Genomic DNA, 144,179 nt, shown 5'->3' with positions numbered 1-144,179 from the left:
ATATGAGGAAAGCTAAAGAAGTTAGGGCTCTTCAGCTTGAAGAAGAGATCCTTAGTGAGATAAGGTCTCTAAAATTGAACATTGTACACCTCCTTATCTCAAGAAAGATATAGTGGCGCTAGAAAAGGTTCAAAGAAGAGTGACCAAGATGATAAAGGGGATTTAACTCCTCTCATATGAGGAAAGACTAAAACGGTTAGGGCTCTTCAGCTTGGAAAAGAGACGGCTGAGGGGAGATATGATTGAAGTCTACAAAATCCTGAATGGAGTAGAACGGGTACAAGTGGATCAATTTTTCACTCCATCAAAAATTACAAAGACTAGGAGACACTCAATGAAGTTACCGGGAAATACTTTTAAAACCAATAAGAGGAAATTTTTTTCACTCAAAGAATAGTTAAGCTCTGGAACGCGTTGTCAGAGGTTGTAGTAAGAGCGTAGCTGGTTTTTGAAGAAAGGTTTGGATAAGTTCCTGGAGGAAAAGTCCATAGTCTGCTATTGAGAAAGACATGGGGGAAGCCACTGCTTGCCCTGGATTGGTAGCATGGAATATTGCTACTCCTTTGGTTTTGGCCAGGTGCTAGTGACCTGGATTGGCCACCGTGAGAGCGGGCTACTGGGCTTGATGGACCATTGGTCTGACCTAGTAAGGCTTAGCATGTACACCTGCCATAGAGCTTAAGTTATAATAATATGTACATAGCTGTGGATTTATGCCAATGCTCTATAATGACAATTATACACATAACAATTATAGAATTCATGCTTAGGGCACTTACTTTATGTGCCTAATTTGGGTGACCTGTGGAGAATTACCGCCTATGTGTCCTGATACTGATGGTGCTAGTGAGGAGCTGATCCCCTGGGCTTGTGCCACTGCCATCCCCCTTCCATCTCTCTGCTGCCCTCCTAACCTTCCACCGCCATAGCCTTATTCCGCTCACTCTAATGTTGGCTAGTCTTTTTCTCTCACAATTTGGTCTCATTTTCCATTAGATGAAAAGTTAATACTCAGTTTTCTTTCTTCTGCAGTGACAACCGATCAAGATTTCCAGGTGAGATGCTGCTGATGAAACGGACCCTGATAATCCCTGCTGAATGGCTAAGAAGAAGTTAAGTCTTATGGCCTCGGAAAGAAACTGGAGCCTTCTGGCCCTCCCCCTTCCCCCACTGTGTTCTATGGCTTTTTATTCCTATGTGATTCTGTCAGTCATTTCATATAGGGATTGAAGCCGTGTAATACACTGGGGAAATTACCCAAAGAACAAATGTGTTACTAAAAAGGCAAGCAGATTACGTTCTGGCATCTTACACTGCCATCTAACACAACAGGTCTGTATACCTGGCACTGGCTTCAGATGCAATAGGTTACATTCTAGCAGATGGCAGTGCCATCTGGTCCACAAAGGCTATGTGCCTATCACCTGGTACTGTGGAAGAGCACGTTAAGACTCCAAACAAAGGATTTACTGAAACAAGCAATTCATTTTCCGAGAGGAACAATTCATTTCTTAAACCGCTTCATCCTAGAAATGCCTTAACAAAGATACCAAAGTTGCAGATGGGCCGTGCCTCGAAAACCTACTCCAATGCCCTGTTCAAGTTTGTTTCTTCTATTAAAAAAATAAATAAATTTAGGAACTGGACAAGTTGCTAATGTTTTTCTCTTTCCTGGTGTAGAATCTGTTTGCCATAGAAAAGTTGCAGGAATTTCAATATTTGGGCAAAAGCTTGGCCAATTCAAATTTGTACCAGTAAGCCCACCTGCCTGCTATTTGTATAATTTTGTTTTTGTCCTCCTTTTGTTGGCCCTTGATTAGTGAAAGCAAAGAAATGAGGCCAACATAAGCAATGCTGTTCGTTTTTCTTCAAAATCATCTAGAACTTTCTTAGTGGACGCTGGGAAGTTATACATAACAGAACTTGTTTATCAGAGGCTTCTTATCCTGAACTGTGTTATAACCAGGGCTGCTGAACAATTAAATTTTTTTTTTTTTAAATTAATCTTGAGTTAATGGGAGCTCCAACCTCCCAAACCCCCACCCCCCGGCGGTCCAGCTTCTCTCTCCCCACCTTCCCCTCTAGCCATTTTTTTAAAACTTGCTTGTGTTGCAGGCATTATCTGCAATGCAAGCAGACTTCCTCCGCAGACCCCCAAAAGCCTTCCTGCAGCTGTGTCTCACTCTCTCACGAGTAGGAATTTGCACCAGAGGTGGCAGAATGCAGCTGCAGGAAGGGTCTCGGCGGAGGAAGCCTGCTTGTACTCCTTTCAATCACTCCACTTCGGCATTTATTTTATAATACTACATGCAAAACCATATTCTCTGATGTAGCTCCTATCTTATGAAATGCACTTCCTAACCATATCAGACAAGAAACATAAGTCTAATTTAAAAAACTTTCTGTATAAAGATGCCTTTACATCCTAAGAAATTATTTTCCCACAGAGAGTGTAGAGCTCTATCTATACCCTCTCCCTTTTATGTGGTCCTGGATTTTTGTTTTTTTTAAACATTGTATTTTTTCCCACCCCCCTTATGTTTCCCGTCACTATATTTTCCTGTTTATATATTTCAGTCTGATTTTTTTCCCCCCTGATTTTATTATGTTTTTAAATTTTGTTGTAAACTGCCTACACGGTTCAATAGGTGGTGTATCAAAAAATTAATAAGCTTGAAACTTGTACTGCAGAAACTGCTTACCACCCAGGCAAGTTTAGAAAATGGCCAGAGGGAGAGGAGGGAAGGGAGAAAGAGATCTATTAGACTGGTTTTTTTTGGGGGGGGAGGGAGAAAGAAGGAAGTTGGAGGTACAACACCAGCCCCGACTGCTCATTATTCTTGATTACAAATTTTAATCATGTAGAAAAATTAACACGATTAATCAGCAGCCCTAGTTATAACCAGGGACTTCAGGCACCTTATCATCTTAACCAAGGCTGTATATATTGTTCCATTTCCTCTTACCTCTTGTTATTTGTCTTCTCTTTGCTGATTCAATTCCTTGTGATCTAACCCTTCATTGGCTCAGGTACAAATTTAGACCGCCTTTTATCAAGCTTCATTGAGGTTTGTTTGGTTTTTATCTCCAACCGCTCTGGTATAAGCGCCAGCGCTCAGAGAATTCCTATGAGTGTCGGAGCTTTTACTGCAGTGGCCAGCAATAGAAAAGCCTAATGTGGGAGCCTTTGATTGTGAATCCACTGGGGGAGAGCGAAATACCTTCTGTAACTGAATGTAACTTGCTTTGAGCTACTACTAAATATGGCATGAGTAAAACTGGAATCCTTTAATGTCACAGGCTCACAGTAGGTCCCACAATCGCTCAGCAAGTTTCCAACCATGGGCTTAATAACCTTTAACAGCCCTTCACCAAAGTCAAGGAATATTTCTGGTATATGCCTGAATAATAAAGTTCTGGGTTTTGCTGATATTTTGCTGTCTTCTTGTTATGGTCTTGTTTGCACAGAATTTTTTTCCCCCCACAGGCTTCTTGGATTGGGACGAAATCAAATCCTTTGTGTGATTCTGGTGAAATCGCATTTAGAATATTGTGAACAATTCTAGAGACCACGCTTACAAAACGATATAAACAGCAGCAGCAGTTGAATCCAGAGACCAATGGGATGTAGCAAAGCAATCCTCAATCTGGGTGGGAAGCAAACGCCGCCTTCGCATCCACCGCACGCGCCCCCACATCCAACCGGTAATGCTGAGATAAGGCACTCTCGGAAGACCAAGTAGCCGTGAGACAAAACTCCTCCAAGGAAAAACCTTTGGACCGAGTCCAAGAAGTAGCCATCACTCTGGCGGAATGGTCATGAAGTTCTTTCGCCAACCGCTTCCCTGCCATCAAGCAAGCATAAAGAATGTCCTTCTGGACCCATCGAGCGATGGAGGCTTTGGACGCCGCCAAATGTCTGAGGCGTCCCTTGAAGAATACAAGAGGAAGGCCACTAAAATGGTCAGTGGCCTTCATTATAAAACAGATGGAGACAGACGTAAAGAGACAATGGAGGGAATTCTAGAAATGTTGTGCTCAAAAATGGGCAAAATAACAAAATGCAAATAGCACAAAGGGGTTCCACAAGAGAAATGAAACAGAAAATAATAAAAATTGTGGAAGAGGATCAGATGTACCAGTTGTAGTTTAATAAGCATCCCAAAAACATGAAAGCAATCCGCAAACTGTCACAAGTGGCCCACAGTAAACACCAAATAATATATAAAATTGCAAATGATCCGACACAAGCCATGTTTCGGCAAAACTAAAAATGCCTTCCTCAAGGGTCTTAAGCACATAAAAATAGCCTTATTGGGTCAGACCAATGGTCCATCAAGCCCAGCAGCCCGTTCTCACAGTGGCCAATCCAGGTCCCTAGTACCTGGCCAAAACCCAAGGAGTAGCAACATTGATTTATAGACCGCGTAACCTGCTCAGTTCTATGGGTCACTTGTGACTGTTTATATCCTTTGTGGATTGCTTTTATGTTTATGGATGCTCAAAAATGGGCACCAGAAAAGATTGGTGCTAGCTGCTATTCTATATAGGGCATATGCCCTTTATAGAATATCGCTTAGCACCATTTCCCTCACCTAGCTCTGGGCACCAGACTTATGCCTGCTGAAATCTGGTGTAAATCCTGGCGACCAAATTGGGCACAGAAACCCAATATTCAATTACAGTGCACAACTTTTTGGAATGCTGATGACCCAGCCATGCCCCCTCCCAGTGGCATAGCGAGGGGGGCAGGGAGAAGACTTCCCCAGGCGCCATCTTGGAAGAGGCACTGGCACGTCTCTTTGCCCGCCCACCCACTTCTTCAAATGATCACCAGAAGTGAGCATCTTTTAACTGCTGCTCATGTGGCCTCAGCTCTCCCTCCGACATCACTTCCTGGTCACAGGGCCATATTCTATAAATGGTGCCATAAGTTAGGTGGCAGTAGGCACCCTACCGCTGCCTAACTTGTTTCAAAAGCTTTAATCGGCATGGCAATTGACTGCGTCGTTTAAAACCGATTAAAAACTGGTTAAAAAAGTAGGCACCAGGAGGCAGATACAGTGTAGGTGTTCAAATCACATCTACATCAGGACGCCTAATGGCACCTTATGCCTAAGTGGGTGCAGTTAGGGACGGAGTGGGACATAGGCATGATTCACTAAAGAACTTAGGCATCTGTAATGTAAGTCAGTGCAACATGTAAGTTTCATGGCTCCAGATCATTCTCTTCTTAGTTGGGCTGAGAACTTATCAGCGGTCCCTCGTACTATGATGTCATAATGCAACATTCCACCAATGCCTAAGAGCCAACCTCATCGGTGATGTCAAAATGGCTTGGTTTCTCTATACTTGTGCCCATTAACTAGATGAATTTGCCTCATTGAAACGAAAAGTTCATGAGAAGAGTGGAATAACTTGTAAGTTTCATGGCTTCACATCATTCTCTTCTTGGTTGGGCTGAGAACTTATCAGCGGTCCCTTGTACTGTGATGTCATAATGCCTCATTCCACCAATGCCTAAGAGCCAACCTCATCGGTGATGTCACAATGGTGCTAGATGCATTTGCCTCACTGAAACAAAGAGTGTCAAGAGAAGAGTAGAATAACTTGTAAGTTTCATGGCTCCAGATCATTCTCTTCTTGGCTTGGCTGAAAACTTTTCAGTAGCCCCTCATATAAGTGAAACGTAAAAGTATTCCAATGAAAATTTCAGGTGCTTCTTCTGACCATACTGTCTTGACCTGAGGAAGGAGGTTTTGGCCTCTGAAAACTAGTAAAAAAAAAAAAAAAAGTACTGTTAGTCCAATAAAAAAGTGTTGCCATATTTTCCATCTTTTCTTATTTATTAGCCTTTAACATATATTGACACAGCTACACTTCTTTATCCAAAATGAAAAAAAAAAAATTCCATGAGTCATTCTCCACATGCTTTCTTTACTTGTTGTTAATTGTAGCACTGAGGACATGTAGAAGATGCAGACTGCAAAGATGACAATGCTGGTTCAAAATCCAGAGCTAGCCAGAGCCGTTCTCTTTTATGTCACATCACATCTCTGAAAAAAGGGTGAATGATACCGTTTATGGCTGTCCTAGCTAACAAGGGGTGAAAACTGATCGATTTTTCCCAGGTTCCTGGTTGGGGAACCTCTGATACTTAGATCTGAAAGTGTAGATTAGTGGTTAGAGCTCACAGGTGGGATTCCGGAGGACCTGGATAAATTTTAACATCCATCACTCACTGCATGACCTTCAACAAGTCACCCAACTTCCCTACAGCTCATTCTAAGCCTTCGTATTCCATGTAATTGTGGTCAAAATAATCTGGCACAGCCCTGACAGAACTGTAAACAATAGATGCAGGAATGATTTTTAAAATATCAAAAGGTAAAGCTAACGCTTCTTAGCTTCATTTAAAAAAGTAACGAAGCGAAAAAGAAGAGAAATCGATGTGTATTCCTAAACGTCTTTGTGGGCCGTGCGGGAAGGTTGGCCCGTTGAGAGCACGCCAGTTATCGTGTCACACAACCAGCTTTATAGACAACATCTTCCCCTGACGAAGCAGTTGGGTGAAACGGAGTAAACTCTGTAAGGAGTTAAGGTAAGTGCTGCACTGTTTTCATTGAAGTATTTGATGACACAAATAGGTTTGGGAGGTTTTTGGCCGATGATTCAAGCTATCTCCTGGGGTTATGTTCTGCTATAAGATTTACCTTGGTGGGATCGCCATTTTGCTGAGGTCTTTTTCCTCCATTTAAATAAATAAATAAAAAAATCATGTTAGTTATTTAAGACAACATTAACAAGACATTGAGCTCATTGAGACCTGGCTAGGCAACTACATCAACAGAGCCAGGTTGACCTACTGCGCATTTCGGAAAGAAATTAAGACAGCACTGTTCGATAGATTAATCTCCTAATCAGATACCATTTTAAAACTATTAACACCATGCTGATAACATTGAGAAATATGTGTATTTTTTTTTACTAATTGTATTCTGTAATTCGTTGACTGTTCAATGACGTCTTCGCTATTTGTATTCTGTAATTCACTGATTGTCCAGCTCTCTTCACTGTAAACCGTCTAGAAGTTGCAAGATTGTGGCGGTATAGAAAAAATAAAGTTATTATTATTGAGTCTTATATGGTCCCACCCTGTATTTGTATAGCAATATCATTTTGCCGATCCTGACCATTCTTTTTTTGACGTATAGTGCTAACAGGAACAGACAAGAGAACGCTGAGCTAATCCACCCCAGGCCACCAGCAGCCAGAAGCACCAGGAGGGAACAGCGGAGAAAGGTGGCAGTGAATAGAGTCCATAGTTTCGGGGAAGCAAGAAAAAAAAAAAAAAAAGCAAACTAAAAGATAATTCTCCATCTTTGAGGCCTTTTCTTTGGAGGGGGCCAGCAGTGACATTGGTGTTTCTAATTAGCCAAGCTATTCACCTGAGACGCGGCTGGTAAAATAGTGCGGTATGTGAGAAAGATTAAAGAAAAGGAACCCTCAATCACATCATAATGCGAGACCCCATTAGTGCTTCAGGAATAATGAAGCCTTTTCAGCATCTCGTGGCTGAATAACGTTGTGTGGATATGTCATTATCAGATATTTAATGAAGTGGTAATGGGGCTGGTGGGGCGCAAAACTCAATTAATGTCTCCTACGAGGCAAAAAGAATGCCAGGGCTAGGAGCCAAAGGCTTTTAATTTACTGCCAAGGCTTTCGTTCATAACTCGGTTACTTATCCCTATCATTATCACAGTTTAATGACAAGAAGTCCATATGTCATGTGATTGAGCAAGGCCTGTCAGCAGTATGCTTTAGAGTGTGTCTGCCTGTCACTCGATCTACCTGCCATCATTACAGATATAAACTTTCCCAGTAGCGCATTTAGTTTTCCAGCTTTTGATTATAAAGAGATAGGTAGCTAAATAAAAGAGAGGCAGATTGACTTGTGGTAAGGATTATAGAGAATGACACGGAGACAAATTTTTCCCTATACCCGCGGGAACTCATTTTCCCATCCCATCGAGTTCTTTTCTTGCCCTGCCCCGTTCCTGCATGCTCTGTCCTCATCTGCACAAGCCTAACTAAATAACTCCTCTCCCCTCTACTTCCTTCCCTCACTCCCCCTGGCAACTTTGATCAATTTGATATTGAACCGCTTGTAACCCCGCTCAATTGATGTAAACCACTTGTAACCTTGTTTAATTGATGTGAACCACCTAGAACTCTTCCGGGTATGGTGGTATACAAAAATAAAGTTGTTATTATTATTATTATTGTAAGTATATGAGATTTGTGCAGTTAAGACAGAGCTTACAGGAATGGGGCAGGGACACGGACAGCAACAAAACCTGCCGGGAAATTGAGCTACTGCGGGGACAGGGGAAGATTAACTCCACGAGATACCACATACAACCCACCCTTAAACTCCTGGGAGTAACAATAGACAGATGCTGCACAATGCAAGCCCATATCAACAAGACCACCCAGAGAGCATTTCTAGCCATGCGCAATTTACGTAAAATCAGAAAATTCTTTGACAAAGAGCAATATAGGCTCATAGTCCAATCCCTAGTACTAGATCTACTGGACTACTGCAACATCCTCTACCTGCCTTGCCCTGCAACAATGATAAAACAATTACAGACAATCCAAAACACTGCACTCAGACTGATCTACTCGCTAAGAAAATTTGACCACGTCACCACTGCCTACCTAGACTCACACTGGTTACCAATACAAGCGCGAATCCAATTCAAATTATACTGTCTATTATTCAAAGCAATAAATGGCTCAGCCCCCAATTACCTAAACAACCGCCTGAACCAAAATCTCGCCGCTAGACTCCATTTACCTACCCCCCACTCAAAGGCACCCAGCGTAAGAAGATGTTTGACAGTCTGCTAGCGACGCAAGCAGCGAAATTGGACCATGCCATCTCCAACCTGCTGATGACAACAAGCGATTTCAAATCTTTTCGCAAAGAAATCAAAATCCAAAAACTTTATACAGATGTCATAACTCCAACCTGGATTCCCCTCAGTGTGACTCCCCCATCCTCCCTTCTTCAACAGTTACCCTTCCCCTCAAAGCCCAAGCTTGTCAACTGCTTTCCTAACTGCATATATACTGAAACTGCACTATATCCTATCTGTACAGCATCCCGAATGGTATATCCACTGGAATAGCCCAATCCTCATTGCCATATCACATTCCCTAAACTATACTACACCATTCTTCTTGTAACTCCTCTGGAAATGTTCTTCTTCTTGTAATTCTTCTGGAAAAGTCCAGAAGTCTCTTTGTAATCATCCTGGAAATGTCCAGATGTCTCTTTTGTAATCTGCCCAGAACTGCAAGGTTGAGGCGGAATAGAAATCAGTAATGTAATGTAATGTAAAATTTGCCCCCTGTCATTCTCTAAAGCAGGGGTGCCCACACTTTTTGGGCTTGCGAGCTACTTTTAAAATGACGAAGTCAAAATGATCTACCAACAATAAAATAATTTTTAAAAACCCCACAAAGCACACTGAAAGGCAGAGAAAATGTTAATTATCATTCATATTCCGGGTTTTTTTCAAAGAGGTCAAGGCAAATGACTCTATGCAATGTCACCTCAATAACAGCCATACAAAAATAGACAAATATACCCTCTCCCTTTTTATTAAACCACATAGCAGTTTTTAGCGCAGGGAGCTACGCTGAATGCCCCACGTTGCTCTCGACGCTCATAGGCTCCCTGCGCTAAAAACCGCTATTGCGGTTTAGTAAAAGGGGGCCATAATGCAAAATATAGACAGCAGATATAAATTCTCAAAACGGACACATTTTGATCACTAAATTGAAAATAAAATCATTTTTCCTACTTTTGTTGTCTGGTGATTTGTCTGCACTTTCTTCTTCTGACTTCTTCTCACTTCACTCTGGCTGCACTTCTTCTGACTTTAGCCCACTCCTGCATCCAATATTTCTTCCCTTCTTTCAGCCTCCTATATGCTTTCTCTCCTCCAGACCTTATTCTCCCCCCAACTTTTTCTTTCTTTCTCCCTGCCTCCTGTTCTTTCTTTCTCTTTCTCTCCATGCCTACTTTCTTTCTGTCTCCCTGTTCCCTCTTTCTTTCTGTTTCCCTTCTTTCTTTGTCTCCCTGCCCCCCCTTCTTTCTGTCTCCCTGCCAGCCCCCTTTGTTTCTTTCTCCCTGCCCTCCCCCAAGCCACTAGGCTTGCCACCACTACCGGGAAACAGGCCTCCAAGCCACCACCGCCCCAAGATTTCCTTACAGAAGCCTTGCGCTGACCAGGGTTCCCCTCCCCTTCAATTCTGATGTGGGAGAGGAAGTTCCGGGCCAGTCAGGCAGCGATTGGCTGGCCCAGAAATTCCTCTCCGATGTCAGAATTGACGTCGGGGAGAGGAATGCTGATCAGCGCGAGGCTTCTGCAGGCCCAAATCTCCGGACGCCCAGGGCCGAGAAAAAGAAAAGGCCAGTCTATAAATCCTTCCATGAGACCGTTCCAGTCTTCTTTCAGCACAGCACTTACAAAAATGCGTAGCCCCCCCTTCTCAACTTCCCATTTTCAGGCTCAAGATGCCAGAGCAGTAGCAGTTCTTGCATTTTTGGGCAGAGCACCTCCTGCTCCCGACCGCCTTTCTCCAGTCTGGCGGCTCTGTCGATTCCGCCAGGGGCAGCCGGCGCTCAGCTCTCCAGTGTCGTGACTTCCCTAGACCTCCCTCCCGCCTTCTCCCGAAGAGACATCATCCCCCAGTCTATCAAAGATTGTCTACGGGAGAAAGCAAGAGAGGGCAGAGGGGTTCTGGCAGTCGGGCAAGGAAGGGCACAGTGAGAATGGATGTGCATGAAGTGATGTCCAGTGGGGAACCTCGGGGAGAGGAAGGCTGATCGGCCGGTCGATCGGGACGGCAGCATGAGTCTATCACGGAACCCGGGATGGGCTCCGCGATTGACGTATTGGGCACCCCTGCTCTAAAGGATTATTCTGCTACCCAGAAAAACTTCTCGGCTCAATCCTTGGGACACACCCAGCCAGTCAAAGAATAGACAAGGCTGATTTGGAGAACTAGCCTAAGGGTTAGAGCAGTAGGCTGGAAACCAGGGTTCAAATCTCATTGTGGTTTCTTGTGAAGTGGGCGAATCACTCAACTCTCCATTATCTCAGACAGAGCTGGATTAATCATTACACAAAATAATCATGTTTTTAGTGCATCGCAGAGGCCCTTAAACCTTTCACTGTCATCTACTACTGCTATTTGTCATTTTTATAATACTGAAAGGTAAACGCTGCCACACTCATATGAGTTTCAGTGGTTTTTTAATCATTATAAACATACTATATAATCTACTCTAATCTAATCCAAGATTTCTCATTTGCTATAATACCATTTAGTGCAAGGTGATTTACAACAAAAATAAGCCAAAATTACAATTCCTTGGATAAAAAGATGTCCTTACAATTCTTTAACTATTATGTAGGTATTTAAACGTCACTATCATATCTCCCCTCTCCCGTCTTTCCCCATACTCCTTATGACGAAGACCATTGACCATTTTAGTAGCCTTCCTCTAGACCAGTGGTAGAGAATGACACGGTGAAAAAATTGGTCCCCGTCACCGCCCCGTCCCCGTCTCACCATCCCCGTCACCGCCCCGTCCCCGTCTCACCATCCCCGTCACCGCCCCGTCCCCGTCTCACCATCCTCTTCACCGCCCCGTCACCGCCACCCCATTCACCGCCCCGTCACCGCCACTGCAATCCCATTCACTTTTCTTTATTTACGTATAAAGGAAACATTCTTTAAAACTTTAAAACTTAGTTAAATATTAGTTAATAACTATACAAAAACAAAACACGCAGAGAAAAAATTAATTAATAAAAATTCTCAAAACTGACACATTTTGATCACTAAATTTAAAATAGTTATTTTTCATACAGTTTTTCAATCACTAATCTTCCACCACCCCTGGGGCTAGCAATGCAAAAACAAACACGACATGTACTTTAAATGCTGCCGTGATTAGCATAGTGACCGCGGCTACGGCTGCAAGTCTCCCCTCCCCCCAGCGATCACAGCAGGAGGGCACCCAACCCCTCCTGTAGACCCCCCCAACGGCCCTCCCGACAATCGCAGAAGAAGGGTACCCAACCCCTCCTGCCGGTCCTCCCAATGGCCTCCCCTAAGATCGCCGGCAGGAGGGTACCCAACCCCTCCTGCTGGACCCCCCCCCAACGAACCCTCCCACCCCGGAACCCCCTTAGTCTTACTTTCCAAGTTGGACCGGACGGCTCCTCACACGTATGGCCAGCAGGCTTGCCTCCGTCCAAATGAGGCGGGCCCGCCCCTACCCTGCCCAACCCACAGGATCCTAGGGCCTGATTGGTCTAGGCACCTAAAGCCACTCCCGCTATAGGAGGGGCCGTAGGTGCTTGGGCCAATCAGGCCCTAGGATCCTGTGGGTTAGGCAGGGGAGGGGAGGGGCGGGCCCGCCTCATTTGGACGGAGGCAGGCCTGCTGGCCAGACGAGCGAGGAGCTGTCCGGTCCAACTTGGAAAGTAAGACTAAGGGGGTTCCGGGGTGGGAGGGTTCGTGGGGGGAGTCCAGCAGGAGGGGTTGGGTACCCTCCTGCCGGCGATCTTAGGGGAGGCCATTGGGAGGCAGGGGAGGGGAGGGGCGGGCCCGCCTCATTTGGACGGAGGCAGGCCTGCTGGCCAGACGAGCGAGGAGCTGTCCGGTCCAACTTGGAAAGTAAGACTAAGGGGGTTCCGGGGTGGGAGGGTTCGTTGTGGGGGGGTCCAGCAGGAGGGGTTGGGTACCCTTCTGCTGCGATTGGCAGGAAGGGTTGATCTGACAAATGAGGAGCACGGTGAAACACAGGTAAATAGCGGTTCCTAGAAGGGGGTACATTGGCCCGCGGGGACAAACCTGTTCACCGTTTCCGCGGTCGGTGAATGGCCTTGTCCCCGTCACCGCAGCGACTGCTAGTTTTCTTCCCCGTTTTCGGCGGTGACCCGCGGCTTAAATGCGGTGGCCGCGGGTAAACCGTCACCGTGTCATTCTCTAACCAGTGGTCTCAAACTCAAACTCTGTGCAGGGCCACATTTTGGATTTGTAGGTACTTGGAGGACCTCAGAAAAAATAGTTAATGTCTTATTATAGAAATGACAATTTTGCATGAGGTAAAACTCTTTATAGTTTATAAATCTTTCCTTTTGGCCAAGTCTTAATGTTTTATTTTACTTTAGTGATTATGATAAACATACCGAGGGCCTCAAAATAGTACCTAGCGGGCCGCATGTGGCCCCCAGGCCACGAGTTTGAGACCACTGCTCTAGACCGACTCCATAAATGGGATGCAATTTGTTTTAACCATTTTTGAGTTTAAGTTATCAGATTTCAACCAAACCAATTACTATCTTGGAACAAACACTGTTGGGGTGGGAAGGGGGTGACACGTAAAGAATCATCAAAAAAGACAGATATTGCTTTGACCAATGGTATGAAGCTTGGGGAATGATGTCACAGTCAACAGTAGTGTTGCCCGATACAGGAAAAAAAATTTCGATTTGATTCGATTCAGCCTACTGAATTGGTTTTTCAATTCGATTTTCCTGCCCAATTGGGTATTTTTTTCAAACATCCTGGTGGGTTTATTTTATAGTCTCTTCACCCCTTTTGCCTTCTCCTAATCACACTGGCGCTGTGGTGTAAACAAAATAAATAAACAAAAAACACTTTTCCTCTCTCTCTTAAATCCTAGCCAACGTTTGCAGTCTAACATCAGTCCTGGCAGGATACACGTTTCAAATCTGATATATTATAATTACAAAATGGAAAATATAATTAGTTTTTCTACCTTTTGTTGTTTGGTCATTCAAATCTTGTTGGTCCCAGGCTCTGGTTGTCTTCTGATAACTTGCTTGCCAGGGTCTCCTTCTTTCTTCTTTCTCCGTTCTAACCATCCATCTGCCATTTCTGTCCTCCCCTTCCATTCCCCTCCTCCGGAGGTCTGGCATCTTTCTTTTTTTTTCGTCTCCATCCACAGATCCACCTTTCCTTAACTACCCTTTCATCCAGCACCTCTCCCTCCTTCCCCACCACCCCAGGGTCCACCATCTCTCCCTTTCTTTTCCCAACTATCCTCCTATCTAGTATCTCTACCCCCCTCCTCCACACCATCCCTTGTGTCCAACTTCTCTCCCTTTCTGTTTCTTCCCTCCCTAAATCCCATTGTCCATCATCTCTCTCCCTCTTCTCTATTTTTAGACCCATTATTTCTTTCCCCCCCCCCCCAAAGTCTGGCATATGCACATCTCTTTGAACCCCCCTTCCCTCCCTCCGTGTACTTCTACACCAGGGCCCCCTTCCCCTGAAGGTCTGTCCCCCCCTGAAGGCCTGCACCTCCTCTCTGAAGGCCTGTACTCCCATCCCTGAAGGCCTGTTCCCCCCTTGAGGCCTGCCTGTCCTCCCTGAAGGCCTATGCCACCATCCCTGGGCTGTCCACTCTTTGAAGGCCTGTCCCCCCTTAAAGGTCTGCATTGTGCACCCCCCCTTAAAGGCCTGTTCCCCCCTTGAAGGCCTGCACCCCCCAAGGCCTGTCCCACCCCCTAAAGGCCTATGCCACCATCCCTGGCCTGGCCCCCCCCCTTAAAGGCCTGTTCTCCCCTTGAAGGCCTGCACCCCCCAAGGCCTGTCCCACCCCCTGAAGGACTTCCCCCCTCCCGAAAGACTGCACACCCCCACGGGAAGGCCTCCGTGTTCCCCCTGGCCTCCTCAAACCGTTTACCTTACAGCTTGAGCCTGCAGCTGAAGATCGCGGTTACACGTCTTTGCACTGCAGTGCTTTGAGCTGTTTCCTCTGCTGCGGTCCCGCCCCTCCTCTGACAGACGGCTTCATTGACTTGTCGACCAGTACTCCCAAGTCTCTTTCCTGGGGGGTCTCTCCAAGTATCACACCAGATATCCTGTATTCGTGTATAAGATTTTTGTTACCAACATGCATCACCTTACACTTATCCACATTAAACTTCATTTGCCATGTGGCGGCCCATTTCTCGAGCATGTTTATGTCCCGTTGCAGATCTTCGCAATCCTTCTGTGTCTTCACTACTCTGAATAGCTTCATATTGTCAGCAAATTTAATCACCTCGCTTGTCGTACCAATTTCCAGATCATTTATAAATATGTTGAAGAGCACGGGTCCAAGCACCGAACCCTGCAGCACTCCACTCGTGACGCTATTCCAGTCCGAATAGTGTCCATTTAACCCAACTCTATTTCCTATCCGCCAACCAGTTTTTTGTCCACATGAGTATTTCACCCTCGATTCCATGGCTCGCAATTTTTCAAAGTAGTCGTTCAAGCGGGACCTTGTCGAACGCCTTCTGAAAATCCAGATATACAATGTCGACCGGCTCGCCCTTGACTATCCACCTGTTTACACCCTCGAGAAAGTGCAGCAAGTTCGTCAAGCAAGATCTTCTCTTGCTGAAGCCATGCTGGCTTGTCCTCATCAGATTGTGTCCATCAAGGAGGTCAATGATCCGGTCCTTTTTCAGCGCCTCTATCATCTTTCCCAGTACCGAGGTCAGACTCACCAGTCTATAGTTTCCCGGATCTCCCCTCGAACCTTTCTTGAAGATCGGCATACCATTCGAAACTTTCCAGTCTTCCAGAATCCTTCCCGATTTGATCGATAGATTGGCTATTAATTGAAGCAGTTCAGTTATAGCCCCTTTCAGTTCCTTGACTATCCTCGGATGGATGCCATCCGGTCCCAGGCATTTATCATTTTTAAGCCTATCAATCTGCCTGCATACCTCTTCTAGATTGACTGTCAACCCTGTCAGTTTCCCGTCTTCGTTTCCTGCGTATGCTTCCAATATGTTGTATATATCCTCTTCGGTAAATACAGATGCAAAAAAATGTGTTCAGTTTGTTGGTGATGGCTTTGTCCTCCTTTAGCACTCCCTTTATTCCATGGTCATCCAACGGCCCCACCGCTTCCTTCGCAGGTCGTTTCCTCTTAATATAGTGAAAGAATGGGTTGAAGTTTTTCGCCTTTTTGGCTATTTTTATTTCGTAGTCTCCTTTGGCCTCCGCCTTATGGCACTTGCTTTGATGCTGTTTGTGCTTTTTCCAGTTTTCGTCTGATTTTGACCTTTTCCATTCCTTATACGAAGTCTGCTTGTCTCTGATCGCTTCCTTCACCACTACAGTGAGTCATGCTGTTTTGTTTTTTTTTCCTCTTGGAGCCCTTGTTGATACATGGTATATATAGATTTTGCGCCTCAGTGACTGTCCTTAAAAAGGGACCATGCTTCCTCTAGTGTTTTTACAGTGCTTATCCTCTTCTTAATCTTCTTCCCCACCACGAGTCTCATCCCTTTGTAATTCCCTTTTTGGAAGTTCAGTGCCGTGGCTATCGTTCTGGATCGATGTTTCACCTGTGTCCAGGTCGAAGCAGATTATATTGTAATCTCTGGTTCCCAGCATCCCCTCTACTTCTATACCTTGCGCCGGTCCTCGTAGTCCATTTAGAATTAAGTCCAGAATTGCATTTCCTCTTGTATTTTTCTTGACAAGTTGTTCCAGGAAGCAATCATCTACAGCATCCAGGAACTTGGTCTCTCTACCACAGCCGGAGGTGCCTAGGTTCCAGTCTATCATCGGATAATTGAAGTCACCCATGATAACTGCGTTGTTGTCCTTGCAGTTGTGTTTAATCTCATCCATCATCTTTCCATCAATTTCTTCGGACTGCCCTGCGGGTCGGTGGTAGATGCTGATCTTCGTATCTGTTCCATTTGTTCCTGGAATTTTGATCCATACAGACTCTAACTTATTCTTCGTTTCTGGTATGTTCTCTCCAGTAGACTTAATTCCCTCTTTGACATATAGGGCAATGCCCCCACCTTTTTGACCCACTCTGTCTCTTCGGTATAGCTTGTATCCTGGTAGCACAGTGTCCCAGATATTTTCCTCATTCCACCATGTTTCCGTGATGTCAAGGTTATATTTTTGTGCTTGAAGATCTCTCCAGACAATTCACCAAATAGCCATTTGAGACTGACAACTCCATGATCAATGCTGTTTTGATGTTTTTCCCTTTCACTATGTCCAGTTTCCTGGCACTCAGGTTTTTGGATTTTTTTTTTATCTGTTAGAATGGGGATGTCCCAGGTGAATAATCTCTTAGGGCCATAATTCCAGGGCTTTTCTGGCACAGCAGTGTTTTAATACAGTAAAACCTTGGTTTATGAGCATAATTTGTTCCTAAAACATGCTTGTAATCCAAAACACTCGTATATCAAAGTGAATTTCCTCATAAGAAATAATGGAAACAACAATTTGTTCCACAACCCAATAAACTTTAATACAAAATACTATACGTACTTGTATTGCAAGACCTCGCTCGTTTAGAACAGTCACTATACTCCTGCAGCATCAGAGAGAGAAAAACCATCGGCTCAGTTGTGATGTGTGTATACTGTATGTATTCGTATTGCAAGACCTTGCTTGTTTAGAACAGTCACTACACTCCTGCAAAACACATGCAAACCAAATTACTTGCAATCTAAGGTTTTACTGTATTCACAAAGCTTCCTATGGATGAGATGTGCCACCTTGTGTTGCCTTTCTGTGTGATTTAGATGACACATTGAAAATGCCCCTCTGTATGACTTGAGGAAGGTGTGGCTGCAGTGGCCTAGTCATGGTAATTTGCACCCAGGGTAGTCTGTTCCCCTACCTCCTTATTATGCCAGTGTGTGGCTGCAGTCTTCTGCTGTCTACAGAGAACGCTAAGTACAGGTAATTCACTTCACTTTCTCCATCAGCAAGCAGAGGAGATACAACACACCTCCCCCAAACCACACAGTAGGCTGGCAGTTCTCTGTAGCCAATACAGGTAAGTAACTTCAGGGTCCTGGGAAGTAACTTGTCTTTGGAGACAGAAAAAGTTCCAAGAGACTGGAGGAGAGCAGAGGTACTGAAACTCTACAAAAATAGCCTCCGACTTGCCTTCTCTCCTCCTGTCTTCAGCCTGCTGTGCCATGTTTCCTGGAGGACTACAGCCAAAGTGGAACTGTTCTGGGGTCATTCTTTCTAGATCTCAGCCTGCATGTGGATCGAAGTTGGACTGGAGGAGCTGCAATATATGAAGGCTGGTCTTGCCTGGTGCAACTTGGCTTGGGACTGCCTCCTACATCGATACTGCTATGGCCTTGCATTAAACAGAGACTAGACTGAACTGATATTATGATTTTTTTTTTAAGTGGTCTTTATTTTATTTTATTTCAATTCTATTTGATTTGATTTTTCTGCTAGGGTTTTTACAGTATTCATTTTTTATCTAATATTTTGCTCTTTCTTCCTTTCTATTCTATCCTTATTTACAAATGTTTTTTCTTAGGCACTTTAGCTTAGGTTGTGAGCCCATCCAGGACAGAGAGGGAAGTTTTTCTTAATGTGCCTTAAGTTGAGATTATTTATATTATTTGTAATCCACTCAGAACTGTGGATGTAGCAGAATATAAATATTTTAATAAACAAGGAGAAGGGTGGAAATCCTACAGACCTGTTAGTCCAATTTCAGTACTGTGCAAAGACAGTGCAGCACCTTAGAACAATTTAATTCCAAGACACCACGGGTTCACTGGACCAGATCTGTGCTGCTATACACTTTATGACTGCACTGGAGTCGTGGACTGCTGGGTTGTTGTGCATCGGTGTAAGCGAGAGCAACGAGGAGGGGAGGATTTTGCTATTGTTATCCTTGCTTTAAGATGACAGGTTCATTTGTATGTTTTTCGTGGTACCACAGAAGGAACTAATTTGACTCTGTGCAGCACTGCATGCTTCTGGTAGCACTATAGAAACAATTAATAGTAGTAGTAATTCAGACCCCTAAGGAAGATGGAAAAATTATGTTCTTACCTGTTAATTTTCTTTCCTTTAGACGCAGCAGATGAATCCAGAGACCAATGAGATAGCACACATCTACCAGCAGGCAGAGATAGAGAAACTGATTAACAGATGGTCCTATTGGCTGGCACTCCTCCTGTATCTTCAGTATACTCTATCTCCCAGCAGGTGATGGTCGCTATTCAACCAGCTCCTGGATTCTGGCTGTGACTGGAAAATTATTTTCTCCTGTTGAGGTTTCTCTTCAATGAGATGGCAATTTTATTCTCCTGTTGAGGTTTCTCTTCAGTGAGACAGGGGTGTCCTGCTGAACGGTGCCAGCTTTAGGGGTTATACCTGGGCCCCCCCAGGTCCCTGCCTCACCCTCCCTCCAATGATAGAGGGTCTGACCGGGTCTCCATTTTTTTTTTTTTCTTTCCCTTTTCTGTTTAAAAAAAAAAAGGGAGACCTCGGTTGCTACATTCTGCCCTGTTAGTGTTGTACAATCAGCTCTTACTGGCTTCAACCGGCCCTAACAACAAGCTACTAGTATGTATGTGTTTTTTACTGTTGTTTGAACTTCAGGTTCTGTTTGGGAGTCTTAGTACTGTGGGTTCGGTCAACATATGTTTAAGGAATGGATATTTTATTGAAACATGGACCATGTCAGGTCTTTGTTCCTTTATAACAAAGGTAGACCACATTAAAACAACATTTACTGATTGTAACAAAAACTTGGCATCAAGTACATCGTCTCTGTAGTACTTTCTCTTGGTATTTTTGTTGCTTAACGTCTACTGAAGTCCTATTGGAGTCTTTTTTTGCATCCAGATCTTGTCAAGCAAAGTAAATTAGGTTCTTTGAAAAGAAAAACAAGGTAAATGAACTAACCACTATGGGGAACACTGGACCAATAACTAGGGACGGACATTTTGTTTTGTGTCTTTACTGGAATGTTTGTTTCCATTGGGCCTTTTGTCATTTTTTCCCAATAGAATGCACAGAGGATGGTTGACCTACTGCCTTGAGATGGGATTGTACTGAGAGCTAGATTCACTAAACTCTCCTTTTCAATCCGATCCGTGGGCGATCCGTAGCTGAGTCTTGCCGGATGACCGAATCACTAAAGCAGTGTTCTTCAACAACTAGTCTTTGCATCGGTGCCGATCTGCAAAAATTTCCTGCTGGTCCATGCAGGGCCAGCATGTGCCTCGGGCCCAAGGAGATGAGGGGCCCGATGAGCTGGGTACGGGCAGAGAAACTAAAATGTGCCACTAAGGTATCAGAGCTAGTATCTGCCTAGTTGCTTGAGTGGGGCCTGACGTGTGGCTGGTGCCGAGGGAGGGGTGACTTGCTCTTTCCCTTGCGCTGTTACAGAGTTGGCGGTTTTTGTAATGTTGCTCTTTTGTGCCCATCACTCGTACTTGGATTTAACTTGGTCTCATGGGCTGTGTGAGTGATGTCAGCCTCATCGTTCCGCCTTCTCTTTCATGTTGATATAGAGGTACGCCGGTTTCTTTTTCTCTCCCTACTATTTCCTGTGAAGCAGGCTCTGCATTTTGTGGTGTACTTCTCACAGGTTCACTTTCCCCTGTTGTGAATAAACTTTGCTCCCCGAGGGTTGCCCTCTTCCTATCATCATTATTTTTTTCAGTGGGGGGAGGAATTTATTTTCTTTGCCTAGTTGATTTAAACCCCTGAACCACATTCCTGACTTGGTGCTTGAAGGCCAAGAGGGATGGAGCAGGGTTTGGGGGTTTTTTTTGTATCAAAGGAGAGCCTAGGTCTAAAACAGTGTTCTTCAACCACCAGTCCATGAACCGGTGCCGGTCCACAAAATAATTATTTTATTTCCGCTGGTCCATAGATGTAAAAAAGGTTGAAGAACACTGTACTAAAGAGTCCTCATGCAAATTAGGTGATCAGACGCCCCACAGCGACCCCAAGGATCGTTGCAGAGCGATCCAGACATTTGCGCAGACCATTCTCTTTGCCTGTAGATGTGGTCTGCGCCTGCACTTGCTCATTTTGCCTAACTCTGATACTTGTGGAAAAAAGCAATCCAGTGGATGAAGACAATATTAACGTGCTGGTGCTTTTGCCGATTCCTCACGGTATGGAGTTCCTAGACCCATGATTCCTTAAATGTTGGGTGAATAAATTTGTTCAGGATTTAAACTGTGTATGCAAGTCATAGAGGGCTTAGATTTCAATCCTTTACCAGTTAAACTCACTTCCTCAGTACAACTGCACTCCACAATGGCAACCAAGGCTTAGGGGTGATCCATATAATCACTAATATTCCGCCTCTACCCCAGCAAACAAGAAGCTGAACCGAAAAACAGACATCTAATAGCCAAACAGTGCATTCTCAAACTCGCTGCGAACTGATCAGATACACTGCAGGGAAGGGAAGGAAGCGAGCGAAGATTGCCGGTTACTCAAAAGCCTGTGGTTTTAATCCGCGGGTTTAAAGCAGGGCTGCACTATGGCATGTTCTGTTCTGTTCCAGTCTGGAACGTATTTTTGCAGCATTTTCAGCAAGCTGGTGTCAACTTTTTTGGAATGACTAACTGTGTGATTCTGAGGCAAAACAAGAGTCCATGCAATGGCAGCACTCAGGTTCTCCAAGGCCAAGGTTCTCCAAGGCCAAGGAAATTCAAGACCCAAACGTCAGCAGGAAATGTCATGGCCACAGTGTTTTGGGATCAGGAAGGTGTTGTAATGACTATCTTCCAAGAGGCCAATAAATCAATGCAGAATACTACTGTAACTTGCTGTGCTGATTAAAGTAGGCATTGAAAGAAAACAGGAGAGGGATGCTGTGGAAAGGAGATCTCTTTTTGCAAGACAATGCACCTACTCACAAAGCTGGCAAAACGATGGATGTTTTGGCACAGTTGGGGTTTCAGTGCATAGACCAGCCACCCTACTCACCAGATCTTGCTCCATCATACTATTTTCTGTTTCCAAACCTTAAAAAGAGTTTGAAAGGGTGACAATTTTCAAGTGATTCACAGGTGACTGCAGCAGCAGAGCAGTATTTCAGTGACCAGACATCAGAGTATTTTTTTGGAAGGGTTACAGAAACTTAAGACATGATGTGCCAAGTGTATTGAACTTAAGGGTGAATATGTGGAATAACTTGTAAGTTTCATGGTCCTTCTTGATTGGGCTGAGAACTTTTCAGCACCTCCTCATAAACCATCTGAGACAAACTAAGGCTTCCAGCTCCATCCTTGCAATATATCTACATGTGTCAGCAAAATAAGGTTTCAGAACAAGTCCTGCAGATGGATCTTCAAATAGCTCTGAGGTTTTCACCCTTTCAGCCATGCAGCAAAGGTCAGTGGATGAACTGTTGAATTGTGACATTTCTTGTTCCTTGTTAGGAGACGGTTCACTGGAATTACAGAAGTGAAGAAAAGTGAAGGCAACCTCTGACCTGAGCAGACAAAGCCAGTGCTTAATTCTGGAAGTGTTCTTTGTCTGACACTGCAGTAATTCTTCCAATGTTTGAAGGAGGCACTGAGATGCTGTCCTCCCTCCCCCGTGACAGCAGAGGGGAAAAGGTCAAATGTATGGGGTCATTCTCCAGGAAACTGGGACCAAGGCACTGGAATCCTGACACATAAGCATTCACTTTGGATTGTGGAAACAAGTCACCTGGGACTTATTAATATTTGTGTATGAGAGGTTTATAGGTGAAGCTGACCCACCAGTGTAAACTATATGCTCAAGCAGCAATCTCTAATGACTTGGTTAGTTGATTAAACCAAATTGCTGTGTGGTTATGCTAATGCAGTCTACGTTGTGACTGAATGTGCATAGGGTGGGTGCAATCATCTCTATCCTCCTGAAAACTCAGGATATGAATACATACTTCAGCCGTGAACACAGAACAGAAATATCTGTTAAGCAATTCGGCCTTTTCTTTATCAGCTTCTACATATTCATCCCCTTTACCTTTGAGTCTCACAATGCCACTTTTGCACTTCTTCCTATCACTAATATATCTAAAAAAAATGTCTTGTCTCTCCATTTTACCGTGTCAGCTATTTTTTCTTCCATTTGCATCATTGCTTTCCTGACTACAAGACCAGCCTCTCTTAACTTTTCCAGATATTTTTGCCTATCTTCCTCTTTCTGTGATCTTTTGTAGTTTATGAAATTTAACCTCTTATTCCTTACCTTCTCAGCTCCTACTTTGGAGAACCAAAGTGGTCTGCTTTTTCTCTTACTTTTACTTACTTGCCTCACAAAAAGGTTTGTCACCCTTACAATCGCTCCTTTCAGTTTTTCCCACTGCATTTCCACTCCTTCCAGACGTTCCTATCTAAACAATAATTCCTTGACATAAATCCCCATCCAAAAAAGTTAGTTTTTTTAAAAGTCTAGAACCTTTGCTTTTGAATGAACCCTCTCTGTATACCCATCTTAATATTAAACCGTACCATGCAGTGATCACTGGATGACAGATGATCATCCACTGTAACATCAGAAACACTTTCCCCGTTTGTAAGCACTAAGTCCAGCATGACCCCATCCCACATGGAACAGTTCTCCCTGTAGTGTTTAGAATCTCCCTACTTCTAAAAGACCCTGCAATAGGAATACCCCAATCAACATCCGGCATGTTAAAATCACCTATTAGCAAGACTTCCCCTTTTTTAGATATATTCTGAATGTCTACTATTAAATCTCTATCTACTTCTTCCGTCTGTGAAGGAGGCCTGTATATCGCACCAATGTTAATATATTCACCATTCCCTCTTTCCAAATTGATCCACAGTGCCTCTTCCTTGCCCTGCAGATCCTGCAATTGTGTAGCTTTAATATGTTCTTTAAAATATAACGCTGCTCCTCCTCCTTTTCTTCCTACCCTGTCTTTCCTGAACAGATTATAGCCCGATATAACTACATCCCAGTCATGGTTCTCTGTGAACCATGTCTCTGTGATCGCCACTATATCCAACTCCTCTTCTTCCATCACAGTTTCTAGATCCAGAATCTTGTTTCCCATACTTCCCAGACATTGCCCCGTTTTCCCATCCGTGTAGAGGTATTAAGTGATTTACATACCTGAGGGCTCATACTCGCCCAGAAGCTTTGACCACCCCTGCCCCATCACTTCTAGTTTAAAGCCCTCTTCAGTAGATTAGCCAGCCTACTGGCAAAGACACTTCTTCCCTTCTCGGATAGATGTATACCATCCCTGTTCAGCAGCCTTGGAAGATCATCCCATGGTCTAGGAAGCCAAAACGCTCTCGAAAACACCATCCACGTAGCCAAGCATTCATCTCCAGGATGCGAGCTTCTCTGCCCTGCCCTTTACCCTCGACAGGGAGGATGGATGAGAATACCACCTGTGCACCCAACTGCTTCACCTTTTCTCCCAGAGCCACAAAGTCACTTTTGACACATTTGCAGGGGTAACTGGAAGAATCATGCCAATGTGGATGAGCAGCATCGGATAGTAGTCATCAGGCTTGATGAGTCTCAGCAAGCTCTCCATAACATCTTGGATTTTGGCTTCAGGCAGACAGCATACCTCTCGTGACATCATGTCTGGTCTGCAGATGGACGCTTTTGTACCCTTCAGAAGGGAATCGTCAACTATCACTACCTTACGTCTCCTAGTGATTACGGATCCAGTACTTTTTGAGATTTCAAGCTCTGGTCCTTCCTCTCCTTGGATTGCTCTCATCTCCTCCACTTCCAGGACAGCATACTGGTTCTTCAGTTCAAAGGCGGGGGTAGTCACAGTACCAATCTTGCAAGCTCCTACAGTCTGGCTTGTAGGAAAGAAACTGGATTTCTGGGGGGCGGTCCTGAGATAAGAAGGGATTGACTCAAGACTGTATAATGAGGCTCCCTACAAGCTGTCTGGCAACCACAGGAAAGTAACCCACTAGTCCAGGAACAGAGTGGGATTGTATAAGAAAAGAGGATTCAGGGCAAGGAGTGGAGTACGAAAGGCACAAGGGGTTGCAGGGGAAAGGGTAGAGGTGAGTGAAATGGGATTATTAGGAAGTAGGTGGGAAAAGAGAGACAAGGACAGAGTACAGCGCTATATGTCTAATAGCACTATAGAAATTATGGTTAGTAGTAATAGAAAGAGAGAACAGTGCTGTGCTGAAGCCTCTACTACCAAAGGAACAGCCACACTTTCACTTCCAAAGAAGAGAGCATTCTGCTGAAACAGCACTGGTGAGTCAAGGGTGGAAGAGTAGGATTTGAACATACACCCTGGGCTCAGCACTGTGAAGGGCCAACACACCAACACCTCATCTATAGGCTTCAAGTTTATTGTCATTTATTTTAACAATGTTTACATAATTTTCTTTATAACATATTCTTAAAGTTGAATTTCAATGTACTTTGATTCAGAGTAAAGGGTACTATAACGTACTGTCACACTGGTGCAGCTTTTCAGAGCCTGGTAAACAATTCAAGCGCTTTGCTCCCCTTGCCTCAAGATAGCGTGTGATGCCTCCGGGGCAGGAGTTCTCAGCTGAGTCCTGAGGACACAACAAGCTAGCCCAGATTTCATGTTATCCACAATAAATATGCATGAGAAAAATTTGCATATTCAGGAAATTACAGAATGGTAAGCCTGACTTCAGTACCGGGCAAAATGGTGGAAACAAGTATACAAAATAAAATTGTGAAACAGGTACACAAACATGATTTAATGAGACAGTCAGCATAGGTTCAGCTGAGAGAGATCTTGCCTCACCAATTTGCTTGACTTCTTTGAAGGTGTGAATAAACATGTGGATAAAGGTGAGCCGGTTGATGAAGTGCAGTGGTCTCAAACTCACGCCCAGGGGCAGCATGCGGCCTCCCAGGTACTATTTTGAGGCCCTCGGTATTATAATGATTCTTGTGCCTTAAGTGTCCGGTGGTCGTGTGCTGGAATGTTGCTCGCCTCACTGCTATAACCTCACGCAAGCGCTTTTCTGCGTCTGTACGCGATTGTCCTCTCCATGCCACCTTACAATCACGTACAGATGCAGGAAACCGCTTGAGTGAAGTTACAGCAGTGAGGCGGGCAACGTTCCAGAATGTAAGGTAACCATTGGAGGCAGTGTATCCTGTGCTGAGGTGAGAGCTGAAGGCAGTTGCGGACGCGACCACTGGACACTTAAGGCATAAGTTTCCCATAAATAATCATTCTTTATAATACCGAGGGCCTCAAAATAGTTAGTCCAAAATCTTGTCTCTTGCAGTTGATACTTTGATAGTTTTTCACTTTCTGCATGTTGCATGGCTTTCAGCTGTGTATAGCTGAAATTATCAGAAGCAATTAAGGAAAGATTTATAAACTACAGTTTATCAATATTTCCTTAATTGCTTCTGATAATTTCAGATAATCCACATTTTGGATTTGTAGGTACTTACCTCATGCAAAGTTGTCATTTCTTTAATAAGATATTAACTATTTTTTCTGTGGCCCTCCAAGTACCTACAAATCCAAAATGTGGCCCTGCAATGGGTTTGAGTTTGAGACCACTGATGTAGTGTATCTAGATTTTCAGAAGGCTTTTGACAAAGTTCCTTAAGGGAGGCTCCTGAGAAAATTAAAGTCACGGGACAGGTGGCAAAGTTCAGTTGTGGATTAGGAACTGGTTATCGGATAGAAAACAGAGGGTAGGGTTAAATGGTCATTTTTCTCAATGGAGGAGAGTAAACAGTGGAGTGCTGCAAGGATCTGTACTGGGACAGGTGCTATTCAACCTATTTATAAATGATCTGGAAATTGGAACGACGAATGAGGTGATTAAATTTGCAGATGACACTAAACTGTTCAAAGTTGTTAAAACGCATGCGGATTGTGAAAAATTGCAGATGGACCTTAGGAAATTGGAAGACTGGGCGTCCAAATGGCAGATGAAATTTTAATGTGGACAAATGCAAAGTGATGCACATTGGGAAGAATAACCTGAATCACAGTTACCGGATGCTAGGGTCCACTTTGGGGATTAGCGCCCAAGAAAAGGATCTGGGTGTCACTGTAGACATTACGATGAAACCTTCCTTCCGCCCAATGTGTGGCGGCAGCCAAAAAAGCAAGCAGGATGCTGGGAATTATTAAAAAAGAGATGGTTAACAAGATTAAGTATGTCAAAATTCCCCTGTATCGCTACACGGTGCGACCTCATCTGGAGTATTGCGTTCAATTCTGGTCTCCTTTTCTCAAGAAAGATATAGTGTCGCTAGAAAAGGTTCAAAGTAGAGCGACCAAGATGGTAAAGAGGATAGAAGGCCTCTCATATGAGGAAAGACTAAAAAGGTTAGGGTTGGAAAAGAGACGGCTGAGAGGAGATATGACTGAAGTCTAAAATATCCTGAGTGGATTGATTTTTTACTACATCAAAAATTACATAGAGTAGGGGACTTTCAAAGTTACGGGAAATACTTTTAAAACCAATAGGAAGAAACATTGTTTTTCACTCAGAGAATAGTTAAGCTCTGGAATGCATTGCCAGAGGTTGTGGTAAGAGCTAGTTTTAAGAAAACTTTTGGACAATTTCCTGGAGGAAAAGTCCATAGTCTGTTATTGAGAAAGATATGGGGGAAGCCACTGCTTGCCCTGGATCGGTAGCATGGAATGTTTGCTACTCTTTGGGTTTTTGCCAGGTACTTAGTGACTTGGATTAGCCACCATGAAAATGGGCTAATGGGCTAGATGGACCATTGGTCTGACCCAGTATGGCTATTCTTATATTTTATGCAAATTTATCTCATTCATTGTGGATATCCTAAAAACCTGGCTGGCTAGGTTTGTCTGGAGGACTGGGTTCAAAACTTTTGTTCTAAAGGCTTGAGTTCTTCCTGGATGAATTTCAGCCCTGACATGGACAGTAGGAAAATGGTCTGAATGACAAAGTTCAAAGATTTTTCTGGAAAAGCCAAGGAAATTGTCTGTAAGTTATGAAAGTCCTGTCCGTGTTTCCTGGGAGGAACAGTGTAGATGTCAACGGGACGGATTTATTAAAGCACGATATGCCGTGCGATTGCAAACATTAATTACCACCAGCCCTTTCATTTTCAAAGCAGCTGGTTCACTAGCACATTTATGGCAAAGACATGTTACCTATAGTGCAATTATTACACTTTAGTCAATCAGCCTCTATATGCCAAGGTATTTAATACTAAAATACCAATCTACAAGTTATAGAGTACTAGATTCTTTAAAATAAAACAAATCTTGTGAAAAAGCTCCCCAATTTTATGGAAGATTGTCCAGAAATTTTCAGAGGCCCCCTAACTCCTGGCACAATTGCTGAGGACATGACAGCCTTTGGGATGGACACGTATGGCATGAGGGTGCTCAGTTGAGGTCCCTGTTTCGGATTAGAATAATCTGAATGTCCATCACATTAGTGCCCGTCAAGCCCGTCAGCAGCAGAGAATGCCCATTTTGAAACTTGCTGAGGAACGTGTAAGAGTCGTTGCAGCCCAGAAATGCTTCCACATCCAAACCTTCCTGCTCAGCCTGTTTCACTAGCTCCAGGGAGCAGAAGGCACCAGCCGCATCCGTTGGTCCATCCTGTCCGTCGGTTCCACCACTAAGGAACACGATGTCCCACCTCCCTAGACTGCAGTCAGCTTTGGCCATCTGAACTCTGTGAAGCTCCAGAGCCACTCGAAGAGCCAGCTCCTGGTTCCTGCCTCCCTTCCCATCTCCTTGCAGGTGAACTGTACTTTCCCCTCCAGCCAGCAGACAAACTGCTCTTCCTGGTCTGAAACTATTCAAGGTTTCCAAGCAGCCGGGCAGATCCAAACCGGGAATCTGTAGCTTCATTAGATCTCTTTCTGCTTGTGGATCGGTGCCAGGCTCGACCAGGTAAGAGCACACCAGTTGAATGAGCAGACTGTAGAAACGGGACACTTCCTTGACCTCACCACTCACGGCTGCGGACAGAACCAGAGGGAGATACCCAAGCTCCTGGGCTCGGCACCTGGCCTGGGCTAACGCCAGGCTGTTAGAGCCAATGATCACATTGTGGACATGTTTAAATTCTCTGGGATCTGGCAGAGAGTTGGGCTGCTGGAGAGCTGATTTCACAGCCGCGGGCATGGCATGCTGCAAGTTATATTTGCCAAGGATCTGCAGGCAGTCACTGGCACTGTGTGAACTGGGGACTGTGGGACCGCTTGCTATAATGTCCAGTGAATCCCCAATGACATCAGACAGGATGAGACTCAGGACCTGGAATGGAAAGGATGTAGCATAAGAGCAGTGCGTACTTCAGAGAAAAGAGAGGCTGCAACATTATTTCTGTACATTTGTGGTTCTGTGCTATTAAGCTAAAATCAGAGTAACTTACATTGTAGAAACCAGGCAAAAATACTCTATCTGGCCAAGTGACCTAGGGGTAGTGGGCATTTCTTTTTTAGCCACCACGGGCATTTTCCAGAAGTATTCAATGCTGAGTCATATCCGGGCACCTGCATTGAATGGTCTATGCAGCCTGCTATCACTAATCTCGTAAAGTGCAATATCTAAGCAAAACTGAATAAAGATAGGACTATGTTTTATGCAGTCTAATTGGTTAACTTTCATACCTTATTGATCCAGCATACCATAAATAACCTAGTACAGAGGTCCAAGATAACCAGAGGAAGAAAGGCTGAGCGCAATGCGACACCAATATGGCACAGAAATGACGATTTAATGGTTGACTATTTTGGGGTCGTTGCCTGCATCAGGAGTGTGAAGTCTCTATGGGGCCTTTTTGCTATAGTGTATCAAGCAGTTAACATGCAAATTAGCATGCACTGTTATCCACAAGCATGGTTTAACTGTTACCCCGGTGGCACACGCTGTATGTTAATTGCATGATGCATTAGGAAGCGGGAACTGAGTGGGTTATGAGCAGGACATGGGCATGGTTTGAACACTGCAGTTAGAACAGGATTCTTACCCCGTGCGGACACTTGTGCAATTAGCATAGATGCACTTACTTCATTTTATTCTTAACATTTATATACCACTTATAACCAAAGTGGTGTACATTTCTCACTCATCATTCGCGGGAGATACGGGCAGAGCCGGACTGCGAATGCCGAAAAACCGCGATTATCCGGCTCTGACCCACCCCCACCTCCCTGTCACCTTCCCGGCCTTACCTGGTGGTCTAGAGGGCTTTCGGGGCAGGAGCGATCTTCCTACGCTCCTGCCCGTGCAGATCGCCATGAGGAAATGGCTGTAGGAAGTTCCCGACGTAATCTTGAGAGACTACGGGAACTCCCAGCAGCCATTTCCTCATGGCGATCTGCACGGGGTAGAAGCTTAAGAAGATCGCTCCTGCCCCGAAAGCCCTCTAGACCACCAGGTAAGGCCGGGAAGGCGGAAGGGAAGAAAAAAGATGGATTTTTTTTACATTAAGACTGTTTTTTTAATTTTCCCCCTCCCCAGAAAAAAAAATTGCGATTATATGAAACCGCGAGTGCAGGAACCGCGAATGGGGAGGGGGAAGTGTACATTCAGGTACTCAAACATTTTTCCCTGTCTGTCCTGGCAGGTTCACACTCTATCTAATGTACCTAGGGTAATGGGGGATTAAGTGATTTGCCCAGGGTCACAAGGAGCAGCATGGGATTTGAACCCACAGCCTCAGGGTGTTAAGGCTGTAGCTTTAATCGCCGTGCCACACGCCCCATGCCTCCTTAACTATCTCCTTAATGCCTACCTTAACTGTCATTTCTATTCTTAAAACACAGCAAAGAACATTTCAGTGCAGTAACTGAGGACACGCTGGGAATGACCCCAATACTTATTGTACAGCTTTTGTACTTACCGCACACCAATTTTTACTGTTAAAGCAGAGTTAAGTGCAAAACCTTACTTCAGTTTAGTAAAAGGACTGCTATATGGCCTAAACCTACCCAGAAAAAGTAACCCACAGATTCAATACATGGCACCGATCCAAGATTTGCACCCAATTAGGGCCAAGGAGGCATAGCCATGGGAGTCAGGCACATTCTTACAATTTGCCACAGTGTGGCAGAATCAATCTTTCTTTCTTTCCCTTTCTATTTTCTATACTGTTCTCCCAGGAAAGCTCAAAACGGTTAACATGAATTTATTCAGATACTCGCATTTTCCCCATCTGCCCTGGTGGGCTCACAATCTATCTAATGTACCTGGAACAATGGGGGGCGGGGGGAATTAAGTGACTCGCCCAGGGTCACAAGGAACAGTGTGGGTTTGAACCCACAACCTCAGGGTGCTGAGGCTGCAGCTTTAACCACCGTGCCACTCTAGAATAATCAAAATGTAGCAAAAGTGAGCCAAGTATAGGGCAATCAAAGCCACTATGACATCACTGATGAGGTTTGCTCTTAGGCATTGGTGGAATGAGGCATGATGACATCACAATACCAGCTCTGGTTATCAGAGGCTGAAACTTTTCACATACCATTCTCCCAAGGGAGCTCAGAACACTTTATATGAATTTATTCTCTATCTGCCCTGGTGGGCTCACAATCTATCTAACGTACCTGGGACAATAGGGGGGGGGGGGATTAAGTGACTTGCCCAGGGTCACAAGGAGCAGAGTGGGTTGGAATCTACAACCCGCAGTTCTAACCACTGTGCCAGATTTTCAGGCATAGTATGGTAAAAGATAGCAAGGCAAACCAAAGTTAACAAAGCAGGGTAAAAATATAACATGACAATACAAGGTATGGTGAGCATAGTTCAGCAAAGCATAGCATAGCAAACATAGCATTGCAAGGCATGGCTGGGATAAATGGTTAGGCAAGTGTGCATGATGAAACAGAATGAAAGACATGAAATGGCAGACAAGGCATGAGAGATCGAAGTATGGCTGACACAGTATGGCAAATATGATGTGTAGAAAAGGATGACAAACAGTGTGACAGAGTGTGGTAGAACACGGTCAGACATAGGATGGAGAAGAACAAACAGCGAAGGAAGACTGCTGCTCAAAATCTTTTATATTTCCCTTGAGAATCGCTACGCCGACTCGCAGAGCTATTTTGTTACGTTTTAAGAGAGATGTGTGACATTTTAGGAAGATATTAGGTATCACATCAATCTACCAATAGACTCCTGAAGCAGGCTTTTGGGCCTAAACACGATCGTGTCGCGTCACGACATACTAATAAAAGATATTGAGCGGCAGAGTCTTCCTTCGCTATTTGTTCTTCGCTTTCCAAGTTTCGGGAAGTAATCATCTCCTGTTTCATTCAGACATAGGATGGGGCATATCAGCATTTGAAACTCAAGTCAGGCCCTTTGTCAAAAGGTCTGGGGAATTAGGATCGGCACATTCTCATAGAGGGTCCGGGGAAGAAGGAGAAATTAGGTTCTTACCTGCTAATTTACTTTCTTTTAGCTTCTCCAGACCAGTAGAGGTTAATCTTTACGAATGGGTATATATCCAATCATGACCAGCAGGTGGAGACTGAAAACAAAACTGTGGGACAGTATATAATATACTCCCTTCTCTATTTACATCAGTCTGCCGAATAGCCAAGCAGAACTAAGAACTGGAAAACAGAAAGAAAACAATACTCCGAACAGGAGTAACAAATAACATACCCAAATGCTGTTGGAAAATGCAGAGGAGAAATACCAGAAGGAAAATGTCCCCACAGCTCGCCAGCTAAGCCAGCCGAGCCACAGCCGCTGTTCTTTAATTCTCCCCGGCCCTAGAAAAATAAAAAACTGCCCGCGAAACAGCCCCAACAACAACAACAACAGACAGGGTGGGGACCTCTACTGGTCTGGAGAAGCTAAAAGAAAGTAAATTAGCAGGTAAGAACCTAATTTCTCCTTCTTTAGCACTCTCCTGACCAGTAGAGGTTAATCTTTACGAATGGGACGTACCAAAGCAGTCCCTCACACGGGCGGGACCCCCGAAGGGCCGACACCAGAACACACACACCGAACACCGCTTCCTGACGCGCCAGAACATCTACCCGAAAGAGTCTGACAAAGGAATACAAGGAAGACCAAACCGCAGTCTTACAAATGTCCACTGGAGGCACGAGCGACGACTCAGCCCAAGAAGCCGCCTGACCCCGAGTAGAATGAGTTTTGAGAAACTCCGGAACGGGCTGCTGCCCCAGAAGAGAAGCGGAAACAATAGTCTCCTTGATCTAGCATGCAATCATAGCCCTAGAAGCGCCAGCCCCCCTAAGAGGACCAGTCAGAAGGACAAAGAGATGATTTTATTTCCTGATCTCCTGGGTCCGTTGCACATAAGAGCGAAGGACCCGACCAACATCCAACTTGCTCAGCTGTCTTTGCTCAGAAGAGCCCAACCAACTACCCAAGACCGGGAGGACCACAGATTGATTGACATGAAAAGGAAAAACTACTTTCGGCAGAAAAGGAAGGAACAGGCCTCAAGACATCCTGCTCCCTAGAAAACTCCAAGGGAGCCCTACAAGAGAAAACCTGTAGCTCAGAAACACGCCTAGCGGAAGAAATGTCCACCAAAAAGACCGTCTTCAGAGTAAGGTCCTTCAAAGAGCAGCCGCCCATCGGTTCGAAGGGCGGGTGCATCAGAATAGAGAGAACCAGACTAAGATTCCAAGAGGGAAAAGAGGACCGCACGGGAGGCCTGAGCACCTTGGCCGCCCGCAAAAAGCGAATCACATCAGGAATGACTGTCAAACACTGACCTGTCACAAACCCCCGAAAGGCTGACAAGGCCACAAGCTGAACCCGGAGAGAAGCCGAAGCCAGGCCTCTATCCAGGCCATCTTGCAAGAACTCTAGGATGTTAGGCACAGAAACGCGAAGAGAGACCACTCCCCGCACCTGGCACCACCCCTCAAAGAAGTGTTCCAAATCCACACAGAAGCTTGAGAGGTAGAAAGCCTCCAGGACCCCAAGAGTGTAGAAATCACCCTATCTGAATACCCCTTCTTACCAAGGCGACCTAAGATTCACGTACTAGTTACAGAAAGTTTAAACCAACACACAGTGCCATTAGACTGGAAAAAATCATATATTCGACCAATTATGAAAACAAAAAATATTAGTCCAACTGATCTAACTAATTTTAGACCTATTTCAAACATTACATTTTTGGCAAAATTAACTGAAAAAATTGTTTTCAACCAAATTTCAGAGTTTATAGAACAAACCAATGTGTTACATCCAAATCAAACAGGTTTTAGACAGCACCATAGTACGGAACACTCTCTTATCGGTATGACAACTTCTATCCAATACTTCTTAGATCATCATCAATCGGTGCTATTAACCTCGCTCGATCTTTCAGCAGCGTTTGATACGATTGATCACCACTTACTCCTTGATAGACTTCACTCTGTGGGGATTACAGATGAAGTTCTAGCTTGGTTTACATCATACTTTAAGGATCGCACATCCACAGTTATTTTCAATGAATCTTCATCCTCACCCTCACATATTACACATGGGGTTCCTCAGGGGTCTATTCTTTCACCTTTGCTTTTTAATATTTTTTTGGCTCCACTACTGACACTATGCCAATCCATTGGATTTCACGTTTTTGCCTATGCCGATGATATACAATTATTGCACCCATTAGTTAATAACAACATAAATGAAATTTCGGCTATTAATGAAAAACTAGATCAAGTGCATCATTGGCTTGACAAAAACAGACTCGCTCTTAACATTAAAAAATCTAATGTCATGCTTTTTCCCTGGAAGGATAGTTTTTCTCTTATTACTCCTATTTCAATCTCAAATGTTCCCATTCAATTAGTTAAAAATATAAAAATTTTAGGAGTAATTTTTGACAATAAACTCAACTTTCACGATCATATCAGTAGCATTGTGAAAACTACCTTTTACAGATTGCGGAAAATTCGTTCTATTTCTAAATTTCTCTGTCCTAAATCACTAAATATACTTATTCATTCTCTGGTGATATCTAAAATCGATTATTGCAATTCCCTATTTAAAGGAATTGCTTTACAAGAAATAAAACGTCTACAAATTATTCAGAATGCATCAATTAAATTAATAACTAAATCCAAAAAGTTTGATCATGTAACACCACTCCTTAAAAAGGCTCACTGGCTTCCTGTTTTACACAGAATCACTTATAAATTATGCACAATTATTTTTAAAACTTTATAGTCAAATAATTTTTATTGGAGTAACACAAAAACTGAGACATCCAGAAAAGAAGCACTCCAAGTTAATTATAAGAAGAAACGCCCTCCACCCACCCCCCACCCCCCAATCCAGAGTTCCCCACACAATATACAAAAGAAATAAAATAGCAAGTTATACATTCAGCAATTCAAAAGACGACTTCTGGCCACCGAGGTCAATGTATTCCAAAAAGGCTCCCACACTGTTGTAAATCGCTGTCCCCGTAAAGATGAAAAGTCAGTAATGTCTCTACGTTCCCAGGATAATAGAAGAATCATCTGTGTACGCCATAAAGAAAGATCCGGCGCTTCCAAATCCAACCACCGCAGGAGAATACACTTCAACGCCATCAGAACAGACCAGCGAAGAAAAGCACTCAATCCTGGCAACCTAGGATGATGAGAAGGAACAACTCCAAAAAGCACTGTAGATGACACTCTGATTGATGCTCTCCAAAGGTTCCCAATATATACAAAAAGGCTGGTCCAAAAGACCTGAACAACGGAACAGTGCCATAACATGTGTCCCAATGTAGCAGGTCCCTGGCCACATTTGTCACATAAGTCAGTAGGACGAAATTTTGCACAAAATGCCCTATGGGGCGACACATACACCCGAAATATCAATTTGTATTGCATTTCCCAAAAATACATATATTTCCGTAACATTACCAGTCTGGCTACAGCACGAGAAAGAAAGTCTTCTGAGAACACCATCGCCAAATCTTGGGACCATGACGTCCGAAGACCCTCATATCCAGGCAGGGGGGTTGCATCCTGTAAATGCCTATGATGGATTCGAAGAGGAACCTTCAATTGAGAATCAAAGGTATAGGCCTCAGATAATAGATCATATCTGACACGGCATAAATTAGCCCGGGTCAAAGAGTGCACATAATGTTTAATTTGCAAATAGGCAAAACGATCCGCAAGCACCAGACCATGATCCTGACACAGTTGGTCAAACGAGTGTATCGAACCATCATCCAACAGTAATTGAAATAGAAATTGCAACCCCCGTGCCTCCCACCTCGCAAACCAGGACCCTTTAGTACCAGGTAAAAAATTATTATTCCAACGGATAGGAAGAAAAGGAGACTCTCTATTATTGATATTATGAAATTTACATACCCATTTCCACACTCGACGTAAGGGGAGGCCAAACACCCGGATCCTTAAATCCGAAGAAAGAGTAGAGGGGACTGAATGTAAATAAGCACTAAAATGCTCCCCTGAAAAACTCTGCAGCTCCAAAACCGTGTTAGTAAAATCTGACGTACCTCTGAAATAGTCATTGATATGCCTCATACCGCAGCCCACGGTGAGATAACGCAGATTCAGCAAGCCCAGACCCCCTTTATAAGTAGGCGTCGCCACCTGTCGGTAAGGTAACCGAGCACGACGGCCCCGCCATAAAAAGTGCTGAACCAAGCGGGTAAATTTGGTCTCATCCCGACTCAATAAATAAAGCGGCAAAACTTGAAACACATATAACCAGGTAGGAATAACTATCATGTTGAGAAGGGCCACCCTTCCCATAAGAGAAAGAGGGTAGGGTTGCCAAAAACGTAAACGCACGGTCAGATTATGGAATAAGGGCTGAACATTAATATCATATAATACGGAAAGATCCGCGGGAATATGCACACCCAAGTATTTAATAGCCCCGTCAGCCCACTTTAAAGGAAAGTCACCCTCCCACTGGTCACAAATAAAAGAATGTGACGGCAAAGCCATCGATTTTTCAAGATTAATGGTAAAACCTGAGAAAAATCCATATTCCGCAATGAGATCCAACGCCACAGTTAAGGAGTGAGCAGGATTCGTTAAAATAAGCAGCAAATCATCCGCGAAAGCTAAGGTTTTAAGTTCCTGCCCCGCGATAGTCAGTCCACGCAACTCTCCAAAATGCCGTAGAGTACATAATAACGGCTCTAAAGTAAGAATAAAAAGTAAAGGGGAAAGTGGGCACCCCTGTCGTGTTCCCCGTCTAATAGAAAAGGTATTTGAAAGACGGCCATTAACTATCAAAGAGGCGGTAGGATTAGCGTAAAGAGAACATAAAGCCGCTTGATAGAAACCCAAGATAATCTAAAGATATCCCAAGATAGTCTAAAGTACGAAAAAGATAATCCCAGGCAACATTGTCGAATGCCTTGGCGGCATCAAGACTTACCAACAAAGTAGGGAGTGTAGCTTGCTGAGCGTGGGCTAAGGCCAACAAGATCTTACGGACATTCAAGACAGATTGTCTTCCAGGGACAAATCCTACCTGATCAGTATGAATTAAACTAGGTATAAAAGGGAGAAGTCTATCCGCTAAAATCCTAGAAAAAAGCTTAACATCTACATTAAGCAGCGAAATAGGACGGTACGAACCAGGAAGCTCAGATGGCTTACCCGGTTTAAGAAGCAATACTATAGACGCGTCATTTGCAAAACGTGGGAAAGCACCCTCCTGCACAGCGGTATTATAATAAGAAAGCAGAGGACCACATATATGAGGCTCCAACATACGATAAAATTCTACTGTAAAGCCATCGGGCCCTGGGGCTGTACCCAGCTTACTAGTCTTAATGGCCCGCTATAGTTCAATCGCTTGTAAAGGACTATTCAAACGACACACTGCCTCTGCTGGCAAGGTGGGCATCCCTGAAGATATAAGATAATCAGAAATCATATCCCCAGAGGAGGCTGAATGACTACTATACTGAGCAGCAAAGTAATCATGAAAGGCCTCCGCTATAGCATCAGTGCGAGTCACCACTCGCCCTCCTGCAGCACGTAAGGCCAAAATCGGTTTCCTACCCGTGGACTCATCTACCATCTTTGCCAACAGTCGGCCAGGTTTATTACCAAATCGCTGAAATTTGAATTTGCGGTAGGTGGACCACCGTTGGGAGCGCGAGTGTAACAGAGAATTAAGCGCTGTCTGCGCAGCCTTTTTAAAACTTTATATAATAAGTCCCCGGCTTTTCTATTTAGACTACTTATCCCTTATTCTACAAAGAGAACCTTGAGATCAAGCGAACAAAATCTTTTGTCTATTCCTTCTCTAAAAATTATCAATACTAGGAGACAATATATCTTCTCTTGTACGGCACCGCAGACATGGAACGCCCTCCCTATGTTTTTACGGGAGGAGAAAGAGTTTCTAAAATTTAAAAACGAATTAAAGACTTTCCTTTTTAGAGATGCATTTGCAAGTTAATTTTTAATCTTATTACTTTGCTTATTTTAATTCCCCTTTAATGTCTTATTACCCTTTTGTACTTTCCTTTGATGTTTCTTCTTTACCTTACAAATTGTATTTCATCCCTCCTTACCTTGTGTTAACAATGTTAATTTTTAGTTTTTTAAGTTTATTTATTAATTGTATGGACTGTTTTGTTACCTAATCTATGTAATTTTTTTTTAAATGTTCACCGCTTAGAAACTTTGTCTAAGGCGGTTAATCAAGCCATCTAATAAACTTGAAACTTGAAAACTTGACCCCTTTCAAAAGCCAAGCCGTAAGACAGAAGGGAGACGGGTCGAACAAGGGAATGGGACCCTGCGTCAGAAGGTCGTCCAAGGGAGGCAGAGGAAGAGGATCCGCCACCAGAGTGTCACCAGATCTGCGTATCACGGATGCCGAGGCCAATCTGGAGCCACCAGAACCACCAGACCCGGATGGCGAACAATGCGGAGAAGAACTCTGCCCACTAATGGCCACGGAGGGAACATGCACAACAGCCCCTCTGTTGGCCATGGTTGAACCAGAGCATCCAGACCCTCGGCCAGTCCATCCCTGCGACGACTGAAGAAGCGGAACACCTCGGCATTGCCACTCGTGGCCGTCAGGTCCATCAGGGACTGACCCCAAGCCTGCATTATCAACTGAAGAGCCACAGGGCTGAGACACCACTCTCTGTGATCTAAGATGTGACTGAGGAAGTTTGCCTGAACATTCTCCACCCCGGCCATGTGAGAGGCCGAGAGGTCCAGAAGGCGTGACTCCGCCCCAAAGCATGAGCCGAGCCACCTCCTCCGCCACCTGAGCGCTCTTGGTGCCTCAACGATTGACATAAGCCACCGCTGTGGCTTTGTCAGACCGGACTCTGACCGACTTGCCCATCAAGAGGGAGCGGAAGGCTAACAGCGCCAGAGGGACGGCTCTGGTCTCCAACATGTTGATCGACCAGGACGCCTCCTCCATGGACCAGGTGCCCTGAGCTGAGTGACCTAGACAATGAGCCCCCCCAACCGAGGAGACTGGCATCCGTGAGAAGCACCGTCCACTGCGATAGATCCAGACTCATCCTCTGGACCAGATGAGAGGTCTGGAGCCACCAAAGAAGACTGCAGCGCGCCAAGCCTCGCAGAGGGACAGGGACCTCCAAACTGAGCCTCTGGGGTGACCATCTACAGAGCAGAGCATACTGAAGAGACACATGTGGGCCCGCGCCCACCTCACAACATCCAGGAATTCTGCCATCGACCCCAAGACTTGGAGGAAATCCTGCGCCCGAGGACACCGGGACGCCAAAAGAAGGCGAATCTGAGATTGCAATTTGCTTACCCGGGCCTCTGGAAGGAAGACCTTCCACAAGGAGGTGTCGAACAGAACCCCAAGGTACTCCAGATGCTGAGCGGGGACCAACCGACTCTTGGAAAGGTTGACCACCCAGCCCAATGACCGGAGAAACTCAACCACCCGAGCCGTAACTCGGGCGCTCTCCTGCAACGACTTCGCCCGAAACAACCAGTCATTCCAGAAGGGGTGCACCAGAATGCCCTCTGACTGCAATGCCGCCGTGACGACCAACATCAACTTGGCGAACGTCCGGGGAGTCGTGGCCAGGCCCAAGGGAAGCACACAGATAGTGCAGACCCAATATCGCAAAGCAAAGAAAGAGCTGAGGAGAGGCCCGAATGGAAACAGGCAAGTAGGCCTCCGCCAGAGCGAGAGAAGTCAGGAACTCCCCCGGCTGAACCGCCAGAAGGACAGACTGCAGTGTGTCCATGCGAATAAAAGGGAATTCTGAGAGTCCTGTTGACCTCAGTTTAAACCAAGGATGGGCCAAAAGGTCCCCTCCCTTTAGGGCCCCATAAAGGAAATGGCGTACCAGCCGATACCGCACTCCTGAGGGGACACTGGACAACTGCTTTGAGATCTAGCAAGCGCTGAAGGACTGGCGAAAGGCAGGACATGGAGAGGCTAGATATGATCCGGCAGAGAGCGGGCAAAATTCAAGTACATAACCGTCCCACACCACCACCAGGACCCACTGATCGGACGTGATCTTGGCCCACTTGGGAAACAAGTTGCGAAGCCGGTCACCCACGGGAACCAAAGGGGGCGCCGGCAAAGAGACATCGCGCAGGACGGGCAGCAGGGGAACCGGGGGGGAACTCCCAGCCCCCTGACGGGCCCCCTGAAAAGACTGCATGCGCTAAGCCAACCGACCCCGGGGAAAAACCGGAAGCCTGGAAAGAAGCAGTCCCATGCCCCAGGCGAAACTTGCAAAATTCCCGCAGACGCCCCCGGGCAATGCCAACCCGAGATGCCGGGCGGGCACGGTCCTCAGGCAGACGGGGCACCTCAGAGTCCGTCAGAGTCTGAACCACCGGAACTAAGTCCTCTCTAAACAAAAAACAACCCCCGAAAGGGAAATTTTGGGAAGTTCAGTTTTGGACGCAGCAACCGCCGACCAAGCGCGAAGCCACAAGGTACAGCGTGCGGCCACCAAAAGTCCCAGACTTAGCAGCACCAAGTCACAAAGAACAACCGAGAGGAACGAGGCAGTCATCTCAAACTTCACCACCTCCTGATCCACTAAGGACCAGTCATCAGACTCACAATCCAGGACATGCTCAGACCACCGAAACACGGTGCGAGCCACCAGCCCCACACAAATAGCCGCCTGGACCCCCAAGGCAGAGACATCAAAATTATACTTAAGAAGTGTCTCTAACGTACGCTCCTCAGAGACCCTAAGAGCAGAACCGTCCATAACAGGCACGGTATGCCGCTTAGGAAGTGCCGAGACCACCGCATCCCCCATTGGCGAAATTAAGGTAGCCCTAGCCCCCTCCGGGATGGGATACCCATGAGCCAAGGCGCACACCAAACGAAACGGCGCCCGTAGGCCACTGCGCCAACACAAAATCCCGAAAATCCTGACGCACAGGAAAAGAGCGGGAAACAGGACAGACCCCCTGAAGCAGAGGGGCCCCCATACGCGGGGTCTCCGGTGGCGCAACTTCAAAAATGCAGCACCAAGGAGACTTGCTACATCAGGTCTAAAAGCTCATCCCTCTGAATAAAAAGCGCACCACGGACGCATCTGCTCTGGAAGACGTCCCCTCTAGAGGATCCTGGAAGCTCGCCAAAGCAGCCAGGTCCTCAACCATGCCAACACGCTCCTCCGACCACCAATTCGCAATCCAAGCCCCCCCGCGGGCGCTTGGATGAGGGAGGAGGAAGAGAGGACGCCAAACGAAAAGAGGGAGGCAAAGCCATAGGGGGCGCGGAGGGAAACCACCCCCGAAACCCCCCAGGTGCACGTGGGACCCCCAATTGCCTGCACAAAGAAAGAAATTAAATCGGGGACAAAAAACCCTGCAATACAGGGGGAAAGCCACCTGAGGTTGCAGACAAAATGGAGGGGCCAGACAGAGAAAATGGCGAAGTTCCCGCCAAAAATGCTCCCTCCATGGCCTGTAGCAGCTGAGAAGGCTGAACAGTCCCAGCCGCTAAAACAGGCAAGTTGGCATCAGCTGTCAAAAAAAATCAGCTGAGAGGGAATCCTTCGGGGAATCCTTCCGTGGGCGGTTGGGGAAGACTGGGCTTCCCCACTGCTCCCAGCCGACTCGCGAGGCACCATCGGCGGGGAGCTCTGGGCGCCTGCAGCCGCTGCCGACGGAGCTCCACCACCTCACCGACCCAAACCGCCGAGTTCAGGCCGGCCGCGAGTGCCTCGCGGCTGGACCTAATTGTGTCCCACTCCCCCGGAGAAGGGCACAATTGCTCCATACGCGACCTAGCTAGAAAAAAGTGCCGGTTAGATGAAAAAATACAGTTTTCTTAAAGGGAAACAACCCTCCAGACCAGCACTACCTCAGGATTTTTTTTTTTTTTTACAGAACAGACTCCACAGGCTCTCGAAGCAATATGCCTTGCTTGATTTAGGGGGCAAGGCTTACTGCTGAGGCTCCTCTAAAAAAATGTGGGGAGGTGGAGGAAGTGGGGGGAGGGACCCCACTCGAGACCCGCCGGGTTTGACACCCCCGAGGTCGGACGGACCCCCAAACAGGGCCCGCCCAAGCTCTGTCCGGCCAAAAACAGGGACTAGAAACCCCCTAAACAAATTCCAACAGCCCTACCAAGGGAGATGGGTACAGATCACTCAACACCTGCTGGAGACTGAAAAAAGACTGATGTAAATAGAGAAGGGAGTATATTATATACTGTCCCACAGTTTTGTTTTCAGTCTCCACCTGCTGGTCATGATTGGATATATACCCATTCGTAAAGATTAACATCTACTGGTCTGGAGAGTGCTAAAGAAGCGAGGTTTTTTGCCTTCCTGAAGTTCAGTAGACCTTCCAGTGATCTTGTGTGTGTAGGTAGTTTGTTCCAGAAGCGCATAGGTAGTGCGAGTAGGCTCTTTTTTGGGGGGGCGTTCTCAAGGCGGAGGGTGCGTCCCGAGGGAACGCATAATTGCTTTTCTTCTTGTGAGCGAAGCAGTCGGTTCAGGACGATGGGAAGACATTTGGAGGCCATAAAGGCCAGTGCCATGTCATGGAAGAGTTTGTAGGCCATTACTAGGCCTTTGAATATACATTGTTTGTCAAAGCCGAGGTGATCAGGTCTCATATGCGGAGATTCTTCAGGAGTCGGATGGCAAAATTTTGTATACACTATAGTTGATGGAGGATTTTTTTTACAGTAAGCCCGTTTAGGGGCTACGTTTCTAAATTGAATGCTGGGAATTCCAAGAAAAATAAAGCAGGAAAGGAGAATTCACAAGGCTGACACTGAATAGTGAGAGATGAAAATAGCAATTGTACCTTCTGTGAAGCCTAGGTTCCATTTTTTAAGCTGCATTGCCACCATGTGGACAAACTTCAAGTTTGCAAGGGTTTTACCTCCCTATTAGGTAGTACATTTCTCCCTCTGTATCCATGGGAGTTAGAGGCAGACCCGGCCCACAAATATTTAAAAAAACGTGAATAATATTCGGGCCAATTCTGCCCCTAACCCCCGCTTCCTCCGGCTATTTTAAGCCCTGTAACCCCCCCCCCCCTCAAGCCTTACCTGGTAGTCTAGCGGGTTTTCGGTGCAGGAGCAATCTTCCCACGCTCCTGCCCTATGCAGATCGCTCATAGGAAATGGCTGCCTTGAGCTCCCGTCGTAGTCGAGAGACTACGGGAGCTCAAGGCAGCCATTTCCTATGAGCGATCTGCAATGGCACAGGGGTAGGAGAGGGGTTAGAGCAAGGAAAGATGCTGGCATGGGGGAGGCATCCCACCCCTCCCTCGTACGAACAACTTGTCTTCCTTCCCTCCCCCATATTCTCCCTAGTAATGCTCGATTCATCGGGTTGTGGTATCAGCAGCAATTCACACATGCTGCCTGCTGCTAACCCAGAAGCTTCCTCTCCTCCGTGGCAAGACTTCTGGGTTAGCGACAGGCAGCATGTAGGAATCACTGCCGATACTGTGAAACCATTTCAGATTCTGCGTGGGAAAGGGGGATTTCTGTGTGAATGTGCAATTCCGTGTTGTGCTGTCAGTGCCGTGTTTTGCTGGCAACCGCCAGCATTAAAGATATTCAATACTGGGCTTTAGCACTGAATGTCTGATTTGTGGAACCGGCCAACGCATAGGCTGTTAAGTCTGATATTCAGCACTGGACTGGCTAAGTGCCAAGCCTACCCCCAGAACACCCCCAAAATTGCAAGTTTGCAGTTTGGCACTATTTAGTGGCACTAGCCAGTTAAATACATACCACTGAAAATTAGTGGTCAGCCCCAAACAGGCAAGAACCATTTCTGGGCAGTTATATTGCTGGGAGTATTGACCCAGTTATGTATTTCATGATTCACTGCACATAGATTGGTGCATTTTGTTATTGTTAGAACTTAAGAACATAAGAAATGCCTGCACCGGTTCAGACCATGGGTCCATCTAGTCTGGCGATCCGCACAAGCAGAGGCCCAGCCAGGTCTACCCTGGCGAATACCTTAGTTACTCAATGTGTCTTTCAAGAAGATATGCATCCAACTAGCCCTTAAATCCTGGAATGAGTTACGAGTGTTTGTTTTCCAACAGAACAGAATGATACGAAAACTAAAAACACAAACCAAAGCTTTGTTCTCCTCCCCCCACTAATCCTCTGTGATTGATTTACAGCAATGGTAACACATACTGTCAACCTGAATATTTACCTGCGCAGGGTACGCTGCCTGAGCCAATCCCCCACCTTTCAGCCGAGAAAGACTTTTGCGCACAGTGTTGAGTTCATGAATGGTTGCTCCTCTTGCTGCTAGCATTTTTGTGACGGTCTGCTTCTCTTCCAGGGTCACAGGAGGAACAGGAGCAGGTAACAGGGCAGAGCCTCCTCCTGCCATGACAAATAGGCTTCTGTAAGACCCCCATGTCTGCCTTGACAATTCTGTACTTATGAGCCTGAGAGAACAATTTGGTACAAACTCCAGCGAAGTAGCCTGTAAGCACTGCTGCAAGGGGAGCTTAAGAGCAGTGACCTCCCCACTTGTAATGCTAAACAAACTTCCATGAAGGATCTGGGAGCAAAGTATCCCCTGCCTTCAATTCTGTACAAACTCCAGTGAGGGATTTGGAACCTGGGAACAGAGTGATCCTCTCACCCACCTGCAGTTCTATATGCAATGCAGCAAAGGAAGCTTACAGCCTGAGAGCAGTGACCTGTCCTCGCCCCTCCCCTCCTTACAATTCTGTACAAACTCCAGTGAGAGATCTGAGTGACCCCCTTACCCCCCACCCCCTTAGTTTTATGTGCACTGCAGCAAGGGGAGCTTAGAGTCTGAGGGCAGTGATCTGTCCCCCCCCCCCAGTAATTCTATACAAACTCCATTGAGGTATCTGGAATTTGAGAACAGAGGGACCCCCTGCAGTTCTGTGTAAACTATGATGAAGGGTTTGGAGTGTTCCCCTGCAATTCTGAACAAACTCACTACAATTCCTTTTTATTTATCTGATTTGGATTAATCACTTCAGTAGAAGTATGTTCAAAATGAATATGATCAATTATGAATACAGTAAAAGAATTGCTCATGGAAGAACTAGGAGGGTGATAAGAGAAGAAATGATGGGAGAAAGTTCCTGGGCAAACTTAGATCAATGCCTTACCTGAGATCAGAACCAGGAGCAGATCACTGGCTGTCAGCCCCTTAGTCAATCTCTCAATCTCCTCAGCTGCCCGCACTGCAGCCTCATCTGGAAGATTGTGTTTGGCTCCTTCCATGACTTTGATCCTACTGTCCGATTTAAGTAACATCTTCCTGAAAAATACAACACAAATGCTACTGGGTATATTTCCATAAAAGCTGATCTTCACGATGGCAGTGACAGAGAGCCCAAAACATAGGACAAGTGGGTGTCTCATCTTCCCACCATCTGTGACGTAGCATCTGCAAACATACACCAAAGAGGATCTCATCCTTCCATCTCCAAATGGCAAAGCATAGACCTTGCCCAACAAAGTTACTGATGGTATGTATGGATATGTAACTTTTGCTCCCTTTCTTCTGGCTATTAGACACATAATCAAAACATACATCTAAGTCTGATTTGGACGTAAGGCGCTAGACGCCCAAAGTCAGCAGTGGGAAAATGCCCATTTTCGAAAAATGCTTCCAAAATTTTTTTCACCCAAAAATTTGTCTAGCTGAACGTTCAGGCCATTGGGTCTCCAAAGTCCCTCCTCGAGGGCCGAATCCAGTCAGGTTTTCGGGATTTCCCCAATGAGTATGTATGAGATCTATGTGCATGTACTGCTTTCAATACATATTCATTGGGGAAATCCCGAAAAGCTGACTGGATTCGGCCCTCGAGGAGGGACTCTGGAGACCCCTGGCCTAGACCAACAGAACATCTATCTTTATATCACATTTTCGCTCAAAATTTTGTCCCAGTTCCAAATGCCCAGAACAAGACCATTTGGATGTGGGAAGGTCCAATCTTGTAATGGACTGGTCACCCGAACATGGCAACAGAGCAGTGGAGCACCTTACAGGGCACTGCTGTGAACTTCACATAAAGGGTGCCATATAAACATCTCACCAGAACTCGCTTATAAGTTATGGTGAGACCCCCCCAAAACCCACTATACCAACCTGTCTACAACCCCAATAGCCCTTATGGCTGCAGGTGGCACCTATATAGTAGTAGAGTAGGGTTTTAGTGGGCTCACATGTTCCACCATAAATGTAGTGGTTACAGTGACTTATGGGACTTGCTACTCCTCTCTATGGTTCATTAAACCACCCACCAGGCTACTTGAGACACCTGTGTGCAGCTCTACAAGGCTTTCCTACAGCAAGTGCTGATGTTTTGGAGACAGGTATGTCCTTTTTTATTCTGATCTTTGTGGGTGTGTGAGAGGGCCAATGAACACTGGGGGAGTGTGTGGGGGTCTTTACTTTGGGCTCCTTTTACAAAGGCGCGCTAGTGGGGTTAATGCACGTGACTTTTCATCACACGCTAACCCCCGCGCTGGCCAAAAACTACCGCCTGCTCAAGAGGAGGCGGTAGCGGCTAGCACGTCCGGCAGTTTAGTGCACGTTGTCTCTGCAGTGGTTATCTGGTCACTTTGGATACCTTTTGGGCACTTAAACCTGTTTTCACATCGTCTTACTCACAACGTCTAAGTTTCATCCAGTACGTCTACTAAAACATTTCATTATCCCTGCAGGACGTCTAAGTCGGCTCACATCCCACCCAAATACCACCCTGACCACTCCTCCAGATACGCCTTTTTCAGCTCCGGACACACAGTGGCGTTCAGAGGCATAAGAAGTCCCACTGCACGTACAGAAAGCCAGTTTGGTCATTGGCACTTGGACGTCCTGTCTATTAGGACGTCAAAGTGTTGACTTAGGCAGGTTTTTAGATGTTTTAAAGTTTTGATTATGAGCCCCATATCATCTTGTTCACCCTTGCCCCATCAGTACTTTTGTGAAACAACTTTCACAGATAGTAGTAAAAGAAACCGCCCTCTAACACTCTTACCCTCTTCCTGCCTGCCGAAGACTTGCACATATGCCATCTGGGACACTGACTAGGCCCTGCACCAGATGATTCCCCAAGATCTTCTCCAGTTCTGCAGCCATTCCAAGCACAGCTTTCCCAAAGCCCACCAGATACAGGTTCTTCTGAATCAAAAATTCTCGGTCTCCCACAACGATCCTGGGGGAACCTTCACTCACAAACGTTAGGCTCCTCTTCAGCATATTTTCTGGCATAACAGCGCTAATTGCGCAATGGAAAATCTGCTGCCCATGCTCCTGGAGAGACATGCTGTAGCGGTGAGATTGCTTATGGGTTTGATAACAGTTTTGGAACCCAATGATTTTTTTCACGTATGCTTGGTGGATGAAGTGTAATTTTTTAAACGTGTTGGCCATGGTGTACAGAGCCAACTCTTAGGGCTCCCTGTTCCAACGCTGAGTCATGTTTAACCTGAAACATACAATAAAGGATGAGATTGGGTTCCTTTCAATAATCTACTCTTTCTTTCTTGACATATTCCTTTCCTCAATAAATTCTAGTTACTAACCATTTTCTGGTATGACTCTATATATCTTTCTCTCTTTCTATTTGACAGATTTGGGCATCTCTAATCACTCTCCCGACTCCACCTGGTCCTAGTTTTCTACAGACTATAATATCAGTAATTACATTTCCAGAAATATGACATACAGTAATGTGATGTTTCTATAGCACCTTCTTTACTTACAGTCCAACCCTTTCTCCACGGACAAGCAGTATAAGTCAGCCCCACTTTTGGTGACGTCATCGACGTTCTCAATTCGGAATTGCTCTCCCAGAGCTCAGGTGAGGCTTTTGGGAGCCTCATCCGAGCATGTGCAGGTAGCCCTATATGCTGTGCTGGCCTTCACTAATCCAGTTTAGTTCATCCGCCCTTCCCAAACGGACAGATCACAGCTCTCCATTCAAAATTTAAAAAAAATATCCAAAAAATAAAAAACCCAGTAAGAAAGAAAAGAAGAAGAATGGCAGAAAACAAATGAAAAGCATGCAGCAAAACAGGTTTCAAGAAGTGCCCGGACTGCAAATGAAAAATGAGCTCCACGAACCCCCACGGGGTGTGTGTCCGCTGCCCAGGAGAAGCACACCTCATGGCAGCCTGCCCTCAGTGCCTAAAAATGTCTCCAAGGGCTAGAAGAAACCGGCTCCAAACTCTGCAGAACACAGGGGAAGACCAGCGAAAGAAGGAAAAAATGCAGCCGAAAACCACAGGCAAGACCCCTCCGGAGCACCCAACACAGAGAAGAACCTCCCCGGGACCCCAAAACGGCAAACACGGCAGCCCCAGCTTACCTGCTGCCTCAGGAAGCCCAGCAAGAACAGGAGCAGACTGCTCTTGAAACTTTCCGGCTTAATGAAAGCTTCCCCAACGGACGTTCTGTGGACCGGGCCGACCACAGGGGTAAACACAGTGGCAGCAACGACCGAGGGTCTCCTATCCCCTCCGCTGGCCATCTGAGCAGCACCAATCTGGGACTGCTCCGATTCAAATCGACACCATGCTGCCTGCAGCCCCGAGACTCCAGCTGCCTCAACTTCATCCCAGGATAATGTCAGAGCACTGGGTCCCGCCCCCTTAAAGGCACAGACACAGCAAAAGGCAAACCTAGATACAGACAGCGCTTTTGCAAGCATGGAACAGAACTCTGCTCACCTGAAGGGACAGGACGATGTGCCTCACAGGAGCCAACATACCAGAACCTGCAAGGAGGGAAGGAGATGCAGAACATCTTCCTCCTCCTCCTCTTCATCATCATCTTCAGCAGCCTCACCAACATGATGGAGGCGCAGAAAATCGAAAGATCGCGGGACCAAGAGCAGGGGCAGACCCCATCAGCCGGCTGACCATCCACGTGCATCGGCCGCAGATCCCAGCATCCAGCCATGCCAATTGACCACCCCTACCGATCACGGACCACCCGTTGCAGACCTCCAATGATTTTGGTCTCAACATACTACGAATGGTGACGAAAACAAAGGACACAATACCTGGACTAGCTGAACAGGACTATTAGTCTGAATCAGACAGAAGACACTGTTAGACAGCTTATATTCTGTCATGTTGGCACAGTTTGTTTTTGCACAGTCCCCCCCCCCCCCCCAAAAAAAAAAGTGTTACTCAAACACCACATTGGTGATATATAATCGCTATCTATTATTGAGCTACATACTCTACCATGTTGGTAGATTAAAAAAAAAATATATATATATATATATATATCAGAGATCTCAAAGTCCCTCCTTGAGGACTGCAATCCAGTTGGGTTTTCAGAATTTCCCCAATGAATATGCATTGAAAGCAGTGCATGCACATAGATCTCATGCATATTCATTGGGGAAATTCTGAAAACCCAACTGGATTGAGGCCCTCAAGGAGGGACTTTGAGACCTCTGATATATATATATATATATATATATAGTGTTGGTCCAGTTCTACGGACCAAAATAAAGTTCCTACTGTTTACAATGCATAACCTCTGACTGGTCTCAGTAATTGAGGTTTTGTCTCTGTCCCTCACCTGACATTTATGCAGCCTCACCCTACCGCAGCGAGGTAGCAAGGACGTAGAGGGGACCATCCCCGTTGGGGACTCCATCCTTTTATACCCTCTGCACCCCGCAGCTGGAGAGTCACCAAAAGTGGGGCTGACTTATACTGCTTGTCCATGGAGAAAGCGAAGTTACTTACCTGTAACAGGAGTTCTCCGTGGACAGCAGGATCAGTCAGCCACACTGACCTTCCCTCCTCCCCTATGGGCGACACTGCAATAAAAATCAAGCCAGGGGAATCACTGGATTAGTGAGGGCCAGCACAGGTATATATAAGGCTACCTGCACATGCTCAGATGAGGCTCCCAAAAGCCTCACCTGAGCTCTAGGAGAGCAATTCCGAATTGGGAACGTAGATGACTTCACCAAAAGTGAGGCCGACTTATCCTGCTGTCCACGGAGAACTCCCATTACAGGTAAGTAACTTCGCTCTTTCTTTACAGATACCAGGATTTCTGGTCACCCTTGAGAGATTGCATTAACACTGACCACTCCAAGACTAAGAAAGTGTATGAAAAACAAGAGTTAAAAAAAACTCCAGAACATTTGGGTCATTTTAAAGAACTGGCAAGTTCGTTCTTCCAAAGAATCTAGGGGCCAATATAAAACCTATGGAGAACACCAGCCATGTAGGTAAAAAAAAGCACTGGATATTCAGCTTTGGCATCTGGATACAAATTGGTGCTGAATATCCAGGAATCAGCACTGACCAATGGCGCTGTCTGGTTAGTGGCAATTGCTAACTAAATAAAATCAATAAAGATTAAAAAAAAAAAGTTAGGACAGCCTAAATGTTGTCCTAATTTTATCAGTTTGTTAGCCAATTAGCAGTCTGAATATTGTGGTTAACCAGGTAACATCTGGCTCTGCCCAAATTCTGCCCGCAGACCACTCTGGCACTGTTCGAATAGTGCCAAGGCAGTCAGAGGGAATACTCAGCATTAGTGCCACTGAATATTCTCCTAGCCGACACTTATCCTGTTAGCAGCAATGGCCTAGTCACCCTGAGGTTATAGGTTCGATCCCAGTGCTGCTCCTTAGTGACCCTGGGCAAGTCGCAACCCTCCATTGACCCAGGTACCACAGATTGTAAGACCGCCAGGATAGGGAGAATATTTAGAGCAGCCGACTAGATTATGAACCCTTGCAAACTGCTCAGATGGCTGTGTCAATGGGCAGCATATCAAAAGGAAATCCGGTAAAACTTTAAACTACCAGACAACTGCCTTTCAAATATCAGCTGGAAGGCTCTTTACACAATGGTATTACACCAGGGAATAGAAATGTAAAGTCATAAAACAATTTTTAAAATAGAAGAAAGCACTAGGGAAAAGATACAACCTTGTAAAACTTGTAGAAGAGAGTGATTACAACAGTACAATTAATTACAATATAGTAAATAGAAATTACACAATACAGTTGATTGTACGAATAAATTGATTCGAAGCTTAATACCTTAACAAATTAAAAAAATCAATTTTGGTTTTCATATTTTTGGAATAGATAAGTAACCTTATGTGAGGAAAACTAGCAGCCCTTCCCGTCCCTCAACCCTTCACCCAAGAATTATGACTTTGTACATGATTCACCTTGAGCTACCAAGAAAAAGGCATAAGCTAAATCCAAACTGAGAAATCCCAGAACTACCGTATTTTCAAGCATATAATGCGTGCGTTATACACGATTTTACAAACCGTTCATAACCTTGCACGTTATACGCGTGAGCGCGTTGTATAAATTTTTTTTTACATCGTTCCCCCCCCCCGACGCCCGATTCACCCCGCAGGACCGCTTGCACCCCCACCCCGAAGGACCGCTCACACACACTCGCACCCGCACCCCCAAGGACTGCTCGCACCCCCACAACCTCCCGACCCCCCCCCTATCATGTAGAAGCTCCTACCGTTGTCCTGCTGCTTCCTCTTCCGGCAGTCCCGGCCCTTCTGTGAGCCCTGCGTCTGCGTTGTTTCCTCTTCCGGCGGTCCCGCCCTTACTCTGACGTCAGAGAAAGGGCGGGACCACCAGAAGAGGAAGCAGCAGGACAACGTTAGGAGCTTCTACATGATGGAGGGGGGTTGGGAGGCTGTGGGGGTGCAAGCGGTCCTTCGGGGTGGGGGTGCGGGTACGTGCGAGCGGTCCTTCGGAGTGGGGTGCGTGCGAGTGGTCCTTCGGGGTGGGGGTGCGAGCGATCCTGCGGGGGGGGGGGTAAATTGGACATCAGGGGGGGGGGCATCAGGCTTTCAGGGTGGGGACAGGACTTCAAGGGGGAGAGGAGAGTCGGGGCAGCCGAAAGGAGAGTCGGGGTGGCCAGAGGAGAGTCGGGGCGGGCGAAAGGAGAGTCAGGCGGTGACAGGAGAGTCGAGGCGGCATGCGCAGTATACGGGTGTGCGCAGTATATAAAAATTTATTTACATAAATTACAGTTTCCCGCGCGCTATACCAGTGTGCGTGTTTTACACGGGTGCGCGGTATATGAGTGAAAATACGGTACTCGTTACAAACATCTTCAACATGCATTGGAGGACAACAGAATCACCTCTTCCTTTCTCACCCTGGTGCACACAACGTAACCCTGTCACACACACACACTGTCTTTTTCTGACAGTGCATTAACGTCAATATACAAAACTATCATTCTGGCTAATAAACATTTTGTTTTTCATTACAAAAAGCAGAATTTTAACTGCTACACTCAAATGCAAAATTACCTTCTGGGTTCCCTAAGGAATACTGCACTTCAACTGCACTGTTGCTATCCATGGGCCAGAAGTTTTTGCTGTTTTTTAATCAGTCCCAAGGTCGCCTCTCTCCAGAAAAACATTAATCATTAAACCCAGGCCAGCTTCTCAAATCTGTTACCTTCATGTTTGTGATTCTCTGTTTTAAGCATCTCTTGTTAAGAAATACAGGAACTGGCAGATGCTATTAAGGATGGCCAATCAGCAAGCAGTGTGTTGTGTAAGATAAGCAAAAACGTCTGTAACAAGAGAACATAGTAGATGACGGCAGATAAAGACACGAATGGTCCATCCAGTCTGCCCAACCTGATTCAATTTAAATTTTTTAATTTTTCCTTCTTAGAACCGCATCTGTTCTCACAGACAGATGCCTACGTCCGCCTAATAACTCGATTTTCTAACCTGCGTCTATGTCACAGGCGCTGGTTAGAGAATCGGGTTGCCGCTGATCTTATTGCAGTAAGGGATCTCCCTGCTGCAATAAGTTTAGCGGCAACCCTTTTACCCACCCCACCCCCTGTGAAGACTACCAGCAGGAGGGATGCCCAGTCCCTCCTACCAGAACTCCCCTCCCCGAATATCAACAAAAGGAGAAAATTGGCATCCCTCCTGTAGGAACCCACCAATACATCACTGGCAGGAGGGATGCACAATGCCCCCCCCCCCTCATCGAACATTGTGGGCATTCCCCCTGCCACTGGGACATGTAGGCCGCCAGAATGTCTAACTTGATATTCCATTTTTGATCAGAAAAACATCCAGTTTGTAAACGTCCTAATGCAGACCATTTGGATGCGGGTGGGCCCAGCATATTAATAGACTGGCCACACAGACATCCCAACAGAGCAATGGGACACCTTAGTGGGCACTGCTGTGAACTTCTCATAAAGGGTGCCAGCTATATATCTCACCATAACTCCCTTATTCTACGAGTATCAGAGCTGTTACCGCCGCAATCAGTAATAAAAAACGCTAGCAAGGTTTTGTAAAAGAGAAGGATTAGTTTGTTATCGTTTTGACCTCAGCTGTCACATGATTGCATTCAAAAGGTCCAACAAAAGTGAATGAATGGTTATGAGTTTCAGACCATTGGTAAGAACTTGCAACAATACACTGTAATCTTATTAACACTACATAAATGGTTAACCAGAAAATTAAACTAAGCAAAGCACACTGTATGCTTCTCAACATTCATTCCTACCAGAACACAGATAACATAAGAACATAAGAATCGCCATCTCCGGATCAGACCTTAGGTCCATCAAGTCCCGCCAGGTGTACCCTGGCATAGTTTTAGTCCCCTTATCACTCTATGCTTCTCATAAGGAGATGTGTATCTAGTTTACCCTTACCCGTATCACTCTATGCCACTCATAGGGAGATGTACATCTAGCTTACCCTTAAATCCTAGAACGGTGGATTCCGCAATTACCTCTTCTGGGAGAGCATTCCAGGTGTCCACCACTCGCTGCATGAAACAGAACCTCCCGATATTTGTCCTGGACATGTCTCCCCTCAGCTTCAGTCTGTGCCCTCTAGTCCAAACTGAAGCTGAGGGGGGACAGGTCCAGGACAAATACAGGATCACAAACTAAAAGTACTAATACAGTGGTACCTTGGATTACGAGCATAATCCTTTCCAGGAGCATGCTCGTAATCCAAAATGCTTGTTTATCAAAGCGAGTTTCCATTATTTACCGCTTTGATGCGTTCCCCCCCCCGAGAACCGGCATTGCTCCCCTCGAAGGCCCCCCCGCTATCAGGCACCCCCCCTGCCTCGAACCGGCACCCCCCCGCCACGATCCGACCCCCCCAACACGATTGGGCACCCCCCCGACACGATCCAACATCCCCCCCGACACAATTGGGCACCCCCCGCCGCTTCTTATCCTCATCTGGGCACTCTTGAAAATTGGCTTCCTCCTCTGCTGGGCCTTGAGCATGCTCAGATGCTCAAGGCCCAGCAGAGAAGGCCGATTTTCAAGAGTGCCCAGATGAGGGTAAGAAGCGGCGGGGGGGTGCCCAATTGTGGCTGGGGGGGGTCGGATCGTGGCGGGGGGTGCCCAATCGTGTCGGGGGGGTCGGATCGTGGCGGGGGGTGCCCAATCGTGTCGGGGGGGGTCGGATCGTGGCGGAGGAGTGCCAGTTCGAGGCAGGGGGGTGCCGGATCGCAGGGGGGGGGCGGATTGCGGGGGGGGGGGTGCTCGTAAATCGAGCCATGCTCGGTTTACGAGTGCACCGATTTTGCAAATGTTTTGCTCGTCTTGCAAAACACTCGCAAACCGGTACCACTGTATATACAAACAAACCCTAAGATGCAAAACTCTGCATGCAATACAACCCCCAGAGAAATAGAAACAAATGCATTTCTTCCTGAACAGTGCAAAATACACAGCAGATGACAATTCATGTACTTTTCATATGATACCAACACTTTGTCTGTACATTATTGACTATTGTACTTTTCTTGTGTACCATTTTCCCTTTTGCATTTGTATTTTGTAAAACTTTCAATACATTTCTCAAAATTGACACAATTCAATCACCAAATTCCCCCCACCCACCACCTTTGGCCATTGGCCGTCCATCCGTCTTTCTCTATTGATTTCCTTTCCTGCATCTGGCGCTGTTTATTGCGCGTGGCCGGGTCTTCGGACAGCGACGCTCTCGTGCCCCACAGAATGCGAAAGGGGTGCTGGGAGAGAGTGAGCGGGGCGGGAGCGGCCCTAGGCAGCGGCCTGGCTCTCTTGCCAGCGCCCCTCCCTGCTGAGAAGCCACGTGACCCGTGAGGAGCGGGTTGAAGGCGGCCCCGGGCCCAGCGCCGTCTCGGCCGCCCCCCTTCAATCTCACCTGACCTTCCCGGCTTTCGGCTGCGCGGCCCGTGCGAGACCCAAGTCCGCCAGAAGCCCTGCAATGGCAGCCTCGCTCCCCTCCCCTCGGCTGCTTTGCCTGAGCAAGATGGCCGCACGCGCTCCTTCCCGCCGAAAAACGAGCGCACGCGCTCCTTCCCGCTTCGCGCAAAACCTGACGTCACGAGACCAGCAGTAAAATTAAAAAAAAAAAAAAGACAATGAATGCGAATGGGCTGAAAAGTCAAAGATACGCTATTTCAATTACACGTGGCGCCATCTGGTGGAAATGGTAAAAAAAGGCACTGAATGTGAATAGGCTGAAAAGTAAAAGATACGCTGTTTCAATTACACGTGGCGCCATCTGGTGGAAATGGTAAAAAAAAGGCACTGAATGCGATTAGGCTGAAAAGTAAAAGATACGCTATTTCAATTACACGTGGCGCCATCTGGTGGAAATGGTAAAAAAAGGCACTGAATGTGAATAGGCTGAAAAGTAAAAGATACGCTGTTTCAATTACACGTGGCGCCATCTGGTGGAAATGGTAAAAAAAGGCACTGAATGCGATTAGGCTGAAAAGTAAAAGATACGCTATTTCAATTACACGTGGCGCCATCTGGTGGAAACGGTAAAAAAAGGCACTGAATGTGAATAGGCTGAAAAGTAAAAGATACGCTGTTTCAATTACACGTGGCGCCATCTGGTGGAAATGGTAAAAAAAAGGCACTGAATGCGAATAGGCTGAAAAGTAAAAGATACGCTGTTTCAATTACACGTGGCGCCATCTGGTGGAAACGGTAAAAAAGGCAATTAATGGACTGTCTCCCGCGCTAAAAACTGCGATAGCAGTTTGGATAGAATAGTTTATCACATGGACAAATTATGATGTAAACAACTTGATAGGCATTGCAATCGGATGAATGATGTATATTGAAACCTTTATTAGTTTGCGGATCTGTGAAGGAATCAATGCATACCGCATGTTTGCAGACAGAGCAGCAACCGCAGGCTCGAGCCAGGTAAAATAGATGGCATCAAGATCTCACATACGGCTTCTTTTACAAGGCCGCTCGGCAACAGCCCCGAAGATCTTTAAATATTTATGAGCTTCGGGCCCGTTAGCGCAAGCGCGGCTTTGTAAAAGAGGCCGATAGATTCCTGTTTCTCGTACGGCCAATAGTAAGCGTCGCGTTTAAAGCATGAATGGCGACCAGGCAACATCAACAATATTTTATATAGGGAAGAAAAGAGACTCAGTTATCAGCTTAGTACCCTTCACTATTATGGTCTGAATGCTGATATTTATTAGATTGCCTTATTTAAACATCACATATTACAACCGTTTTAAACATTTCTTTATTATACGTCTTTTTTTTCACTTGCAGTTCATTCGTTGTCCTTTGTGATGGCTTCCACCAGATGGCGCCATTGTATCAGAAATACGGTATTTTCATTATTTTTCAGCCTATTCACATTCACTTTTTTTTACCGTATCCAGCAGATGGCGCCATTGTATCAGAAATGCGGTATTTTTGTACTTTTTAGCCTGTTCACATTCATTGTCTTTTTTTACCGTTTCCACCAGATGGCGACACTATAATTGAAATATTGTATTTTTCCCTTTACAGCCCATTTTTCGTTCATTTTCTTTTTACCATCTGCACGAGATGGCGATATTATTAGATTACTATTATAATCAGTTTCAGCTGATTTAAATTGTATGTTAACGATTTATGTACAGGTTGATTTTTATTTTATTTTGCTATGTATGTGTGGGTGTGTTCTGTATTGACTTGCACTCGCTATATAGCCACATGGCATTGGCCCGCGCTGCTCCCCGGGGCCAAGTCTTTTCTCTGCACGTTTGGCGCATTTCTCGCGGCTTTCAAAGGGAAGCCCTTGGGGATTGGGGGGAACGGCTTCGGGCATGCGCGGAAAACGCCTAGTCTCCGAGGAAGCGCCGCCTCACGCAAAATGGTGGAAAACGACAACCCCTCCCTTACGCCAAGCGTCGCCGCCCCGCCCTCCAATGGCGAGAGGCGCTCGCGCCGCGCCTGGTCTGCCGCCCCGCCCAGCTCCCCTCCCACAATGCACCAGTTCCCCCTCCCTCCCCCCTCTTTTCGCCGCTGCGGTACTAACATGGCGGAGAGACAATGAAAGCGAGAGCTTGGGAGTAACGCGGCCCTTTCGCGCAGCCGCCCGGACGCCCGCCTCGCGCGCCCCCCCCCCCCTCGCGCCGTTCGCCGCGAGGCCTCCCTCTCCCCCCCGGGCCATGAAGCTGACGGACAACGTGCTGCGCAGCTTCCGCGTGGCCAAAGTCTTCCGCGAGAACTCGGACAAGATCAACTGCTTCGACTTCAGCCCCAACGGCGAGACGGTGATTTCGAGCAGCGACGACGACTCCATCGTCCTCTACGACTGTCAGGAGGGCAAGTGAGTGAGGGGGAGGGGAAGGCCGCGGTGGCGGGAAATGCAGCCGTTGGCGTGCGGGGGCGAATTCGCGCCTTGCTTTCTTGGGGGGTTTCCCGGGGGCGTCCTAGTTAACTTTTGAGGGGGGTCTCAAAGTCCCTTGAGGGCCGCAATCCAGTGGGGTTTCCAGGATTTCCCCCATGAATATGCATGAGATCTATTTGCATGCACTGCTTTCAAGGAATATTCATGGGGGAAATCCTGAAAACCTGACTGGATTGCGGTCCTCGAGGAGGAACTTTGACACCCCTGACCTAGACCATATGAATCTCAAAGTCCCTCCTCCAGGGCCGCAATCCAGTCAGGATTTCCCCAATGAATATGCATTGAAAGCAGTGCATGCTATTAGATCTCATGCATATTCATTGGGGAAAACCTGACTGGATTGCAGCCCTCAAGGAGGAACTTTGAGATCCCTTCTCTAGACCGACTCCATTCGTTTCATATGGTCTAGATCAGGGTGTCAGTCCCTCCTCGAAGACCGCAATCCAGTCGGGTTTTCAGGATTTCCCCAATGAATATGCGTGAGATCTATGTGCATGCACTGCTTTCAATGCATATTCATTGGGGAAATCCTGAAAACCTGACTGGATTGCGGCCCTGGAGGAGGGACTTTGAGACCCCTGTCGTAGTCTCATGATGAGAAATCCAGGTGTGTGTACCACTGAAATCAACAAAAGGGAAAGAAATCCAAAACAATCTGCAGTGAAAAAAGCACAAGCCAAGACCAAGAGAACTGCAGACAAATGTATAAAGATGCAGGCTAAATTTATTGAACCAAATTTATGAATGCGGTTAATGTTACAGCCTTGTTTCAAACCAAAGGACCCGACAAGGTCTGTGTTTCGGTAAACACACCTTCATCAGGGGTCCCAGGTGGATAAGGTTTCAAATAAAACCGCAAAACTTAGCTTTAAAAAGTAGCAGCGACAACAATGAGAACAATCTCTTTCAAAACTGCCGTGTACCACTGAAATCTGCACGGCTGCTGAATATCTTAATCCATTATAGTATGACTGATAGTATTCATAAAATAGCTCTGCAGTATTTTATATATTTATTTGTGCTTGATTGATTGGTAGCCTCTGAAAGGCATCTAAATGGTTTGTAAAACAAAAAAACCACCTATGCAAGATATTTATTTAAAACCATTTTTCTCAAAATCTAAACGAAATCTTAGGTTTATATACCGCATCTTCTCTATCAAGTTTCAAGTTTAATAGTGTTTGATTTTATGCAATGTCATATAATTCAATGCGTATAACATGTATCCATTATATAAAAGAAAACAGGGTGGACAAAATAAAATAAGACAATACATACATATCATTTTTGTTCTATTACAAGCTGGTACAAATGGAGGGACTACAATTTATAAAAAAGGGGAACATTTGAGGTAAGAACACAAAGGATGGGATCACTTGAGGAAAGGTATAAAATGAATAAGATGAAGATATTTTAATAGTTTGTATAGATTTAGTTTTATTGAACAGACTATGTGATATTGCTACAAGTTGCCTGTCCCTCATTTAGCCTAGTGATATGTGAGACATTTTCTCAATATATTTAAAGAAGCTGTTATTGTATATACTCGAATATAAGTCGATCCAAATATAAATCGAGACCCCCGCCCCCAAATGAGGAAAAATGGTTGTCTCGAATATGTCGGGCGGCTTAATATTCAAGTGTCCTACCCTGTCAGGCTCTGCACCCAGTACCTTCCTTCCATCCTACCCCTGACAGACACTGCACCCAGCACCCTCCTTGCCAAGCTCTGCATCCTTCCTTCCTTTCCTCCCCTGTCAGGCTCTGCACCCAGCCCCCTTCCTCTGTCAGACTCTGAATTCTCCCTCCCAGGCTCTGCCCTCTGTCCCCCCCCTCCCTGCCCTATTTTCATACCTCTGCCAATCCCTGGTGGAGGTGCAGTGGGTCCTCTGCCGATCTCTGGAGGTGCAGCAGGCAGGAGCAAGCTTTCTGAACTCCTGCCCCGCTGCTAACCGGCTGTGCAAATCTACTTTATTCATCTCAGCGGCACGAGCAGCAGCGCAATTTCGTGCTGCTTCTCGGCTCTGAGCAAGTTCTGTACTGGCTCCCTCAAATTCTCGCAGTGCCCTCTCCCCCCCCCCCCCTCCCAGTGGCGGCTCAGAGCCTTCATGCACGCGTGGACGTCATAGTGTTGACGCCGCACACTTTTGGTTGTCCTCGAGCCACGGCCACAAGTTTAGTGTGCTGCAGCTTCACAAAGTTTGACAGACACTGTTACACCGCCTTGAACCAAGAGGTTGATGCGGTATATAAATGAATTCGCAAAGTCTGAAGTATGGCAAAATTAATTTAGGGGGTCAAAAGGAGGATTTTTATGATGTTTTGGCCTCCCCTGCAGGCATACTGTGGGGGAAAGCAGGACTAAAGGTTTCTAAACAGGTTGCTAAGGCACTGTCTCTGGGTCAGGGGTGTCAAACTCAATCACACACGGGGCTGAAATCTAAAACAGGCCAATTTTTTAAAGATATGCTAACTGATTTAGCGTGCGCTAAATGCACACCTTAATAAAAGGACCCCTTAGTCTTAGTAGAAGTATAGGGTTACAAGCTCTCCAACCCCCACGTTGGCTCTGTGATGTAAATAAAATAAATAAAAATGACTTTTCCTCTCTTTTAGGTCCTAGTTCACGCTTGCTGTCTTAACACCAGCTCTGGCAGGATACACATTTCAAATCTGACTTATTATAATCACAAAACAGAAAATAAAATTATTTTTTCTACCTTTTGTTGTCATTATTCAAAGATATATATACACACACACACACAAAAGCACAGCGTGAGGTGTAAAAGGAATCACGCTGTCATGGAAAGTGGAACAACCTTAACATGAAGGAACAGAAAACTAGTGATCTGTATCCCTTCATCTACTTATGTAGTGGATATTGCATATTCAATTGTAAGGCACAGAATTAAAGACACAACCTCAACTAACTACAACAAGCCTATTACTACCCACTGCAACGGTTGTATCGGTTTCCTTAGCCCACTCATAATCCCTCGTCTGTTGTGGTGTTCCCCGACACCTATCCCCACCTCATTCACCCTGCACCCTCCGGGAACATTTCATCCACTGCCAGCTTCATGGCACCCACATCGATCACTGAGCTACGGACACTTGAACGCTCTCTTCTGGTCAGATGACCTCATGCAAGCAAACGCTCCAAGAATGAAGGCGTGAGGCAAGAAAAACAGAAAGCCTCGGCAGGCTGCTTTAATGTCCGAAGCTCATCTTCCTCCTGAGTTCCCAGATGCTCGTGAAGAGCAGCGGTGATTACGCTGGCGGCAGGCAGGAAGCCAGGAGGGAAGGAATGGCGAGCCAAATTGCAGCAACGACAGGAATTGTCTGGTGGGCCAAATTTTATTATACTGCAGGCTGGATTTTGACATGTCTGCCCTAGGTAATGCTCCCACCTCTCCTTGCATCCCATTGGTCATACATTCCTAAGGAAGCTTAGCCAGCAGATAAGGGATTGTGAGGGACTGGCTGAGGGAGCATATATAATACAGGTGAAATTTAAACTGAAGGAAGAGAGATAGAAACTTGGGTAACCAACAGGATGCAGGAAAAAAACAGAATAGAAAACTGCTAAGCAGGTTGCTAAGGCACTCTCTGTAGCTAAGGAGTTGTGAGGGAAACGAAGCCTTAGAGAAGAGATATGGAATGTGGAATTTTAAAATGGATGAATACATCTGAAATTTTAAACTGATAAACAAAGATAACTGCTAAGCAGATTGCTGATGCACTAAACACTGCGATCATCTACCAATAGTCGCTAAACAGTTTAACTGGTTTCACAACCGACTGAATTTGCCGACTCGACGTACAAAACGGTTCACTGCATGATTTTCCATGCGTTTGTACCAGGGCTGTGGAGTGGGAGTCGAGGAGTCTGAGTCGGAGGAAATTTCGGGGTACCTGGAGTCGGAGTCAGAAGTACAAAAAACTGAGGAGTCAGAGTCGGAACATTTATCTACCGACTCCATTTTTGAACTTGGCATACCAATCATGAGCGATTTTTTTCAGCTATAGCACCCACTTATACACAGCACAAATGTTGCGAGCAGCTTCTGCGGCCTTAGAACCTTGATTAAAAGCAAAAAGAAGGTGGTGTCGAAAATGCTCATTTCTCTCAACTTGACATTCCATTTTGACGATCTGAAAATTAACCAGTGCTGTGGAGTCGAGGAGTCTGAGGAAATTTCGGGTACCTGGAGTTGGAGTCTGAAGTACAAAAAACTGAGGAGTCAGAACATTTATCTACCGACTCCACAGCACTGGTTTGTACATTCTCCGACTCTATCATGCAAGCAACCTAATTACTATTAAAATGAGATCAATTATATTTATAAAATCGGATGTATGTATGTTCCAGCATAACTCATGGACAGATTTCAACCAAACTTGGTATACATATCGATTACTGTCTGGGAAAAAATACTGTGGGGGTGATGTAAAGAATCGTCGAAAAAGACAGATATTACTTTGACCAATTGTGTGAAGCTTGGGGATTGATGTCGCACTGTGCTGTGATTGATGTAACAATGCCTCCAAGGAAACGTAAGAGTCCAGCAGCCTCACGTGAGGCCAGACTACAGGATATGAAAGAGAGAGCATAACTTTGAAACGCATGGAGACATTTCAACCAAACTTGGTATACATATCACTTACTATCTGGGGTAAAATACTGTGAAGGTGGGGAAGGGGGTGTCTTCACTAAAGAACAAGGAAGCAGAAGAGATACAGGAACTAACACTGACCTTCGGATATTTATATGCAATGCCATAGAGAAGGCCACTCTTGCTGCTGAGATTGGGATATCTGGGCAACGCCAGGTGATCTGCTAGTAAATAAAAGTGAAAGTTCTAAAAACGCATCGTGAAGATAGTATAGCTGTCCTACATTGACATACCCAGCAGGCCAGATCTGGTAGACATGTGGTATTTTCTCGCGGGCCAAATATAATTGAGTTTGATACCCCTGTTGAAGATGTTTGTAATGACAGACACAGTACTCGAGACACTTGCAGCCTCCATTTCCCACACTTGTCATAGCCATACTATGTACACTACAGAGCTCCTAAGCATACATCCTGCTGCTTCAAGCACTGAAGTGAAACAAGGTTTATCCCAGGACAAGCAGGCAGCCGATTCTCACATGTGAGTGATGTCATCCACAGAGCCCAGATGCAGACAGCTTGGCAAGCAGATTTGCTTGCAGAAACTCAAAAGTTTGGAGTCTGCCGCGCATGCGCAAGTGCCTTCCTGCCCAGCACAGGGCACGTCTCCTCAGTTCTTGGTTTTCTGCGGAGCAGAGAAGCCAGCTTTGACACTCTGCGCTGAACTTAGTGCGCTTCGTGCCTTCTCTCACCACGGCTCATGTTTTATTTGTTTATTACCATGTTGCTGTGCTTTTCTTTCAGTATTTGTTAAAAAAAAAAAAAAAAACTTGAATATTTTCATTGACTGACTGGTGAGGTCTGTCACACGCCCTCAGCCTGTGGGCTTCGACTTTGCGGTGGCTATCTTTCCTTCTATGTCCCGGCAGGTCATGGGCTTCAAGAAGTATAACCAGTGCTAGCGTGCGATCTCCCTCACTGACCCACACCGCTGGTGCCTTCAGTGTCTGGGGCTGTTATGCCTCAGCATATTACTGACATGTTCAGCATATTACTTACTGACATGTTCAGAATATTACTGATATGTATCCTCAAGTCTGCTTATCTGACATCCTGACCTCCAAAGAACGGTAAGACCAGATGGTCTCTACAATAACCTTGCTTATTTGAGATCCTGACTTCCTTTATTTGAGTGTCAAATGGATAGCATCAAAGAGACAATAAACTGCAACACCTCCTTGCGTATTTGATATCCTGACCTCCTTGATCTCCACAGGACAGTAAGACCAGATGGTCTCTGCAAAACCTTGCTTATTTGAGATCCTGACCTCTTTGATTTCCACAGGACAGTAAGACCAGATGGTCTCTGCAATAACCTTGCTTATCTGAGATCTGACCTCCTTGATCTCAAAAGGACAGCTGAGCTAACATCCTGACCTCCTTGTCGCTCAAATAGCATCAAAGAAACAGAGAACAAAAGAGCAGGACCAGCTGTCTTACTAATCGTAATAGCAGGACCCGCTCTGCAAACACCTCCTTGACCTAGGTGTTGTCAAAACAACTTCAAAGGGACTGGCCAGGGTGTGCCTGAATCAAAGGACGCTGTTTACTGCAGAACTATGAACTCAGCAGTTTTTACCCTATATAAAGGACGAACTCAGCCCATAGAAATTGAATCCAGTTTTGTTGCAACAAAGGGACAGCCCGGTTCGGTTCTCCTCTCCTATCAATCGCTGCGGATTCCCAATTGTGAGGGATGGTGATGTCCAGAAATACGGTGATGTTATTCTATTTTTATATTTATCTACATATGTAATAAAGTGTTATTGTTTAGGCTTTATATAGTCTGTGTGCTTTTTTGAGTGTCACTGATCATCCCATTGGGCAGAAATAAGTGGCGGAACAGGGCCTGGCCATTGCCCAGAGTCGTGTGTTAGCTGTGCTTCAACCTCGAGCCCTCAAACATAGTCGAGTTCAAGTGGAGAAGATTTTTGGTATGGAAACCTCGACTACACCTGATTCGGTCAAGCCTGCTACGGGATGTCCTGCCTCTACGACTGTAACCTCGACTCTCAACAGACCTTCCTCGTTTGGATCGACCTCGAGTAAATCTGCCAAGTCTTCTCCTGAGCTTCCTTCAGGTCAGATACCTCAGCAGACAGTTCCTGCGGTGGTCCTCAAGCTACCTAAACATCATTCCTCCAAGTCAAAGCATTCTTCCTCTTAGACCTCGGAGCCTTTAGCCTCAGCAAGTAGTCCAGTTTCAGACTCAGACCAACAATTGCAGACTGCCATCCAGACCATTTTAGAGTGGGAATTTGTTCAGTTACTGACCAAATAGAGTCCTGCCTCGACTCTGCTTCCTGCAGTCCAGCCTAGGCACTCAGCAGTCTCCCAAGAGGTCGAGTCCTTGCCTGTGCCTCGAGCTGAATCTATACACTATGCAAGGAGTCGAGTCTTTGGGAGTGCTTCGAGATACCTCGATCCAGACCACAGAGTCTATGAGACTTCGATCTACAGCTTCCAGCCTGCCCCTTGAAGCTAGAGTGCTGTTCAAATTTGCCTGTTTCAAATCCATTCTTGGTTCGGCCCCCATGTACTTGGTTCCCCATTTTAACTTAGATTGCTCATCCAGACCCACACGCAGAGTCCATCTGTTTAACTATCCAACACTAAAGACCTGCCGTTACAAAAGATTCCTGAACAAAACACTTGCTTTCCAAGCAGGTCAACTGAACAATTGGCTAAGTAATATTATCACGCACTCCTCATCCTACCTAAATTTCAGAAAATTAGTTTAAAAAAAACTTGTTTAACAGATTTGTAATCTAAGACCTCTTAAGCCTTATCTCTCCAACACAAACTGAATTTTCCCTCAATTCCTCTTTATCTCCTGCATCCTGTATGTTGATGACTTTACATTGTACCTATATTCGCTGATTGTCCAGCTCTTCTTTATTGTAAACCGCCTTGAACTACTACGGCTTTGGCAGTATATAAGAATAAAATTATTATTATTATACCTTCACATAAGGCATTGCTGGTTTCCTTGACCTCGCATGAGACCTATTTCCAGGCAGCACTCTCATCGCTGGTCAAGGCCCTCATCGAGGTGCAGATCCTCCAGGGAGAAGCCTTCCTCATCCAGACCTTCAAGTTCTTATAGGCCTCAAACCCCAACCAATAGCAGAACCTGAGGGCTCCGTTGCTTCCAGTGCCTCACCCCAGTCTGTGGATATCAATACTCCAGGGAGGCTTCGCCTTCGTTTCTACTTGAGGCACTTCGAGGTCCTCGAGTCCCTCTCGAGGCCATCCTCTGGTGGATCAATTGTCCTTTTCCTCCTTTTCCTCTATCAAAGGTTGAGGACCTAGAGTTTAAATTGGATGCTGGTTCTAAGTACTCTAAGGAGTATTTACAGGAAATGAGTTTGCCTCGGCCTCCTGCGGAGTCTCTCAGACTTCCTCTTAACAGGCTTCTTTTTCAAACTTTCAAGAGAAACCTGGAGACTCCTTATGCCATTCCTGCTGTTCCAGGAAAGTTGGAATCGAGGTATAGAACTGTACATTGCAAGGGCTTTGAGAATTCCCAGCTATCTCATCAGTCCCTTCTTGTGGAATGGATGGACAAGTTTGGCAGTCGTCATTATCAAAATTTGATGATGGCCTCCAGGGTTTTAAATTATAATTTTATCTTTACTACTTATTTTAAGTATTTTATTAATATACTCCCTGGTTTCTCTAAGGACCTTGGTCAACACGGCCTTTAGAGTCCCAGCAAGGCATTGCTACTTTGGCACTACTCAGGTTACACCTTCGTCAGTCCTCTTATGATGCCTTTGAACTTTCCTCGAGGGTCACTGCTTTCTCAGTAGCAATGCACTGCATGGCCTGGCTTTGCATCATTGATATGGATCCCAACATTCAGGATCATCTGGCCAATATTCCTTGTGAGGTCAATGACCTCTTTGATGAATCAATAGAGGCCACCACCAAGAAGTTGTCCGAGTATGAGAAATCCTTTGCTTCCATTGTCAGACTGAAGCCTAAGCCAGCTCCTTCCAAGTTGTCTCGACCAACTCCATCCTATCAGAGGCGTTATCTTCTGAGGGCAGCTCCTTACACCCGAGCACCTCCCAAGAAACGACAACAGCAGAAGCAACAGAAACCTCAGCCTTCTGCTACACCAAAGGCTTCTCAGCCTTTTTGGCTGTCTCAAACAGAGCATAACCTCCATCATTCTACCTCTGTCCTCCCCTCTTCCCATACGAGGTTGTCTCCATCATTTTTATCATCGATGGAAGACCATTACATCAGACCTCTGGGTGCTGTCAATAATCAGGGGAGGATACTCTGCATTTCACTCAGTTTTCACCAGTTTCCTCCAAGAGTATCCTTCCAATCCATCCCAGACCGCCCTTCTTCATGAAGCTCAAGCTCTGCTTCATCTCCATGCCATTGAGGAAGTTCCCTTGGAACAGCAGAGCAGGGGTTTTTACTCCCGTTACTTCCTAGTTCCGAGGAAGACGGGCGATCTGTGACCCATACTGGACCTCAGGGCTCTCAACAAATTTTTGGCCAAAGAAAACTTTTGCATTCTGTCCCTGGCATCCCTTTATCCCCTTCTACATCAGAACGATTGATTATGTTCTCTAGATCTCAAGGAGGCATACTCTCACATCACCATTCATCCTGCCTCCCGTCAGTACCTCAGTTCAGGTGGGGAATCTGCATTTTCAGTACAGAGTGCTACCGTTCAGCCTGGCATCATCTGCCTTGTGGTGGTGGTAGCAGCAGCTCTGCGGAACCATGGTCTCCAGGTGTTCCCCTACCTGGACGACTGGCTCATCAAAGACTCAACATCTCAGGGGGTTATTGTGGCTACCCAAAGGACTACGTGGTTCCTACAAAGCTTGGGATTCAAAATCAACTTTCCCAAATTCCATCTTCAGCCCTCTCAAAACCTACAGTTCATCGGAGCTGTTCTGGACACTATCCAACTCAGCATTCCTTCTTCAGCAGCGTCTGGATGCTCTTCAGTTTTGCCGCAAAGTGTCTTCCCTTCCTTCACTCTCAGCAAGACACATGATGGTACTACTCGGTCACATGGCCTCGACCATTCACGTGACTCCTTTTGCCAGACTTCACCTCAGAATTCCTCAGTGGACCCTGGCATCTCAGTGGGCGCAGGCTTGTGATCCATTTTCTCAACACATTAGTCACTCCTTCTTTGAGACAGTCTCTCCACTGGTGGATGCTCTCTTCCAATCTCTCCAGAGGTTTACTGTTTCAGACACCCCCTCATCAGAAGATCTTCGCGACAGATTCCTCGACCTAAGCTTGGGGGGCTCATCTCGACAGTCTCTGTACTCAAGGCCACCGGTCCAGCACGGATCGTCTGTGTCATATCAATCTGTTGGAACTCAGAGCGATCTTCAGTGCTCTCAAAGCTTTTCAGCATCTTCTTCACGACCAGGTAGTTCTCATTCGGACAGACAACCAAGTAGCCATGTACGACATCAACAAGCAGGGAGGAACAGGCTCTCTCATCCTTTGCCATGAAGCTCTGAAGGTTTGGAATTGGGCAATCCTTCACAACACCTTCCTGAAAGCAGTCTACATTCAAGGAGAGAAAAATTGTCTGACGGACAAGCTGAGTCATCTTCTGCAACCTCACGAATGGACACTCAATTCCTTGCCTCTTCATCACATATTTACTCAGTGGGGAACTCCTCAGTTAGATCTTATTGCATCTCCCCACAACCACAAGCTGCCTCAGTTCTGCTCCAGGATATACTCTCTTCTTCACCTCCAGGCAGATGCTTTCCTTCTGGAATGGACAAATCTGTTCCTGTATGCGTTCCCTCCATTCCCAAGACTTGTCAAGCTCAAGAACGATCATGCCACCATGATTCTGATAGCTCCTCTGTGGCCCAAGCAACCTTGGTTCTCCCTTCTACTTCAACTCAGCAGCAGGGAGCCATACCTTCTACCAGTTTTTCTATCTCTGCTTGCACAGTCAAGGATCTCTTCTTCATCCCAACCTACAGTCTCTACATGTGACAGCTTGGCACCTCTCAACATAACTCCTCTTCAGTTTTCTCAACCTGTTCGGGATATTTTAGAGGCTTCCAGAAAGCCTGTCTCTAGACAATGCTACCACCAGAAATGGACTAGATCAGGGGTGCCCAAATGGTCAATTGCGATTGACCAGTAGATCGCAAAGGCAACGCGAGATCTTTTTCTTCCTGCCTTCCCGAGCCAGGCCAGGTGCGTACAAGCGCAGGACCCATAAGACTTCACCTCCGATGTCAATTCTGCCTGGTTGGCCTGGAACTTCTTCTCTGATGTTAGAATTGACGTTGGAGGTGAAGGCTTGTGGGCCCAGCACAGTACGCGCCAGGCCTGGCTCGGGGAAGCAGGGAAAAATCGGTGTGGGGGGGGTTAGGGAAAGAATCGGGGAAGTGAAGAAATCAGCACGATGACTTGGGGGAGGGCAGGAGGAAAGAGAAAGAAAGACAGGCAAGGGAATAAGAGAAAGGTGAAAGACAGGCAGGCAGGGGGAGAGAGACAGAAAGAAAAGGGGAGGGGGCAGAAAGAAATATTGGATTTACAGAAGAAGAAAGTGCAACCAGAGACTCGTGAAATCACCAGACAACAAAGGTAAGAAAAATGATTTTATTTTCAATTTAGTGATCAAAATGTGTCCGTTTTGAGAATTTATATCTGCTGTCTATATTTTGCACTTTGGCCCCCTTTTACTAAACCGCAATAGTGGATTTTAGCGCAGGGAGCCTATGAGTGTCGAGAGCAGCGCGGGACTTTCAGTGCAGCTCCCTGCATTAAAAACTGTTATTGCTGTTTAGTAAAAAGGGAAGGGGGGTATATTTGTCTAATTTTGTATAGTTGTTACTGAGGTGACATTGCATAGAGTTATCTGCCTTGACCTCTTTGAAAAAACCTCGGAATATGAATGATGATTAACATTTTCTCTGCCTTTCAGTGTGCTTTGTGGTGATTGGTTTTTTTTAAATTTTATTGTTGGTTGATCATTTTAAAAGTAACTCATATAGAGCACTATTTGGATTTTATGCTATTGAATCTCCCAAACCTAAAGAACTTTCAGCTTTTGTGGCCAGAGTGATGTTGCTTGGCAAGAAGGCAAGTTTATCCCAATGGCTGGCCACTGAACCCCCAACTTAGTCAGTGGAGATCACTGATGATCATACATGCCTCTTTGGAGCGTAGACATTTTACAGATCTAGAAACTGGTCCTGGTCAACGATTCTGTTTGATTTGGGAGCGCTTTTGGCTGAGTCTTACTCCTATTGCCAGGAGTAAACTACTGAACTTGTAACTTGATTATTCTTTTGCTCCCTGTGCTCGGGGATTCCTCTGTTTTGTTTGGGGGGAATGAGGGGGGGGTGAAGGTAAATATTGTGCATAAAATGTAAGTGCCCAGTTTTGTTTTGCTGCCATTGTTTGCTTGCACATTGAAAATTAATAAATACATTTAAACATATAAAAGTAGCTCGTAAGCCCAAAAAGTGTGGGCACCCCTGTCTAAAAACATATAGTCCTAAGCTTGGCAGTTGGCCACTTGTGTGCCTGACTCAGTCCTGCTTGTTAAAGGAAAAAGCATTACTGCTCTCTGTAACGAGTATTTCCTGTAGACAGGATTAATTGGTACACAGTGCTTCCCATCTCCCTGAAAAATGCCTTAATTTTTGAGATTTGAAACTCGGGAACTGAGGGGCCTACCACCACATTACATTAAATTCTGGAAGAGCTGTTCTGTCTGGCAACATGACATAACCTCCAGTTGTGTAGTTCAATCCTGCTGTATGGAAAATACAGTTAAGTATAATTTTTTTTTCTGACAGGCCAAAGAGAACGTTGTATAGTAAGAAGTATGGTGTGGACCTCATCAGATACACTCATGCTGCTAACACAGTGGTATACAGCTCCAACAAAATTGATGGTAAGAGTCTTTCAGGCATGGATATCTGTAGACAGGGTTCTCCATACCAGGGGTAGAAGCTGGGAAAAACCTCAATTAGAATTGGATAGCATGATGAGGTTTTTGCTGATTGGAATGAGCATTGTAAATGTGAGGGTATGTGCTAATGATCAATTTTTTATACTTTTACTCTCTAAAGACCTTTGGCTTGTGTGCAGAATTCCACTGTCTGTCCTAAAACAAGTCTGTCCAGAGAGCTAATCTTGTAAACCCAAGTCTGATTTTCATAGCAATTTACGTAGATTATCTGGCTAGGGAAAAGTCCATAGTCTGCTATTGAGACAAGCTAGAGCTTGCCCCGGGATTGGTAGCATGGAATGTTACTACTATTTGGGTTTCTAGTCCTGAATGCTAAGGTTTGCATCTGAACCCGCAAGTTGCTTGCAGAATGCTGTCAATCATCTTTTGAACTTCATCTTCTTCCCCCTTAGTTTTTTTCTGCAAGCAAGTTACTCAGAAGTTTCTGTTCTGCGATTTTATTACTTTCGGGTATTTTTTTTTTTTTCTAAGTGGTAGGAGGCTCGGTGCTCAGAGTTCCCACTTGTTGATACCTCTGCGTGGGAGAAGAGATACTCGGAAGTCTGCTGCTAGCAGGATCAGCCCTCGGGGACACCTAACTAGCCAGCTTGTTCTGGTTTTTTTTAGCTCAGGGGTTGTCGTTTGTGAAGCTGCTCATGTCCCTTGCTTGTCTGGGATTAATAGAGGACTGTGTAGTCCTCTCCCCCTTTGTGATGTGAGATATTCTAGGGGTTAAGGCTTTGTCCAACCTCAGTCCGACTGGCAGCTCGAAGACCAAGTTCATCTAGCAAGCTGTGAAGTACAGTTCTCCATTTATCCCAGCTGTAGCAGGCAGGCATGCTACACAGTTAATAAAGCTATTATAGTCTAAGAGGAAAATCAAGGGGGAAGTCTCCAAAGGTGAATTTTGAAGGTTTCTGCAGCCAGAGCCAAGGTCCCCCACTTCTAAAAACCCCTTTCCCTGTATTTATTTTGTACTTCAGGGAAGTCCTCGTGGGACAATTTTGGTGCGATTTTTATTGGCCATCTTGTTTTTTAAGTGATCTTTTTTTCTGAAGCCTCCCTCTTCCTCTAAACCCCCTGATTTTACTTAAAATTGACAGGGATGAACCCCTCAGGCCTTCCTACCCTTATATCATGTCAGGCTTGTGCTGGATGACTGGGCTGAGTAGAGTCCATGTCCTACGTTCAATGGAGCTTGTGGGGGATGGGCGGGAGCTTTGGACTCGGCCTCCTCCATTCCCAAGGGAAGAAAGAGTCCCTTTCCAGAGCCTTCCGAAGGTGCGTTGGTGAAACAGTGGTCGCGGAGCCCAGGAGAGGACCAGCAAGAGTCCTCGAGACCCCCAATACAAGGCTTTTCCCTGGATTTTGTGAGCCTTCTGTGGAATGCCTGTTTGAACTGCCAAGGGTCTTTAGCGTCTGTGTTCAGTGCGACTGAGGCAGTGGCGCAGGGGATCTCCCCTCATGCACCCTGGCCAGATGATGACACATAGCTAGACCAGGAGGTTCAGTCTGACATAGTCTGGAGATTGAAAAGTCCAATTCAATGCCACCATTGTCCCAGGATGCAGTTTCTCTTGCAGTCTGGTTCTCTGCAAGAGAGCAGCAGTCAAGAAGCAATAGTGGCCTCTGCGTTCTCAGGCATTATTTCTACCTTGCTACAAGAATTGAAGATGGAGTTCCTCTAGCCCCTTCATCACAATGCTCAATTATGAGCAGCTCAATTGCTCTGACCACATTCTTCCCTTCGCATCTGGAGATCACAAGTTAGTCATGGACCACTGGGAGTCGCAAGAAGGCTTCTTACTAGTGGCTTAGACTAAGGCCAAGCTTTACCTGATGGCTCCAGATTTCCAGTATGTGTTACAGGCGAAGGGTAGTTTCAATGCTGGCGCAGGTCACCAAACGAACCTCCTTGCCTAGTGAAGGATGTTTGATGTTAAAGGATACTCATGAACGTAAAGTGGATGTGGTCTTCAAGCAGCAATTTGAAGGTTTGCCCCTGAGGATTAAGGCAGCAGCTGCAGCTTCATTTTGTGGCACATGCTTGCCACACCCATCTGTCTCGAGTCCTGATCTCGGAAGTCGATGAAAATTCCCAAATGCTCCTATCTGGGGTGGATTATATCAGTGTTCTTCAACCTTTTACACCTATGGACCAGTGGAAATAATAATTATTTTGTGGACCGGCACCGGTTCGTGGACTGGTGGTTGAAGAACATTGTTTTACACCTTGGTCCTCCTTTGATACAAAAAAAAATCCCAAACCCTGCTCCATCCCTCTTGGCCTTCAAGCACCAAGTCAGGAATGTGGTTCAGAAGTTTAAATCCTATCCTGCCAACTAGGCAAAGAAAATAAATTACACCCCCCCGCTCCCCTGAAAAAAATGATGATAGGAAGGTGGCAACCCTCGGGGAGCAAAGTTTATTCACAACGTGTGAAAGTGAACCTGTGAGAAGTACACCACAAAATGCAGAGCCCGCTTTACAGGAAATAGTAGGGAGAGAAAAAGAAACCGGCGTACCTCTATATCAACATGAAAAAGAAGGCGGAACGATGAGGCTGACATCACTCACACAGCCCATGGGACCAAGTTAAACCCAAGTACGAGTGATGGGCGCAAAAGAGCAACGTTACAAAACCGTTAACTCTGTAACCGCGCCAGGGGCAGAGCAAGTCACCCCTCCCTCACGTCAGGCCCAACTCCAGCAACTAGGCAGATACTAGCTTTGATACCTCAGTGGCACACTTTAGTTTCTATGCCTGTACCCAGCTCATCTGGCCCCCCTGATCTCCTTGGGCCCGAGGCACGGACCGGCAGGAAATTTTTGCGGACCAGTTGTTGAAGAATACTGGATTATATAGTGGACGCTCTGTATTTTCGGTTATGATCAAGGCATCAGCCTATGCTGTCTCCTCCTGGTGGATGCTCTGGATCAGACAGGAGATGCAGCTTCTAAAGCCACATTAAATTTCATCTGGCACTTGGACGCCCAGTCTTCCAATTTCCTACGGTATGCCCGTGGCGGCCCCTAGGTCAAAGACCAGTGCCCTAACTGAGACCAGCCCTACCTGCGTACGTTCCGGTTCAGCAAGAACTTGTCTAACTTTGTCTTGCATCCCTGGAGGTTGTTTTCCCCTATGACAGACTCCGGAAGAGCGTTCCAGTTTTCCACCACTCTGGGTAAAGAAGAACTTCCTTACGTTTGTACGGAATCTATCCCCTTTTAACTTTAGAGAGTGCCCTCTCGTTCTCCTTACCTTGGAGAGGGTGAACAACCTGTCTTTATCTACTAAGTCTATTCCCTTCAGTATCTTGAATGTTTTGGTCACGTCCCCTCTATCTCCTCTTTTCAAGGGAGAAAAGGCCCAGTTTCTCTAATCTCTCACTGTACAGCAACTCCTCCAGCCCCTTAACCATTTTAGTCGCTCTTCTCTGTACCCTTTCGAGTAGTACCGTGTCTTTCTTCATGTACAGCGACCAGTGCTGGATGCAGTATTCCAGGTGAGGGCGTACCATGGCCCGGTACAGCGACATGATAACTTTCTCCGATCTGTTCGTGATCCCCTTCTTAATCATTTCTAGCATTCTGTTCGCCATTTTTGTTGCACAGTGCGCGCACAGGTTCATTGACTTTTTGACCAATTCTCCCAAATCTCTTTCCTGGGGGGTCTCTCCAAGTACTGCCCCCTGGACACACTGTATTCGTTTATAAGAATCACCTTACATGTTGCGGCCCATTTCTCGAGCAGAACTACCCAAATGAACTATACTTTTCTGGAACACAAAAAACAATACTGGCTGGTATTGCCAGAATAAAAAGAGCACAACTAAAAATCTACTTTCTTGTAGGAAAAAAACAGAATGCTCTAACCCCCCCCCCAAAAAAAAAAAAAAAAAAACACCTGGTAATGCAATAATTATGGGAGGGGGATGCTGGCCCAAATATAAACAGAGACCCTCATTTTTGGGCCCCAAAATCCCAATTTATATTTGAGTATATACTGTATGTCACACCCTCAGCAGGAAAGGAAAAGAATGAAATACAATTGAACCTTGGTTTATGAGCATAATTCGTTCCAGAAGCATGCTCGTAAACCAAATTGCTCATATATCAAAGCAAGTTTCCCCATAGATTCTGAATCTCGGAGAGAGCGAGACCAGAAGGCTTTGAGCATGCGCAAATGCTCAAAGCCAGTCCATCCCAGCCCAGACCAGAAGAGGGAGGATCTCCGAAGCACCGCCCAGCCCAGGCCGCGCCAGAAGATCTTCGGGCACCGGCACTGGTGCCCAGTCGGGGTAAGGGATGTCATTGCCATGCTCGGGGGGGGGGGGATGCCGGATCGGGGGGGGAGGGGGCGCTTGTACAGCGAGGCAAGCTCGGTTTACGAGGCACCATAAGAACATAAGAAGTTGCCTCCACCGGGATCAGACCAGAGGTCCATCGCACCCAGCGGTCCGCACCCGCGGCGGCCCATCAGGTCCATGACCTGTCAAGTGTTCCCTGCCCTAAAAAAACCTATCCTTACTTCTATCTGTATCCTTCAATCCCCTTTTCCTTCAAGAATTTATCCAAACCTTCTTTGAATCCCTGTAGTGTCTTCTGCCCCACCACAACCTCCGGGAGTGCGTTCCATGTGTCCACCACTCTCTGGGTGAAGAAGAACTTCCTGGCATTGGTTCTAAACCTATCCCCTTTCAGTTTCTCCGAGTGCCCCCTTGTACTTGTTGTTCCCCACAGTCTGAAGAATCTGTCCCTGTCTACCTTATCTATGCCTTTCAGGATCTTGAAAGTTTGTATCATGTCTCCTCTAAGTCTCCTCTTTTCCAGGGAGACTGTTCCCAGCTGTTCTAGCCTGTTGGCATACGAAAGGTTTTCCATACCTCTTACCATTTTCGTCGCTCTTCTCTGGACCCCCTCAAGCAATGCTATGTCCTTCTTGAGGTACGGCGACCAATACTGGACACAGTACTCCAGATGCGGGCGCACCATTGCACGGTACAGTGGCATGATGACTTCCTTTGTCCTGGTCGTGATACCCTTCTTGATGATACCCAGCATTCTGTTTGCTTTCTTTGAGGCTGTCGCGCATTGTGCTGATGCTTTCATTGTTGTATCCACCAGCACACCCAGGTCTCTTTCAAGGGTACTTACATCTAGCAATGTTCCCCCCATTGTATAGCTGAACATCGGGTTCTTTTTCCCAACATGCATGACCTTGCATTTCTCTATATTAAAACGCATCTGCCACTTTTTGGCCCACTCTTCCAGCTTCGTTAGGTCCCTTTGCAGGTTTTCACAGTCTTCCGTGGTTCTAACCCTGCTGCAGAGTTTGGTGTCATCTGCAAATTTGATAACCTCACATTTCGTCCCTGTCTCCAGATCGTCTATAAATATATTGAACAGGAGCGGTCCCAACACCGACTCCTGCGGAACTCCGCTCGTGACCCGTTGCCAGTCTGAGTATTGGCCCTTCACTCCAACCCTCTGTTTTCTGCCCGCCAACCAGTGTTTAATCCATCGGTATACATCCCCCTCCACTCCGTGGTTCCACAGCTTCCTAAGCAGCCGTTCGTGGGGTACCTTGTCGAAAGCTTTTTGGAAGTCGAGGTAAATTATGTCTATGGGTTCCCCTTTGTCTATCTGGCTGTTTATTCCCTCAAAGAAATGTAGTAAGTTTGTGAGGCAAGACCTTCCCTTGCAGAAGCCATGTTGGCTCTCCCTCAGCTGCCCATTTTTTTCCATGTGCTCGCAGATGCTGTCCTTAATAAGTGCTTCCATCATCTTACCCGGAACCGAAGTCAAGCTCACCGGCCTGTAGTTTCCCGGGTCTCCTCTTGATCCTTTCTTAAAGATAGGCGTGACATTTGCTATTTTCCAGTCCTCCGGGATCTCCCCAGTTTTCAATGATAGATTACATATTTGCTGGAGTGTTTCCGCTATTTCCTTTCTCAGTTCTTTTAGTACCCTTGGGTGGATTCCATCCGGGCCCGGTGATTTGTCGCTTTTTAATCTATCTATCTGTCGTAGGACGTCCTCATGGCTTACTTCTATTCGCTCCAGCTTTTCATCTAGATCCCCACTTATAATCTCCTCAGGTTCTGGTACATTGGATGTGTCGGACCGACGAGAAAAACTTGTTTAACCTGTCTGCTACCTCTTTTTCCTCTCTTACCACTCCCTTTCTGGTTCCATCATCCAACGGTCCCACTTCCTCCCTTGCCGGTTGCCTCCCTTTCACGTACCTAAAGAACGGTTTGAAATTTCTCGCCTCCCCAGCCAGCTTCTCTTCGTATTCTCTTTTTGCTTCCCTAACCACTCGGTGGCACTCTTTCTGGTGTTTTTTGTGTTCCTTCCGGTTTTCCTCAGTTTGGTCCTTTTTCCATTTTCTGAATGATGATTTCTTGTCGCTTATCGCCTTCTTCACTTCCTTTGTTATCCACACCTTGTTTTTTGTTTGATTCTGTTTGCGCCCTTTCCTAAACCTGGGGATGTACATGTTTTGTGCTTTTTGCACCGTGTTCTTGAGTAGGGACCAGGCTTTCTCTATGGTCTCCATCTTCCGTGAGCTGTTTCTGAGTTTATGTCTCACCATTTTCCTCATAGCTTCGTAATTTCCTTTTCTGAAGTTGAGTGCCATCGCTGTGGTTCTCTTCACTTTTGATGTTCCCATTTCTAGTTTGTACTGGATCATGTTGTGATCACTGTTTCCTAGTGGCCCTACTACTACCACCTCCTTTGCGGGGCCCCCTAGACCGTTGAGGATTAGGTCAAGAGTGGTATCTCCTCGTGTCGGTTCCTGGACCAGCTGCTCCAAGAAGCAATCCCTCACAGCCTCCAGGAACTTTGTTTCCCTTGCGCTGCTGGAGTGTCCAATGCTCCAGTCTATCCCAGGGTGGTTGAAGTCTCCCATAACCGTCACCCTTCCGCTTTTGCATTCCTGCCTCAATTCTGCTTCTAGGTCATTGTCACTTGTTTCTGGCTGTCCAGGTGGGCGATAATAAAGTTTGCAAATGTTTTGCTCGTCTTGCAAAACACTCGCAAACCGGTGCACTGGTAAACCGAGGTACCACTGGACTAGTTGCTTTATAGAATTGCTAGGTTGAAGTGTGTTCCCTCATTCTGTGTGATTATACAGAACTTACCAAAAAGTGCAGTAAAGTTACCAAAAATAAATTCCTCTATAAAGGAGATATCAGAAATGTAGATCTTGTGATGTGCTTGCAGTTTTTGGTAGTCCTTGCTTTAAAAAAAAAAATTGTTGTATGAAAATTTTCCTGAGCACTTAAAAAACTTCATCTAAATATTGATCACTGCTTTTTATCAGAATACCGTCTAACATTCAGCAAGGCTCGGTTGCCTGTATCTGTTTTACAGCAAAAATTCTGCTCTTTGCATAAGGAGGACATTTTGGGAGGGTGACTTTGCCTGCCTCTGGGCTGAGGTAGTAGTTTGTACAGTTTGAGGGTCTACGATACCACCCCGGTACTGGAGATAACTGTACAGGCCACTGCCTTGCCTGGGACAGAGCACTTGCTGCCAGAAGTGTCGACAGATTGTCATCGGGAGCTTGGACCAGAGGTGAAGGTAAGACACAACTCTAGTGCTATTCTCTAAAAAGGCAATGGAGCAGATACAGTAGAAGAACAGAGACGTTTAATGGTTTATTTTAGTTCGCTGAAATCGTGTTGCTGTTTCAGATTAATTTTGATATTTACAGTAGACTCTGTTAACCATGGGGATTGATAGATGCCGGATAAATGTTGTTTCTGGTTGCTTGAGAGTAATACTATACCCCATACTATGCCATACCATAAACTGTTCCAGAGAAACTACCGGACATACGGTAGGCAAAGCGGCGTACGCAGGTGTGGCGTGCCAAGTTTACACTTGGATTTCCGCCAGCAATTGATTTTATTTTCATTTTTATTTAAAGTATTGCAGTATTTCTGTGCTTGAATTCTGGTTAACAGAGCCTATTGTATTTCATGTATAGATTATACACCACCTAGAGCAGGGGTGTCCAACCTGCGGCCCCGTGAAGTATTTTGTGTGGCCCCGGTCGAGGGCGATGCAGTGTTTTCCTCTGCTGCCCCCCGGGTGTTTACCGTCTTGCCGGCTCCCTCCTCTGTCTTGCTGCAGCGTTTGCGTGGCCCCAGAACCATTTTTTTTTTTCGGCCAATGCAGCCCAGAGAAGCCAAAAGGTTGGACACCCCTGACCTACTAGAGCTTTTTGAAATTATAGGCAAATTTTAAAAAATACGTTCCCATCAGTAAGCAAACCAAACAATAAGCATATAAAATCATGAAGATAAGAGGAAAGAATAAATATCGGCTAAAGTAGAACCCACCCTAGAACTGAAGGAGATCAGCTACCCATTGGACTGCTTTTTAAACTGATTTCAGCCTTACTTGATACTGTTTAAATAATATCACCATTTTTAAAGCTGAGGTAATCATTAATGGATCTTGGTTGCTTCTCAAGCAAATTGCAGCTCCTAGAGGCATGATAGGGAAAGGACGACTTTGAGGAGACACTTCACAGGGTCTTGTGAGGATGCCAAACGTCTGATGTCTGCCCTTTTTGCTCTTGTTTGTGTTCATGCCCCCTCTAAGACGGTCATCATTACTTTTCAAGTGCGAGCCACTTAGGCATAAGGGGGAGAATTCATTTATAGAATTCTGGTTGTTCATGTCATGTTCAAGGATGGGCACTGACAAAATAGGAGCTAATTGTTCTATAAAGACTGTGCGTGCTTTATTCCCACACCTAGCTTTAAGTACCAAGCGCCAGTTAACTTCAATAACTTGTGTATGCAAATCTGGGTGCCATATGTAGAATCTTAAGGCAGGGGTGTCAAAGTCCCTCCTTGAGGGCCGCAATCCAGTCGGGTTTTCAGGATTTCCCCAATGAGTATGCATGAGATCTATTAGCATACAATGAAAGCAGTGCACGCAAATAGATCTCATGCATATTCATTGGGGAAATCCCACCGGGAAGACCCGACCGGATTGCGGCCCTCGAGGAGGGACTTTGACACCTCTGATCTAAGGGGAAATGACACTGAGACTGGCACCACCCCAAAGAGCTAGTGCCCTGCCCAAGAGAAGGGTTCCCCCTGATCCATAGACACTGTCAGAGTGATTTATCTAACTCAGTGGTTCCCAAACCCTGTCCTGGGGGACCCCCAGCCAGTCAGGTTTTCAAGATATCCCTAATGAATATGCATGAGAGAGATTTGCATATAATGGAAGCGACAAGTATGCAAATCTCTCTCATGCATATTCATTAGGGATATCTTGAAAACCTGACTGGCTGGGGGTCCCCCAGGACAGGGTTTGGGAACCACTGATCTAACTAAACAAACCACCTTACTGCAAATTCCCTCTTCTCTCAGCTACTTTCCCTACACCGAACACATTCTTTCCTTAAAACGACTTATCCCAGCCAGTTGTAATTCTCATCCTCCTCTTCCAGTGAGTGAGAACAACATCGTGGAACCCAACATCCCTACAAGTTATCTTTCCCCTCGCTCCAGATGATTAATCCTCTCGCATCTCTGGAATCATTCTTCTGGCTTTTCCTCCAGAATAGGTGTTTTGCTTTTTATTCCTGTACCACCTAGCTCTTGGTGAAAGCAAGCCATTTGGAGTGTGAACTCGTGCAGTTCCTAGATTATGAAACTCGCACAGTTCAAACTTTGTGAACCAAATAGTTTAGAATGGTGTCCAACCTTTTGGCTTCCCTGGGCCGCATTGGCCGAAAAAAAAATTTCTGGAGCCGCGCAAACACTGTAGCAAGACAGAGGAGGGAGCCGGCAAGACGGAAAACACTGCATCGGCCGGGGCCGCACAAAATACTTCACAGGGCCGCAGGTTGGACACCCCTGGTTTAGATGTAAACAGATGTTTGAGGCAGCACTTGTGGCAACCTCTACAAAAAGTTGGGAAGAGTTTCGGGGTGGGCGAGAGCATCAGGGAACCATGCTCACTCATCCAGGGCCTCCATTGGGTCTTGGTTTTACAGTGAAAAATCTGACTTAAGACAAAAATGCTTAACTGCTTTTTTTAAAAATCTGTTTTCTAGAGGAGAATTAATTGCAATTTTATCATTACAAAATGGTCATTTCTCTAGTCCTGGTTTTCCAAAAAATATTCTGCTTAGGAGTTAAGATACTGAACTAAATTTTTAGTAACATGAAATAGATTTGTAAGAGAGATATGATTTGTATAAAATAGGATTCATTGTAGTTGTCTTTTCCTTTGTTCCTGTTGGTATATTACACACACACCCAGGGGGAGGGAGGGCGGGAGGGGGGTATTTCTTTGTATGGTTCTATTTCCTTATGAAATGTTGGTTGGGTGAGGGTTTTTTTTATTGTTGTATGGATTTTGATTGATTATAAATGCATATATGATTAATATTATTTGTTTAGATACTGTATTGCATTTTTGTTGGTTTTGAAACTCAATAAAGATTTATTTTTTAAAAAAAAGCATCTGAAATGAGCTGGGCACTCTACCAATAGGGGGAAGAAACATTTCAAGCTTGCTTATAGAGCTGTTCTATAGTGTATATAGAGGGCACAATGTACCTAGAATAAAACCTGTGCAGTGAAAAGAAATGGTTCATCTTGTCAAATATAAATCTTGTAATTGTGAATTTTAATAGCTAGGTAGTAGCTGTATGCCTTTGGGTCACCTAACTGGATGCTGGTGGCTCTCAAATTGGTGGGCCTCAGAGGAAACGAGACTCCCCGGTCACTTTTTCTTGGTCATTCCCCAGTGTAAATAGCTCAAGGCCCTTGGAACTTGTGATTCTTAGTCCAAGTGTTTCTCTGTGCTCTCTGATCTCTGTTTGGTTTACAGGTTGACTGGCTTCTGAATTTAGCTGTTCCTTTTTATCAGTGTGGGATCCAGCAATAACAACTTTGCTGCAAGTGTCTGTGGTTTTGGTGTTTAAATGGTTTTTCTATGTTCTTGCAGATACAATCAGATATCTTTCCCTCCATGACAATAAATACATCCGCTACTTCCCTGGACACAGCAAAAGGTAAGTGTGGACCTTGTAGACTTGACTGATGTGGTTTTAATAGGTTGGCATCATTTGTATGTTGAACAACTGCCAGCACCATTGCACATGTTCAGTCTTAAAGAGAAAAAATAGTTTTCATACATCTCTGTACACATTTTGGACTGCTGTTTCTGCCGCTGAAGCAGAACGTATGCAGGTAAAGCAAGTCTCAGGGCACTGGTCTTTGACCTAAGGGCCGCCGCATGAGCGGACTGCTGGGCACCATGAACCACTGGTCTGACCTAGCAGCAGCAATTCTTATGTTCTTAGTACTGTTTTGAGGCCTTATTTCTGCTCTTAGTGTACCAGCAGACCTTTGTCCTTTTACACATGTGAGAACAATATTTGTGTACATGGAACCAAAGTTAAATCATTTATGTGACTGTTAAGCTGCATCTACAAACTTGCCCTTCTTATTTGTCAAATTAACTCTTAGGTATAGAATCCTAATGGGTTCCTTCTAAAATGGCCATATGTTGTCATTGAATTGAGGATGGCCATTTTCATTGTATGCATGTTTTCTCCATTTCTCTCAACATTTCCTTCTGGTCCCTTGCAGGGTGGTAGCTCTGTCAATGTCTCCCGTTGATGACACTTTCATTTCTGGCTCACTTGATAAGACCATCCGTCTTTGGGATCTGCGCTCTCCAAATTGTCAGGTAGGTGTTAGGAATTTAGATCTTGGTTCATAGGTAGTTGGAGGAGGGAAGTGAAGAAAGGTGAGCAAAGTCTAAGAAGAGGTCAGGTTTGGAGTCATTCATACTGTACTGTCTTGAACAAGTAGTTTTATCCGAGGACAAGCAAGCAGCATATTTCATGTGGGTTATGTCATCAGTTATGTACAGACAGTCTAAAAGTGTATTGTCACTTAAGTTTTTTGAAGACCACCTATACTGCACATGCACTGGTGCCTTCTCACCCATCGTTGACTCGCAGGACCATCAGTTCTTAATTTTCCAATGAGCTTAGAAACAGTTCTTTGGAGTTTCTCCAAGTGTGAAAAACTTTACGATTTTTTTGTGCCTTCTCGTTTCAATTTTCTCCATTCTTTTTCTGTTTTATATATTTTCTTTCATTTAGTTGTAGAACTTCTGATTTTGGACCAAATTTATTTTTGGGACCTTCATGCTTTCCTCGGTGTGTTTTCAGGCCGGGAGTTTCGAGCCTTTTACGGATTAATATCTACTTGACTTCCTTGGACCGTAGTGTCCTTTGATCTTGCATTGGTGGTGTTCCCTTCAATGTCCAAGCAGCTTCAAGTGGTGCATCCAGTGACAAAGGACCATTTCAGCTACAGACCCACATAATTGTTGTATCCAGTACCTAGATCTGGAGCACTGTGCTATTTCTTGCGCATTTTTCTCTAAATTGCAAAAGAGATTGCTCAAGGCAAGGCAATTGTAGTACGAAAGACTTCTCGGAACCTCTCTGTCTACATAGAGGATACCCGCAGACTTTGATGCCGACTTTCAACATCTTGCATTGACGCTGGCACCATCAGAATTGATAACCTCTACTTCATCGTTGCTGCCTCCCTTGGAGAACACTCGTAAGAAAGCTAAGAAATATGAACACCTTTCCCCCTCCAGGCATTAATCGACTTCTTCTCAAGCATCAACTTCATCAACACATTCGAAGCATAGACAACATTGCTGCAACTGGTGTCTCCTCTAAGGCATTCTTTGATGTCGAGGTCACCAACACCTTGACACCCAACGTTGGTTACCAAAGAAGCTTGCTGAGATGGCTGCAGTCGCATGGTGCATATACCTGAAAAATGAGACCAGGGCTGAATATTAGCTAGATAGTTTTGCAACTAATTAGATTTTGAACTTGGTGATTTGCTTTAGTATATGCATTTGTTTCTATTCTTTTATGTGCTTTATTCAGGAATGTTGGGGTTTTTTTTGTGTTTGTATTTTTACTATTTGGCTGTGTTGACACAAATCTTTTAATTCTATTTCCCAGGGTCTTATGCATCTCCAGGGGAAGCCAGTTTGTTCTTTTGACCCTGAAGGGCTCATTTTTGCAGCTGGAATCAATTCTGAAATGGTCAAACTTTATGATTTGCGTTCTTTTGACAAGGTAATGTACCCTTATGGGGTAGATTTTGTCTCTTGTGGTACATAAGAGCACCTTTCCATCCATTTTTCTAAGACTGACACACTAGATCCATTGGTAGGATTTGTTCTGGGCAGGAACTATTTGCAATGGGTGCACACATACAGCCTTTGACTGACTGATGCTCATTACATAAGATGACAGCCCCATCTCATTGATGGACTTCTGTCTATATCTCAATGTTGTTGAGTTGTTAGAAATTGCAATATATTTAGGGAGTGGGGTTGCTGAAGGTGATCTAAAGACCTTTAATTTTGTATATTTTGTTAGTTTTCAATGATATATAAAAGGATTAAAAAGAATATGTTGGCATTGTCAGGGTTATTCAATTGCAGGTGTAAATCTCTGATTCTTATTGTAATATATTTTCCTGTGGGGTGAGTGGAAGTTAAGGAAGGAGAATGGGACTTAAAAACCCTGTATCATTACTTCATAGGAGCAGCATTTTCCTTCTCACATTAAGAAAATCCCCGTTTGCAAACTTCTTCAAACGTTATTTCACCCAGCAAATATACAGCATGAGTGTGAACAGGGAAATGAGTTAAGATTAAAAGCAGCTTCAAAAGCTGGACAGGATGCTTGATGCACCAACCTGGGAAGTCTTTTTTAGGCATATGGTGGTACAGCAGGGTGAAAAGAATGGAGTCTGGAGTAGGGAGTGGAGAAGAGTACAGATTAGGACTGACTTAATGAAGTTATTGAGGAGAGGTATAGAAAGAGATGTGAGAGAAGTAGTAATGAGGTAGCCGAGTAAGAGAAGCTTGAGCTGTATGCAGAAATAGGGAGCCAGTAAATTTACTTGGAATGTTTCATTCAGGGCTTTTTTGGAGCCCAAACGCTTAGGGCACCTTTTTCTACTTTTTTGGAGCCGCTGGGGGAAGAGTGGGAGAGATCCCCCCCCCATTCCCACCTATAGATCATCACCAGGTCTACCTTAAAAGCCCTGGTGGTCTAGCAGTCTCTTGGGGCAAAAATGATCCCCACTCGCTCCTTCCCATGCAGGTTTCACAATCAAAATGGCTGCCAGGATTTTTCCACAGCATGTCATGACAGCCATTTGAGACTGGAACTACATAACATAACTTTATTCTTCTATACCGCTATAATCAGATGATTTGTAGGCAGTTTATACTGAAGAAAGCTGGACAATCAGTGAAATACAAAAGAGTTATAAAAGCTAGGAACTTTCCCTGCTTATGCCGATCCTAATTGCAATATGGCTGCTCTGACCTTTCGCTGCAGTCTCACGAGCTGCTGCGGGAAGTTGCGGCAGCTATTTTGATTGTGAAGCCAGCTTATACAGGAGTGAATGAGGATTGCTCATGCCCCAAAGAGGCTGTTAGATCACCAGGGCTTTTAAGGAGGGGGTGAATTTTGATGGTGATACAGAGAAATAAACAATTTAGCAGTCATTTGAATGTATGTAGAATTATAGTTGAATGTCCTGCAGGCTGAAGACACCAGAGTAATGACTCATCCACAGAAATAGAGAAAGGGAAGGGTGAGTTTAGGAGGGAAAATAGCAGCTCTGTCTCAATCATATTTTTTTTTTCAGAAGACAGCTGGACAAGTGGGCTGAGATTTGGACTTAGATTCCTGGTGAAACGTCTGATGTAGAAAGAGAGTTCTAGGAGTTAGCACTGGAAACTATAGGGGTGGGGAGCATCAAGAGAGTAAACATTGAGAAGCAAAGTTTGTTTTGATATACACTTCTCCCTCCGGATTCGCGGGGTATAGGGGCAGAGCCGGACTGCGAATATCCGGCTCTGACCCACCCCTGCCTCCCTCCCGCCTTCCCGGCCTTACCTGGTGGTCTACCGGGCTTTCGGGGCAGGAGCGATCTTCCTACGCTCCTGCCACGTGCAGATCGCCATTAGGAAATGGCTGCTGTGAGTTCCCGTAGTCTCTCGAGACTGCGACAGAAACTCCCTACAGCTATTTCCTAATGGCGATCTGCACGGGGAAGGGAAGGGGGGGGGCGGCAAGGGACTAAGGGAGCAGGCCAGACCATGGGAAGGGAAAGGGGGGTAGGGGGAAATGCTGCTGCACAGGCACATGCAGGGGAAGGGAAATACCGCTGCTGCTGCACAGAGAAGTGGAGAGGGAGGGAAATACTGCTGCTGTTGCTGCACAGGGAAGTGGGGGGAGGGAATGCTGCTGCACAGGGAAGTGGGGGGGGAGGGAATGCTGCAGCAGCTGCTGCACAAGGAAGGGGGGGAGGGAAATGCTGCTGCACAGGGAAATGAAGGGGGAGGGAATGCTGCTGTGGTTGCTGCACAGGAAAGTGGGGGGGAAGAAATGCTGCTACTGCATAGGGGGCAGGGAGAGAGACATAGAAAGAAAGACAGACAAAGGGGGCCAGGGAGAGAGACAGACAGAAAGAAAGAAAGACAGCGGGAGGGAGAGAGACAGAAAGAAAGACAGACAGACATATATTTGACAGAGAGACATATATTCTAGCACCCGTTAATGTAACGGGCTAAAAGACTAGTATTACGTAATTATGTGCAAAAAATTTAATCGTAAACATGGTTTCCTTAGACTACATAAATTTGTATTTCAAAGGTTTCTCAACCTGATCTGTTTAAAACAGTTGCATATAGATTTAAATTCTAACAGGTTTTTCAACTTTGTCTTCTGTTAACTGGCTTGTGTTTATCCCAGGACAAGCAGGCAGATATTCTTGACTGATGGGTGACGGCACCGACGGAGCCCCGGTACGGACAATTTTAGAGTGATTGCACTCTAAGAACTTGGAAAGTTCTGGTAGGCCGCACCGCGCACGCGCGAGTGCCTTCCCGCCCAACAGAGGCGCGCGGTCCCCAGTTTCTTAGTTTCCGCGGAGCTAAGAAGACGCGTTTCCTCAACGGCCGTTGAAGAAATTTTTTTGATCTTCCCGCCCGCGTAAACCTTTTTGAAATAAAGTTTACTTTATTTCTTTTCTTTTTCTTTCTTTAAAAAAAAAAAAAACTTACTTTAGTTTTTTTTTCTTTACATTTTTCGTTCGCCCCGGCGGGGCCTGTTGCCACAATCGAAGCCTCGGCCTTCGATTTGGCAGAGGCTGTCTTTACTTTCATGCCCCCTCAGCCCGGGTTTAAAAAGTGCCAGCAGTGCGCTCGGCCAATTTCACTGACAGACCCGCATAACTGGTGTCTGCAGTGTCTTGGTCCCGACCATCGAGCGTCCACTTGCACCCGCTGTGCAACTTTAAAAAAGAGAACACTTAAAAACCGCCAAATCCAGCAGCGGTTACTCTTCGGCGCCGAGATGTCCGATTCCGCCACACCGGCGCTGACATCGGTTCCATCGCAGTCGGCACCGACTTCATCGACGCCGCGCAATACCGCACCGGCGTCGCATCCAGCAGATAAGCCGGCTAAGAAGCCTTTTCCGTTGGAGCGTCCTCCGGTCTCCACTGCAGTAAGTCCAATCCTGACGACCTCGAGGCGCCCACGGAAGCGCTCCGCTCCGATTGAAGTTAGCCCCTCGACATCGGGTTCTTCTTCGGAGTGTCGAGCAGCACCCAAGGTACCGCAGAAGAAAAAAGCGGTACCGGTGCCTTCGCTGGACGAGCGTATTGCCGCCGTTCTGCAGGTACAGCTGAAGGAACAACTTCAACAGCTACTTCCTGCTCTTTTACCCCAGAACCTTCCAGTTCCGGTCCGGTCGGAGCCACGGGTACCGATGGTGGAGCGCCCCCTTTTATCGGCATCCAACTTGTCGGTACCGGTTCTTACCACCTCATCGACTTCGATGCCGATTTTAGCTCCAGAACCTAAATCTCAAAACCAGGCGGTACAAACCTCGGTACCAGCACAGCAGGTCATATCGCCTGGTACCGTATCCATGAGATCGGGCAAGTCCACCCATAAAACCCGACATCTGGAACCCTCCACACCAGAGTCTCGACACCATGGCTCTCAGGTTAGGGACCCTGATTTATGGGATGATTCTGAAGAGCCCTTTTTGTCCGAAGGTGAATGCTCTTCTGATGAGGAGGAACGCCTTGTTACAGATCCCTCTTCTCACCAGGATTCCACATCATTTCCCTCTTTCTTAAAAGAGATGTGTGAATCTTTGTCTATTCCCTTGGAGGCTGAGTCAAAGAAATCTAAAGCATTTCTTGATGCATTGGACTTTGACCAGCCTCCAAGGGAATTTCTTAAACTTCCTCTTCATGATATTTTAAGAGAAACGTTTTATAAAAACCTAGAGACTCCCCTGACTGTCCCAGGAGCTCCTCGTAAACTGGACTCATTATACAGGGTGATTCCTATTCCTGGGTTTGATAAACCTCAGCTCCCGCATGAATCTCTTTTGGTAGAGTCCACTTTAAAGAAATCAGCGGGAGCTAATGTGTATGCCTCAGTCCTAGCCAACAGATCAGGAAACTATGCTTTTCATTTCTCATTTTATTTAAAGCATTTAATCCAAAAAATATCTACCTTTGAGAAATATCTTCCTGATCGCAAAAAATCTACTTTCCATGCCTGTGCTTCCTCTCTTCTCCAGTTGAGGAAGTTTCTAGTAAGATCAATTTATGATACCTTCAAATTGACCTCTAGAGCCACAGCTATGTCAGTGGCTATGCGCAGGTTAGCATGGCTCAGGGTCTCAGAACTAGAGGTAAACCACCAAGACCATCTAGCAAATGCTCCTTGCTTAGGGGATGAGCTGTTTGGAGATTCCATGGATTCCACGACACAAAAGCTATCGGCACATGAGACACGTTGGGATACTCTCCTAAAGAATAAAAAGAAGACTCCCCCTACTAGGCCTTTTCGACAACAATCGGCCTACCAACGTCGCTATGCTGCTCGCCCCTTACCTCAGGCTCCACAACAACCTAGACGTCAGCGACAACAACAACGTCAACCTCCGAGGCCTGCGCAACAGAAACCTCCTCCACCTCAAAAGTCTACCCAGCCCTTTTGACGTGTTTCTCCAGAGCATAGCCAATATCCAACCATCTGCCCATCTTCCTCAACCTATAGGAGGGCGCCTGACCTGTTATCTCAGCCGTTGGGAGATCATTACATCCGATCAATGGGTCCTCAACATCATCCGCCACGGCTACTCTCTCAATTTCCAGACGTGTCCCATCCAAAGTCTGCCAAAAGAGTCTGCTTTGAACACTCCTCAAACCTCTCTCCTTATTCAAGAGGTTCAATCCCTTCTTCTTCTGAATGCCATAGAGGAAGTTCCTCTAGACCAGAAGGGGCAGGGATTTTACTCCCGTTACTTTCTAGTTCCAAAGAAAACAGGAGATCTCAGACCCATATTAGATCTTCGAGATCTCAACAAATGCTTGGTCAAGGAGAAATTCAAGATGCTTTCTTTAGCAACTCTTTATCCTCTTCTCAATCAGGGCGAATGGCTATGCTCCCTCGACCTCAAGGAGGCATACACTCATATACCCATCCATCTAGCCTCCAGACAGTATCTCCGTTTCATGATCAACCACTGTCATTATCAGTACAAAGTTCTCCCCTTCGGTCTTGCCTCATCTCCAAGAGTGTTCACCAAATGTCTGATTGTGGCAGCTGCTTTCTTTCGTTCCCATCACCTTCAGGTTTTCCCTTACCTGGACGATTGGTTGATAAAGGCCAATTCACCTCAAACAGTGCTCCTGGCCACCAATCAAACCATCTTGTTCTTACAGTCTCTGGGGTTCGAGATCAATTTTCCCAAATCTCATCTCATCCCCACTCAGAGACTTCAATTCATTGGAGCGGTGCTGGGCACAGTCCTCATGAGAGCATTCCTGCCGTCCAACCGTCTTCACACTCTTCAATTTCTGTGTCAGCAGGTTCTTCCTCAAAGTTCCATCTCTGCCAAGCAAATGATGATACTATTGGGACACATGGCTTCAACAGTTCATGTCACCCCCCCTGGCACGTCTTCACCTGCGCACGCCTCAATGGACCCTAGCTACCCAATGGTCCCAAGCGACGGATCCTTACTCACGACACATATCTGTGACATCATCTCTTCGTCAATCTCTACAATGGTGGTTGATATCCTCAAATCTCTCCAGAGGTCCATCTACCTCCTCATCAACTGGTCATCACCACCGACGCTTCTCCTTATGCATGGGGAGCTCATTTGAACGAATTCCAAACTCAAGGAATTGACAGCACAGGAAATGAAGCATCACATCAATTTTCTGGAACTCAGAGCGATGTTTTATGCTCTCAAGGCCTTTCAACATCTTCTCTTTCCTCAAGTCCTCCTGTTGTGCACAGACAATCAAGTTGCCATGTACTACATCAACAAGCAGGGGGGGACGGGCTCTCGCATCTTGTGCCAGGAAGCCCAGAAGATCTGGTCTTGGGCCACAGCACACCACTTATTTCTAAAAGCAATCTACATTCAGGGAGAACAGAATTCTCTAGCAGACAAACTGAGCAGAATTCTCCAACCTCACGAGTGGACACTCGATCCTTTAATTCTACAGTCCATCTTCGCTCAGTGGGGCACTCCTCAAATAGACCTTTTTGCAGCTCCTCACAATCACCAGCTGCCCCTCTTCTGCTCAAGACTATACTCTCCTCACCGTCTGGCAGCGGATGCATTTCTCCTAAATTGGTCCAATCTCTTCCTGTATGCTTTCCCTCCTCTGCCTCTCATGTTGAGAACATTGTTCAAGCTCAAGAGGGAGGGAGCCACCATGATTCTGATTGCTCCACGGTGGCCCAGACAACATTGGTTCTCCCTTCTACTTCAACTCAGTTCCAGGGAACCTTTTCTTCTTCCTCGGTATCCTTCTCTGCTTACACAACATCAGGAGACCCTTCTGCATCCCAACCTCCAATCTCTGCACCTGACAGCTTGGTATCTCTCGGGATAACTTCACATGATTCTCTCCTATCTCAACCTGTTCGTTCGATTCTGGATGCTTCCAGAAAACCTGCCACTCTGCAATGTTATCATCAAAAGTGGACAAGGTTCTCTTCTTGGTGTCTTCGTTATCATCATGATCCCACGTCCCTTGCAGTAGAGACTTTGTTGGATTATCTGCTTTCTCTGTCTGACTCTGGCCTTAAATCTACTTCCATCAGAGTCCATCTCAGTGCTATTGCAGCTTTTCATGAGCCAGTCCATGGGAAACTCCTTTCAGCTCATCCCCTGGTGTCCAGGTTCATGCGGGGTCTTTTCAATGTGAAACCACCTCTTAAAGCCCCTCCTGTTATCTGGGATCTCAATGTGGTTCTTTCCGCCTTAATGAAGCCTCCATTTGAACCTTTGGCTACCTCTCCTTTCAAGTTTCTCACTTGGAAGGTTCTTTTCCTTATTGCTCTTACCTCTGCCAGGAGGGTCAGTGAGCTACATGCACTAGTTGCAGATCCACCTTTTACGGTCTTTCATCATGACAAGGTGGTTCTGCGTACACATCCAAAGTTTCTCCCTAAGGTTGTCTCTGAATTTCATCTCAACCAATCCATTGTTCTGCCTGTCTTCTTTCCGAAACCTCATTCTCATTCTGGGGAACAGGCTCTACATACTTTGGATTGTAAGAGGGCTCTAGCTTACTATATAGAGCGTACGAAACCCCACAGATCAGTTCCCCAACTCTTTCTGTCCTTTGATCCGAATAAATTGGGACGTCCTGTTTCTAAACGTACGTTGTCTAATTGGCTGGCAGCGTGCATTTCATTCTGTTATGTTCAGACCGGACTGACACTGGAAGGTTCTGTCACAGCCCATAGAGTCCGAGCAATGGCAGCATCTGTAGCTTTCCTCCGTTCCACTCCTATTGAGGAAATCTGCAAGGCTGCTACTTGGTCCTCAGTTCATACTTTTACATCTCATTATTGTCTGGATGCATTCTCCAGACGGGATGGACACTTCGGCCAATCTGTTTTGCAAAATTTGTTTTCCTAATGGCCAACCTTCCCTCCATCCCTCTTTTTGTTAGCTTGGAGGTCACCCATCAGTCAAGAATATGCTGCCTGCTTGTCCTGGGATAAAGCACAGTTACTTACCGTAACAGGTGTTATCCAGGGACAGCAGGCAGATATTCTTGCGTCCCTCCCACCTCCCCGGGTTGGCTTCTTAGCTGGCTTATCATAACTGGGGACTGCGCGCCTCTGTCGGGCGGGAAGGCACTCGCGCGTGCGCGGTGCGGCCTACCAGAACTTTCCAAGTTCTTAGAGTGCAATCACTCTAAAATTGTCCGTACCGGGGCTCCGTCGGTGCCGTCACCCATCAGTCAAGAATATCTGCCTGCTGTCCCTGGATAACACCTGTTACGGTAAGTAACTGTGCTTTTTGTGCACAAGTTATTAGATATACCCCTCTTTTTACAAATCTGTGGAAGTGGTTTTTAGCGCAGACAGGCACGCCGAATGCTCTGCGCTGTTCCTGACGCTCATAGGAACTCTTGAATGTCGTGAGCAGTGCACAGAATTCAGCGTGTTGGCCTGTGCTGAAAACCACTTCCGCGGTTTTGTAAAAGTGGGGGGGGGGGGGGGTATTGAGTGTTTACATATTTCCAACTCTAGTTTTACATCCAAAACATTATGATCATATAGGAGGTGTGTGTATATTCCCACTCATTTTATTTTTGCAGATCTTACACCATAGAGGAGCTGCTTGAATCATCCCGACGTATTTTGCTATATTTGTGGGGAGTACACACTGAAAGCAAGTAGGAAATCTAGTTCTAAGTTTGTAAAAAGAGCATATGTAGGTTATTTTGATGTCAAGCTTGGAGATCAAGATAAGCCATTGGCTCCTCGTATTGTATGCAAAACTTGTACAGAGTATTTGCACCAGTGGACAAATGGAAGAGAAACTGCCTGAAATTTGGAGTACCAATAGTTTTGGAGGGAACTGAAAACCACTCCGATGACTTATTTTTATTTTAATATCATAGGCATCAATCAAAATAATAGTGACAAATGGTCTTCTCCTGAGCTACCTTCAGCCAGGAGACCTGTTCTGCACTCGGATTTTGTGCCCGTTCTACATTTCCTTGACCTACTACAGCTCTGAGGATGAATCTTGCATGTCTGATTTCGCACAAGGTAAAGGGGGCAGTGACACTGATTCCCAAACAACTTCACATAGTGAACATTTTGACCAGAATGAATTGAGTGATCTGATCAGGGATTTAAATCTTTCCAAAGAGTCTTCTGAATTGCTTGCCTCCAGACTAAAGAAAAAGCATGTACCTGGAACGAAAATTACATTTTATGGAAGGAGAGAAAAGGACTTGCTGCCATTCTTTACCGAAGACATCAATTTAGTATTCTGCAGTGACATCGGAAACCTTCTGAAGAAAATGGGTCTTTCAGACTATAACCCAAGTGAGTGGTATCTTTTCATCAACAGTTCAAAACATAGTTTGAAATGTGTTCTTTTAAATAACGACAAATATGGTTCTATTCAGATCGGTCGGATGAAAGAAGAGTACAAGGCCATCTCTTTAGTCTTGGAAAAGATAAATTACCAAGAACATCAATGGGTGATTGTGTAGACTTGGAAATGGTTAATTTTCTTCTCAGTCAACAAAGTGGCTACACAAAAAATCCTTGCTTTTTACGCCTTTGAAATAGAGCCAAACATGAACATTGGGCAAAAAAAGATTGGCCTCCGAGGGAATTTATAGTGGTTGGAGGACAAAATGTAATTAATGAACTTTTGGTAGCATGAGAGAATCATACCACTACATACAAAGCTAGGCCTGATGAAACAATTTGTAAATGCTTTGAATAAAGACAGTTTATGCATTGAATACAGTGCATATGTTACCTTGACTTACCATGGAAAAACTGAAGGCAGGAATTTTCGATGGTCCATAGATCAGACAACTTATAAATGACCCACATTTCATAGCATCAGTGAATGAAATCGAATCTTCATTTGTTTTTGTTGTGAAAAACTTTCTTGGCGGCAAGAAGGCAACAACTACACACAGTTAGTAGAAGATATGTTCTTTCATTTCAACAAGCTTGGCTGTAACATGAAGATTAGTCCATTATCTGCAGTCACTTAGATTGCTTTCCAGAGAGCGAAGAGCAAGGTGAAAGATTTCACCAAGACATAAAAACAATGGAAGCCAGATATCAAGGAAGATGGGAAGCACACGTGATGGCAGACTATTGCTGCAATCTTATGTGAGATTGTCCTGGCAGATCCCACTCTTGGAAGTCTTACAAAATGAGCTTCTTGTGTGTCGAATGACTTGTGCTTTTGTATGAAATAAGTAGAATTTCAAGTTGTACACTTTTTTTCTTTTAATTTTTAATATGTTTCCTTCATGCTTAAAAGATGGAAAATCATGTAGCAATATCATATGATACAGTGTTATTTGGAATGATGATGAGAAAAAAAAGTCAAATTTCACCAGAAAATAACAAGCTTTTATTAGTCATGACAGGGGTTGCTATTCAACATATAACCAATAACTGGAAGAATCATAGAAACCTTAATTATACATTTTGGTGGAATACAATTTGTTATATATTCAAAATGGAAAGAGCAATAGCAATACAAAGAGGGACATATTCTAAATTTATAAAAATATGGGGGCCATTGACAAAATATTGTAGTGAATGAATAGTAGGATTTCTCTTCTTCTTTTTCGTTGTCTTCTTTATGGCACATATGGAGGGGGGTAGTGAAAATAATTTTACATAACATGTTTAAATATGGTATACAATATGTATAAGGTGATTGGAAAGTACTTGAAGGGTGGGGGTGGGGGAGGGGATAAAAATATGTTTAGAATATTATGTAATAGATATAGAAGTGATATTGTGTATTTTTTAGTTGTAATTCAATATTTTGTACACTTCATGTAAAATATGAAAATGAATAAAGAATTAAAAAAAAAACATAAGAACATAAGAAGTTGCCTCCACTGGGTCAGACCAGAGGTCCATCCCGCCCAGCGGTCCGCTCCCGCGGTGGCCCATCAGGTCTGCGACCTGTGAAGTGGTTTCTGACCACTTCTATAACCTACCTCAAGTTCTATCTATACCCCTCTATCCCCTTATCCTCCAGGAACCTATCCAAACCTACCTTGAACCCCTGTACAGAGTTCTGGCTTATCACCTCCTCCGGAAACTTGTTCCATGTGTCCACCACCCTCTGGGTAAAAAAGAACTTCCTAGCATTTGTTCTAAACCTGACCCTTTTCAACTTCTCCGAGTGACCCCTAGTGCTTGTGGCTCCCCACAGTTTGAAGAATCTGTCCTTGTTCACTTTCTCTATGCCCTTTAGGATTTTGAAGGTTTCTATCATGTCCCCTCTAAGTCTCCTTTTCTCCAGGGAGAACAGCCCCAGCATTTTTAACCTGTCAGCGTATGAAAAATTTTCCATACCTTTTATCAGTTTAGTCGCCCTCCTCTGCACTCCCTCGAATACCGCCATGTCCCTCTTGAGGTACGGCGACCAGTACTGAACACAGTACTCCAGGTGCGGGCGCACCATTGCGCGATACAGCGGCATGATGACTTCCTTCGTCCTGGTTGTGATACCCTTTTTGATGATGCCCAGCATTCTGTTTGCTTTCTTTGAGGCTGTCGCACACTGCGCCGATGGTTTCAGTGATGTGTCGACCATCACCCCCAGGTCCCTTTCAAGGTTACTCACCCCTAGCAGTGTTCCCCCCATTTTGTAGCTGAACATCGGGTTCTTTTTCCCTACATGCATGACTTTGCATTTCTCTACGTTAAAACTCATTTGCCACTTTTTTGCCCAGTCTTCCAGTCTCGTTAGGTCCCTTTGCAGGGCTTCACAGTCTTCCGTGTTTCTAACCCTGCTGCAGAGTTTGGTGTCATCAGCAAATTTGATAACCTCACATTTTGACCCCGTCTCCAGATCGTTAATAAATATATTGAACAATAGAGGTCCCAGCACCGACCCCTGTGGAACTCCGCTCGTGACCCATTGCCAGTCTGAGTATTGGCCCTTTACTCCAACCCTCTGTTTTCTGCCTGCCAACCAGTGTTTGATCCATCGGTAGATATCCCCTTGCACCCCGTGGTTCCACAGCTTTTTAAGTAGCCGCTCGTGGGGTACCTTGTCGAAGGCTTTTTGGAAGTCAAGGTAAATAATGTCTATGGATTCCCCCTTATCCATCTGTCTGTTTATTCCCTCAAAGAAGTACAGCAAGTTCGTGAGGCACGACCTTCCCTTGCAGAAGCCATGCTGGCTCGCCTTCAGTTGTCCATTGTTTTCTATGTGTTCGCAGATTGTGTCCTTTACCATTGCTTCCATCATCTTTCCCGGAACCGAGGTCAAGCTCACAGGCCTGTAGTTTCCCGGGTCACCCCTTGATCCCTTTTTAAAGATGGGCGTGACATTTGCTATTTTCCAGTCCTCTGGGATCTCCCCAGTTTTTAGGGAGAGGTTACATATTTGATGAAGTGTCTCTGCTATTTCGTTTCTCAGTTCTTTTAGTACCCATGGGTGTATGCCGTCCGGGCCCGGTGATTTGTCGCTCTTCAGTCTGTCTGAGGACGTCCCCTTTGCTTACCTCTAGTTGTACCAGCCTTTCATCTTGTTCTCCGTTTATAATCACCTCGGGTTCTGGGATATTGGATGTGTCCTCTCTGGTGAAGACTGACGAGAAGAATTTGTTTAACCTTTCAGCTATCTCTTTTTCCTCCTTTATCGCTCCTTTCCTGTCTCCGTCGTCCAGTGGTCCCACTTCCTCTCTGGCTGGTTGTTTCCCTTTCACATACCTGAAGAAGAGTTTGAAGTTTCTTGCTTCTCCTGCCAGTCTTTCCTCATATTCTCTCTTTGCTTTCCTGACCTCTCGGTGGCATTCTTTCTGGTGTCTTTTGTGCTCTTCCTGGTTTTCCTTTGTTGGTTCCTTTTTCCATTTCTTGAAGGATGATTTCTTGTCGCTTATCGCCTTTTTAACTGCAGATGTTATCAATGCTGGGTTTCTAGTTCGATTTTTTTTTTTTGCACCCTTTCCTGAACCTTGGGACATTACAGGTCTTGTGCCTCGAGCACTGTGCCTTTAAGCAGTGTCCAGGCTTCCTTTACGGTCTTCACCTTTCCTGAGCTGTTGCTGAGCTTTTTTCCTACCATTTTCCTCATGTCCTTGTAGTTTCCTTTTCTGAAGTTGAGTGCTATCGTAGTGGTTCTTTTCACCTTTGATGTTCCCATGTTTAATTTGTACTGGATCATGCTGTGATCGCTGTTCCCTAACGGTGCTAGTACCACCACTTCCTTTGCGGGTCCCTCTAGCCTGTTGAGGATTAGGTCTAGAGTGGCATCCCCTCGCGTTGGTTCCGTGACCAGCTGCTCCATGAAACAGTCCCTTATCGCCTCTAGGAATTTAGTTTCTCTTGTGCAATTTGAATGCCCAATGTCCTAGTCTATTCCCGGATAGTTGAAATCCCCCATAACCACCACCCTTCCACTATTGCACACCTGCCTCAGTTCGGCCTCCAGGTCCAGGTCGTTTGCTTCTGGCTGTCCTGGTGGGCGATAGTACAGTCCCAATTTGATGTCAGCTCCTTCCCCTCCTGTCAGCTTAACCCATAGTGACTCCAGACTGTCTGCCCTTATTGTTGTTTCTGTTCTGGCTGAAGGAATGCAGTCCTTTATATACGGTGCTATTCCTCCCCCCTTCTTGTGTGCCCTGTCCCTCCTGTAGAGTTTGTACCCTGGCAGGGCCACATCCCATTTGTTGTCCTCTGACCACCATGCCTCTGTGATTCCTATTATGTCTAGGTCCTTATTTCTGGCTATAACTTCTAGCTCCCCCATTTTAGTCCTTAGGCTCCTAGCATTTGCATATAGGCAATTTAAGTCCCGGTTAGTTACCTTTTCTTTTGGATCTACTCTTGGTTTGATGCTCCTGCTGGTCTCCTCACGGGCTGCCTCCTGTGGTGTGGTATATGGCACATGTTCTGTAGCTCAAAAACTAGAGCTGATAGGAGAAAACTGGTGTACTCCACGGACAGGAAAACTAAACCCCACGCAGAGCAGAACAAAGCAAATGGGGAAAGGACTGTGCACATCAATCTCTAGAACAATTACAATTTATTGAAAATAATCATAAAAACATATCACACATTTAAAACATCAAGCTTTATATAGAGTCCTTTTGCTTATATCTTTGGACCAAACACGATCTGTTTTTCTGCTTCCACTAGAAAAGCCTTAGGGGTAGACTTGGAATCCAATAGATGGCGCTGATATAAAAGAATGGCTCCAGGCTTGTAATACAGTGCTAAATGACTCAATCTAAACGCTGCAGGAAAATGCTGGCAGGAGAAAACTGGTGCCATTTTTGGAATCAGCAGGTCAGATGATATACCCAGAAACAAGTCTTAACATTTGAGGCACCAAAATGAGTGTTGGCTAGTGGTGTTACTAAAATGATGCACTCGGTTATTAAGTTAGAGGGAAGAAATTTTTCATAAAGTATTTCATTTTTGTTTAGTTTATTGCATCTTCAATTGTAGTTTCTAAATTTACTGTGCTACTGCCTTTTTCCTTGTCATTCCTCCAGACCGGTCCAGACTGCTGGGTTATGCACACCTACCAGCAAGGGAGACTGAGAACATCTGACTTTTAAGTGATCCTATAAGTAGCCTGTGCAGATCCCAGAGAGTCTCCAGCAGGTGGTGGACATGGTAAGCTTGTGCAGTCTTGGATGGTTCTAGTTCAAGGGTTCTTTTTAGTAGTTCTTTAAAAAAAACACAATCTTTTCTTCTGGGTGCTCTGTCCATATTTAGTTGGCAGGGAGTATACCCCCCTCCTGCTGTTACTCACTGATCTTCAAGGTACACTTCATGAAGTCTTGAGTGCCCTTCAGCCAGCCATGTGTGCTCTACTGAGGAGGCAGGGGGTGGAAGTGAGCAATGGCCTTGCAGTCCAGCCTTAGCAGGAATCCTTCACCGCCAAAGTAGCTTCCGACTTGGGGGAGTGATTTCAGATGAGTTTAATGTGTGGCTGCTGAAACCTTGAGGGCTCTGGAGCGACATGCAAATCTTGGGCAGAGTCTAAGCTGGCTGGAGGGAAAGTGTTTTCTATTAGAGCTGCACAGTTTAGATTGGAGGGAGTATGATGTTGACAAGGAGGTGGCTCTGACAATTGCAGAAGCCACCATCATTTTGAATCCTGCCATGGTTGAGAACCAGTCACCTTTTTCTTAAAGGTTTCCTGTGTGGGGAAGATGGCCTTGAATTAGGGGCAACTTCATAGGAAGGCTTTTTGTATGCTCAAGGGGTAGACAGCCTTGTTGCAGGATTTGCCAGGGGGAGGGGTGGAAATCCAGCATCCTAAAGAAACAGATTGAACTTTGAGGACACTTAATTTTTGGTCTGAGGAGGTGCAGCTGGAGTAGGCTGCCTGGAGCACCTTGAGCTAGGAGATGTCTCCAGGTGAGAATTCCTTGGTCATCCACATTTTCCATAGGGATGAGCTTCAGAAGCTCATTTCATAGACTTTGCTAGTGCTGAACTTTGAGGAATTGACTCGCAAGGTGGACACCCTGGTAAAAGACATTTTTGTTAGGTTGCAAGGTCCTTTCCTATGAATCAGGATATTAGGAACATCATACAAGCACAATGGGATGTGCCTTATGTACCATTTCTATCATCTCAGTCCATTGTACAACTTTACCCCATCCCAGATGATAGAGAAGTTTTGCAGCCTCATATGGTCGACACAGTAGTATTGACTATTACAATGAAGGCTATTTTTCAGGTGGATTAGGAAACTGCTGAATGATCCTCAAGACCATAGGATAGAGAACCTGCTTAAAAGTGTATGTCCACTTTGTCAGTCTAAGACAGCTGTTTGCAAAGGTTTAGTGGCCAAGAAGTGCTTCCAGCAGGCTGAGTTGGTTCTAGTCAGGCTGGCAGTTGGACCAGTTTCAGTAGATCAGGAGGTGGCCAAAATTGAGGAAGGTGCTTCATTCTTAGCAGATACATTTGCTTCAGGTGTCTGTCAAATCTATGACTTCGGTGGTGGCAGCATGAAGACCCTTGTGGCTGTGTGGACAGTCAGCTGATGCAACATTTAAGTCAATGTTCCTCATGAGAGGCTCCTGAGAAAATTGGAGAGTCATGGGATAGGTGGCAAAGTTCAGTTGTGGATTAGGAATTGGTTATCAGATAGAAAACAGAGGGTAGGGTTAAATGGTGATTTTTCTAAGAAGAGGAGAGTAAACAGTGGAGTGCCACAGGAATTTGTACTGGGACTGGTGCTATTTAACTTATTTATAAATGACCAGAAAATTGGAACGATGGATGAGGTGATTAAATTTGCTAGGAATTATTTAAAAAAAGGGATGGTTAAGACGACGAATGTTATAATCCTCTAACGCTCCATGGTGTGACCTTATCTGGAATATTGCATTCAGTTCTGGTCTCCTTATCTCAAGAAAGATATAGCGGCACTAGAAAAGGTTAAAAGAAAAGTGATCAAGATGATAAAAGGGGATGGAACTCTTCTCATATGAGAAAAGTCTAAAAAAAAGTTAGGGCTCTTCAGCTTGGAAAAGAGACATCTGAGGGGAGTTATGATTGAAGTCTACAAAATCCTGAGTGGAGTAGAACGGGTACAAGTGGATATTTTTTTTTTTCCTTCACTCCATCAAAAATTACAAAGATTAGGGAACACTCAATGAAATTAAGGGGAAATACTTTTAAAATCAACAGGAGGAAATATTTTTTCACTCAGAATAGTTAAACTGCTTGTAACAGGCTTCCTGGTTTCGCTGCGTCTTATGTCGGGTAGAAACTGACGTTTCAGCCACCATGCTCTGAAGTCTGCAATGTGACTTTGTAAATAGTGGGTTCTCTGACCTGATTGGGAACAGAGCAGTCCACCAATTTTAATTTTGGCTGGAAAGTCAGTTGGTCAGAAATTTGAGTTTCGTTGTGAAAGTCCGTAGAATGGAAAAAATATCTGGTAGGTTTAAAGATGTCCATGGAGCTGGGTTAGATGTTTTCTCAGGGTTTCCGCATTGCCAGAGGATGTGGTAAGAGCGGATAGCGTAGCTGGTTTTAAGAAAGGTTTGGACAATTTCCTGAAGGAAAAGTCCATAGTCTGTTATTGAGAAAGACATGGGGGAAGCTACTGCTTGCCCTGGATCGGTAGCATGAAATGTTTGTTACTCTTTAGGTTTTTTCCAGGTACTAGTGATCTGGATTGGCCACCGTGAGCACGGGCTACTAGGGCTTGATGGATCATTGGTATGACCCAATAAGGCTATTATTATGTTCTAAAATTTCCATTCAAGGGTAAGCTTTTATTTGATGAGGAGCTGGATAAGAAGCTGCTAGGAAACCCAGGGGAAACTAAAGTTATTTTTATTTTAGGTATTTTTATACCGCCTATCGGAGTTATCTAAGCGGTTTACAATCAGGTACTCGGGCATTTTCCCTATCTGTCCCGGTGGGCTCACAATCTATCTAATGTACCTGGGACAATGGAGGATTGAGTGACTTACCCAGGGTCGCAAGGAGCAGCATGGGATTTGAATCCACAACCTCAGGGTGCTGAAGCTGTTGCTCTAACCACTACACCACTCCTTCAGTTTTCCAGAGGATAGACCAGTGTATCGCCTGAGATTTCAAGTGTGTCTCAACACTGGCATGGTGGAGAATCATCCACACCAGTTGACTGCCTACAGGACGTGCCTCTCGCCGACTCTCCTGGCTGGTGTCTCTCCTCCTCTCTCCGCACCTCCTGAATCTCTTCATCGAAACGGGTCATGGGTAGATGGGCCTCTGCGCACTTCAGGGTGCTTTCCGGCTGGGATTTAATGTGCTGCCGGCTGGAAAGTTTGCGAGACATTGGGATACACCAAAGCCAGGGAGCAGAGGTTTTTCAATAAGAGGTAGATTTCAGGGCATCTGTCATTATCATTGTGGCAAAATGTGTAGGACTTAGCATAGTAGACTTTTTCAAAGGTTGCAGTCCTTCCGCAGTAGTAGGTGAAGTGGCCAAGACTCGGGTCTAGTCTCTTTTACGTTTCAGCCGTGGTGGTAATCTGTGCTTGGGCGCGGCAGTTTTATCAGAGGCGGGCTCAGGTTACCTGAGATCAGCCGATGCTGGAGGTCATCTGTGGCCCTAGCCATAGGCCTTTTTCGAGTCGTCTTGCTGGTCTTGTTAGAAAGCAGAAGCTGTTTGGGAAACTGCAAAGGTTTCTGCAGCTTCAAGCGGTAGTTCCAATTTCTGAGGCTGCAGGGGGCTTGGAACAGTGAATTGAGTTTTGACGGGTGAAAGTAAATTCTATAAGGATTTTCCTTCCTATTATTTGTCACTATTTTATGATGTATGTTTTTATGTAACCCTCTCAGACCTGTAGATGTGGCGGGATGTACATCTTTTTAAATAAATAAATAGTGTTCAATTTATTTTGTGGTCATGGAAAGGAACTCAAGTGTCCAGTTATCATATGGAAGCACTGATCGTTCATCATGGCTAGTTACCATATGGCTCCAGAAAAAGGAGGAAGGATTGAGACATCCGGATTATACGTCCATTGCTTTCAGTGGAAATAAACCCCGGATGTTTGACTCCATCCTCGTTTTTCTGGAGCCATATGGTCATGATCATAGCCATCCACAAGTACCATTAAGGATTGATTTTGTCGTCTAGAAGAATTTTAAAGTTGCAAACCTTGTCCATGAAGATTTTTAAGGAGAAAGTGATATAATTTTCCATGCTTAACTCCCAAAGTGTCATCTTTATCTGCATTGGGAGCTGTTTTGACTTGAAGTTGTGTTTTCAGTTCATTGCAGTTGGAATTGCACTACAAGGTGGTTTGATGACTTCTTTATTCTAGATTTATTTTGTAACCCGCTTCCAGTGCAGCGTTTCCTGGCTTACAGTGGGAAGTAGCTCGATACACTTGGATGTGGGAGCACCAGAAGGAAGTTAGTGGTGGGGGGCACTTATCAGCTTTGTTATTTATACTAACTCCCTGGGATCTGCACAGGCTGCTTATAGGATCACTTAGAAGTCTGCACCTGCTGGTAAGTGTTCTTAACCCGCAGTCTGGAGGGATTAAAGGAAAGTAAATTGGCAGGTAAGATCTCAATCCATGTCTTGCAGATCAGTCCAGAGACATGTAGGTTATGTCCATCTACCTCCAGTTGGAGATAGAGAGAATGCCAGAGCTTTGCCACTCTTTGTTTCAGTAGGTGGACGGACATCCCTCTGCAGCTCTCTGGTGTGGCTCCTGACCTTTTTCATCAGGTTTAGCTGAGCTTGGGGTTGAGCTTTGTCCCTTTGCTGCTTGGGATACACTTGGTGGTAACATAAGAACATAAGCAGTGCCTCTGCTGGGTCAGACCAGAGGTCCATCATGCCCAGCAGTCCGCTCACACAGCGGCCTATCAGGTCCAGCACCTGTAGAGTAATCCTCTATTTATGCCCTTCTATCTCCTTCTTTAGCACTCTCCAGACCAGTAGAGGTTAACTTTACGATTGGTATATATCTAATCATGACCAGCAGGTGGAGACTGAAAACAAAACTTTGGGACAGTATATCCTAGCCCCTCCTCTCTATTTCCCTCGGTCTTCTTTCAGTCTCCAGCAGGTGTTGAGTGATCTGTACCCATCTCCCTTGGTAGGGCTGTTGGAATTTGTTTAGAGGTTTATTGTCCCTGTTTTTAGCCGGACGGAGCTTGGACGGACTCTGTTTGGGGGTTCGTCCGACCTCGGGGGTGTCAAACCCGGCGGGTCACGAGCGGGGTCCCTCCCCCCACTTCCTCCACCTCCCCACATTTTTTTAGAGGAGCCTCAGCAGTAAGCCTTGCCCCCTAAGTCAAGCAAGGCATATTGCTTCGAGAGCCTGTGGAGTCTGTTCTGTAAAAAAAAAAAAAAAAAAAAAAATCCTGAGGTAGTGCTGGTCTGGAGGGTTGTTTCCCTTTAAGAAAACTGTATTTTACTGTATTTTTTCATGTAACCAGCACTTTTTTTATAGCTAGGTCGCGTCTGGAGCAATTGTGCCCTTCTCCGGGGGAGTAGGCCACAATTTTAGTCCAGGAAATTATCCAATCCCTTCTTGAACCCCAATACTGTACTCTGTCCTATCACACCCTCTGGAAGCGCATTCCAGGTGTCCACCACCCTTTGGGTGAAGAAGAACTTCCTAGCATTGGTTCTGAAACTGTCCCCTCTTAATTTTTTCCGAATGCCCTCTCGTTCTTGTAATTTTTGAGAGTTTGAAGAATCTGTCCCTATCCACTTTCTCTATGCCCTCCATGATCTTGTAAGTCTCTATCATGTCCCCTCTAAGTCTCCGCTTTTCCAGGTCCTCTACCCTCCCCCCTGCTACTGGGTCTTGCTCATTGATTCCCTTAAAGCAGTGGTTCGCAACCCTGTCCTGGAGGAATCCCCAGCCAGTCGGGTTTTCAAGAGATCCCTAATCAATATGCAGTGTACATGCAGTTTGGTAGAGGTATGTAAGAGACTGGTAGTGATTAAAAATAAATACTGATAATAGTGATTGTTTAAAACCTGTAAATGTTCTGGCTAGTTGAGTTTGTCTTGAGCATGTACATTGAGAGTGCATGCCTGCAGGAATTTGCATTACAACAACCAGAAGACCTGGAGAGTTAAAAAAAAATAATTTGATTGGCTGATGGCTCAAACTGGTTGTTTGTTTTTTTTTCAAAGTGGAACGGTTGCTGAGACGGTTTGGAAAGAGTTGGCGACTGAAATACTGATTGGGGATTTCTTTTTTTCATTTTATTTTTTTGGTAAAAGAAGTGTGTGTGGAGAAATACTGATTCCTGAATGAAACATTCCTCTTGGATAGGAAAGATGAGTGATTTGTGAAAATACATTATGCTTTAGTGAACTTGCCAAAGTTTAGAGAGACTTATCAGTGAGGGATACATATATACCCTATGTGTTTAGAGGAGGAGAACAGAGAAAGCATGCTTGATCTATGAGTATGTATGTATGTGAAGGGGTAGCGCCATATGCCTGGAACAGACTGCCTGAGTCGGTACATCAAGCTGTGTCCCTTGCAATATTCAAACCCAATTTTTCGAGGTTGCTTTTAATTCCTATCCCCCTCTCGCTTGTAAAGCACCCATGCCTGAGAAGCTCCCTAACCCCATACTTGTCCTGCCTAGTGATTAGATTAGATTGTAAGCTATATGGAGCAGGGACTTTCTTGAATGCTTTAATGTACATTGAGTGGATCTGGTGCTCGTCAGAGTCTTTGCCAGCAATCTCCTTCAGGTACATTGTTTTTTTGATGAATGTAGGGTTCTTTGTGGCTCAGAATGTGGCTTCTGCTGAAGCAGCCAAAGTGCTGCTTCTAATGTGGGAGCTGGTGGGTGGCTTTGGGGACATGCCTGACTTGAGCGCTTGCTTCTGTGGCTGATTTTCTATCTTTATTTTATTTATTGGGATTTATCTGTCCTGGCAATCTCACAATCAAACTATGGAGGGTTAAGCGACTTGCCCAGAGCCACAGGGAACAGACTGGGATTCAACTCGCAACCTCAGCAGCTCTAACCTCTAGGCTACTCATCTAAAAACTTTCCTGTTTTAGAGATGCCTTCAACCTATAAACACTCACACTTTCTCATTCCCCATTGTATTTCTCTTTTTACGTCTGTCTTTACTATTAAATATTGTATTTCTCTCCTCTTTTACCATATGTCCAACCTTGGTATGACTGTCAGTCTATCCTTCTCCCTATGAATTATGAATTTTAAAATTTTATATGTATTTGTAAACTTCTTTGACTTTGAAAAAGCCGGGGTATCAAGACTTTGCATGGACAGATAAGCCTCGAGCTCCGTCTCAGCCCACGTACAATTGGTGAAATTAGCAACCCTATTCCGTTAGCATCTATCTTATTATACTCAATAACTTTACTGATTGTCCATGCCTGCTCCATGGCGAGAAAGAAACAGTGCCTAGATTTGCAAACTTTTGCTTTTCATGCCAGTGAGCCCTGCAGATCTTCAACGCCCAAGATGGTACTAGGGTCCGCCTGCAATGGGTGGCCGAATTGTACGGCGGAGGAGAGTGCAGCTTGTGGCTCCTCGGATTTAGAAATCAATTTGACGAGTAAGGAGGACATGAATCACTGGATGCTAGACTTGAAATCTTCTCTATCTGGTATACAGCAAGACCTTAAAGTCGGACTCGTTATCCCAGGACAAGCAGGCAGCTATTCTCACATATGGGTGACGTCACCGACGGAGCCTCGATGCGGAAGCCTCGCAAGCAGACTTGCTTGAAGAAACTAGAAGTTTTGAGTCAACCGCGCATGCGTAAGTGCCTTCCCGCCCAGCACAGGGCGCGTCTCCTCAGTTCTCAGTTTTATCCCAGGACAAGCAGGCAGGTATTCTCGCTAGTGGGTGATGTCATCCGACAGAGCCCCGATACGGACGTCTCACAAGCATGTCTTGCTTGAAGAAACTTAGAAGTTTCGAGATGCCCGCACCGCGCATGCGCCAGTGCCTTCCCGCCCGATGGACCGGGCGTGTCTCCTCAGTTCTTTTCTTTCCGCGGAGCTGAGAAGTTTTACTTCAATTCTGCGCTGACTGAATTCACGTTTTATTGCCTTCTAATTCCGCGTTTTTGGATTTCTTTTCCTCTTTTCGTGTGTTTTATTTCTTTTATTTCAAAAAAAAAAAAAAAATTTTCTTCCGGCGAATTGGCCGGGTCGGCCACGTGGCTCAGGCCCAGCTCCTTCGATCTAGCGGCGGAGCTTTTTCGGCCTATGTCCCGGCCAATCACCGGTTTTAAAAAGTGTAGCAAGTGCCAGCGCGCGATTTCGCTGACGGACCCGCATCGACGCTGCCTGCAGTGTCTTGGTCCAGAACATTTCCCGAAATCGTGCCGGCCTTGTTTCACTCTAACAGCGCGAGCGTTTAAGCGGCGCTGCCTGTTGTGGGAGTCGATGTTCAAGATGGAAGCTGCTAAGGAACCCTCAGCTTCAACTTCATCGGCCACTTCGCCTGTCCATGCGAAACCAGCGACTACCCCTGCTACTCCGGGCCTTTTGAAGCCGGCTTCGTTCACCCCGGCTTCGGCCACGAGTTCGACGTCGGTGCCTGTTCCCGTCTCCTCGGCTCAGGTACCGCCTTCCACTATTCCACCAGTGGTCATTAAAGTGTCAAAAGCTACCAAGCAGAAGCACTCGACCACGAAGGAGAGCGAAGACCGTGCTGGAGAACCCCCTTTCAGTGCGGATCCCTCCATATCGGCTTCGCTGCGGTCCCTGCTGGAAGCTCAGTTTGTCGAGCTCATGCAGACCATGGGGCCCAGGTTAATCGCCTCCATCCAGGGTGACCTCCCGGTCGCGATCCCAGGGGGCGGGCCGCCCCCTCCCCCTCCTCCTCGTCGATCGATCTCGTTGCTTGACGAGGAGGAGCGGCGGAGACCGGCTAGTCCCTCGAGGCGGGCTTCCTTTAGCGATATGCCTCCTTTAGAGCCCATCACGCCTCCGCGCCATCACGGTGCCGTTCCTCCGACTGATAATCGAAGTCCTGGTCATAGTAAATCACAGGAAGAGTTCTTCCGCACTCCATACCAGGCCTGGGCTGCATCGCGTGAGACGGCCTCCATGCCGCCCCTGCGCTCTACCGCTTCCAGTCCCATACATTCACTGGAAGCTTCGGGGGACCATACAAAGTATAGGCGTTCTCGCTCTCCCTCCCGACACCGGGAGGGACATCGATCCAGACACTCGTCCCGGCACTCCTCGCGCCATTCTGAGGTTTCACCGCAGAAGCTGCCGCGTATGGGATACTCCTCCTCGGATTTATCTCCCCAGGAGGGGCCGGAGTACGAGGAGCCATCTACCTCTTATTCTCCTTGTCGCTCCCAAGTCTCCCTGGATCCTGAGGCTTCTACTTCCTCCAGTCCGTCTCGGAGGCCGGTACTGGCGGACCAGTTGTCTTTTTCTTCCTTCCTCCGGCAAATGGCGGATGACTTGGATGTGACTTTGGACACTGGGTCTCGGTATTCTAAGGAGTATCTCGACACCATGCACTTGCCTAATCCTCCTGCGGAGTCTCTTCGGCTTCCTCTACATAAATTGCTGGATCAAACATTCATGCGATGTTTTGAGACGCCATACTCCATCCCTGCGGTCCCGAGCAAATTGGATGCAAGATACCGCATTGTTCATCACAAGGGGTTTGAGGGCGCCCAACTCTCTCACCAATCCCTGCTGGTCGAGTCCTCTCTCAAGCGTTCGCATCCCTCCCAGGTCTATGCTTCTGTACCACCGGGACAAGAGGGGAGAACGATGGATAAGTTCGGTAGGAGAATCTACCAGAATTCTATGATAGCGTCTCGAGTACTCGATTATAATTTCTTCTTTTCTTCATATTTGGAGTTCTTCTTGCCGGTGCTCCGCAAGTTTACTCCTTACATTGATTCTCAGGCTCGATTCGAGTTCGAGGAAGTGGTAGCCTCCCTTTCCCAGCTACGTCTTCAGCTGATGCAGTCCTCGTACGATGCCTTCGAGCTCTCAGCACGTGCTGCCGCCTGTTCCGTGGCCATGCGTCGATTGGCATGGCTTCGAACAATTGACATGGATCCGAACCTCCAAGACAGACTTGCCAATGTGCCTTGTGCGGGCGCCGATCTATTCGACGAGTCTATCGAGACTGTTACCAAGAAACTTTCGGATCATGAAAAGTCTTTCCAATCTATCCTTCGGCCTAAGCCCAAGCCTCAGCAGTCTCGACCTTCTAGACCGCCTTTGATTTATCAGCGGCGCTACACCCCTCGTCAAACTCCTGCTGCGATACAACCGGCGAAGAAACAGCCTCCCCAGAAGGCTCAGCAGAAGCCTCAGCCGCCGGCTGCACCGAAGGCTACTCAGCCTTTTTGACTCTCTTCCAGGGAGCATAACCGACCTCGTTCTGCATCCTCCCATTTTTCCAATCGGGGGTCGCCTCCATCATTTTTATCATCGATGGGAGGCTATTACCACAGACCTCTGGGTCCTTACCATCGTAAGAGAAGGATACTCTCTTCATTTCCATCGGGTCCCCCCGGACCACCCTCCAAGAGAGTATCCTTCCAACTTAACGCAGACTGCCCTTCTCCTTCAGGAGGCTCAGGCTTTGCTTCGGCTTCGGGCCGTCGAGCCGGTCCTGGTGGACCAGCACAACCGGGGATTTTACTCCCGGTATTTCCTCGTCCCGAAGAAGACGGGCGACCTACGACCCATCCTGGACCTTCGAGTCCTCAACAAGTTTTTGGTAAAAGAGAGGTTTCGCATGCTGACCCTTGCTTCTCTCTACCCCCTCCTCGAGCGGAACGATTGGTTATGCTCTCTGGATCTCAAGGAGGCCTACACTCACATTCCCATTCATCCGGCCTCCCGCAAGTTCCTCAGATTTCGGGTGGGACATCTACATCTGCAGTATCGAGTGCTTCCTTTCGGCCTGTCCTCGTCACCCAGAGTCTTCACGAAGTGTCTGGTGGTAGTGGCCGCTGCACTCCGGAACAGGGGTCTTCAGGTATTCCCCTACCTCGACGACTGGCTCATCAAGGCCTCGTCTGCTCCAGAGGTCATTTCGGCGACCTTGACCACGATCTGCTTCCTGCAGAGCTTGGGCTTCGAGATCAACTTTCCCAAATCTCATCTGCAGCCGACCCAGTCCCTTCCCTTCATCGGAGCGGTACTGGACACCATTCAGCTTCGAGCATTCCTTCCTCCTCAGCGTATGGATGCTCTTCTTCAGCTCTGCCAGTCTGTATCTTCTCACCAGTCCATCTCAGCAAGACACATGATGGTCCTCCTGGGCCACATGGCCTCTACAGTTCATGTGACACCCTTTGCCAGGCTCCATCTCAGAATTCCTCAGTGGACCCTAGCTTCTCAATGGACTCAAGTGTCAGACCCGTTGACTCGACACATCATAGTCACTCCTGCTCTTCGGCAGTCTCTACTTTGGTGGATGACCTCTTCGAATCTATCCAGAGGTTTGCTGTTTCACACTCCTCCCCACCAGAAGGTTCTCACAACTGATTCCTCGACCTATGCCTGGGGGGCTAATCTGGATGGGCTTCGCACTGAGGGATTCTGGACCAGTGCGGACCACTCCATCAAATCAATCTTCTGGAGCTCAGAGCCATCTTCTATGCTCTTCAAACTTTTCAACATCTGCTTCACGACATGGTGGTCCTCATTCGCACAGACAACCAGGTCGCCATGTATTATGTGAACAAGCAGGGGGGCACGGGATCGGCCTCCCTCTGCCAGGAAGCTCTCAGAGTCTGGGATTGGGTGGTTCGACACAATGCCTTCCTCAAAGCTGTCTACATTCAGGGGAAGGACAATGTCTTGGCAGACAACTTGAGTCGTCTCCTCCAGCCTCACGAATGGACTCTCCATTCCAAGCCCCTTCATCAGATCTTTGCACAATGGGGAACGCCTCAGATAGACCTCTTTGCCGCTCCCCACAACTTCAAGCTGCCTCAGTTTTGCTCCAGGATCTACACTCCTCATCGCCTCGAGGCAGATGCCTTTCTGCTGGATTGGGGGAATCGATTTCTGTATGCGTTTCCTCCATTTCCTCTCATTCAAAAGACTCTGGTCAAGTTGAAATCAGACCAAGCCACCATGATTCTGATAGCTCCTCGGTGGCCCAGGCAACCTTGGTTCTCCCTTCTACTTCAACTCAGCAGCAGGGAACCGGTCCTTCTTCCAGTGTTTCCTTTTCTGCTTACTCAACATCAAGGATCACTGCTTCATCCCAACCTGCAGTCTCTTCACCTGACAGCTTGGTTCCTCTCAACGTAACCCCTCACCAGTTCTCTCAAGCGGTGAGGGATGTCTTAGAGGCTTCCAGGAAGCCTGCTACTCGACAATGCTACTCCCAAAAGTGGACTAGATGCTCTTCCTGGTGTATTTCCAACACCAAGGAGCCTCAGCGAGCTTCCCTATCCTCTGTGTTGGACTATCTTCTACACCTGTCTCAGTCTGGTCTCAAGTCTACATCTATAAGAGTCCACCTGAGTGCTATTGCGGCTTTCCATCAGCCTCTACAGGGGAAACCTCTATCTGCTCATCCTGTGGTTTCCAGATTTATGAAAGGACTTTTCCATATCAATCCTCCTATCAAACCTCCTCCTGTGGTTTGGGATCTCAATGTCGCCCTTTCTCAACTCATGAAGCCTCCGTTTGAACCTCTCAACAGGGCTCCACTTAAGTATCTCACCTGGAAAGTGGTTTTTCTGGTGGCCCTCACGTCTGCTCGCAGGGTCAGTGAGCTTCAGGCCTTAGTGGCGGATCCACCTTTCACAGTATTCCATCATGACAAGGTGGTCCTCCGCACTCATCCGAAATTCCTGCCTAAAGTGGTCTCTGAATTTCATCTCAACCAATCCATTGTACTTCCAGTATTTTTTCCAAAGCCTCATTCTCATCATGGAGAATCGGCTCTTCACACTCTGGACTGTAAACGTGCTTTGGCTTTCTACCTGGATCGCACCAAGCCACACAGAACTGCTCCTCAACTTTTCGTCTCCTTTGATCCGAACAAGTTGGGACGACCTGTATCGAAGCGTACCATCTCCAACTGGATGGCGGCTTGTATCTCTTCCTGCTATGCCCAGGCTGGATTATCCCTTCCTTGTAAGGTCACAGCCCATAAGGTCAGAGCAATGGCAGCCTCTGTAGCCTTCCTCAGATCGACACCAATTGAGGAGATTTGTAAGGCTGCCACTTGGTCCTCGGTTCATACATTCACCTCTCATTATTGTCTGGATACTGGGATGGACAGTTTGGCCAAACAGTGTTACAAAATTTATTCTCTTAAGTTGCCAACACTCCCACCATCCCATTGAGGTTAGCTTGGAGGTCACCCACTAGTGAGAATACCTGCCTGCTTGTCCTGGGATAAAGCAATGTTACTTACCGTAACAGTTGTTATCCAGGTACAGCAGGCAGCTATTCTCACGTCCCACCCACCTCCCCTGGGTTGGCTTCTCAGGCTAGCTACCTGAACTGAGGAGACACGCCCGGTCCATCGGGCGGGAAGGCACTGGCGCATGCGCGGTGCGGGCATCTCGAAAATTCTAAGTTTCTTCAAGCAAGACATGCTTGTGAGACTTCCGTATCGGGGCTCTGTCGGATGACATCACCCACTAGTGAGAATAGCTGCCTGCTGTCCCTGGATAACAACTGTTACGGTAAGTAACATTGCTTTCCGCGGAGCCGAGAAGTCCGTCTTTGACTCTCTGCGTTTAACGTACTTACTTTGTGCCTTCTCTCACCGCGGTGTGTTATTTTTCTTCACGAATCGCTGTACTTACTTTCTTTATTTTATTTCTAGTTAAAAAAAAAATTATTTCCTCCGTTCGGCTGCCGGGACAGGCCGCTTGGCCGCAGCCCAGGTGCTTTGACCTTGCAGTGGCTGTTTTTCCTTCTATGTCCTGGCCAGCTACAGGCTTCAAGAAGTGTAGCCAGTGCCAGCGTGCGATTTCTCTCACGGACCCACATAGCAGGTGCCTCAAGTGCCTTGGGCCACAACATCACCCGAAGTCGTGCAAGCGCTGTGCTACTCTTCAACCTGGAGCCCTTAAACGTCTACTTTCAGTGGAGAAGCTCTTCCAGATGGATTCAAGCACTTCCTCGACTCCGAAGCTGACCTCGGTCTTGCCTTCGACCAAGGGCCCTCCTGCTTCCACTGCTTTGACCTCGAGCCTCATCAGACCTTCCTTGTTTGCAGCAGCTCTTTCTTCGATGACGTCTGCTGTATCTTCCCCTGTATCTTCAGATCAGATAGCTCAGCAGACAGTTCCACCGGTGGTGCTTAAGGTGCCTAAGACTTCTAAGTCGAAGCACATTTCCACTGTCTTGGTGGAACTTCCAGCCAAGGCTGGCTGTCCAGTTTCAGACACAGATCCGTCCTTGCCGGCTTCTTTCCAGACCATGTTAGAGCAGCAATTTGTTCAGTTCCTCACCAAAATGGGACCGAAGCTAGCTACTCTAATCCAGCCTGGGCATTCTGCAGACTCCCGCGAGGTCGAGCCTCTTCCTATGCCTCAGTCTGAGTCTACACACTCTATGCAGGGAGCAGAGTCTCTGCAAGTGTCTGGTCTGGCATCTAAGCACGTGAAGCAAGGAGCAGATTCTTTGCAAGTGCCTCGGCAGGAATCCTCACACTCCATACAAGGAGCAGAATCTTTGGGGAGTTCATCGAGGTTCCTCCATCAAGCCTCTGGAGCTTCGATCCACAGCCTCCAGTCCTATCCATTCCTTGGTGGCATCGGCTGCTTCTCTCTCCAGGGCGAAGTCTCCTTGATCTTTGAGATCTGCTTCCAAGCACTGTTCTCACCAACAATCGAGACTTTCATTGAGGCATCCTTCCAGGCATAGTTCTTCTAAAGAGCGTCCTTCTTCAACTAAGCCTCGATCTACACCTACTTCTACTAGACCACCGACTCCTCGATCGAGGTCTCCACTTCCAAACCTCAAGGACTCAGCGGTTTCGATTGCTTCGTCCAAATCTCCCTATTCTTTATGATGCCTTTTTTCCAGCCGAAGCTTCATCTTCGACCCAGACTGCCTCGACAACCTTGAGTCCTTCTCGAGGCAAGGCGCTACCGGATCAGCTACCTTTCTCCTCTTTTCTTCGTCAGATGGCTGTTGACTTGGATTTTCAATTGGATGCTGGTTCCAAATACTCTAAGAAGTATCTCGAAGTCATTTATCTTCCTCAACCTCCGGCAGAGTCACTTAAGCTTCCTCTTCACAAGCTTTTGTCTCAAACATTTTACCAGATGTCTGGAGACTCCTTATGCAATTCCAGCTGTTCCAGGCAAATTAGACTCCAGATATAAAATTCTCCATTGTAATGGATTTAAGAATTCACAGTTATCTCACCAGTCCCTACTTGTGGAATCTTCCTTGAAAAGATCCGATCCTTCCAAGGTTTATGCTACCGTTCCTCCTGGAAGAGAAGGGAAAACTATGGACAAATTCATACGTCGCATCTATCAAAATACCATGATGTCCTCTAAAGTCCTCAATTACAGTTTCCATTTTGTCACTTATTTTGAGTTCCTCATTGCTCTTTTGCCTAAATTTCTTAGTTATTTAGATACTCAAAAACACTTTGAATTTCAGGAAGTCATCGCTTCTCTATCGCAACTCAGATTACATCTACTTCAGTCTTCTTATGATGCTTTTGAGTTGTCTGCCCGGGTGACTGCTTGTTTTGTAGCAATGCGTCGCCTTGCCTGGCTTCGTACCATTGACATGGATCCTAATCTTCAGGACCGCTTGGCTAATATTCCTTATGCAGGCAATGACCTCTTCGATGAATCTATTGAGGCAGCCACCACGAAATTGTCTGAACATGAAAAATCCTTTTCTTCTATTGTCAGACCTAAGCCAAAGCCAGCTCCTGCCAAGCCTACACGCCCTCCTCCTATTTACCAGAGGTGTTTTGCTCCGAGGACGGCTCCTTACACTCACCCTCCTCTTAAGAAACAGCAGAATCAAAAGCAATAGAAATCTCAACCGTCTGCTGCACCTAAGGCTACGCAGCCTTTTTGACTGTTTAAAACAGAGCATAACCTCCACCGTTCTGTCTCTGAATTATCTTCCCCCTATAGGAGGTCGTCTCCATCATTTTTACCACCGATGGGAGATAACATCCGACCTGTGGGTGATGTCAATCATCGAGGAATGATACTCTCTTCATTTCACTCAGGTTCCACCAGAGCTCCCTCCAAGAGAGTATCCTTCCAGTCCATCCCAGACCACCCTTCTTCAGGAAGCTCAAGGTCTGCTTCGTCTCCATGCCATCGAACCAGTTCCTTTGGAACAGCAGAACAGAGGGTTCTACTCCTGTTATTTTCTTGTTCCGAAGAAGATTGTCGATCTATGACACATTCTGGATCTCGGGGCTCTCAAATTTTTAATCAAAGAAATTTTGGATGTTATCCCTGCCAGGTTTGCGACCCACTTTCTCGACACATAACAGTCACTCCTTCATTGAAGCAGTCTCTCCGTTGGTGGATGCTATCTTCCAATCCCTCCAGAGGCTTGCTTTTTCAAACGCGCCCCCCATCAGAAAGTCCTCACAACAGATTCTTTGACCTATGCTTGGGGCGCTCATCTCGATGGTCTCCGTACACAAGGCCATTGGACCAGTACGGATCGTCAATGTCGCATCAATCTGTTGGAACTCAGAGCGATTTTCAAGGCTCTCAACGCTTCACGACCAGGTAGTCCTCATTCGGAAGGACAACCAAGTCGCCATGTATTATGTCAACAAACAGGGAGGGACGGGATCTTCCTCCCTTTGTCAAGAAGCTCTGAAGGTTTGGGACTGGGCAATCCGCCACAACACCTTCTTCAAAGCTGTCTATATCCAAGGGGCAAAAAATTGCTTGGCGGACAACTTGAGTCGTCTTCTGCAACCTCACAAATGGACACTCCATTCTTCGCCTCTTCATCACATTTTTTCACAGTGGGGAACGCCTCAGATAGATCTCTTTTCAGCTCCCCACAACCACAAAATGCCTCAGTTCTGCTCCAGGATATATTCTCCTCATTGCTTCGAGGCAGATGCTTTCTTTTGGAATGGACAAATCTCTTCCTTTATGCATTCCCTCCATTCCCCTCTAATTCTCAAGACTCTGGTGAAGTTGAAGAACGATCGTGCCACCATTATTCTGATTGCTCCTCGGTGGCCGAGACAACCTTGGTACTCCCTTCTACTTCAACTCAGCAGCAGGGAGCTATACCTTCTACCAGTTTTTCCATCTCTGCTTACACAGAGTCAGGGATCTCTGCTTCATCCCAACCTGCAGTCTCTAAACCTGACAGCTTGGTACCTCTCAACATGACTCCTCTTCAGTTTTCTCAACTTGTCAGAGACATTTTAGAGGCTTCTAGGAAGCCTACCACTAGACAATGCTATCATCAAAAATGGACTAGATTTTCTACGTGGTGTTTTTCTCATGATAAGGAGCCTCAACATTCCTCCTTATCTTCTGTTTTGGATTACCTTTTACACTTATCCACTTCTGGTCTCAAATCTACATTGATCCGAGTCCATCTCGGTGCAATTGCGGCTTTCCATCAGCCTATTGAAGGGAAACACCTCTCTGCTCATCCGGTGGTTTCCAGATTCATGAAAGGACTTTTCAATCTCAAACTGTCTCCTGTCGTTTGGGACCTCAATGTTGTTCTTGCTCAGTTGATAAGATAAAGCCTCCATTTGAACCAATGTCTATGGCTCATCTGAAGTATCTTTAACGTAGGAAAATGCAAGGTCATGCATGTAGGGAAAAAGAACCCGATGTTCAGCTACAAAATGGGAGGATCACTGCTAGGGGTAAGTAACCTTGAAAGAGACCTGGGAGTGATGGTGGACACGTCTTTGAAGGCGTCGGCACAGTGCGCCACAGCCTCAAGAAAAGCAAACAAGATGTTGGGTATCATTAAGAAGGGTATCACGACCAGGACAAAGGAGGTCATCCTGCCACTGTATCGTGCAATGGTGCGACCGCATCTGGAGTACTGTGTCCAGTATTGGTCGCCGTACCTCAAAAAGGACATGGCGGTACTTGAGGGAGTCCAGAGAAGAGCAACTAAACTGATAAGAGGTATGGAAAACCTCTCATATACTGACAGACTGAAAAAGCTGGGGCTGTTCTCCCTGGAAAAGCGGAGATTTAGAGGAGACATGATAGAAACCTTCAAGATCCTGAAGGGTATAGAAAAAGGACAGATTTTTCAGATTATGGGGAACCACAAGTACAAGGGGGCACTCGGAAAAATTAAAAGGAGACAGGTTTAAAACAAATGCCAGAAAGTTCTTTTTCACCCAGAGGGTGGTGGACACATGGAACGCGCTTCCGGAGGCTGTGATAGGCCGGAGCACGTTACAAGGCTTCAAAGAAGGTTTGGATAGGTTCCTAGAGGATAAAGGAATTGAGGGGTACAGATAAGAGTAGCGGTAGGTTATAGGGATAGTCTGGGACCATTGCTCAGGAAATGGGCCTGATGGGCCACCGCGGGAGCGGACCGCTGGGCGAGATGGACCTCTGGTCTGCCTCAGCGGAGGCAACTTCTTATGTTCTTATGTTCTTATCTCACTTGGAAAGTGGTGAACTGCAAGCTTTAGTTGCTGATCCACCTTTCACTGTCTTCCATCATGACAAGGTGGTCCTCTGTACTCATCCTAAATTCCTTCCTCAAGTGGTATCGGAATTTCATCTCAACCAATTTATTACTCTTCCAGTGTTTTTTCCAAAGCCTCATTCTCATCCTTGAGAATCAGCTCTTCATACTCTGGACTGTAAACGTGCTTTGGCCTTTTATTTGGAACGCACCAAACCTCACAGAACTGCTCCTCAACTTTTTGTTTCCTTCGATTCAAACAAGTTGGGATATGCTGTCTCTAAGCGTACCATCTCCAACTGGATGGCTGCTTGTATTTCCTTCTGCAATGCCCAGGCTGGATTACAACTACAGGGTAGAGTCACAACCCATAAAGTCAGAGCAACGGCAGCTTCAGTAGCTTTCCTCAGATCTACACCTATTGAGGAAATTTGCAAGGCTGCTACGTGGTCCTCGGTTCATACTTTCACTTCTCACTATTATCTGGATGTTTTCTCCAGACGGGATGGCCAGTTTGGCCAAACAGAATTACAAAATTTATTCTTCTAAGTTGCCAACACTCCCATCATCCCATTCTGGTTAGCTTAGAAGTCACCCATATGTGAGAATAGGCTTCCTGCTTGTCCTGGGATAAAGCACAGTTACTTACCGTAACAGGTGTTATCCAGGGACAGCAGGCAGCTAGTCTCACAACCCACCCACCTCCCCTGGTTGGCTTCTCTGCTAGCTATCTCAACTGAGGAGATGGGCAGGAAGGCACTCGCGCATGCGTGATGCGACTGACTCGAAACTTCTAGTTTCTTCAAGCAAGTCTGCTTGCGAGGCTTCCGCATCGAGGCTCAATCAGTGAGAATAGCTGCCTGCCGTCCCTGGATAACACCTGTTAAGGTAAGTAACTGTGCTATTTAGAGGACTTGCATAAGAAGCTGGATGATATGGGACAATGTTTGAATGATTTTGGGGAAAAGGTCCTAATGCATGACCGAGATATACTGGGGCTGCAGCAACACTGTGATCAGTTTGAACTCAATGCCGAGGACTTGCTACTGAAGATTGAGGACGGGGAAAATAGAGCCCATCACAACAATCTCGGGGTGCGGGGTGTCCCGGAATCCCTTATGGAACGAGACGCATCCAAGCTCATGCAGTATGTCAACAGTTTTTGCAATCTGTGGGTCCTGAAGGGGACCTTCTGGAGCTTGAGTTTGAAAGAGTTCATAGAGCTTTGGGCCCTCCTGCGTTTTCCACAAAAAGAATGTATATTGCAGGTGGCCCAGAAGGTGGGTTATATTACCCTGGAGGGCACTAAAGTAGAGCTCTTCGTTGACCTCTCCTCCGTCACGCTTCATCGTAGAAGAGAGTTTCAGGAGGTCACTCATTGCTTGCAGGAGCATAACATCTATAAATGGACCTATCCTTTTAGATGTTCTTTTGTGGTTGAAAACAAGCTGCATCGTGCTTCGGCCAAGGAGGTACAGCATATCCTACAACATGCTAAGCTTTGGACTGCGGAGGATGAGAGGTGACGCAGGGCCCTCCTAGGACACGTTGAGGGGGGCTGCGGCTCAGATGGCACAGAGTTGATCAGAAGCAGCGCTTACAGCGTCAGTTGGAGCAGTAGGATGAACAATCTGATGCTTTGGAGGGTGGAGCCTGAGTGGACACCTAAGTTCAGCATTATGTGGACATTGAGGCCTTTGGGGTTCTTTTATTTGGCATGTGGCGGGGGCTGACCGGACATGTCTGCGAGGAATGTTATCTGAAGTCTGTCCTGGCAGTTTGAGGTTTTGTCTACCTGCAGGGAGGGGGTGTATTTGGGGAAGAGGGAAGTGTGGTTACTAGGGGGGGTGCAATGGGGGAGAGGGGGTGTTTGCATCCCAGTATGTTTATGGTTTAGAGCAGATGCTTGAGCCTTGTTCTCCTTACATCCATGTTACCTAAGTGCCAGACTTGTCTGTCATTGAATGTAAGGGGCATGAACACTCCTAGAAAACATAGCCTCTATTTTAAGGAAGCAGAGAGCTAAGAATGCTATAGGCTTTATTCAAGAAACACATCTCCATCCCGGGGAAGAAACATATAGAAACATAGAAATAGACGGCAGATAAGGGCCACGGCCCATCTAGTCTGCCCACTCCAATGACCCTCCCCTACCTATCTCTGTGAATAGATCCCACGTGTCTATCCCATTTGACCTTAAAATCAGGCACGCTGCTGGCCTCAATGATCTGAAGTGGAAGACTATTCCAGCGATCAACCACCCTTTCAGTGAAAAAGAATTTCCTTGTGTCACCGTGCAGTTTCCCGCCCCTGATTTTCCACGGATGCCCCCTTGTTGCCGTGGGACCCTTGAAAAAGAAGATATCTTCTTCCACCTCGATGCGGCCCGTGAGGTACTTGAACGTCTCGATCATGTCTCCCCTCTCTCTGCGTTCCTCAAGTGAGTAGAGCTGTAACTTCTCTAGCCGTTCCTCGTTCGGGAGATTCTTGAGTCCCGAGACCATCCGGGTGGCCATTCTCTGGACCGACTCTAGTCTCAGCACATCCTTACGGTAATGCGGCCTCCAGAATTGCACACAGTACTCCAGGTGTGGTCTCACCATGGATCTATACAGTGGCATAATGACTTCAGGTTTACGGCTGACGAAACTCCTACGTATGCAACCTCTAATTTGTCTTGCTTTGGAGGAAGCTTGCTCCACTTGATTGGCAGTCTTCATGTCCTCACAGACGATCACCCTAAGTCTCCTCATTTTGCTCCTGGTGACTTGGACATTACGTTTCAGAGCTGGGCGGGAAGGGGATTACTAACTTTGAGACAGCTTTCTCTGAGGGCGAGTTGGTCCTCTTCTCCTGTTTGGAGGAGGAGGAGTATGGAGTGATATCTCTTCCATTATTGGCAATTGGTGGATTTTTTGAAAAAGAGAGTGCTCCCAGATTTGCAACAGCCCCCGTCTCCCTTGGAACAGGCTTTCCTTCAGAGGGTGGACAGAGGTGCCGTTACCTGCCTTTACAATGCTATACTGTGCTCCTTCCTGGTGCCAAGGCAATGCCAGACTTTGGGAAAATGCCATTGGCAAGACCTATGAGACTACTGTGTGAGAGAGGCATTTGGAAGCCTTATTACGAGCCTCGGTCACCAGTAATATGGTTGAGACTGGCTATAAGATGCTCCACCAGTGGTACTATACCCCCAATGTGCCTGAACTCATGGAACTTGTAGAAATAATAGTGTTATAGAATATAGGTATTGACTGAAATGGGAAATGGAGGTTTAAATGTTACATTTAAATGGTACATGAATTCAGTATGTCATATTTAAAAAATGGAGAGGGTGCTGGCCATGCAACAAGGAAATTATAAGTTTAAAAAGATTTGGGGGCCATTGATTACTTATTCTAATGATCAGACATCTTAAACACCTTGGTATTAGATAAGATATGGGGAGGGTGGGGTTGGGAAAGATAATTGCTAATTGTTTTATTATTAATAAATGGGTGGGTGGGAAGGGATTCTTTTATATTTATATATTTTAAGGATTATAAGTAAGATTGTCAAGTGATTTGTTAAAAATTTTTCTGATTGATTATTATGCACTTGTAAGATTTGAAAATGAATAAAGATTTACAAACTAAATGGTACATGAAAGTTAATCAAGTGTATTTTATAGGTTCAAGTGATTTTTTTCTGATAAAGAATTAAAAAAAAAAAAAAAGAAAGAATAGTATGTGCTTTATCCCTTCAAATTTTCTGTGCAGGAAACAGGACAACTGTGCATTGGAGCTGTGTAACCATATTCTGAACACTAATACCCCATCTTACCTGAAGTTTTCTTTGTTTTTTTGAAGGGTCCATTTGCCACATTTAAGATGCAGTACGATAGGACCTGTGAATGGACAGGTCTGAAATTTAGTAACGATGGAAAATTGATCTTGATTGCGACCAATGGGGGCTTTATTCGTCTGATTGATGCCTTCAAGGGGGTTGTGTTGCACACGTTTGCGGTAAGCATCCTCTGCAGATGTGCTTTTTGGGGGGGTGAATTTGAGTCTTCCATTGAAAAATAATTCCCTGTCGGGCCCAGATTGGGGAGACATGATCTTGGGCTGGATGGCAGTGTGATTTTCCATACTTTAAAAGAAATCTACTTGTCTCCGATCGCTTCTTTCACTGCTACAGTGAGCCACGCCACTTCCTTGTTCTCTTTCCTTGTTTTAAAGGAACTAAATTATGCATATGCACATTTCTTTCTGCACTGTTTTCACTTCAACTCATTTTTACTAGATCTGCTGGCTCAAGCATTCAGGAAGAATTCCATTATAACAGATGAGAAAGTTAGAAATTGCCTAAAATCAAGACCCTATGGCAGGGGTGTCCAATGTCGGTCCTCGAGGGCCGCAATCCAGTCGGGTTTTCAGGATTTCCCCAATGAATATGCATGAGATCTATTAGCATACAATGAAAGCAGTGCATGCAAATAGACCTCATGTATATTCATTGGGGAAATCCTGAAAATCCGACTGGACTGCGGCCCTCGAGGACCGATATTGGACACCCCTGCCCTATGGGTTTAGATGCACTGAATTCAGCGATTGTCGCTAAACCTGTTTTCACAACTTTAGCGACGATCACTGTTACTCACTGTGTGTTTTTCTCCTTGATACCCATTTTCCAGTCCGGCCATGCTAATTAGCTAAAACCCATTGCAAAATAGCCACTAACATTGCTTGGCTATTCCAAATGGGGTATTAAGGATCGTAAAAACAAAACTGTCGGTAACTGTTACCAACAGGTCTGCCTAGGGTTGGTTATTTTTTTCGATGGCACAGATATTTTGTGTTACACACCCAAAATATCTGTCCCATTAAAAAAAAATTTTTAAAGTCCCCCCACCACGGATGATGGCCCTCCCCAATGACCCCTGACAAATGCAGTTCCCTCCCTTCCCCAACCCAAAAGAAATGGCAGGATGGATGCTCACTCCCTCATGCCAGCGAAAGCACCCCCCCCCCAAACCTCCCCCTTACCTTTTTTAAACATTACAAGCAGGAAGCCCATTCTCAGGCTACTGCTTCAGGCCGCCTGCCTAAATGCTTTCCCGGTGCATCAAGCCAAACAGGGCCTTAGGCTCCTCCCTAAGTATCCTGGATACAGAGGGAGGTGCCTAAGTCATGATTGGCTCAGGTGCCTAAGGCCCCACCCCTTGGGAGGGGGAATCTGAACCAATCAGAGCTTTTGGTCCCTATGTGTGCATCACATGGAGAGGGGAAGGCCTGTCATATAGACAGGCAGGCACGAAGCATGATCCAGAGAGCGGGCTTCCTACTTCCAGTGTTTTAAAAAGGTACATGGGAGGGTGGGGGCATCCAATGTCATCCCTCCTGCCATTTGGGGGGGTGACTGGAGGGGGACTTTTTTAATGGGACAGATTGTATGTGGGTAACAAACACATCTATGCCATTAAGCCCTATATTAGTACACAAAAACCTCACTGGTAGCTGTGATCCTTGGTGAAATTGTGGGATCTGTATAAAAGTGTGAATTGTTCTGGCAGGTACCGTATTTTTTGCTCCATAAGACACACCCAAGAATTCAAGGAGGAAAAAAGAAAAAAAAAACATTCTGAATCAAATTCTCCCTGCCAGGCTCTGCACCCTATCCCCCCTCTGGAGGTCTAGTGCTAGGCCGGGACAGGGCAGGCAGGCCTAGTGACAGATAGGCCTAGAAGCCTAGTGGCAGGGCAGGCAGGTAGGGCACCCCCTCCCCTGACAGGGCCCCCCCAACCTGAGGCAGGCAGGGCCGCCCCTTACCTTTACTCCTCCAGTGGTCCTGCGCTGTAGGGCAAGAAGCCTTCAGCCTCCTGCTCTTCTCTCCTGCTTTCTTTCCCTGAGTGCCACCGGAGCGGCAAGCAGGCAGGTGTGAGTTTCTCCCACTCTGCTCTGTGAATGGCTGTCCCATTTCTCTATCTACCTGTTTTCTTTCCTTCCTGATCTCTCTCTTTTCTCCCTCTCTGATGTTGTCCTCCTTCTGCCCTCTGATGCGCTTCTTCTTTCTGCCTCTTTATCTCTGATGTTCTCTTTCTACTACTACTTATCATTTCTATAGCGCTGCTAGACGTATGCAGCGCTGTATATTAGAAAAAAATGCAAGAGACAGTCCCTGCTCAGTAGAGCTTACAAACTAATTAACGGACAAACAGGACAAGTAAGGGGTTAGGGAGTTTCTCAGACAGGCAAACTGCCCTCTCCTCTCCCTCTCTAATGCTCCTCCTATGCCTTCCTTTTCTTTTCTCCTCCTCCTTCACCATCCCCTCCTCTTTGTCCTCCCTCTCTCTGCTTCTCTTCTTCTCCTCCTCCTGCCTTGTCTCTCCTCTCCCTCTCTTCTCCTACCTTGTTTCTCCTCCACCCTCTGATGCTCGCCTCTCCTGTCTCCCCCTCTGGTGCTGGCCAACGCGTAGTTGGCACCCATTGGCTGCTCCACGCGAGACCTGCCAGCAGCCGGATCCAATGAGAAGCAGCCATCTGTTGGAGGCTTGAGTAAGGGGTCAGCGCCAGGAGCTGTGCGATGCTCTTAATGGCTGGTGCTTTCAAAACCGCCATGCTCTGGCCCAGAGCCCCTGGCCAAGGCGACGGCGCTGTCATGAACTGACAGCTCGTCCCTGCAGCATGAAGTGGTTAATTGTGACTGCACTGGTGGCAGCGGGAAGCGCAGAGCCAGCCCTGTATTTTAAGGAGTAGTTTGAGGATAGAGGTAAGGAGGCAGTGTCGCTTCATGTGCCTGGTACCCTGTACGAGCTCACTTACTCACAGAGCAGTGCAGGACAAGGCAGAAAGCGAGAAACTCACACCTGCGTGCTTGCTGCTCAGGGAGAGCAGGGCAGGAGGCTGAAAGCTCCTGCCCTACAGCGCTGGACTGCCCGTACCACCGGAGAAATGAAGATAGGGGAAGGGGGGTTAGTTAGTATTCGCTCCGTAAGATGCACCTTTATTTTCACCCACTTTTTTGGGGGGGAAAAGTGCATCTTATAGAGCAAAAAATACGGTATTTAACTTTGCTGACTTCTGTATACAGCTGCTGTTTTGAACCAGTAGTGCTCTTATCTTGAGAGCTCTCAGAGAAAGCTGCTATGTATTTTTACTTAATATTAATAGAAAAGCCCGTCACTAAAAGATGGGAAACCTGGATTGCGGGGTGGGGGTAGGAGTATTATGTACTTTCACCTTTCATTTAGAGAGGGCTCACTTCCCTTGTGCTGTTTTCCTCTCATCTTCTTCCTCCTCGTCCCCCCCCCCCCCTTTGTTTCCTAACCCCCACTTCATTTCTAGATGTTCTATACTGGTTGTCATCTGAGTTTGACAGGGCCTGCTTGCCCCACTGCCTGTTCCTCACTACCATTTTACCTGTCACATTCCATACTAGCTTGCCTGGCAAATGGCTGCCCCTTCAGCTTGGCTCTGCCCTGCTGGCTAAGCCATCCATCACTGCCGCCAGCTTTTATCTTAGTGAGGCTGTACCAAATATTCGTATTTGATTTGTCCCTGAATGCATTCTTTGTATTTGGCTGAATAGTGATTTGAATATGAATAATTGGAGCTTTACTGTGCTAAATCCTACTGAAATGCTTGATCCCTGATTTCATGCCACTGCTTTTATTATTTAAGTTAAAGCTCAATGCCCATTGCTCATATTTGGTTAAATAATAATTTTCATTATTCATATCCAGTAAAATATGTGATTTGGTACAGCTGTAGTCTGGGCTCAATGACGATGATGATCTTTAACTGTGGCCGGGTGGAGGACATAGGGCCAACAAAAGAGAAATGAAAACCAGAGTGGCTACCTACTGCGTTCTGTATGTAATGGGATGTAAAACCAAAATTAGTCCAGTGTTTTAAAGTTAAATGTGATGATATTTGTTTTGCAATTCAGGGATATAACAACAGTAAGGCAGTGACACTGGAGGCGTCGTTCACACCTGACTCACAGTTCATTATGATAGGTAAGCCATAGCATTGTGATCCATCCACTGCCTTAACATCCCCTTTCTTCCTGCCATCTCATTTCTGGACACTGGCAAGAGACCCATGACTTTGTCCCTCACCGCCTCAGTTTGGAATACCAACATTGATGAATTTCTAGATGACGTCTTGCTCTTTTTTGCGAGTACTTAACTTTAGAAGTCCCATCCTTGTTCTTGTCTCCCATCTTCTATTCAACAGTATTCTTCAGAGGAACCATCGGATCGTTTCAGTTATTGATCTTTGGGAAGGTTTTGTCAGCAGACTTTATAGGACTGAGATTTAAGCTTCCCTGATCTATGTAACTCTTCATGATGATCTCAGTTTTGAGGCACTTTTTTTTTTTTTTGTTTAAGTTTTTTTATTGAATTTTTTTTCCATTTAACAACAAGTGTCATAAATTTTCATACAATTATCTTAACAATACACTTGATATTTTTATAATATATTTTATATATAACATTTCTTGTCTTATTTTTCTTATGGTTTTATATATCATATAATTGTAATTATTTTTCTTATAAAGTTATACAATATATATATTGTAATGATTTTATCAATTATTATTTAAATATGAACCTTTTCCCCCTCCCTTTATTACGTTATTTTCATGTAAGAATATCATCTATTATAATATTTTATTTATAATATATGATAAAGAGAATAATTCCCTCCCCTTAACCCCTCCCCCCCTCCTTCTTTATACTATTTTCTTATCATGGGAAAATGAAATTCAAATATTGCAATATTCTGTTAATGGTCCCCAAATTTTCTTGAACTTATTCATATATCCTTTTTGTGTTGCAAATGCATGTTCCATCTTATATATATGGCAAACTGAGTTCCACCAGAAATTATAGTTCAATCTGTCCCAATTTTTCCAATTACGTGTAATTTGCTGTATTGCTATTCCAGTCATTATAAATAAAAGTTTGTTGTTATTTGATGAGATTTGACTATGGGCTCTCATTGTAGTACCAAATAGAATTGTATCATATGTCAAGGCTACTGGATTTTCTAACATCCTATTTATTTGGGGCCAAATTGATTTCCAAAATGTTAATATGAATGGACAATAGAATAAAAGATGATCTAATGTCCCTGCTTCTAGATGACAATGCCAGCATCTATTAGACTTAGAGCTATCAATTCTATGTAAACGTGTAGGGGTCCATAGAGCTCTATGTAAAATAAAAAACCAAGTTTGTCTCATAGATGCTGACATTGTACATCTTATCCTCCAAGACCAAAGTCGTGGCCATTGAGATGCATTAATTTGATGCTTAATCTCAATGCTCCAAATATCTCTAAGACCATTTTTTTTTTTTTTATGTATAAATCCAGATATTAATTTATACCACATTGCGGCCTGGTGTCCCATGGAATCTATCTGAAAACATAAGAATTCCATACTATGATAATTATTAAGATTTTTCCATTCAGAGAACCCTGTCTGAATGGCCTGCTTCAATTGCAACCATCTGAAATATTGTGATTTATTTAAACCAAATTTATTTTGCAATTGTGAAAACTCAAGCAGTTTACCTTTATTTATTACATCTTCTAAAATACGAATTCCAGCCATCATCCAATGTTTCCAGATAATTTTAAAACCGCCAACTTTGATCTTTGGGTTAAGCCATATTGTTTGAGTCGTTTATTTAGTTATTGGAATAGGAGTTAGATTACTTATATATCTTATAGTTTTCCAAGTATCCATTAATATTTTATGATCTTTATATAACCTTGGCATTTGAATACTTATCACATGACTCAGACGTAAAGGAAACATTAATCTCCATTCTAACCAGAACCAATCTGGTATATGTTCAATGGGTTCTGGGAGGATCCAATACATACCATGACGCATAATATAGGCTTGATGGTACCTATAAAAATTTGGAAAATTTACCCCTCCCTCCTCAATTGGTCTTTGTAAAGATACTAGAGCAATTCTGGGGGTTTTTCCAAGCCAAATAAATTTTGTTAATATTTTATCCAATTTTTTGTAAAAAGACCCCTGGAAAAAAATTGGTATCATACCCATTTGATAACAAACTATTGGTAAAATCATCATTTTTACAGTTTGCACTCTCCCCCACTAAGATATGCACAAAGGATTCCATTGCTCACACATTTCTGACACTTTTTGTAATAAATTTTTTTCATTGATTATCATAGTTTCTTCTATAGTTTTTGTAATCCAAATTCCTAAGTATTTTAATCCTTCCTCTTTCCAAATAAAAGAAAATGAGTCAAATAAACTTTTTGTACAATGTACGTTGAGTGGAAGTACTTCTGATTTATTCCAGTTTATTTTATATCCTGAAAATTTTCCAAATCTTTCAATCAGTTCGAGTAGCTTTGGAATGGTTGTTTCCGGATTTCTCAAATAAAGTAATATATCATCCACATATGCTGATAATTTATATTCTCTATCTGAATGTGGAATACCCTGTATCTCCTTTATCTGTTCTATAGCTAATAACAAGGGTTCTAAAACGAAGTTTTGGCAGTCTGTTGAACATTATTGTATATCATGTATCAAACCATCCAGCTTCATCTCTCCATTATTTTTCTTAAATGCATTCAGCACTTCATGCCATTAGTTATTTACTCTTCTGTCATGTCTCTAAATCTTGAATCTAATCAGTTTGTGTGGTTGTTGTTTGTTTGTTTGTTTTGGCAAGGCTCAGAAGATGGGAAGATCCATGTCTGGAATGGAGAAAGTGGGATGAAAGTGGCAGTCCTGGATGGGAAGCACACAGGCCCCATAACCTGCCTACAGTTTAATCCCAAGTTCATGACCTTTGCCAGCGCTTGTTCCAATATGGTGAGGTGGAGCTTATTTCAATGTGGTGACTGATTTGGTCGTGGAGGAGTGGCCTAGTGGTTAGGGCTGCAGCCTCGGCACCCTCAGGTTGCAGGTTCAAGCCCAACACTGTTCCTTGTGAGCCCACCAGGACAGATACGGAGAAATACCTGAATGTAAACTGCTTAGGCTATAAGCAGTGTATAAATACTAAAAATAAAAGAAAGGAGAGAGAAAGAAAGGAGCTAATGTGAAGTGGGAGTAAGTAAAAAGATGGGAAACAGGTCAGATTTGAGGAGTTATTGCAGGAAAGCATGTAAATTAATAAGAGACTTGCATAGAGACAAACAGGATAGTAATGATGGACCCCAGAATGGGAAACTACATCAGCTTTGAATCCTTAAATCTTTTTTGCTTCAGTTTCCCAATTCCTCCTAATTTTCCTCCTAAGGTTTTCAGATGAGATTTCCCTTCCCTCTCGTATTTTCCCTTCCTTCGATTGCTTCCTTTGTGATGATGGATTTCTAACCCTCTTGTTAGTCTCTTGTTTGTTTCCCCCTTTTAGAGTTCTACTTGTTTAAAATGGTTTATAATGTAAAACCGCCTAGAAGTATGATAGCTGGTATATCAATTTTTTAAGAAAACTTGAAAAACTAGAAGTTTTAGTGGAGCTTCACTGTGCATATGTGTGATCCCACGACTTTCAGGAGAACCAAGAGCTAGAGCGCTTAGCAAGGCATCAAATATTTGTGAAATTTTGCATTTCTTGTGAGTCCCATGGCTGGTCTGTGGTTCCTGATACCCAGTAGCAGCTTAGGTAGGTTTTTGGCTGGTTTTATGGTGAAATTAGTCTTGCCTGCTAATTTCCACTCTGTATTCTTGTTCCCTCCGTCCACAGCAGCAAGTACAGCTGTCCTGCTGCTGAAAGCCCCCCTCACAGAAGTGACTTGCCAGCCCTTTATCCGGGTCTACTCTTCAGCTGTTGCCTGACTCTTTGCTTGACTTCCTTCCCCAATAAATTTCAGGAAACAGTCTTTTCTTAAAAAAAAAAAAATGTTATGATTAAATGCCATTTTTCTATTAATTATACACCACTTAGTGTTGAAAGAGGGGAAGGGTTTAATAGGAGGGTTTATGATCTTATAATGAATAATAGGCTTGGGGAGAGGGTGGCATTTATATTTATAAGATACAATGATAAGATGTTCAAGTGGTCTAATTAATAGTGTTTATTATGAATTTTGTACACTTGAAAGTTTAAAAATGAATAAAGAATTTAAAAAAAAGAAGAAAAAAAAATCCTTTTTCTTTGACACCTTTCCAGACCAGTACAGATTTCATTGATGGGTAATAGCTCATCATGGCCAGTAGGTGGAGACTGAGACCAAACTTTTGGTTATAGTAGATAATAGCTGTCCCTCCCTATATGGCAGTCTTCTCTCAGTCTCCAGCAGGTGTTGGTTTGGGATCTCAATCTGATTCTGTCTGTGCTTGTGTGCCATCCTTTTTGGGCCGTTAGATTCCTGTTCCTTGAAGGACCTGACGAAGAATCCCTATGGGACCCTCCTCCCTGAAGACCCTGGGTACATGACTAGAGGATATAAAAACATGCCAAGCTGAGCAAACTTTGTTTCTGGGTAACTTCATCTTTAACAAACCATCTCACAAACACTTAGAAATGAGATGCTGATTCTGTACATTGTGTGGAAATTTCCTGGACTGCTTATAAAGATAAGCAGACACACACACTGAAAGAAGGCAGAAGAATTTGCTAGACCAGGACTGGCTGAAATACAAGAGACGGGTCAGCAAGGAGGTACAGATGCAAGACCCTCCAGCACTGATTCCCATATTCCCTGTCTACAAGAACCAAGCTTGGCAAAGTACAGCAGGCCAGGCATGAGGACTGTCTCACTGACGGTTGCCAACCACAGGTGGGGTAATTTCAGAGTAAACGCTTAGGAACATTTATGAAACATCCTTGTAAATCAGATAATCTTCAAGAACAGCACAAACAACCAGAAATAGCTGTTTTTGCCTTGGCCTAAGGAAACTTGACAGCTTTAGTGAAGACATGAAAACTGCCAATCAAGTGGAGAAAGCTTCATCCAAGGCTAGACAAATGATGGGTTGTATCCATAGAAGTTTCGTCAGCCGAAAGCCCGAAGTCATAATGCCGTTGTTCAGATCCATGGTGAGACCTCATCTGGAATATTGTGTACAATTCTGGAGGCCACATTACCAAAAAGATATGCTGAGAGCTGAGTCGGTTCAGCGAATGGCCACCAGGATGGTCTCAGGACTCAAGGATCTCCCGTATGAGGAACGGCTGAGTAAATTGCAGCTATACTCACTCGAGGAACGCAGAGAGAGGGGAGACATGATTGAGATGTTCAAATATAACACGGGCCGTATCAAGGTGGAAGATGATATCTTTTTTCTTAAAGGACCCACGGCCACAAGAGGGCATCTGCTGAAAATCAGGGGAGGGAAATTTCATGGCGACACCAGGAAGTATTTCTTCACTGAAAGAGTGGTCGATGATTGGAATGATCTTCCACTGCAGGTAATTTAGGCCAGCAGCGTGCCAGATTTTAAGAAAAAAATGGGATAGGCATGTGGGATCTCTTGGAAGAATTTAGGGGGGTGGGTCATTAGAGTGGGCAGACTTGATGGGCCGTGGCCCTTTTCTGCCTTCATTTTCTATGTTTTGGACAGCAGACCCTTCACATATTCAAACCACAGCACCCGTCTTTCTAAAAAATGCGGAACCAGGACGGAGTGGGCCGGTTGGGAAGGGGTGTAGTTCATTGTCACAGGGCTGCCCTTGTTCTTAGTGAGGAAGCCTTGCCAGAGGAGGAATGTAAGATTAAAAACAGTAAAACTTTTCCTAAGCCTGTTTGTCTAGCTCCTAAAGCAGCACTCGGGAATATTCAAAAGCCAAGTCTTCCTGTAGATTCACGGATGTCCACGTTGTACATAGTCCTCTTGCCTGGCCTGCTGTACTTTACCAAGCTTGGTTCTTGTAGACGGGGAATATGGGAATCACTGCTGGAGGGTCTCGCATCTGTACCTCCTTGCTGGCCCGTCTCTTGTATTTCAGCTGGTCCTGCAAATTCTTCTGCCGCCTTTGAGTGTGTGTGTCTGCTTATCGCAGTCCAGGAAAATTCCACACAATATACAGAAGCAGCATCTCATTTCTAAGTGTTTGTGAGATGGTTTTGTTAAAGATGAAGTTACCCAGAAACCAAGTTTGCTCAACTTGGCATGTTTTTATGTCCTTTAGTCGTGGACCCAGGGGGTTCCACAGGGATTCTTCAACACAGAAAGTTGCAATAAATAAATCCTTGATGCCTTTTGACAGCCTCTATCTATAGTTTCTGGGCTGAAAGCTAGGAACCTTTATTGTTGAGCAGAAGAAACCTCTAGGTGCCAAACTGCCACAGCAGTTTCCATTGGGCTCTCCATATCATTGGGGCCCCAGGTTAGCTATGGAAGACATTGAAATTTCTCAAGAAAGGTAACGGAATTGAGCTGCTGGCTCCTCTCCATTCTCAGCTTATATACCCACCTTTCCTGTTACGTTTGCAGTTTTTTGTTTAGTAGTGAATGGAGGATTGGATGTGGTGGGGATGTTTTGGCTTGAAAGGTTGGTGTACAGGGGATCTGGGTAGTGAGAGTGTTAGAGATACTCTGGAATGGGTTATTACAGCTTTCTGGTACTCACGATCCTTTTCTTTTTTTTGTTTTTCCTCCAGGCATTTTGGCTGCCAACTATAGATGACTGACGACAGTAACTTTTCACCTACACCTGACGCCATATAATGGTATTGAAAATGAATACATTTAATCAATCCCAACCTTTCATGTACATTCTGAGGTGACATTTTTTCGTGGACATGGATAAGGAAATGAAAGAAAGGATAGTCCTTCAAAAGGACATGTATGGATTGTATTTGTTTTTATTCTCTGGATCTGATGAATTAAAAACCAAGATCCCGGCAATTCTGTCTTTACTTTGTTTAAGCATGGGTTCTTTTCATCTGGAAATGTTTTTTCAAAATTTCTTGCTGCTCATTTTTGCGATAAGTTACATCTGTGGTGCATAGGAGGCCACACATTTTTATTTTCTTCATTTTCATCTGCGGGAACTGTGTTATTTTAAGATGTCTTCCATGCCAAGTCCTTAAAACTTTCTTCTGGAATCTTACAACAGAAAGGAAGATGTTCTTGGCAATGTCGTCGGTAGCTTGTGCTGCCCCATCTGATGAGCTTTCAAAATTCGGCTAAAGTTTTGTGCCATCCATAAAAAAAGAATCTCTTTTGAAGAAGAAAAAGATCTTTTGAACTGAAAATCGTAAGCAAGTCCCAGTCATCTTTCTTCCTTCTCTTCATCCTTTTGTAGATTTGGTACTTTTTATTGTTCAACACAATCAAAAGATAGGTGGATGACTGTTTGGTTGTCGGCTAAACTTAAAACACAACTTCCAGATTCCAGTTTTCTTCAGGACCAGTATGGCAACTGAAAATCTGCACTGCTTTTTGTAAATATTGAGACTAAGCCTGCAGAGGGGAGTTGCATTTTTTGATGACTTTGAATATTAAGAGACTATGTTAAGCCAGTATTGCAAAGTCCAGGTTATTGATCAAATATTTTGAATGATGTACTGCTTTTTCTTGCACTTGCAGATGTAAATAGGCTGGAATTTTGTGGTATTTTGCCAGGTCTTGGTATCTGCATCTTTTCTGTAATCAAAACTGTATTAGGGGATTTTATGCAAAGTTATGATTTGAATCCTTGGCCTGCAAGTTTTGTTCTGTAGTTGGTAAATACCCCCAGCTGGCATGTTTCCCTCTTTATAGTCACACAGCAACCCTCTCACCTTCCCTTATTTCCTTTACTGTTTACCTTATTTGGAAGGGGGCTTCTGTTTTAGAGCAGAGCAGGGCTACTCAAATAGTTTGAGCCAAGATCCAGAAGCTTCAGCTGTCTGAAACCCAGGGTCCACAAAGTACCGTGTGCACATAGAACACTATTGTTCCCAAGGTGGTAGGGGGAGGGAGTGGAGGGAAGGATGCACATTTTCCAAAGTTGACAATAAATTGGTAAATAATATTTTTCCCTACCTTTGTTGTCTGAGCCTTGCTTTGTCTTAAGTGCCTTTCCTGCTCTTACCTACTCTCTTCAGGGTTCCTGTCCTTTTGAAATTTCTTCTTTTTCTGTCTCTAGCATTCTTCTCTTGTGTCCTAGTCCACCTTTTCCCCTTTGTCCCCTTCTATGACCCTGCTCCCATGTTCCCTCTAGGGCTAGCAGCTCTTCTGTATCCCTAACCTTCCCCATGCCCAGCTTCTCTCTCCTCTTCTTCCTCCACTCCTCCACAATCTGTAATCTACCATCTTTCTTTCTCCCTTCCTCTGCTGGTTCCAGTATTGGTACCCCTTTCTTCATGGTCCTGTTTATATCTTTCTCTGCATGACCCTTCTCTCCCCCACCAGATCAGTATCTCTCCCCCCTTAGCCTGGATCAGGCACATCACCCTTCCAGCACCCCACCCCCTTGGGAAAAAAAAGGCATTAGGTCCCGTCCCCCTGAATGTCTAACACTAGGTCTTTATGCCACTTGGTTCCAGCATCTGGACCCCTGTCTCCCCTTGTCCATTTCTATATTTTCATCACTCCCACCCCAGTCCAGCATCTATTGCCCCTGAGCTTGGATCTGACATCTCTCCTTGACCACCCCCACCCCTATTACAGACAGTCTTTAGGGCCTGCCCTCCAACTTCTACTCTGGCTCCCTGAATGTCTAACACTAGCTGGGGTGCAGCGCTCCAGCTCCCCCTCATGACTGGATCTAATATCGTTGCAGCTCTCCCTCAAAGATCCTCCACAACCAGCCTTTCTTGCTGGTGGAGCCTTTTCTCCTGCTTTACCCAGCCAAAGGAAGTTGCAGCAGAGAAAAGGCTCCACCAGCCAGAGAGAAAGCTTTCAGCATTCTCTCTACCATGACCCAGTGTGGCGGGCCAAAGGGGGAGAGGGGAGCTGTAGCAATGTTTCTCCAGAGACAGGCAGGGATTATGCAGCCCCACTTGATGGTGAAGTCTCTGACTGAGACATCATTGGCTCAGTCAGAGACTTCACCATCAAGTGGGGCTGCATTCCCCTGCTGTCTACGGAGAACACCTGTTACAGGTAAGCAACCTTGCTTGACCCAGGCATGAGGAGAGGGAGCTGGAATGCTGTACCCCAGTGGTCCATAGTCCAGATTGTGGACCACGATCTGCCATTGAGTAGCCCTGGTATAGCGAATCACTTTATTGTTTTTTTGCAGTTATGCATTAGATGGAAGTAGCGGTAGAGAGCAGCTGGTGACATCTCACTTCTCAGAATGCTCTGTGTAATTGGCTTATTTAGGCTAGAATGAGTTGAACACAAAAAAAATGACAGCAACTGTGGCAAAAAAAGGTAAGATAACCTTCATTTGCCATCTCAGGGCATGGCATGGGTTGTCGTACAGTCTTATAAACATGATTGCAGTATAGAGGATTTGCTAGGAGCTTGTCTAGGCTGCCCGTCCCGCTACTTTGCAAAGTTCTTTTTCCTTTGTTTACTCTTTTGCATTGCTGTTTGTAGGTACATACAGCCACAACTGTATTCTGGTACAATGATCAACATTACTGTGATTCCTGCACAGAAGCAGCCCAGTTGATTTTAAGTCGCTTAGAATTTTAGGGTCTGTTTTGGTGGTATTTTAGTTTGGTTTGGCCTAAGCAGGTGAATGTGTTGCCGAAAGAACAGTGTCCCTCCTTCGCTTTTGTTACTGCTGTCTTCTCATTTCTCAGTGAGCCTAGCTAAGGAGGATCAACTGTGGAGCAAAGATTGAGAAGCTCCTAGCACAGGAAAAAAACTATAGGACTCCAGAGGTAGCACTTCTGTGCACTGAGTAAGTATTACTGTGACAGCTGTTCAAGCTGTATGGAAGCTTTGACCATTTAGTATTAGAATTAAGTTACAAGTGTTAATCCAAAATCTGAGCAATTTGTAACTTTGAAAGGGAAAGCACAATGCATGGCAGCCACTGATCTTTTTGGGTGTCTCTTGAATTCCCACGGTCAATCGGTTTGATTTAGAGTTTTGCAGTACTTCTGGTTCGGTAGTGCGCCAAGGACTAGTGCTAAAGGACTTGTAGTCAGTGGTGAGCAATCTCTGTCATATCTTTGCAAAGCTAATTTGAATCTCCTTCGTAGTTTTCTCATTCGAGGTTCTCTCTGCTCTGTTTCACAGGTCCCAGGTTTTAGAAGACAGTTTGGAGAGCTGTATAATTAATAAGCGCTTAGGGGTAGGCTGTGTTCACTGTGAGCTGCTGAAGGAACCAATTCCAGAAAGTAGATGAGCATTAGACAGTAAGCACCTACGTTTCGAAAACAATCTTACTGGAGCCTTTACCTAACTGACTTAAGCAAGTTCCCATGCTGAAGTCTCTCCTTGTTGAGTTTTCTTCTCTACAGGTGGGTGATGCTCGCCAGCAGAGAAGTGAGAGGTTAAAAAAGTGCATGATTTCATGTGAACGTTATTTTTTTAAATCTATTTGTGGATGTAAGTTAAATGTTACCTGATGTTCTATCAACCAGCATCTAAATAGGAGTGAACCTGGATGCATTGTGGGGTGTTTTTTTTTTTTTTGCTGTTATTTGGCTTTATTCCAAGTTTTATCTGCTGAGATTATTCTGCAGCATTTGTAATAAAAAGGAAACAAAATTGGGGTCTTTCGAAGGACATTATCCCTGCAATCATATGTGCGGTGAACTCTGTTTCAGCTATGTTGATACTATCTGTTGTTTCAATATCCTTATAGTTGTAAATTATATTTTTTACTTAAAATAAAATATTACTAAACAAACTTTGCTGGCAAGTGTCTATACAGTGCATTAGAAAGATTTCAATGAAGCAGGGGCTTGATTGCCCTTAATTCAATTGCTATAGAGCAGTGGTCTCAAACTTGCGGCCCAAGCCAGATACTATTTTAAGGCCCTCAGTATGTTTACCATAATCACAAAGGTAAAATAAAACCGTTTCTTGATCGAATGTCTCTTTAGCTATAAATGACAATATTATTAAGATTTAGCCAAAAGGAAAGATTTATAAACTATAAAGAGTTTTGCCTCATGCAAAATTGTCATTTCTTTAATTAGACATTAACTATTTTTTTCCGAGGCCCTCCAAGTACCTACAAATCCCAAATGTGGCCCTGCAAAGGGTTTGAGTTTGAGACCACTGCTATAGAGGTACTTTGCAGTCGGATGGGATCCACTTCCCAGCAAGCTTCTCTTGGGTTTACCTCGCAGCATATTAATGAGGCTTCCTACAAGTTGAAGTTCTGTTATGGCTCTTCCAGATTCCATACACTAGGTATTCAATCCCAACCCGCAATCATTTGTTCTTATTTCACCCATAATAAAACAAAAAATTGTGACTTTAGCACATGAAGAACAGAGGTTGGGAAAGAATATTTCCTGGGCTATGGTATGTGATCAAGTACAGATCAAGCTCATTAATATCTTAAAGAAAATTCTGATCACGGTTAAGTTAGGCCACTATCCCTTGTCCAGAAGGCTAGTACTAAATTACCTGAATTTGATATAGCTCACCTTGATAGGTGGACAGGGCATCCTTGTCGTGAACAGCTTGGAACACTATTTACTCTCATGGTCAGTACACCGTACTGTTATTTACCCTGTGGTTAATACTGGTGTGCAGTTTGATAATATGCCTATGTATCCTTTGAATCTCCTCACTTGGCTACTGCACTGGATGATACCTAGACTTTTCAAGCTGATGGATCCCTTTATTTGAGCAGACACCATTTCATTTCAAGTGTGACCCTCATCAGTTTAAAGAGGCTGACAGCTCCTGCTGGATTGATTCAGCCTCCTGTTCGCCGACTGCCATCTACTTCCTCACACATGTTGGCACCAGACACTTTTGTTTTCACCTGTTCCATCCAAAATATGTTTCCTTTCTTTAGCGTCCCTCCAGACTGGCACAGAACGGGATGGGTTTATGCTCCTATGCCAGCAGGTGCAGACTGAGACATTGACTTTTGGCTGTAGTATAAGTGGGCATCTACAATCAGTCTGTTCTCAGTCTTGTGGAGGTGGTAAGCCTGTGCAGTCTTTCCTTTGGTTAGTGTAGGGCCTGTTGGATTGGATTAGTGGCCCTGTCCCTGTTTGTGGGTGCCAGATTGAGCTTGGGGCACCCTTTCGGGGGTCTGTCTGACCTCGGGGGTGCCACACTCAACTGGTAAAGTCTATCCCTCCAATTTCCCCCACCTCCCCCAAATTTTTTACCTCGGTGGTGCCTCAGCTGTAAGCTTTGCCATTAGATAGTTTGTGAGCCCGCCGGGACAGATAGGGAAAAATGCTTGAGTACCTGAATAAATTAGTGTAAACTGTTCTGAGCTCCCCTGGGAAAACGGTATAGAAAATTGAAAAAATAAATATTCAAGCAAGACATATAGCTTTGACAGTTAGTGGGGTCTGCTCACTTGTTAGCTAACATATTGAAAAAAAAAATATCCTGAGGCAATGCCAGTCTGAAAGTAAGCTTTAAATTAGCTTTAATTGCTAACCAGCACTTTTGTTTTTCTACTAGCAGCTTTCGCAATGAGCACTTTTAAGAAGCTTAAAAAGTGCTCATAGTGTTACAGACGTGCGATTGATGCGGCTGGCATGTGCACAAAGTGCTCTGGTTGCTGCAAAGGGTGAGAGAGGATAAAGCATGGAAGCTCTGGATACATCCCTGTAAGTCCTGACATTAGCAAGCCAGGTGAAGGGGGATGGGATAAAGACAAAGATCACTTTTCTCTTTACAGAAAAACTGCCCTCACCCCCTGCAACTGACATCTACCTTATCTATCTCTGCAGATGATAGAAACAGTAGATTAACTGTGGAAAGATATTTCACCATTGACTAAAGAGCATGCAAAGATGGAGAAATACGCTGTTTTATGAGTTCAATTAGCTACTGTAGAAGTAAAACTAGAGAAAAAGCAACAGGTCCTGAGGCTGTGGGCTAGCTGTGGTTTTACACCAAGGCCCACCCAGCCAGATACCATAAAGAGATAAACAGACCATGATCAGAAGACAGAATTCTCAGAAGAAAGAATTCATAAGAAATATCATCTAATAGAAAGTATCAGAGATGTTTAAAGTTGGGAGGGGGGCTTGTGCTCGGAAATACTAATATGGTGGGGAAACAGGCATTTCAGGGAATAAGGTAGGTCTTACGGAAAACAGGGCGAACATATAACATGACGCAGGTCAACCAGCCAATAAAGGAAGGTAACTAGGCAGTAGTGCATAGGTAAATAACCAATAAGGATGTATCATGTGATATAGACCAACGTGGTGTTGGCCACTAAGAAATGTATAAAAACCAGGCCTTTAGAAGGGAGAGGTCAGAACAGACATCAGAGGACCTCTAGGCCTAGAGATCACCTTCTGTTACGCTATATGCTAAATGATTTATTCCTGTAAGCTGTTATTGATTGGCTAAATAAATATATACTTATTGAAACCACTATATAGCGTTCGAGGTCTCATTACCGAGGTAGGCCTGGACAGCTGCCTACATCAAGGGGAATCCTTGGCTTCGGGTGTCGTGAGTGGGGTTCCCCTTAGTGGGTGCACCACTTAAGGACTGCAGGCAGTGGGGAAGCCTGGGCCTCCTTCAGCCACCCACGGTTTCCCTGACCGCCTATACTGCTGGGGACTTCCTTACCAGTGGCTGTCCTGCTTTAGCGGCTGGGTCAGTTCAAGCCTCTTTGCCGCTACAGGCCTGGGGGTAGATTTTTTAGCAGGCTTTTCGTCGATTTTGGCAGGAAGCGCCACCATTTTGCCTGTGTCCTCGGGTGACCTTCCTCCTATCTTAAAGAGACAGGAACAGGTTTTGGATGTTTTTCCTGCTTCTGCAGTGAGTGCTTCTTGCCCCCAGGGGAGGGGGGGGTTTGCCCTTGAATTTGTTGTAGCCATGTACAAGGCTTACTTACAGGCAGCTGGGGGTCCTGTTTCTTCCCTGGGTCTCTCTAGTTTTTCAGAGGGGGGGGGGCTTTTGCCTTCCACATCTGCCCCATTCAGCTTCCCCTCAGCATCGGCTCCGAGTTTGGTGGAATAAGGATTTATTTGCAGACATGTTTTCGCCTGAGGACTTGTACCCTTTGTTGGATCCCCAAGATCCTCTCGGGGGATGAGGGAAAGGAAAAGCAAGCGGTGAGGCAAATTAGATCGACATTAAACCAGTTCAAATTGGTTTAGCGACAACCATTAGTCAATCAGTGAGTTTAGTGCATCCGTGCCTTAGATCAGTGCACACAGGAGTGATGTTCATTCATCTGCACATTCAATCATCTGAGGTCTTTTCCTCCATTTTATGGTTGTGTGTACGTAGTAAATGGTGATTTTCAGATTCTACTAATTTTTAAATGTTTTTCATGTTTTGTGGAATTTTTTCTCTTTTGGAGATTTTTTGATAGAGGTATTGTTTTAGTGTAGTTTTTTTATTACTGTGATATCTGAATTACCGTATGTATGTATTATTTTGTCATCCCAGCCCTCCCACTAGACAACCAAGGAATTTTTTTTTTTTTGAGGTGTGGCTCAGCAGGAAAGGGGAATCAGGGCCATTTTGGGGGGGCTTGGGGCAGCGGGGCTCCCTGAACATGTTCACAAGTGTTATGCTATTGCACAGTTCTTGTGGGCATGTCCCAGGAAATTCCATCCCTTTAGTGATCGATGCTCAAGACCAAGAGGAGGATGCATATAATTTGCATGCTGTTAGTGTTGAGTATTAGTCGATAAAATTAGGTGTTTCTTTGGCATGATAGCTTTACAGCGCTGGATATTTGTGCATCTGCCCCTTCATGTCTGCCATCCATCTTCTTTCTGTGTTTGTCTTCTCCAGCATCTCTCCTCATTGTCCTTGTTCCAATTCCCCCCCCCCCACACACACACACATACACATATGTTTATAAGCATTTGACATACCACCGCTTGCACAATGGGCTACTTGGCAATACAATACAAATTAAAGAAGGAAGAAAAGAAATACAATAATAAAGTGGGGTAAATAAAGAAGAGAGCCAGAAAAGTGAAAGGGAAATAAAGGATAACAGGGGTAGGAGGCAGTATTGTATTACCGTGCACTCTTATGTGTCTGGTTTTATTTGTAAGCTACTTAGGTTTAAGTGGGGAGGGAATATTTTTTTCAGGCAGTCGTGAAGGCCCTTTAGTGCTTTTTATTGGGGTTTTTTGTGTGAATTTTCAGTGGCCCAGCCCCTAAACCCAGTACTAGAAAAACCTTTTTTTTTTTTATCCCAGGACAAGCAGGCAGGTATTCTCACTAGTGGGTGATGTCATCAGACAGAGCCCCGGTACGGACGTCTCACAAGCACGTGTTGCTTGTAGAAACTTAAAAGTTTCTAGATGCCCGCACCGCGCATGCGCCGGTGCCTTCCCGCCCGGAGGTCCGGGCGTGTCTCCTCAGTTCTTTTCTTTCCGCGGAGCTGAGAAGTTCAACTTCATCATGCGCTAGCTGAATTCAGTTAAATTTGCCTTCCTTGTCCGCGTTTTCGCTTTCTTTTAATTACAGTTAACAGTACTTTTCTTTTTCAGTTAAAAAAAAAAGAAGATTATTTCCTCCGGCGGGTCGAACGGGCCGGCCACGTGGCTCAGGCCCACTGGCTTCGACCTCGCGGCGGAGATTTTCCGGCCTATGTCCCGGCCAATCACCGGGTTTAAAAAGTGCAGCAAGTGCCAACGCGCGATTTCACTTACGGACCCTCACCGGCGCTGTTTGCAGTGTTTGGGCCCTGACCACATTCCGAAATCGTGCAGGCCTTGCTCTATCCTTACGGCACGCTCATTCAAACGGCGTTGCCTATTGTGGGAATCGATGTTCAAGATGGACGCAGCTAAGGATCCCTCAGCCTCCACTTCATCTGATACCTCCCCGGTTCGGGCGAAACCGGTATCGACCCCTCCTGCATCGAGTGTGGTGAAACCGGCATCGTTCATCCCGACACCATCCACGAGCTCGACGTCGGTGCCTGCCCCGGTCTCCTCGGTTCAGGTACCTCTTCCTTCCACAGTGCCACCAGTGGTCATCAAAGTGCCGAAAGCTACTAAGCAGAAGCACTCGACCTCGAAGGAGCGCGATGACCGTGCAGGAGGACCCCCTTTCGGTGCGGATCCCTCCTTATCGGCTTCGCTACGGTCCATGCTGGAAGCTCAATTCGTTGAGCTCATGCAGACCATCGGACCCGGGCTCATCGCTGCCATACAGGGTGACCTCCCGGTACCGGTCCAAAGGGGCGGTCCGCCCCCTCCCCCTCCTCCACGCCGTTCGACCTCGAAAACCGACGAGGACGAACGGGGGAGGGCGGCGATGCCCATGCGGCAAGCCTCGCTTACCGATATGCCGCCATTAGAGCCCATTACGCCTCCGCGCCAACATGGGACCAGACCTCCGATCGATATTCAAAGCCCTGGGCATAGTCAGGAAGAGTTCTTCCGTACTCCTTACCAGACTTGGGTAGCATCGCAAGAATCCGCATCGCAACCCCAGTTGCGATCCACCGCTTCCAGCCCTATCCACCACTTGGGGGCCTCGGGAGACCATGCGATGCACAGACGATCCCGATCCCCGTCCCGCCACCGAGACGGGCACCGATCAAGACACTCATCCTGGCACTCTTCACGCCATTCGGAGGTGTCACCGCAGAAAAAACTGCAACGTATGGGATACTCCTCATCAGAGGTGTCCCCTCCGGAGGGACCGGAGTACGAGGAGACACCCGTACCCGACTCTCCTTGCCACTCCCCGATGTCAATGGACCCGGAGGCCTCTTCCTCCTCCAGCCCGTCCCACAGACCGACGCTGGCGGATCAATTGTCTTTCTCATCATTCCTCCGACAAATGGCGGATGATCTGGATGTGACCCTTGACACGGGCTCCCGATACTCCAAAGAGTATCTTGGCACCATGCATTTACCTAACCCTCCAACGGAGTCGCTTCGGCTCCCCCTGCATAAATTGCTGGATCAGACCTTCATGCAGTGTTTCGAAACACCGTACTCCATACCGGCGATTCCCAGCAAACTCGATGCTCGATACCGCATCGTGCACCATAAAGGGTTTGAGGGCCCTCAACTCTCCCACCAATCCCTACTGGTCGAGTCCTCTCTTAAACGCTCTCATCCCTCTCAGGTCTATGCCTCTGTACCGCCGGGCCGAGAGGGGAGAACGATGGACAAATTTGGTAGAAAATTCTATCAAAACTCCATGATGGCGTCACGGGTGCTGAACTACAATTTCTTTTTCTCTTCCTATCTGGAGTTCTTCTTGCCGGTGCTCCGCAAGTTCACTCCATTCATAGACACCCAAGCTCGATTCGAGTTCGAGGAAGTGGTAGCCTCCCTCTCCCAATTACGCCTCCAGCTGATGCAATCCTCCTTCGATGCATTCGAACTCTCGGCACGTGCTGCCGCAAGCGCGGTAGCCATGCGTCGCCTGGCATGGCTCCGTACAATCGATATGGATCCCAACCTCCAGGACAGACTCGCCAACGTACCATGTGCGGGAGCTGACCTGTTCGATGAGTCTATCGAAACTGTTACCAAGAAGCTGTCGGATCACGAAAAATCTTTTCAATCCATCCTGCGGCCCAAACCCAAACCTCAACAGTCTCGACCTTCCAGGCCACCCCTGATTTACCAGCGGCGTTACATGCCCAGACAAACGCCTGCTGCGAGACAACCTGCGAAGAGACAACCTCCCCAGAAGTCTCAGCAAAAACCTCAGCCACCGGCTGCACCTAAGGCTCCCCAGCCCTTTTGACTCCCCTCCTGGGAGCATAACCGACACCGTTCTGCACTCAGCCTCTCCCATAGGGGGCCGCCTCCATCTTTTTTACCATCGATGGGAGGCCATAACCACGGACCTATGGGTCCTTACCATCATAAGAGAAGGATACTCTCTTCAATTCCATCGGGTCCCCCCGGACCATCCTCCAAGAGAGTATCCTTCAAGCTCGACACAGACCGCCCTTCTTCTTCAGGAAGTCCAAACCTTACTTCAGCTTCGGGCTGTCGAGCCGGTCCCGTCAGACCAATTGAACCGAGGGTTCTACTCCCGGTACTTCCTCGTCCCGAAGAAAACGGGCGACCTGCGACCCATTTTAGACCTTCGGGCCCTCAACAAGTTCTGGTCAAAGAGAAGTTTCGCATGTTGACTTTGGCTTCTCTATACCCCCTCCTCGAGCAGAACGACTGGTTATGCTCCCTGGATCTCAAGGAGGCCTACACTCACATCCCCATTCACCCGGCCTCCCGAAAGTTCCTCAGATTTCGGGTGGGAAATCTGCACCTACAGTATCGAGTGCTACCATTCGGCCTCTCTTCGTCCCCTAGAGTCTTCACAAAGTGCCTGGTGGTAGTGGCCGCGGCACTCCGAGACAGGGGTCTACAGGTGTTCCCATACCTCGACGACTGGCTCATCAAGGCCCCGTCAGCCCCAGAGGTCACTTCGGCGGTCTTGGCTACAACCTACTTCCTCCAGAATTTGGGCTTCGAGATCAACTTTTCCAAGTCTCATCTACAACCCACCCAGTCCCTCCCCTTCATCGGAGCGGTCCTGGACACCACTCGACTCCGAGCATTCCTGCCTCTGCAACGCATGGAGTCTCTTCTTCATCTCTGCCAGTCGGTGTCTACTCGCCAAACCCTACCGGCGAGACAACTGATGGTGCTCCTGGGCCATATGGCCTCCACCCTTTGCCAGACTCCATCTCAGGATCCCCCAGTGGACCCTGGCATCACAGTGGAATCAGACGTCCGATCCACTATCCAAACACATCATAGTCACACCTGCTCTTCGGCAGTCTCTACTTTGGTGGATGACCTCTTCGAATCTATCCAGAGGTTTGCTGTTGCACTCTCCCCCCCCCATCAGAAAGTTCTCACAACCGATTCGTCGAATTATGCATGGGGGGCCCACCTGGATGGTCTCCGCACCCAAGGATTCTGGACCAGTGCGGAAAGACTACACCAAATCAATCTACTGGAGCTCAGAGCCATCTTCAATGCGCTCCAAGCTTTCCAACACCTACTTCACGACATGGTGATCCTCATTCGCACAGACAATCAGGCTGCCATGTATTATATCAACAAGCAAGGAGGCACGGGCTCGGCCCTCCTTTGCCAGGAAGCTCTACGAGTCTGGGACTGGGCGGTGCGCCACAACGCCTTCCTCAGAGCTGTCTACATTCAGGGGGAGAACAACGTCTTAGCAGACAAACTAAGTCGTCTACTACAACCGCACGAATGGACTCTCCATTCCAGCCCCCTTCACCAAATCTTCACACAGTGGGGGACGCCTCA

General features: G+C 45.7%; 2 protein-coding genes across 9 annotated transcripts; one reads left to right on the top strand and one right to left on the bottom strand.

Annotated features, from left to right (window-relative positions):
- Nucleotides 1-27,580: 27,580 nt before the first annotated feature.
- Nucleotides 27,581-55,637, bottom strand: GLYCTK (glycerate kinase). Of its 7 annotated transcripts, none has more exons than XM_033925790.1 (6): nt 55,494-55,637; nt 52,614-52,882; nt 47,317-47,766; nt 45,436-45,587; nt 44,493-44,668; nt 27,581-29,140 (listed from the first exon to the last, which is right to left on the bottom strand). In XM_033925790.1, exons 3-6 carry the CDS (start codon nt 47,709-47,711, stop codon nt 28,259-28,261), a joined length of 1,605 nt encoding a protein of 534 aa, XP_033781681.1. In that variant the 5' UTR covers nt 47,712-47,766; nt 52,614-52,882; nt 55,494-55,637; the 3' UTR covers nt 27,581-28,258. The 7 variants fall into 7 exon arrangements, with proteins under 7 accessions (XP_033781681.1, XP_033781684.1, XP_033781682.1 ...); XM_033925793.1 differs by having other exon boundaries at nt 52,765-52,882; XM_033925791.1 differs by having other exon boundaries at nt 55,499-55,618.
- A 1,962-nt stretch (nt 55,638-57,599) lies between these two features.
- Nucleotides 57,600-135,647, top strand: WDR82 (WD repeat domain 82). Of its 2 annotated transcripts, XM_033926314.1 has the most exons (9): nt 57,602-57,926; nt 70,503-70,600; nt 81,647-81,713; nt 82,294-82,393; nt 83,703-83,819; nt 120,768-120,923; nt 124,849-124,918; nt 127,628-127,770; nt 131,508-135,647. In XM_033926314.1, exons 1-9 carry the CDS (start codon nt 57,766-57,768, stop codon nt 131,535-131,537), a joined length of 942 nt encoding a protein of 313 aa, XP_033782205.1. In that variant the 5' UTR covers nt 57,602-57,765; the 3' UTR covers nt 131,538-135,647. The 2 variants fall into 2 exon arrangements, with proteins under 2 accessions (XP_033782206.1, XP_033782205.1); XM_033926315.1 differs by lacking the exon at nt 83,703-83,819 and having other exon boundaries at nt 57,600-57,926.
- The last annotated feature ends 8,532 nt before the right edge of the window (nt 135,648-144,179 follow it).

The sequence above is a fragment of the Geotrypetes seraphini genome, chromosome 17 (assembly GCF_902459505.1).
Source record: "Geotrypetes seraphini chromosome 17, aGeoSer1.1, whole genome shotgun sequence".
Classification (NCBI taxonomy): Eukaryota; Metazoa; Chordata; class Amphibia; order Gymnophiona; family Dermophiidae; genus Geotrypetes; species Geotrypetes seraphini.
The sequence above is the reverse complement of the archived record's forward strand: the minus strand, read 5'-3'. Positions and strand labels throughout refer to the sequence as shown.

Bases quoted from the DNA above. Each gene is read 5' to 3' on its own strand.
- GLYCTK (XM_033925790.1), bottom strand. From the start codon at position 47,711: ATGGCCAACACGTTTAAAAAATTACACTTCATCCACCAAGCATACGTG. The intron at 44,669-45,435 runs GTAAGGCATTGA...TTGTCATGGCAG, and splicing joins GCTCCTGGTTCTGATCTCAG to GAGGAGGCTCTGCCCTGTTA. The intron at 29,141-44,492 runs GTAAATATTCAG...TTTCCATTCCAG, and splicing joins AGGCAGCGTACCCTGCGCAG to GTCCTGAGTCTCATCCTGTC.
- WDR82 (XM_033926314.1), top strand. From the start codon at position 57,766: ATGAAGCTGACGGACAACGTGCTGCGCAGCTTCCGCGTGGCCAAAGTC. The intron at 83,820-120,767 runs GTAATGTACCCT...GTTTTTTTGAAG, and splicing joins ATTTGCGTTCTTTTGACAAG to GGTCCATTTGCCACATTTAA. The intron at 120,924-124,848 runs GTAAGCATCCTC...TTTGCAATTCAG, and splicing joins TTGTGTTGCACACGTTTGCG to GGATATAACAACAGTAAGGC.